This window comes from Thermobia domestica, chromosome 5 (assembly GCF_964235325.1).
Source record: "Thermobia domestica chromosome 5, izTheDome1.hap1.1, whole genome shotgun sequence".
Taxonomy (NCBI): domain Eukaryota; kingdom Metazoa; phylum Arthropoda; class Insecta; order Zygentoma; family Lepismatidae; genus Thermobia; species Thermobia domestica.
Genome location: NC_137458.1, coordinates 265,813,744 through 265,957,922, shown reverse-complemented (window position 1 = coordinate 265,957,922; position 144,179 = coordinate 265,813,744). Strand labels below are relative to the sequence as shown.

At 36.2% G+C, this 144,179-nt stretch overlaps 1 protein-coding gene and 1 long non-coding RNA gene across 2 annotated transcripts; one reads left to right on the top strand and one right to left on the bottom strand.

The window, feature by feature from the left end:
- The first annotated feature begins 42,359 nt into the window (after positions 1 to 42,359).
- LOC145686577 (uncharacterized) lies at positions 42,360 to 71,716 on the top strand. The gene is made up of 2 exons (XM_081760014.1): positions 42,360 to 42,394; positions 68,474 to 71,716. The coding sequence occupies exons 1-2, from the start codon at positions 42,383 to 42,385 to the stop codon at positions 69,389 to 69,391; spliced, it is 930 nt and encodes a 309-aa protein (XP_081616140.1). The 5' UTR covers positions 42,360 to 42,382; the 3' UTR covers positions 69,392 to 71,716.
- A 5,885-nt stretch (positions 71,717 to 77,601) lies between these two features.
- Positions 77,602 to 136,231, bottom strand: LOC145686574 (uncharacterized). Its single transcript, XR_014131622.1, has 3 exons — positions 136,006 to 136,231; positions 81,838 to 81,955; positions 77,602 to 79,720 (listed from the first exon to the last, which is right to left on the bottom strand). It is a non-coding gene; the product is annotated as an uncharacterized LOC145686574 (long non-coding RNA).
- Positions 136,232 to 144,179: the final 7,948 nt, after the last annotated feature.

The window sequence follows — 144,179 nt, the reverse complement described above, 5'->3', positions numbered from 1 at the left end:
ATATATATATATATATATATATATATATATATATATATATATATGTGTGTGTGTGTGTGTGTGTATGTATGTATAAATGATCGGAAATGACCGATGTTAGTGTCAAATCGATATTTTTCGGGATCGCTGAGACGAAGAGTGACACATTGGATACCATTTAAATTCAAATTTAGTCCCGTCACTTGGGGGAGAAGGAGGGGCGATATATAAAAATCATCGAAAATGACTGATGTTAATATTAAATCCATAGTTTTCGAAGTTGCTGAGACAAACAGTGACACATTCGACTCTGTTTGAATCCAAATTGAGTCCCCATTAGTATTCTTAATGGGACATGATGACATGTAAAAATAATTGAAAATGACCGATATTTGTGGAGAATTCATAGCTTTTGGGATCGTTAAGTTGATTAGTGACAGTTTTGTTGTTCTTTATGTATAAAATGAAACGTATTCTCCCTTTTCGAAGAACGAGTATTCTGCTAGTAACTGCTAAAACAGGAAGAAATTTTTCAGATTTATTCTGTGCTCAGTGTAGGACCAATATCTTACGCAAACTGGAGTAAATAAAAGCCCTTTCTTTACGCCTCATAAAATGGATGTTCCAGTTTGATTTCTGCCATGTTACCTGATATTTTCCCAGATTTATTGCGAATTTTCGCCGAAAGAAAACAAGCAATTTTTTTCAATATGTTGAAATCATACATAAGAAAACGATGGCTTTTCGATCACTTCAGATCGTCCTCGATTTAACAAGTGAAGCAATCATAAAATTTCATTGTATCATATTGGTATAATCTTAGTGTAAAATATAGTTTTAATTTATAGGAAACAATAGTACATAAGCATAATAAATATGTGTATAGATGTCTTCTTGTCATTCATAAAGAAAATGCCGCAAGATTTACAAGCGTCTTTATTAACGTCTCATTTCTCTTTTGCAAGTTTTATGGCAGTAAAAAGTAAACAAGTTTATTTGTAGTAGAAACTGTGAAAGTGTTTGTGCAACAAGTTTTTTTTTTTTTTTTTAAGTTAACGATTAGTTCCAAGTGCAGTATCTTCGTTAAATATGCATATTATATTTAGTTTAAATGATGTACACTTTTTTCTTTATTTCGCGGCTTTTTTGTACAGTGAAAGACTCGTGGAGCAACGTGTGGTCTTTTTTCCCCTTTTACTGTGTATTTCTTAAATCATTTTTTATGAGTTCACTGATGATGGAAACAAACAGTACAACTTTTGCATGTTTATTGCCATCGAAATGCTATTGTGCACGAATTTTCTCAAGAGTAAATGTCTGGGAAATTTTTACAAGAGCTTTATTATTTCAAGACCGCGCGAGGTTCTCCGTTTGATATATCAAGTCGTAAACGGATTATCCTTCACGTCAAACTCTTTTTTTTTTCACTCCGTCCTCTTCTTTCATGGAACATCTGTGAATGAATATACATGCATATATGTGCACATGTGCGGATGTGTATGTATTGTAGGTATGTGTATTATGATGGTGTTGGAGCTACGTGGACATTGTACGAGGCAATTCTCACCTAAAATTTTGATTTATCCCAACGTTCAACTTTCCCCAAATCGATAGGAAATGCTGATAGGAGAATAAAGGCTTAACCAGTTTTATGCCCAGCAGTATTCTGCCATCAGCAACATGTCAATCAAAAATAGCCAGAATTGAAAATAAGCTTGAAACTTATACCAATTTTTAGTGTTGTTTATTGTTATAAACACAGGGAGTAACTAAGAAAATAAAGCGGCAATTTTGGCTTGGCGTCAAACCAGAATCTCCACTTTTACTAATAATCATTAACAAGAAGAAAATGGGTGTCAACCGTTAGTGCTAGTTAGTTCCCCTATATGCAGAAAGTTATTAAGAAAGTAAAATGACGATTTTAGCTTGACGTCAAGCCAAAATCTCAACTTTTACAGATAATTTATAAGAAGAACAAAATAGGTGTCGATCGTAAGCGGTATAAGCACAAAACTAGTACAGTAATATAGCATGGACAATTGATACCCTTTTTATTCTTCTCAAAGGCTATTTGTAAAAGTGATGATTCTGGCTTAATGTCAAATCAGTATGTTACTTTAGTTTGTTAATAACATTCCATATGTAAGAGCACTAACGTGCTTGCAGCCCTAACCTGTACTAACGTAGCACTTACAATTGGTTTAAATTTCATTTTGATTCTCAAACTTGGTGATTTTCACTTGTCATACGTGGTTATTTGCCTGGGGTCGCACATGGTGAAAAGTTCTACTCGAGTGGGAACATCATCAAAAAGACTGACGTAAACTGTTCTTGATAGTTTACGGTAGTAATTGAAGAATAATTTAAAGAATGGGCAAATGATACGTACTTCCTCCTTCAATGTATATACTCCTAAATATATTGTATATATTGTAGGCATACATGTTTATTACATAAGTATTCTAAAGTCATTATCGCATAGCTCTTTCAGGAGTAATGTAATCCTTCATTGGCACTCGAATCCAAGACTACATGCATAGAAGATACGCTTGCTTACCATTCGGCTACTTGGAAAACGGTCTTTAAGGGATGCTTTTTCTTCAGAGTCAGAGAGGAAAGTCAAGAGGGAATAATTTCTTTGAAATCATATACTCGTCATATATCCTTTCTAGTATGTGAGCGTTCTCTACTTTGTGCACGAGAGAAGGATCGATTCCTGTAGGGAGCAAGTGTAGTTGGTTTAGATCCCACCTTATGCTTAGATTTACGTCTCATCTTGTCTCGGTGCTAAAAGAAACCCAAAAACCTAAGGAAACAAATGGTAGACAGCAGATTCAGAAATATATGTATCTATATCACACTCATATGAATGCGGTATATCACACAAACGGTTCAAAGAGAAGGTAGCGTTGAGAATAGGCCACGTTTGGGCAGGCCACGAACGGTAACTGCTGAAGAGAAACAAGTCAATGCTCTCTCAAAAGTGTGTGTGAGTCCTAGCCGCTCCACGAGGAAGGTGGTACCAGAAAGCGGAATTAATAAGGCGTCAGTGTCACGCGGTTTCAATGGTTCCATTCATACAATATCCGCATTGTACAAGAAGTTCATAGTGACGATATGGATAGATGCATTCAGTTCTGCGAGTGGGTGAACAACAGACGACAAAATGATCGCGATATTGTGAAAAATATAATGTTCAGTGACGAGATGTCGTTTCATTTAAATGGCTGTGTCAACCGCCACAATGCTGTGTACTGGAGCGATGACCCCCCCCCAACCACCACCTGGTTATAGATGTCATCACCCAGAATGACCCTAGAGTAAAGGTCTGGTACGCCATCCATGGTGACAACAATGTCGGGTCCATTTTCATTAACAGCACATTGACCGCTAACAAATACAAGGCTCTTTTAGAGGACATTCTGGCCCCTATTTGAATGGTTTGCCATTGCAGAAAAGAACGTTCTTTTTCTATCAGCATGACGGAGCACCACCTTTTACTCTTCAAGTGCGTAATTGGCTTAATGCATATGCATATCTTCCTGGACGATAGATCGGACATAGGGGTCCTGTAGAGTGGCCTGCTAGGTTCCCTGACATGACTGCTTTGGTTTTCTCTCTTTGGGGGTACTTGAAGAACCTATTGCATGCTGACTGGCCCCGCACAATAGACGACCTAAAAGGTAACATTACAAGAGAGTGTGGCGATATACCACCTGACATGTTGCAGCGAGTACGAGCGAATTCCCACCAATATATCTGGTTGCGTGTATAGCAACAGAGTAATCAATTCGAACACCTACTAACCTGATAGCTGTCAACTTTCAAACTTTTTGTTTCTATTGTGATGAGTACCAACTGACAATTCTGTTATATTGTAAATGTGGCTTATGCAGTTAATTTGTGAATAAACACAACAATTGACACCATAGCTGTAAATGGGGTCCGAGGAGTGATTGCAAGAAATAAACCACATGAAATTAATAAAGGGGCTGTAGGAGGAAAGGGCGGGGCGATTTGTGGATAAATTTTGTAAGAGTATAGTGAATGGGGGCGTATTTGAAATTGGGCTGCCCATTGACACGTTAGCGTAAAAGACGTAACTTCATTCACTTATGTTGTGGGTCCAGGTAAATGGCAACGTTGAATTTTCATTTAACATTGGACGCATAAAGAGTATACAGCCTAAACGGCTCGTCCGATTTAAAAAAAAAAATCCTTCACTTTAGATTGAAAACATCATATTTGGAGACGGTTTTCCTCTCACATTTTGTTGAAACTCTGATAATAACAGAGTAACCCTATGTCAGGGGACCTTTGAGATACCCTGTATGCATATAAATGTAATTCAAAGTGTCTTCAGGGTTTTCTATCAGTCACACCAGGTGAATAGCGGGTTGGTATCATACATTTCAGTCCTTGGGCGACTTATTTCTACGTCCTTTCTCTTTCCTTGCTCTGAGATGATCTTAGATACCGAAAAGCCATAGACTATAAATAAATAAATAAGTAAATAAAAAACGATATTTTTACAGTACTACAATTTTTTCTCTCCTCTATGAACGTCCTACGGACATCATAGGACCATGTTTCCAATGCATGTGAATTCCTTGTCAATAGAAACCTATTATGCAATGCAATGAAGGAATTTATTTATTTATTCACTAAGTTTCGTACAGCACAGGGCCAATTGGCTGAAACTTATCAACATAAAAAAGATAAAATCATAGACAGAATAACACAAACAAAAGAGAATAAAAATAACTAAGAGAACAAATACAAAAAAGAAAATTCACTTCTCAATATACAATATTCTCTTCAGTTGAGTTCTGAAGTTCAGAGTAAAAATGTTAAAATCTGTTGAAACAATATTGTAATCATGCTCGTCTGTAAAACAATAAGCGCTTAAGAATTGATAACCTAGGTGTCTTGTAAGCTAGCAAATTAAGAGAGCGAGTTCACCGCGGAGAAACCCGAAAGCTAATCTGCAATAGTAAGAACTCAGAATCAACTTTATTATTGATAATATTGTATAAATAAAGCAAATCAGCAGCGCGGCGTCGTTTATCAGGGATACATAGTTTCATTAAAGACATTAATTCCTGTCTTGAGTGATCATGTAACTCAGGAATTCTAAATCTAACTATGGCAAGAAAGAAATTTGGGACCGAGTCAATGCGATATAGATTAGTAGGTACTGCCATTTTCCATACAGGTGAACAATATTCAATGATCGGGGGAGATAAAAGCCTTATAAATCATCGTAAGAGCAGGGAGACCTTTTATTTCATGAAATCTAAAAAGTAGACTAAGTAGTTTCATAGCTCTGGATGAGGTCGATATGATGTGATTCGCAAAAGAGAGTTTTTCATCAAAGATAATACCTACATCTTTTTAAGATGAACACGTTTGATGGGTAAGTTGTTGACATTATACATCTAGTGAAGTACATTCTTTTTTAAAGAGATAGAAAGGGTAGAATATTTGTTGGGGTTTTAAGACAGATTCCAGGTAGAGCACCAGTTACATAAACCCTTTCTGATCGTGTGATTCCATTTGGAATCACAAGCTTCCTTGGCTTTCAGAGCGCATAGTATATATAGTGCCGAATGATTCCAAGTTGTCTCATACGCTGTAGTTATAGCGTCCTGGCAATATATAATTTTGAGGAAAAAAATGGATTTTCTTACTTTCTTAGACTTTATATTCATATAATTCATTGAAATAAAAAAAAATCTTCATTTCCAAAAAATAATTCAGGTCAGAAAGGGTTAACACCAGGAATGGTACATCTACGAAATGTTCATACTTTCCTTGCTTCAATTTATAATTGTATTCTTCTTATCGACTTACACTCTGCTCAATGGAAGGCATCTAAAATATTGTTGGTTTCTAAGCCAAAAAAATTCCCTCAGTCTCTCTCATCCTATCCTCCAATTCAACTTACTTCTGCTATAGTAAGATTTTGGAAAAAAACCTTGTAAATCGAATTCATTACCATCTCGCTATCCATTAACTATTGCCAGTTCACCAAATTGGCTTTCGGCCTGCCATCATCTTATTAGATCAACTTCTTCGGCTTACCACCACTATTACCATTCATTGCAATTCATTTCGCCCTTCACATCATTTACTCTTTGACCTAGAAAAAACTTTCGATAAGGTATGGAATATTGGATTTTCTATATAAACTTCACCGTTTCTGCCTTTTTATGTTACATGTGACTCATTCAGTCCTTCCTCACATCTCGGCTTGCCTACATTAATACCAATAGACAATAGTACTCTATCGTATCCAATTTTTCTAAATTCTGGCGTAGCTTAGGGCTCTGTCCTGTCACTTCTGCTCTCCCTTCTCTACGTAGCTGTTATACCATCTCTGTCATCAAATGTAAAGTTTTTAAGTTTGCTGATAACACCTCATTTTTTTGCCTGGGGACTACTGTACAGCATATTAATCGTACTTTACAGCCTTCCATAAATTAATTTCTTCAATAGTAAACTCACTGGAAACTCTCTGTAAATTCCGACAAAACACAAGCAATTCTCCACAAAGGTGCTCACGTACTAGATGAAATCCAAATCGTCTAGATTTTACCATCGATGGTAAAATACAGTCCTCGATGCAGGTTACTGTTAGTCTTTTACAACAAACTTACTTGGAAACAACATGAGCGGAAACTTCAATTACAAGTACACGCAGACAACCTCATTAGAAAATTAGTTGGAACATCCTATTAGTCTCGAGTTGTCCAGAGATAAAAGATAACCTTCATTTGTTACTGTAATAGCTCCTTAGTGTTGTCTTGTCTGCTGCATCTGATGCACCTCATAACACAAAACCATTACACACACGTTACCTACTTTCCAACTATGTTTATTTGTTATTGCACCGTTTGTTTTCACCTACATCACTTTCCTCATCTTCGGTGTTTTCCTTCATGCATGTTAATATTTTCTGTTAAGCAATCGATGATCCTGGAATGCAGAAGTTAATGCAAAACCAAATTAATGCTTAATGAAGATTAATAAATAAATTACCACTGTGATCCGCCATTATTCATAGCTCATACATGGTTTACCCTTCTTCCTTCTCTCTTTCCCAAGAAACGGTGGACCCCTTTGACGGAAAACATGATGGAGAACTGCCTCCCATGTGTCTTCGTTGTCCTCATTATAAAGGTCCTCATACAGTTAAAAATTATACACCCGTGGAAAAATTGTAGAATACTCACGGACACGATTGTCCACTACAAATTTACTTGACCGGAGATCAAACTAGGGCCCACACGCACCAGAGGTAAGCGCTCTATCATTGAGTCTCCGTGCCTCCCCCCCATCTAGGGCCGCGGTGGCTCAGTGGTAGAGCGTTCACCTCTGGTGCTTGGGGTCCCGGGTTCGATCCCAGCCCCCACCAAGTGAACTTTGTGGTGGACAAACACCGTGTGCGTGGGTTTTCTCGGGGTTCTCCCATTTCCTCCCACTTTCTTCATTCCACCATTTCATTCATTACTCATCATCGCCGTCTCCTTTAGCCTAACCGGCATAATCGTGGGACGTAAAACTCAAAGATTTCATTTCCCCCCCCCCATCTGTTTGTAGGAAACTCATTTTCAGTCAAATGGCAGGAAATGGCACGAGTGTAATAACATAAATTTCCCGTTGTCACCTATCACGATTCCTCTCATAACTCAATTTATTTTTGAACTCAATAGAAAAAAAGGGCCTTTAATTATTAGATCAAGTTATCATTGGTTGTAATTGTAACCATACAACAAGTACAGGTTTTGCTTTTATTTATTTATTTATTTATTTTTTATCGAGAAAATGAGGAAAATCAACTTACTTTTAGAAGTTCAAAGTCAGTTAAAATACCAGACATATATTAACTAATCAAGAAGTGTGGTTAATTGTTTGGGATTCTGTTACATGTTATCCTGGGATTCTGTGTTGTGTTCTCAGATTTGGTTTAATCTGTTATAACCAGGGGTTGTTTTTGATTAAAGTATTATCGGTAAAAGTTATAATTTTATCATTTCAAAGTCAAGGAAAAAAAAACTTTCTGTTCTAATTACAGTATACAAGAATTAAGGGATTAAGTAAGTTCCTTCATTTAATCTGTAGGAATAAAATTATAACTTTTACCGATGTTATTTGCCTCAAAAACTATTACTGGTTATAACCAGAGCTGTATTTAAGCCGATTGGGCCAATTGCTTCGAATCGGGCTCCGCGCTAAACTCTAATCTACCTTTGGTTGCAAATACACATAAGCATACATTGCAATATACGCTTTTCTTGACAATCCCAGTGACTGTGGCATTTAGAGAAAGGAGATCTTCCAGAAACTAATCAAAACCTTGTTGAGATCATCAATTCAGCAAGAACGTTTGAACAGTTTGGCACTTCTGTTCATTAAATCTGAAAATAGCAAAAGTTTGAACTTACACAAAATTAAAAATAAATAAACTTTTAAAAAAAGTAATGGTAATTACTCATTCATGGTTTATGAATGTTAAGTGATTTTTACATGTTCGAAAAATATTTCGTTCCAACAGTGCAATTAAATTTTCTTTTTTTTTCTGATTTTTTTTCAATAAATCACTTCACAGTCACAAGAAGAAGTTGTATTGTGACTATGTACACTCATGTCCAAAATTATTGTAGCATATATATAACTGTCTTCTTGTAAGAATATAATTTGATAATGATTCTGCAGGTTACTTTTAATATTGATACTATGTGTATAATCGGGAAATGTATACTTGTGGTAAATTTCACAGGAAAAGAATTATAAATACGAAAATTATAATGAATAAAACAAAATGTTGCTAAATAGACAAGAAAATTTTATTTTCGTTTTATTGTTGTTATTTAATGCTCTTTTGATGTTAAATTTGCCACATAAATGTCTTTGCCGATTATACACATACTAACATTATAAGAAATACCGGGAAAATTCGTTATCAAATTATATTCCTACAACAACATATTTATAGACATGCGACAATAATTTTGGACATGAGTGTACCTCTCAGAGGGAAACAAATCGTCGAATGAGGACCAGAGGAACGTAACTCAAAAATTGCAGTTTTCATGTTATTCATGTTTGGACATAATTTTGAAAGCCTCACTTGGTGTAAATGGAACGTAACGTCATCTGTTCTGCTTGTCGATCATCTGTTGTAATGTAGCTCAAATACCATCTTATAAAAAACACATAATAATATAAACAAAATAATATTTTTGTCCTCTCGCCTGTAAACGGACGAAAATGGAGTTACATTCCTCTGGTTCTCATGCGACGAAATAGTGTAGACTTACATTTATGCAATTATATATTAAAATGTCTTCCATTTGATCTACTAACTCGCATGAAATTTTGAAGGGCACATTTTGTTTGCTTTTACTGTACCGCAGAGAAATAAAGTTTATAGAATATATATATATATATATATATATATATATATATATATAACATTGTTTTCAGTTCCCAGCTAAATCCCGTATCTCCTAAACCTGGCCCTGGTTATAATGATCATATGCTTTTGTCTACTACAGCAAATGTGTGGAATATACGAGTGCTTTATAAAGTTTTTCTAGTAGGAGTTCAGGTAGTTTTCTCACAATATTGTCCTTGTTTAAAGGTAAACGAATTTGCTATTAAATTGCCATCAGCTTATAACAGAAAAACTAAAAGGCCATTGCGAAAAGTTTTTAAGAGGCCTCATCACTGCGAAATTAAAATACCGCTAATTTTACAGTAATTGTGTGATATCTTCAAATAGATAAAAAATAATCGAAAAGTGGAACAAGATATCCCTAGACAATATTATTTTGCGTGAGATACCGTTATTAGGACTCATTTATCTGCTTTCGATTTCCAGCCATTTAGAAAATCGGTATTTATTTTCTTATTTCTAAATAACTGCAAACGGAAAGCTACTAGCTGACTCGTGATAACGGTAACTCATGCAAAATAACATCGTCTAGGGAGGTCTTGATCCACTTTTCGATTATCTTTTATCTATTTGAAGATATCACATAATTACTGTAAAATTAGCGGTATTTTAATTTCGCAGTGATAGGGACTCTTAAGGAACTACATACAATACGCTCCCCAGGCTTCGCCACTTTTTTATGTTGTGTTTTTACTCTTATATTTGATCCTGCAGACCTGCGAAAACAAGTCTGTACAGTCAGGACTAGCACAATGGCATCATTTGCTGTCCCGTTTGTCCAGAAAGAACAATTCTTAAAAGCCATGATTTTAAGTATGCTACCCCATCATAAACAACGAAGAGGAGAGAAAGCTCACTCGCACTCAGAAAGACTTAAACACTACAAATACAATCTCGTTTAGTCTGTTTTTTTTCTTTAAATAATAATATATTTTTATGGTAAAAGATAAAGTAAACACGCCTCCAGGGAAAAGATGGTAATCGTTTCTATAGAATTCAATATCGAGCTTCAATCTCAATATATCAGTTTGAAGTTGCAGTGCAACTAGCTTTTTCTTATCTTTATATCTTCATTTTCCCTCTACATTTGTTAATTTTTTTAAAAAAATAAAGAAAAAACTTGTTTCCATTTTGAATGATAAGGAATTTTGTTTATGACAAAACCAAGACTATTTTTTATATCAAAACTGTGATAACTAACTAAATGGAACAGGTGTTCGCTGCTGTTCGAAAATTGAGTTCTTGTAGTTGACAACAATCAAGCAATTTATGCTGGAATTTATTTGACCATTTGCTTTAGCACTGGCCATGTGATCTTAAACTAATGCTACCTAAACATGATTTATGAATGCAGTATTCAAATAGAAGGTCAGCTTGGTAAATTTAACTTCCATCACCATGAAGTCATCCAACAAGAAATATTTATTTTAAATAACATGACAAATTTTGTATTCCCGTGTAAATGCACGTGTTTCACATATGGTAGAGCCGGTTCTGTGTACAGTCACGAAAAAAAATTGCATACCAGCCGCTTACACGGAGAAATTTGGAAATGATTGGACTATTTCCTTCGTTGTAGATGTAGTGGTATTACTTGCACTAGGTTACCAAAATCTGCACTCAAATTGTTCCGTACATCATGATTTTATTTGTAAAACAATATGCGGCAGAGGGAAAGTAAGCACTTTTGCTGGCGAACTATCTTCTTCCAACGAAGTCCATGCACGTACAAACAAATAATTGAAGTACTTGTCATGGAAAGAACATAAAAGGACTACTTTTTTTTCTCCCTCGACACTGCTTAACACTTAACAGCATACTTCACCACGCAATCTTTCACTTTCTATGAATTCAATGAGACATTACATTTCAGAGTCTGCGAGTCTCACCAGTTTTTCGCTGCGTTAATCTCCAACAACGAGAGTTTTAAGAGGCAGAGAAATGGGGACTACAATGAAGCGAAGTGCAGCTTATCTGTTCTGGTCATCCCAGGCAACGATGGGAACATTTTTTTCTTGTTTCTCACAAACACTGTTCATTGCAGTGGTAGCTGATGCAACCACGGAACGCTGTTATTCTTACACATACATTTAAAAAAAATGTATTGTGCACTTTGATTGAAGTTATGACGTATTTTATTTTCGCATGAGATATTTCAATCAGCATTGAACAAAAGTAAAATGAGGGAGAGGGGGGGGGTATTTATTTTTAATTGTATATATGCGTTGCTGTAAATTGAATTCCCACAAAGATTGATAGTATAAGCGGGCACGATGTGGATTATATTTTATTTTATTGTATCAGAGCATAAAATATTTTATAATTACGTTGGATGAATATTCTCAAGATTATATTAAACCATTTAAGAAAAGGAAAGATCGCTTTTTTTTTCTTTCGTAGGATAAAGTCTGCTTACTCTGTGAAATCTTTAGGGAATCAGAAGTTACTTCTCTCCTATACTTACACGCAAAGCGTAAAGGGAATTTTACCACGAAATGATTACAAAAATACACAAGGTGCTTCAGAACTATAGAGACGAAATTCAGGAGGTGATTTAAGATATGAAAACAAAACAAAAAGTCCACATTAACCCACATCTGGTAATGAAATGAATCCTTTGAGTTTTACGCCCCACGGTCATGCCGGCTAGCAGTGGTGTAACTAAAGGCTGGGGGGCCCTCTCGCAGATAGTGTGGAGTGGGGTCCCTTCTCTACGTCCCACATCGCAATTTGGGGCTCCTGACAGCTTGCCCTCCCCAGCAATGCGGGGTCTGCTGGACCTTTATTTACACTCCTGCCGGCTAGGGTAAAGGAGACGGACGTCTGGTAATGAGTACGTCATCAGTTACAGACTTTCGAAATCAAACGATAATGAACATTCGAACTGAATATTGCCCAAATATGTGCCTGTCATAGACTCGTAATCTGATCTACCCAAAGATAAACATTTGACAAATATACAGTTACATCATTAGCAATGTCAAAAGTCGACACCTCTTTAGTGATCAGCAGTTTCACTCATACTCATTCATGCCTGTGTTTACTTCCCAGAGTTGCCAGGAATCTTTTTCGTCCTATGGGAAAATCACAAGCGCCACCACTGCATATTTCTAAAAAGTTTGTCTTTGGATAGATCAGATTATGAGTCTATAATAGAAACATTTTGGCAATTTTCAGCTCGAAAGTTCAGTAAAACATGAGCGTAGTTATAACTTTTCATATGGGTGTATGTAATTAAAGCACACTCACGGTATCACTATAACATTTTTACATGGCTATTTCATTGGGCTTTAAGTGTATTGGGAATCAGATAAAGTGTTATCTCAACGAATTGCAGTATTTCCAATGACAAAATCTTAGAATAAAAAAAAAGACACCAATTTATTAGGATGTTCACAGGCATATCCGGCACGCCCCATGCCCCATAGCTACGCCTATGTTCCATGATTTTGGAAGTTGTGACTTCTGAACTACTCATTGTTGGATATGGTTGATAAGGACTTTTTGTCATGCTTTTACTTGTAGAATCCCTCCCGAAATTTGTTCCCACAATTCTGAAATACGCTGTATATCACAGAGTACAAAACATTGTAGATAATCCTTTATTTATCGGCGCAAAATACCCTCCCACATAAACCCACTATTTGATCCTAACCAGTGCCAAGGATTCCAGTCACGAATTATTGTTACTCATCGGCCTGAAATCTATCCAGCTTCCTGGTCTATCAAAAGGTGTTTTTGCAGTGTCAAAAGTCGATATCTATAGTATAAAATATCGAAACTAAATCGATATATTGAAATGTTAAAACTGATAAATACATAAAATATCAAAACTCAGTCGATATATGGAAATATTGACAATCGACATTGGATTTGAAAATCGAAAATCGACATCTATCAAATATCGAAACTCAATCGATATATCGAAATATTGAAATATAGAAAACAAAAACAAAAGTATCGCGAATATCGATTATCAAAATATAGAAATTATAAAGCAATAAAAATATTGAGATATCGAAAAATACCCTTGAACTCGATTGCTTGTTTTAATATAGATTATGTAATTCGCGAAGTTCAAGATTTCAACTGCCAATAGCGATAAGTTATATTTCTTTCATACATGCAGTCAGTGGCGTATTTAGGGCGCTATCGAGCTCAATCCTCCGAAATAAATTTGTTAGTTTTTCGTATTTCACGTACAACAATAATCCTTCTTACCACTTCTAAGAATTTCATGGACTATTCATTTTCTTATGCTCTTTGATTAGAAAAAAAAGTGTATTTGTCAAATTTCATCAAATGTAAGAACTTCGTTCTTTATTCTTTCTTTCATTCATTCTCCTCTTCTGTTTCTTTTTCTTAGTTGTTATTTTCTTTCGTTTCTCCTATCATACTTTTCGACTGTTGTTAGTTGTGATTCAAGTCGGCCGTCGTCAGTAACACCAAAACTAACAAGGGAATGGTCCCAACTTAACGAGACCGAGACGAATAGGAACTAATACACTACAGACACTAATTTAAGGTCGGTGAATAGCGTGGAAATAGTCATTCGATTCGCTTTTGCGTACTTTACGAGATATACAGGGTGATACAAGACAATGCAACATAAGACAACTATATGTAATCAGAGTCCAAGTTGGACGAAAGTTCGTATATATACTAATTGGAGGTCGGTGAAGAACGTGGAAATAGTCATTCGATTACCTTTTGCATACTTTACTAGATGTACAGGGTAATGCAAAGCAGAATGCAACATAGGACAGCTATGTAATCCGAGTCCGAGTTGGACGAAATTTCGTACAGGTACTAATTGGGGATCGGCGAATAACATAAGAATAGTCATTCGTTTCGTTTTTGCGTAGTTTACGAGATATACAGGGTGATGCAAAAAAGAACACAACATAAGACAACTATGTAATCCGAGTCCGAGTTGGACGAATGTTTGTATAGGTACTAATTAGAAGTCGGTGAATAACGTGGGAATAGTCATTCGATTAGCTCTTGCGTAGTTTGCGAGATATACAGAGTGATGCAAAACATAATACAGCTACGTAATAAGCATGTGCTCAAGATCTACGCTTTGCTCCAATGCGTGTCATAATAGGACAAGTGAAAGAGAGTACAGTTGGATTATATTGAATGGAAATTACAACGAGACGCATCCTATCGATGGTAGTGTGGATTAGAAATGAAGTGAGTTGGAGAGAGAGCCATGGAACAATATGTGCAGGTAAGAAATGCTGCTGTATCACAATCTTTTGGGGCCGCGGTGGCTCAGTGGTAGAGCGTTCACCTCTGGTGCTTGGGGTCCCGGGTTCGATCCCAGCCCCCGCCAAGTGGACTTTGTGGTGGACAAACACCGTGTCGTGGGTTTTCTCGGGGTTCTCCCGTTTCCTCCCACGTTCTTCATTCCACCATTTCATTCATCCCTCATCATCACCGTCTCCTTTAGCCTAACCGGCATAATCGTGGGACGTAAAACTCAAAGATTTCATTTCACAATCTTTTGTTGCACATATATCATCGTCAACTTGAAACAGAGTTTGAAGAACACTTCGGAAACTACTGTTCAGTTATTTTGTTATCTATCCAGCCTTCCGCTACGCATACATTAACATGTCTTGTAGTGCAGGGGAAAAGAATTGATTATAGACCACAGAATGTAATTTCATTATAAAGACTCTATCACGCAACTTTTCTGTACTATTTTCAAGTACAATATTGTGTCGAAAGTATTCTTCAATTCTCCGAATGACAAGTTTGTACTGCCGAAAAAAGTAAATGTCAAGTAGCTTCAAAAGTCTTGTAGTCTTGCGAGGAATGATTTGTGTTCGAAGCGTCTTCTTGTGTAGCATCTGTTGTGTTTGGGGCTCGTTAAAAAATATCATGATCATATCATGAACTCGTACTCGAATTACATAGTTGTCTTATGGTGCATTCTGTTTCGCATCACCCTGTATATCTCGTAAACTACGCAAAAGTGAATCGAATGACTATTCCCACGTTCTTCACCGTCCTCTAATTAGTATGTGAACGAAATTTTGTCCAATTCAGACATATCTAGTTGTCTTATTTTTGCATTGTTTTGGATCATCCTGTATATCTGGTAAAGTACGCAAAAGCAAATCAAATGACTACTCCCACGTCATTCACCGACCTCCAATTAGTATCCATACAAAATTTCGTTCAACTCGAAGTCGGATTACGTAGTTGCCTTATGTTGCATTCTGATTTGCATCACCCTGTATATCTCGTAAAGTACGCAAAAGCGAATCGAATGACTATTCCCATGTTCTTCATCGACCTCCAGTTAGTATCTATACGAAATTTCATTCAACTTGGACTCGTCAGGTTGGGATCATTCCCTTGTTAGTTTTGGTGTTACTGACAACGGCCGACTTGAATCACAACTAACAACAGTCGAAAAGTATGATAGGAGAAACGAAAGAAAATAACAACTAAGAAAAAGAAACAGAAGAGGAGAATGAATGAAAGGAAGAATAAAGAACGAAGTTCTTACATTTGATGAAATTTGACAAATACATTTTTTTCTAATCAAAGAGCATAAGAAAATGAAAAGTCCACGAAATTCTTAGAAGTGGTAAGAAGGATTATTGTTGTACGTGGAATACGAAAAACTAACAAATTTATTTCGGAGGATTGAGCCCGATAGCCCCCTAAATACGCCACTAACTGCATGTATGAAAGAAATACAACTTATCGCTATTGACAGTTGAAACCGTGAATTTCGCGAATTACAACATTTGTATTAAAACAAGCAATCGAGTTCAAGGGTGTTTGCACGGATTTTCAAAAAAATAAGAAACAGGCCACATATGATTCAGATGCTGGTAGACAATTTCATAAGTGCTGTAGTTTATGAGTCTGAATCTCGTGAAGGCTGGTTCCCATGACCCATTGTGCAGGAAGGAAGGAAGGAAGGACGCCAAGTACTGGTGACATCTTGTAAATACCTCGACAAGCACAAGTATGGTTTACAGTTACCTCCGGAAAAGCACAATCATAACTAGAAAATCCTTTTATGTCAGTTTTAAATGTATTAATTTTACACTTGACCCAAATATTCTATCATAGATATGTTCTCTTGTTTCTTTTTTTTTTCTTTAAGGGACGAGTGTTCATTGTTGACATACAAAGAATATTTCTTAATTCCTTGGATTCTTAGTATCATTCATCATAGTTATTTTTCCAGAGTAATAGTCTCTAAGATGTGAACTCAAGGCCCAAAATCGTAGAAACACTACGTCCATGACAAAATTTTACATGTACTTCATTAATATAAGACATAGTTTCCTAGTTTCCGTTCATCTTCTTCCTTTTAGGTAGTTTTCATCATCTATCTTCTTTTGCTCACCATACATTATTGTCGAGTTCTCTTGTGGCGATATGCTTAGTGTACAACTCACCTTCGGGGAGCGAGATCCGGGTTCGATTCCCGGTGCAATTAAGGAAAAATCCCTGCAACATCCTCGAACACGATTGCCTGTGGAAGCTCATATAGTTCGGATACCACGTTAAGTTGTACATTCACGTCTTACATGGCTTCGATGATGAAAGGAACGGTAAACTCCAATTTGACCGACAGATATTAATGTCGAGGTTTAATGGACTTCGAGAAAGGAAGAGGTTTTTAACTCCATCCGCAGGGGCACGGTGGCTCAGTGGCAGAGCGTTTACCTCTGGTTCGTGGGGTCTCTGATTCGATCCCCAGCTAAGTAAGTTTGTGGTGGACTCTGGGGCTACTCTCGTTGCCTTCCACTTTCTAATTCCACAATTATTGCATCATCATTCAATTGCTTTAAATATCATCTCTCTTATCCTAAAGAGCATAATCATGATGAAAGAGATTTCATTTTCAATTCGATGCGCGTGAGTCTCTCTCTCTTTTTTTTTAACTCGAGACAACCTTGTAACTTTTAAACCAATAGACAAAACAATCTGAAATTTTATATGAAGGAAACACCAATAGCTGGACATCGTTTGGAATACGCCGTACTGCCAATAAATGAACACTCTTGCCAACCCAAAATAAAGTTATGTTTTCTCAAATTATACTTCCTCAGATTACTACATATTTCAATGTACACTCATGTCCAAAATTATTGTCGCATGTCTATAAAATGTTGTAGAAATATAATTTGATAACAAATTCGCCCGGTATTCGTTATAATGTTAGTTTGTGTATAATCGGGAAAGACATGTATGTGACAAATTTCATGTCAAACAAGCAGTAAATAAGAACAATAAAACGAAAATAAAATTTTATTGTCCATTTAGTTACATTTTGGTTTACTCATTCTAATTTTCGTATTTATAATTATTTTCCTATGAAATTTACCACAAATGTATATTTCCCGATTATACACACAGTATCAGTATTAAAAGTATCCTGCAAAATCATTATCAAATTATATTCTTACAAGAAGACAGTTATAGATATGCGACAATCATTTTGGACATGAGTAATACATGCGAAACGAAAACATACACTACTACTGTATATATATTACTCAGTATTGCTAACTAAGGACAGTGTATCTCAAAACTATCCAAATTGAAAGTTTCTACCACACGAACAGCATAACTAAGGCGAACAGGGCCAAAGATGGAGTGCATCAGTGGGTCAAGATTTGTGAATGGGTCAGTGAGTCAGGGGTCAACAGGACGCAACCCACTGCAACCCATCACAAACTGTGAGCCACTCTGATCCACCGGCACTCTCTGCGCTATGCATTGTAGACAGCAGCTTTTGAACACTGGTGAATTTGTCTACGATTTACTTTTAAGACCTCCATCTTTCTTCCCTTTTCATTTGTCGTGGGTGAACGGGTTCGCTTCCCGGTGGGATCTCATGTGGTTCGGATTCCACGTTAATCAGTAGGTCTCGTCTCATATAGCCTCGCTGCTGAAAGGGACGTTAAACTCGAAATCAACTTAACTCCCTTTTCATTTATTTCTGCTTAATTTCCTGAGAGTATATCTAAGTAAAAACTTCAGGCGCTTTTGGATATTCATATTTGTAATAGTCGAATTTTACACTGTTTTTTCTTCTTTCCTTTAGGTTGGCCTACTTTATCTTGCTTTCAGACTTTAAATTTGTCCTATTTTTCACTGAAAAGTAGCTGTAATTGAACAAAGAAATAATTATATATGACAAATAAATTTACATTCATCGTAATATGCCCATGACAAACACTTTACCATGGTATATCGTAAAGATCAGATCCACCTGTATTATAACAAAGCGGTGGTTGAGCGATTGACCATGGAAATTCGAACTTCGATTAGTGATAATTTCACAGCCTTGATTTATTACAAGTGTCCATCCACTTCAGTTTTTAAAAAAAATTTTCTGTAATAATATATGAATTAATTAAAATGGATGTATAATAAAATAGCAAATCTCGAAGAGCTAAAGGTTCTGGTTTTGACGAGAAGGTTAATAATTCCTACATATAATGATCTACAGTTCTCAGAATCATCATTTAGATATATCAAAATATACTACTACTACTACTACTACTACTACTACTACTACTACTACTACTACTACTACTACTACTACTACTACTACTAATAATAATAATAATAATAATAATAATAATAATAATAATAAAATACTCAGGGGAAAAAGTACGCGAAACACTCATAAACATCACTTACGTATTCAAAACACATTCAATACAAGTTTTACACTGCTGTGTTACTCTCTGCGAACAAAACCGAATTAAATTGAACAACATAAAAGCAAACTATTTATAAACGATTTTCATACTTCGTTGCAGTTTTACCCTACAATACTAATGATAAGCCAGTGTGGCATCTTTTCTAGTTTATATTTCTGTCATAAAAGTTAATTTGATGTAAGTGAAAGATGCCACACTTACATCAAATTATATAGATTTAGGAGGGTGCAGAGGCTAGTAGTGAAAATTTCAACACTTTCCGAAACTCTCTGCCGTCATGTTTCCGTTTGAGGCTTAAAATAAAGCAGAGCTTTGCAAAAGCAATATTTTAAGTCGATTTTCTAAAGGCTGAAGGAAAAGGATTCACTAAGCAAAACAATCAAAATAGCATTTGTGAAATAGAGAGGAAAACAGAGGCCAGGAGGAGAGAAAATTTTTTTTCCTGCATAACACTTGCGACCCTCTTTAAAATACGTTCCTCAGTTCTATGCATCAGTATTGTCAGGGGTAAAGAATATTGTCACATGCCACTTTGAAGAGCTTCAGTGTGATTGGTTATTTTGGTAGTTATTGGTGCACCTCCCTCAGGCAATCCTGGATTCCGCCGTATATATATATATATATATATATATATATATATATATATATATATATATTCCCCTTAAAAGTTGAATTTAGAAAATGATGTGTGACGTGTCCACTTAGTTTCGACGAAAATTTACGTATCAAGATGAATAACTTCAGGATTCCTGAGGTATTCTATTTCTCGTATAAATTGTGAACCTTCTTTACTCCCCCTTTGAATATGCATATTAATCAAAGTGACATAAAAATCCTGTTCACTGTAGGTGGTAAATATAAGCCTATTCACAACTTCATTTAAAGGATTGATGCGTTTTTACCGTGATGCTATTATAAACAACATTACTTTCCATTTTATCTGTATAAATGGTAACTACTAGGTAAGGGTCACCATACATTTCGGAGGAACAATCACCGAAAGAACACTTCCTCCCATAGAGTTCAATAGAAAGAGAAAATGACGTGAAGTCACTAGAAACTCATATCAACAAAGGATTAAAATTTTCGATAGAGGAAATAGGAAGAAATTGTTCGCTTTCTTCTGAGCATATATATTTATATCTCGTATATGATCATGGCAGACAGTGTTTCTTCCAAGTATAATTTTTTCCAGACTTTGTCATGATTTCAAGAACTATTTAAAAACTCTATTCCTAAAATCCTTACTTGTTGGTGAAGGAACTGAAATTTCGATGTTGATTATTTCTTTTAAGGCAATTAGAAAAGTATTTTAGTCAGGAAGTGGTTAGTTGGTTCACCTTCTGTTTGATTCTTTGAAGAAAACTGTTTGTCTCTTATGCTTGCTGTCAATCATGAGTATGTGAGTAAGTGCTTTGACTTACGGAACTCTTTATTTCAACATTTTTGACCATGATTACACCTCTTGCTTAGAGTTTCTTTATATATATATAAGAGGTGATTCCTCGCATCAAAATAAGAGAAAAAGTTCATATGAACCTATGGCGAAAAGTGCGTAGTTTCAGAGCTAGGGCCAAATTTCAGCAGGCCCTATTTTGAATTCCAGAAACTATGGATGGTGGTTCTTATATGTGTAAAAGAAGCCATGCATACACAAGCCAAAAGTGCATATTTCATCAATTTTCAATAGGTGTACAAGGTATTCCTTACAAGGTGTAATTCTCAGAGATGCTCTCAATAGAGTTTTCAGATATACCCTTATTTTAAGGAGGGGGGGTTTCCAAAGTAGGCAGGACAAGCCTTGACGACAATGGATGTCCACTGCTTCGGAGGAAAGTCGGAAGTGTTAGGAACCAGCAGCTCCATGTTTTTTTGTGTTCATAATAACGTGTGATGCGATGCATTTTGTCACGGTATATTTCACGTTTACTTCACTTATAAACGTGAAAGAAAACATTGCAGCATGCTTTTTCTCGTGTACGAGAGATCGTGCTGTTGACGATCCATAACACTTCCGACACTGCGCCAAATGATTCTGTGTTCACTGCTATCAAGACTTATCGTTTGCCTACTTTGGACCATTCGTAATGTCTAAGCATATCTCAAAATTCGATTGATGGCATGTCTGGGAATTTCACCTTGCAGAGAATACTCTGTACAACCATTGAACATTAATGAAATGTACATTTTTGGACTGCGTATGCATGACTTCCTTAATGCTGATGTGGGCCACCATCCACACTTTCTCAAATTCGTAATAGGGCCTGTTGAAATTTTGCTTCTTCGCGATTTTGGACAGTCCTAGCTCTGAAACTGTGCACTTTTCCCCACAGATCCATATGAACTTTTTCTCTTATTTTGATGTGAGCAATCACCTCTTACATTTTGTCGGTATAATTCATTAACATCGTATGTATATATATAGCACTTCACATCGTCACATTAATTTTGCACCTCCGAACCTGACGGCACACATTCCTAAGTATGAAGTAGTACCACATAAGCACGTTTCATGTGGTACAGTATTTTATTCAGATTATTTCACATTCGTAGGTAACAGAAGTTAACAGATTTTCTTTTTTTCATGCATCTGAAACATTTTCTCCAAAACAATGTATTGTCTCCAATCAATGAGAAGATCTTTTTGTTCATTAGTGTTCACACGATGTGAGACGATATAATTAAATCGATGCTTTGCTCCAGTTTTTCGGAAGCCTACTGTAGTTTGGAAAGCACTCACGCCCATCGCTATCACGCTTTGATTTGTAGTAAGAAAGGTTTCAAACGAATGAAGAATAATCATGTTTTTTTTTTTCACAGTGGTGCCACAGTATCTGAAATACAGAGGAATGTTTGATTACAACGTTTTTTTTTTTAAATAGTTCACGTTTTTTTTTAAGAGACGTACTTACAAGACATTTTGTGCAAATAGGTCAACCCAATGACAATACATTTTCACATAACTTAACTGATCGTTTTACTGTAAAACTAAGTTATTACAGTAACTAGTTTTCCCCCAAGAATTCCGCTCGCCTTCCCCAAGACTATAGGTTAAACTCCCGATTAATTAAAAGTCCTAATTCTTTATATTTTTTCTTAAGTTTGAACAACTAAATACCGATTACCCAAATATTAATGCAAAAATTTAAATATCATTACTCCTTGTTAATGGTAGTATGGTTCATGTGGGTTGGCGGTAAAGTTGGTTAAATTTTGCATTGTGCTAAAGATAAACAGGAACAACTGTCATTAGTTTATAAACTGTACTAACGTTTACAGGGTGGTGCGGAGTCGACTGACACATTTCAAAGTTGAATATTGCGCAAACGCGATAGCTAGGAGTGGATTGCAGCTGGGGGATGGAAAGTGAACAGGATGCCATTTCGTAAGAACACTTCAATTCTGAATGTCAGATAACAATGGAATGTCTGAACAATCGCTGCACTTGAATGACTGACGTTATTTCGCAATAAGTACGAACATAGAAAACAGTATTCAGCACTCCAAGGATGTCCATGATAACTGTTATGGTGTATCTATAAAATGACATCCTAGTCTCTTCAAATCTCCCACCTGTTACCCACATCAAGCTATCGCAACTGCGCAGTTTTCAACTTTGAAATGTCAGTCGGCTCCACGCCACCCTGTAAATTATAAGTAGTGTGCGGGATAAATATATTTTATACTGGGTGTCACAAACTCTGGGGTCATACGCTATCTCCTTATAGCTAAAGATACGAAAAAAATGGAAAGAAAGGAAAGTTGTTGGAAATAGGGAATATGGAATTTTTCTCAATTGCACCAGTCGTTTGAGCTTCACACTGTTAAGTGAAAATGCAACGTTGCCAGTTCAGCAGGCTGATGAAATAGAACGTAATGCCACAGAAAAAAATGACGTGAACATTGTTATGTATGGAAATCTATAATACCTCAAATCAATTTTCCAGCAAGTCTGTATTCAAGGGCGCCGATTTCTCTGTAAATTTGGGGGGGGGGGGAATTCAGATGCAGAAGGTATTTATATATATATGAGGATTTTAAGACAAATTGCATTCAAATTATGCCAAATATTGTATTTTCATAAATACAATAGGGGGACGCACATGAGTTTTGGGGGGGCCCGGGCCGCCCGGTCCCCTTATCTGTATTGTGTGTATGGTAAGGGCCCAAGACAACAGCCTGCTGAACTGGAAACGTTACTTTATAGTTTAACATTGGGCGCAATACCAGTGTGCAATTGAAAAAAAAATCCACCAGTTTAGATTGGAAATCATTCCACCAGTTTAGATTGGAAATCAGTCATTTCCACGCTTGTTTTCTATCTTCGCTCATAATGGAGATAACCTGTGGCCCCGGACTTCCGTTACAGATTATATATTTATATTTTATGGAAGTAATTACGACCTTATTTACATTTGATAGAGGCCTTGTCTCAATAATAAAAAACACCTTCATGTCGAGCATTATCAATATCCAGTTTCCAGTAAAGTCAATCAGGTAGGCATGAGACAACGAACGTAGCGGAGTGACGATTGTTAATTATTAGGAGCTAGCATCAATTACCTGCTTCGCTGCGTTGAATTAACCAAAAAAAAAAAAAAGTAATATGTTTCGTTAGTCAGTCACTTTTTACTATTACTAAAGTGCTCTTTGATATAGGTCATTTTCGATTATTTTTACATATCCTCTTCTCCTTCACATTTTGCGGGGTACGGCATCGGAAGTGTCATTGTTTATCTGAACGATCCCGAAAACTGTGAATTCGACACTGATATTAGTCATTTCGATCATTTTTATATCTCCCCCCCCCCAAAGTTGCATGGCTGAATTTGGACTTAAACGGCATCAGAAGTGTCACTGTCCATCTCAGCAATTCTGAAAACTATGGATTTGACACTAATATCGGTCATTTTTGATCATTTTTAAATGTCTTTCTCCTCCCCACCTTCAAGATACATCGTCAAAGTGATATGACAAAAAAACATCTCAGATTTAAACTTCACCTAGGGTGTAAATTTGATAGAGATTGATCGTTTGGTTCAAGAGTTAAGTTTTATTTACTTTTTAAAACTCCTCCCTCCCCCTTCCCTAAGTCCTATCGTCAAAGTTAATAGAAAAAAACTATCCCAGATCCAAACCTCATCTATGTTGAAAATTTTATCAAGATTGATCGGGTAGTTTAAGAGTGATGAAGTCACAAAGACAGTCATTTTATTTTTTATTTTTACTTATTTCTCCTCCTCCCCTTCCCCTACATTGCACCGTCCAAGTTTAAAGACAAAAATTATCCCAGGCCCGAACGTCATCTATATTGAAAATTTGATCGAGATCGGTTGGGTGGTTCAAGAGTTGTTTAATTTATTTTTATATATTAATCTTCTCCTTCCTTCTCCGTCGCCCGAACCTCATCTATGTTGGAAATTTGATCCGAGATCGATCGGGTGGTTCAAGAGTTATTAAGTTTTATGTATTTTTATAGATCTCTCCCCTCCCCTTCCCTAAGTTCTAACGTCAAAGTGATGTGATAAAAACCACCCCAGGTCCAAACCTCATCTGTGTTGAAAATTTGGTTAAGATCGCTCTGGTGGTTTAAGCGTGATGAAGTCACAAAGACAACACTTTTACTCTTTATTTTATTTTTTTTTACATATATCTTTCCCTTCTCCCTCTCCTACGTTGCACCGTAAAAGTGAAATGTGGGAACCATCTCAGGTCCGAACCTTATCTAATGTTGAAAGTTTGATCGAGATAGGTCGGGTGGTTCAAGAGTTATTAAGTTTTATTCATTTTCACATATTTCCCCTTCTTCCCTCCCCGTCCTCGAAGATCTACCTCCAATTGAAATGATAGAAAAAAAAAACTTTCCAGGTTCGAACCTCATCTATGTTGAAAATTTGATTGAGATCGGTCGGGTGGTTCAAGGGTTATTAAGTCACGAACATAGTCACTTTTATTTATATATATATATATATTGATTTTAGTATATCTCCCCCTTCTCCCCCTCCCCTATGTTGCTCCGTCAAAGTGACATGATAAAAATCACTCCAGGCACGAACTTCAACTATGTTGAAAATTTGATCGAGATTGGTCGTCTGGTTAAAGAGTTTTAAAGTTATATTTATTTTTATATCTCTCCCCCTTCCCCTCCCCCAAGTTCTACTGTCAAAGTGAATAGCTAAGAACACTCCCAGGCCAGAACCGCATCTTCGTCAAAAAATTGATTGAGATCGGTCTGGCAGTTCAAGAGATTAAGAGTCACAAACATTGTCACTTTCAGCTTTATAATATAGATTAGCGTTACTCGCAGATAGATAATTTTGTATTATAAGTAAGTTGTTTTCTACTAACTATATACAGGGCGAACCTGAAAAATATACACATACTCCGGCAGGTGATTCGTGACAACAAAAGAAGACACAAAGTTTTTTTGCATGTTGTCGAATTCCACGTCGTGTACGCTGTGCAGATCTTTCTATTCCGTTGTAATTGTCAGAATTCGAGTTTCGATTCGAAGTTACTCTTACACGAAGCGGAATTCGACAATATGCAAGGCTACTTTTTGTCTTCTTTTGATGTCATGAATCATCTCCCGAAGTTTGTGCACATCTTTCAGGTTCACCCTGTATATATATATATATCCTATTCCGTTATGCAAATAAAAATTCTCTCTAGTTGGCATGTACAGCATGCATATCAATCAGGATATCTTCGTCATTTTGCTTTGTTTTACATTGTAAAACAACGACATAATTCAAGAAATGAAAGAATATGAAATGGTAATCGAGAAAGAATTTTTTAAAAATAATATCAGTGTAAAAGTTTTTAAAACAAAGTTTCTGTAAAATGCACAAAATGTAGATATTTATTGTGAGGTAAGTTCTTTTTAACATTGCTGTACAGTAAATTTTCAATATACGTTTCTCAGAGATTTTTTTTTCTAAAAGTAAGTAGGGACTTGAAACTTGCCTAACGTAGTTGATTTAATGTGAGTTTAAACTACCCAATAGGATGAGAACTAAAAAAATATTTGGAATACCAGTTGAGCAATGTCCATAGGTATCCATTTGATCCTATTCGCATTTCGCATGACCTAAAAGCTATGATGATTTCTTTGGTTGCACTTTAAAACCTTGTACGTTAGAAGCACTTATTTCTTACGATTAAGATACTACGCGTTCACATGTTTTACACTTTTGATACCCTACATATTTTTGTTATTGTGTAAGTTTTCGTTTTGTTTTTGTTATTCCCATAAATTGCTTTTGGGTATTTTCGGAATTCTTTTTTTTTTTTTTTTTTTTTTTTTTTTTTAAGAATGTTTTATATCATGTAACACGATAAACTGCTCTACTTTGATTTAACTGGCATTTTCAAGGATTTCAAAACTAACTTACGAGAGAACCCTAACAACTTAATGATGACACGTGAAGAAAATGAACTGCTCTTAAAGTTCACTGTGATAACATCGTTAATATTGCCAAGAACAAGCCGGACTTCGTCTTTATTTTTTTTAAAGTAATTGTGGGAACAAAATAATACCTTGTCTACCCACGTGTGTGCTTATAATGGAAATCTACAAACAGACGCAAATTGTTGCACGTGTATGTGCTGAAACAATTTACGTAAACCTTTAAAACGGAAGCGGATATTAAATAAAGTGATTATTCTTCTTGCCCCCCTCCCCCCTTTCCCCAACCTCTAAATCTGTTCGTGTGCTGAATTGTTTCTCTCACGTCAGATTTGACCTAAACGTGTGAAAAATGAAGCATTTGGTATTACGTCAAACTTAAATATTCCCTTTCCTGGAAACGTATTACACCAAAAGCCCATTTACATATCCAGTATTGCTAAAGCACGTGTCATGGAACTTTATTGCGAGTTTCAAAGATATACATATTTTAGTATGTTGCTTTTTTTAAAAAATAATAGATACAGTCTTGGTTTTTCTCTAAGTAATTATGTGCCACAAAAACGCTTTCTGTAAAAGATAATTACGAGAGTTGAAATTGCAAAATCACCCATTAATTTTCTTGCAACTCTATTTGTCTTTAGTTTTAGGTTACGTTCTTACTATACTTAAGTATAACAGGCAAATTCTTGTGCTAAACAAGCACTATGCTTTATTTTGAATATTCGATAATAGCCGAGAAATGTATGCAAAACTCATTATGCGAGGAGTGATCAGAAAGTAATGTAACAAAGCCTGCAGTGAAACGAGTATATATATTATTTCATATAACCAATGCAGCAGACAGATAGTACATACATTAGGTTATTCTTTGACACACTCTCCATATTGGTTGAGACATCTGTCGCATCGTGATATGAGTTTGAAGGTTCCCACTGGTTAAAATCCTATCCTTGTGTGTTCAACCATGTTACCACCAAGTGTTTTACCTCCTCTTCTGAAGCGAAGCGACGACCTCCTAGGTGCTCCTTCAAGTGTGGGAACAGGTGAAAGTCACTTGGAGCTAGGTCCAGGCTGTATGGAGGGTAGTCGATGATGTCGTACACTCGCCGAATCATGTCAAGCGTCTCTATGGCAAATTTACCCAGTATCACACAAAATTTCACGTTCACTTGTTGTTTGATTTGCTGTCCATAATGAAATCACAGACATGGGAACATATATGGTCAGAATAGCACCAACTGCATAGCTCTCGATATACATAGGAGATGTCTCTTGGCATACTGACTTATGGAGACCAGTGCCTCTCGTGCCTGTGCATGCAGCCTTGTGCTGCCGTTTATTGTCATGTTACAGAACTAGTCTCGAAACTTTTTGACTTCTTGTTCCTCGTTTTCGAAATAACGCGTACTATGATGTATTTTTTTCACCATATATTTCTCTTTTTTTTTTCGTGTATAAACTTGGAACAAAACATCGCAGCATGAGCTAGTCAGAATACGAGGGACCGTGGTGGTTCTGTAGCACTTCCGACTTTCTGCCGAAACATTCTGTGTCCACTATTGTCAAGGGTTGCCTTTTGTCTACTTTGGACCCACCTTGAAATCAGAGTATATCCGAGAATTCTGTTGAGAGCATGTCTGGGAATTATACCCTGTAGAGAATTCCTTGCACAAAAATGAAATGTGCATTTTTGGATTCCGTACTTTCTATGTTAAGAAAGAAATTATCGAAAATGTCCCCCCTCCCGCTTAAAAAAGAAATATTAAAAAAAAAATGCTGGGACACGTGTCCATTTACTTTTAATAAGGAGTCTATATACTGAGTTTAATCTTTCTAACTTGACGGGCTCGTGATATATTGTATTTTTTTACATACATTTTGAACCCTCTCTATCCCTTTAGGATGCGCCCTTGAATCAGAGTAATATGACCAAAGTCCAGCTCAAGGTAGGTATTAACTATGTTGTAAAATTCATTTCAAATTGTTCAACATTTTCCCCGTGATACGATCACAGGCCGGATTGCTTTCAATGTGAAGGGAAAATAACATAGAAAATGTATCCCTTTCTCTCTCCTTAAAACGAGAATTCTTAAACACACAAGGACACGTGATCCACTTATTTGTAATGAAAAGTTTATATGCCAAGTTCCATCTTCCTAACTTGAAAAGATCGCGAAAAACTCAATTTTAAGCATAAAATTCAACCTCCCCCTTTAGGATACATAATGTATTTTAATCAAAGTAACGACGAAAACCTGGTTCGAGGTAGTTGATAACTATATACAAAATTTCATTATAAACGGTTCAGCCGTTCTCCTATGGTGCGATAACAAACAAGATCCTCTTCATTTCTATATTGTACTAGCAGAATGCCCGTTCTTCGCACAAGGAGAATACGTTCCATTTTGGACATAAAAGGCACCAAAACTGTCACAAATCAACTTACGGACCCCAAAAGCTGTGAATTTGACACTAATATTGGTTATTTAAAATTATTTTTACGTCATCTTCCCTCCTTATGAGTACTAGTGGGGTCTGAATTTGGATTTAAATTGCATCGGAAGTGTCACTGTTCGTTTCAGCGATCCCCAAAACTATGGATTCGACACTAATATCGGTCATTTTCGATCAATTTTTATGCGGAACTGAATTTGGATTTAAATATCATCGGAAGTGTCACTGTTCAACTCAGCGACCTCTATAACTACAGATTTGACACTAACAGGAAGATACTGTAGTTACAGAAAGCAATGTTTCCACTTGTGGTATAATGTTTCAAAACGAATAGGATTTCCACTTTTTCCTCGGATATATTTCTTCCTCTGACTAATTTATTCAATGCTTACGAAACTTACGAGACGTGTTGGTAATAGAGTGGAGTATATTTAGACGGTTATGGAAAATCCGTGAATGCTGCCCTTTAGAAGCGAAAGGGGGAATGAAATTAAAAAAAAATTGTAGGAATTTCACAACAAGTCCCTCAATTTATGCTAATACTAACAAACTTATTTAGAAGCCAGTTGAAAGTATTTTTTACAGTATAATAACTAGAGATGCAAGGGCTCGGAAAAAAACCGGCTTTTTTGAAAAAAACTCGTTTTTTTCTGCTTCGCTTTTTTGCTTGGGAAATTTTGGGCTTTTTTCAAAATACTGCTTTAAATTGATAAAACAGACTTTGTATCGCTTCTCTATAACACAAAAAAACATTTAATTAGTGGTTGATGCTGATAATAATATAAAACATCGAAAATAAACTATGAATTTCGAAAAGATATTTCAAACAATTTTTCTTCAACATTTTTACATTATGAATTCCACAGGATTAACCAATGTATATAATAAGAATTTTTTTAACCTCCTATATACAAAAGTAAGCAGAGTTGGCAAGAACCGTGGTTGTTTTTGAAAATGCCAAAAACCCGTTTTTTGAGGATGTTTAAACCAGGCTTTTTTGGTTTAAACCAGGCTTTTTTGATTTAGATTTTTTGCTTTATGTATTTATATTACATATTCACAGAAATAAGTTTGTTTCGCCTTGATGTTATTATGCAAGAGCGGGGTTATGCCGGAAGAACTCCCATAAGCTTATAGAAGTCCGGTCAGTAAATTTCTTAAATTGAGAAGCTCCCGCCCTAGCCATTGGGAAAATCCCGTCATGACTTCAATGAAAGACAATAACGGGAAAATCCTCTTATTGCTTTGCATGTAAAATTTAAAGGTCAACGTACCATAATCAGTACGCTAAAACTGAGGTATTAAATTACAAATTTAGTACCGGTACGTAGATATCATTGAAAGTCCAATCCAAGCTAATGTTGGAAGCTACGTAGGCAATCGATAAATTTTGCCAATTTCTATCAATATATTTAAGCAATATTGGCTTCTTTATAAAACAACACGCATTTAGGCATGCAGAAATATACAATTTGGTTTGTTTCGTATATTTAGGCTTAACATCCTTACGAAATACCGAGGTTATCAAGGAGAAGACTTTCGCTTAAACTGACATCCGAACCGCTACTTGGGTTACGCATGAAAGAAGGTTTGTGGTTCGACCGAGAATTGAACATGGGACACCTTGATTAAAAGGTGAAAGGGAAATAAAACTACTGCAGGTGATTTGATATCTGGAAACGTCACCATGAAGTTCACACGATTCGCATTTTTCATTCTTTTTATTTTTGTGGTTTAAACCAGTTATTAAAAAAAAATTGGTGTAAACCAGCCAACCCTAAAAGTAAACACTTCTTTTAAAAGAATACACAAATAACTAGCAAAATAGTATGTAGTATTTTTACTTCAAAATATTCCATACCCTCTTTTTGAAACAAAATAAAATTAAAATAAAACATAAGAGAAATACTTAGATTTATATGATACACTTAAAGGCTGCACATCTAGAGCTTTTGGTTCTGTATATTCTTGAAATTCTACAATTAAGTTTTATAGAACCACCATCACAGTTTACCCAATCCTCAAGTTTTCTGAATTTTTAACAAGAGGGATTCAACATATCATTACGGAACTCCCCCCCCCCCAAAAAAAGGACTACGGAATATATTTAAGTTAAGCTGCACAACAAACATGACTGAGTGATTAGCTTTTGCGCTTGTATCGGGAAGTCCGGGATTCAACCAGCATTCGACCATTCTGACAAAGCTTTTCTTCATTCCATCTATGAATGTAGAAATAGTGCGTGTACTGTGAGTTGGGCGACTTCCTTTCTTATTGTTTTTAAATCGTTATTATTGCTAATTACCAGCAGTGACGGTTTTGCGAAGGTTAGGGGGGCGGTCTTTCGGACTGAAGCCCGTTCCTTAAAGTTACGGAATGTCTGCAACAAACGAAATATCTATTATTTATGCCTTTATCATAAACTTTAAGCTCCCGTCAAATAAAAATTACAAATGTTTAAAAAAACTAAACATTAGCAAGAAAAAACCTTCCCAAAATACTTTTCTAAATCCGCCACTGATTCTCAGTATAAAATGATTTTTAAAGTTGTATCCGGAAGATTATTGCTAAACATATAAACGAAACGAAATATTAGTTATGCCTGTACTCATAAACTTCAAGCACCTCCCAAATAAAATTAGGACTTGTTAGGAAACGAAACAATCAGAAAAACCCCTCCTAAAGTACTTTTCTAAATCCGCTACTGATTATTTGTATAAAGTGGTATTCAAGGTTGTGTCCGGAAAATTATTGCTAAATCACTTCACAGCTACAGTATAACAGAAATGTGGAAGTACGGTTTGACGGTATATTGAAAAACGTATGCTTTGACGGATAAATAGAAAAACAGGCAAGTTTAACTTTTGCGCTAGAAGCTAGAGTACTAAAAGCTCTTAGGAATGAAACACGGATGACAAACTAGAGAAGAGAAAAGATGTCGATAATTCAAAAGTTAAAATAAAGTTAAATAGCCTCTAAAATTACCCTCAAATACTACATTCTTCATGTTAGCTTTAATTCGTAAAACATGTGCTCCATCCATCTTGATGGTGAATTTCAGAGCGAAATATCACATTCAGGTCATGGAATTCTTATCTAACTATAGAATATACTATAAGAAAGCTATTTAGATAGAAAAATCATGAAGTTGAAAAAAGCCAAAATTTCCAAAATTCTCGTTTTTTTTTTTCAAAAAAGCCGGCTTTTTATGTGAAAAAAACCATCAATTCAAAAAAGCCGGCTTTTTTGCATCTCTAATAATAACCGTAGCAGCAGATATAAGCAACTATAAGAAAATATCCAGTATAAAATGAATTTTAGGGATTTACAACAAAAATAGGCGATGAAAGATTTTCATGTCCATCTTTGTCACAATAGCACATAAAAATGATTTAATTTTACCTATTTTCAATCATACGGCAAATCTTGTTGGCTATTGTAATTGAACATTTTTATTTTGCTGTAAGAAGTTATTAATTACTTATGTGCCGTATTTGCAGCAAAATGCACTCTTTGCTTCGAGGTTTGAGTTTAGCGTCCCTTTCAGCAGCGAGGCTATATGAGACGTGGACCTACAGCTTAACGTGGGATCCGAGCCAAATGAGCTCCCGCCGGGAATCAAACCAGAGTCTCCAACGCCAAAGGCAAAATGCACTCTTAACTGAATTGTTCAATTCCAAAACGTCTCTTGTCCACTTTTCTGGAATGCATTTGTTTTTTCGTGATTTTTCTTTGTTAAGAGTCTTCATCCCGGCGAAATTAAAATACCGCTAATTTTACAGTAATTATGTGATATCTTCAAATAGATAAAAGATAATTGAAATATGGAACAAGAGCGCCCTAGAAAATATTATTTTGCGTGAGGTACCGTTATCACAAGTCACCTAGCAGCTTTCCGTTTTCAGCTGTTTAGAAACGCGAAAACAAATGCCGATTTTCAAAATGGCTCGAAATCGAAAGCAGATAAGTGAGTCGTGATAACGGTTTCTCATGTAAAATAATATTGTCTAGGGCGCTCTTGTTCCACATTTCGATGATCTTTTATCTATTTGAAGATATCACATAATTACTGTAAAATTGGCGGTATTTTAATTTCGCCGGAATGAAGACTCTTAATATCTAATTTCAGCTGATTTATTCCACTTAGTGGTTCAGGTTTCAGGTATTTATATTAGAGCTTACAAAACTTATTTTACTCGTTCTCAGATGTACTAATTAAGATGACAACAACAAAGAAAATAAAGATTTTCCCGAAAGGTTTCTAAAATGGACAAGAGACGTTTTTGGTAACGGGCAACACAATTATCAGATTGTTTTTCATCTTTGCCTAACGTTGACATACATTCTATTTACGCACATACTAGTTGTAAAATACCATGAAAAATGCAATGTAAACCTCTTAAATACTGTTAACTGTTAAAAAAAGAAACAAAGAGTAGAATCATTCTCATTACCATATTTCTATATGATGTTCTTTTCCTGTGATTCTTACAGACAATTCTTCTTCATTCTAAACTGGAAGGAATCCATCTCAGTCACTCAGATACAAAGAAAATCATGTAATTGGCAACTTAAAGGATGGTCTTATCTTGATATGTGCCAAGTATTATTATTATTATTATGTAGAAGGAAGAAATGTGTGGAAAAAGAAGGAAAACAATGGATGCCAAATCTCTCTTCCTTTTTTTTCAAAAATTTCTTTTAGCTTTTTTTTGTTATCTTAGTTGTTTCCGGTTTTTCATAGGTAACAATTGTCCGCTAAAACATTCTTCTCCGTAACTTTCTCCAGACCATTCTTTCTCCTTTTTCACCAAAAGCAAAAAGTAAAACAAGAAATAAACAGCGATAAAGAAAGAATTACAAAGATATATTACCTACCGAAAAAAAAAAAAAAAAACAGGAACATCTTGTTAAACTCCTCATTTAAGTCATATGACATCGGCAAGAATTGTTTGGAACTGGTTCAATGCACAATAAAGTCTGGTTGAACCTTCAATAAATCATACACAATGGCCAATATAGAGCAAACAAGATGCACAGTGATAAAATGGATTGGAAAAACCAAAAGTTGCTAAAATAATACAACCTTTTCTTTTTAAATCATCAAGACTCAACGTGAAACATGTATAATTTATTTTTATTAATTGAGAAATTCTAAAAAGAAAAGTTTAATCCTTGTTCATTACTGAATATTAAAAATAACAGACTATTCCTTTTAGGGATGACCAAATCCGGATATCTGGATAGTAAAATCGGAGAAATCCGGATTTCGGAAAAAATGCTATTCTTTTAAAAATCACGTGTAAAATCATAGTTACTCTTCAAAGTAACTACACGAAAGATAACCCAAAACACTATATTACAAAACAACAGAGACCTAATCTCAGTGGCATACGGTGACTCTGTATTACGTAGATACTGAACTTTGCGAAAATGCTGTATGCCAACTTTTCCTCGAAAATGTCTACTAGGCTAGAGGTTCTTTACTTTCATGCCCAGAATACTATTTGTACGAACAGATTTGATTTCAGTAAGGCTGTATGAGACGTGGACCTACAGATAATCGTGAGATCTGAACCACATGAGCTCCCGCCAGTTGTACGAACAGAAAACAACGAAGAGATTTCGGAACAACACATATGGCCAACAGCATTTGCCACATCTCGATCTAGTACAGGTTTACTTTTATAAAGCCATTTTGGAAATTTCAAATAATTACTTATCGTACCTGAGATTCTTATATGTCTGATTCTGTATGGGCTATTCCATTTGAAATCTCATAATTTCTTCGCTTGGAAGCATATTAAAAATTACGGCCCAACATTTCTGGGAATTTTCTGAAATTCTGTTTGGAAGCTAAACCAAATACATGCCACTTGATGTTGATTCTTTCTCATATGCTGACACAAATAGAAAATGAACACAGATTTTCTCCATCATATGGTCCTTCTGTATCTTCTGTCTGCTGCAACAAGTTCTTTATCACACTGTGTTTGTATTCATATATCTTTATCTATATTACAAATAGTGTTACCAACTGTTAGGTTTTCAAACAGTTCGATTTTACTATTTGTTATCCAGTATCCAGTTCATTAGTGAGATCGAATACTTTTCGTCTGGTCCCTTTTATTTACAAGAATTATGTGTATATTTTCAGCTAAAGATACGTTAATTATTTAATTAATTTTGTAATTAGTTCGGGACTTTATAGAAATCTATTACAGTGGCCAGAATTCCAATTTACATTGTGCATCATCATACTTACTATTCCCCCAAGCAACGTTCACATAGTAAAGATTAACATATTGAAACACGTAAGGCGTAGTAATAGACTGCTGAATTTTTAGTGTATTTCTTTATCTTCGTGTTGATATTTCGTATCTTTAAAAATAAGAGTCAAACAGGTTCCTCACTGTGGAAAATCTACTGTATGAAGAGTCTGATTTTGAAAAATAATGAGAAATGAGAAATTCGTCTCGCTTCCGAGACGAAAAGTACATCTTCAAATTCGAGACGGGACGAAAGATTTCTGAAGTACCGTAGGCAACACTAATGCAAGATGATTAATAGTTTAAAAACTATAAATTGTACGACATAATGAAGATGTCAACGTTTAAAGATATGCAACTCGTTACTCAACATATTCCGATAGTAAGTATAGTTTAAATGTTGTTATATTACACTCTTTCTGGACTTCTCTTGACACGTAAGAATTCTGATAACTTCTAAATGAAAGTAAGAAAAATCAGGAAATAAATTTTGTACATAAATTTACAAAACAAGACAAGATAAAAAGAGCTTTCCGAGGATCCAGATGAGACGAGAGTTCTAGAAACGAGACGAGAAAACAAGTTTGTAGTCTCGCCTTACCTCGTGGGCAACAATAAACCAGTTGAGAATGCTCCAAGAGCATTGCCAGAACGAACTTAAAAAGAATGGGGATATGGAATGGGAAGGATAAATGTGATTGTTTCTACACGTAAAGCTTTTTATCCGCACCTTGTTCTGTTTCTCGCAAAAAAATTAGCAAAATATCATCGCTCTATGACTTACAGTTCCCGAAATATGACTCCTGAAATCTCCCGAAATTCGAACTTTTTTGACCCATATCTGGGGAATGGTGGTCAGTTGCCCAGTACCAAGTTGATCAATGACCACCGATTACTATTTGGTACCAAAATGTTCACCACCCTCTTAGGTATTGATCAACACCAATATCATTTGTGTATAACTTATGGTTCCCAAGATATGGCTCCTTAAATCTCTGGAAATTGGCCATTTTTTGGCCAATATCTCGAGAACGGTAAGAGTGACGCGAAACATGTAATCACTTTCTCAAATAGTTTTTGATGCTCTATGGAATGCAGGATACAATATTGAGAAATTCTCAAATAACAGACAGACAGAGAATTCAGTAACGAAATTTTTAAGTTCGTTGAAAATAAATTTTGTTACAAAATGTTACAAGCTGAATAGAACTTTCCACTTTTTAGTGAAGCAAAATTGAAATATAAAACTTAAGCGATAAACTTTGTGTTATTTATTTTAATTTCTCTTTTCATTGATAACATTTAAGTTTTAGGTTGTGTTGTAGCACTACAAAAAGGAAATGTATTTAAAAGTACTTATTTAAAAGTATTCATTTAGTAGTCTGGATGTATAAATACTTAAGGGAAAAAATGAACAAAATGTTCGCTTACTTGATAGAGCTTCGAACAATGATAATTTACATGTTGATCGCTTATTACAAATATTCTGTTTATTTAAGTGCATGAAAGTACAGAAATTTTAATATTATTTTGTTTGTAGTTTCTTATCAATTTATCTATGAAAGTCCTACTATACATAATAACATAATTACGTCTTGTCTTGTTGTAACATTAGAAACGTTCAAAAAATATGAATATTATATGTATTAGGTAATTTATTATATTGACTTGAAGATGTTTTTGACAACTTGTCTGTTAATATTCGGTACTAGTGGATGCGTGGCTAGAATACAGCCTGACGTTCAGAGGATCGTTGTTATCTTACTACATTCGAATGAGACAATGACGTTTCCTACTATCATCGCTAGAAACTAGACGATGTTCTCTCATACACAACTAGTCTCGATAACTCTAAATCCTTTGCATTTTTTGTGTTGCGTTGCAATTCGAAGTTTTTGAAGACTGATACGAATGAAGTCTCCCATCAGTCAAATCCTTTGTAATGACTGAAGCATGATTGATAGATTTCTCAAGAAATTATCAGTTAAGCCTCTGTAGATGATAAATCTCCACAGAACATTAAGATTATTCAAAGGTTCCCTCATAATAAACCAACAGGAAATGTAGATAGAATGTTCCAGTTCATAATATGAAATGCGTAAGAACTTTTATTTTCATTTCTTTCACTTCTCACTTATAGTGCATTTCAAAACATCCTCAGTAATCCTCAGCACCAACAGACATTCGTAGAACTCAACTGCCAGCATTCTCTTAACACTGAATAAAGTACGAATGTTCGAACAGCGACTCGTAGTTGAAGACGTACTAATGTGACAAAAACTTTATGTTTTAAAATATACATTACAACACAGCGTTTAGAACATCTAATACGTATATTCCCTTAATAACAACTTAACTAATTATTATATTAATCTCTTAGCAACCTATTAACGTTACAATTTTAAATTTATTATTCTTTAAGGTGTATTATTTGCTTGTTCTTCTTTAAGTTTGTGCTAAAAATATGTGGTAAGCCAGTTACCGTTGTAAGCTTCTATTTTAAACTTATGCTGAAATTTGTGGCAATTATGGAGAAAGTTATTGTAAGATTTAAATTCGTGTTAAAATATGTAGAAATTATAGCCAAAGTTACCGTTGTAAGCTTGAATGTTAAACTTATACTAAAATTGTGGCAATTACGCGTATGGCGAAAGTTATCGTTTTAAGCTTCTACTTTAAACTTGCTTTAAAATTTGCGGCAATTATAGCGAAATTTTAATAATAATAATAATAATAATAATAATAATAATAATAATAATAATAATAATAATAATAATAATAATAATAGAATGTACGGTAATCCTACTGAAAATATGATGGTTTTGATGGCCCATTATTTTATAATTTTACACATTTCTAATTTTGTCTTGGAGCTGACGTGAACTTTGAGATGTTAATCACAAACTTGCTTTCATAGTACAATTTTACAATGCACAAGTAATGGAATTATGCAAATACAACTTTATTAAATGTGGCTCGTTTTATCATATACAGAACATTCGCTGCATTGCATTAACATAATCATTATAAATACATTCAAGACAATAATCAAAGAACACGGTAAAATGTTTCTAGTACACTGAAGCATTTATATGAATCTGACGTTACATAAGCGAGGATTTTGCATTACTACGTACATTGGATCTGCTTAAGAGAGAGGTCAAGACGCTGCTGTTATGGGGGCAAAGTTGGCCTTGCAAATTACAATAACTATTATATTTTGACATTATAAAATAGAACAAACCAATATGGGCTGAACTCAGAAGCTCCCGACATGCAAAGCAGTGAAACACATCCTCTCTCGCCGGGCTACTTGCCAACCAAATTTAATTTAAATCCAACCAGTAGCTACCGAGAAATAAAGTACCACATACAAGCTGATCCTGGCCCTGGCCGAGCTCGGGTACCGAATATAGACATCTTAATTCCTTAGACGATGGGCTACTTGTCCACCATATTTCTTTCAGATCTGGCCTTAGTTACCGAGAAATAAAGTACCACGCACAAGGCGAACCGACCCCATAAAAGGTGAGCAAAAACCAGTGTGTCGATGGCCGACCTCGGCCACCAATATAATTTAGTAATATTTATTTTTGAGACGATAGGTACTTGCTCACCAAATGTAGTTTACGACTGGCCACTAATTACTGAGAAATAAAGTACCACGCACAGACATACACACATACACCTGGAGTGAAATATAAGCTCATGTATCCCGCACGCCGTAAGATAAAAAAATACGTAACATGGAATATTTCGTTACGCACAAAATAAAAAATGGCAACCTTTTACAGGTTTCGTAGCAGCTATGCCTAAGCCTATGCTTACTTCTAGAAAGATAAATAATTTCTAAAATACTCATTCCAGATATTCTCTTGAATTTCCTGTGTTTGCTTTTAGGGTCGCCTGCGATACAATGTCGTGTCTCGAAAGTGTATACATTTCTATTAGAAGAGCACTGTCTCGTCTCCTGCCTTGTCACCAAAGTTTTGTATCAATTTATCTCCTAGACAACTTTATTTGATTCTGAAAAGCGAGATAAACACTTTTCTAATACTTATATAGATGGCAGAATTCACATTATAGAAATTAGTTTCTGTCAATGCAGTGGCGTATTTACGATTTTGTTTCGGGGGCTTTGCTAAGTTTTTGGGGGGGGCTTTGCCTGAAAATGTGAAAATTCAGCAAGATATTTCATATACTTTACTATAGTAAGTAAGGTTTCGAGGGAGGGCTTAAGCCCGGAAGCCTTCCCCCTAAATACGCCACTGTGTCAATGAAATTAAATGAAATCTTCAGTTTCTGCCAAGTTGAAAAGTTCAATTAACTTTTTCAAGTAGAGCTGTGCTGACCAGGCGGCCAGCTTAATATCTAACTCCGCAATCAACTTACAATGTCAACCATTTTGTGCTCTCATCAGTAATAGAACCTGAAACCACGTACTACCAAATAAGCTTTGAGACAAATGATTGCGCAGGGATATTGCATTCCTATGAAGACATTTTACATACACTGAACGCAAATTTTATACACATACAAAGCAGCATATTGAGAATTAGCAGAATTACTTTAAAAACACAATTTCTTCCCAATCAAAAAGGACTTTTAGGAGATAAAGGCTTTCAAAAAAATATCTACGAGCTACATACAAGAGGCTAAAATGAAATTAAATTTCTAGTTTTACTTTCCACCATTATGCTCTTTAAGCTAAAGGAAACAGAAGATTAATGAAGATGAATGATTATGAAGTAATTGGTAAATTGAGAATGTAGGAGGAAACAGAAGAACTCCGGAAAACCCACAAACACAGTATTGTCAATCATAAATTTGCGTGGCCGGAGATCGAACTAGAGCCCCTCGTACCAGAGGTGAGCGTTCTACCACTAAGCCACCGTTACCTCCAAAACTTATGACGAATAGGAACATTAAATCACTTCTGTTGCGGCAAGAGCAGCCAGCTGTCAATAGTGTAGATAGACAGGGTGAACGAATTTTCTTCCTGGTGGACGCAAGTTCCCTGGAACTCAAACTTCATGAAGAGTATCAAAAATAGAGGGGAAAGATTATACAGGGTTTCCAATATACAATGCAACCCGGAGTTTGGGATAGTAGAACTTTTGAACCTGAAGCGAAATACAAATAATGGTTATACCAAAATGAAGCGTTGTTCATGCATATATTTTTAAACTAGGAAGCAACGATTGAAGTACACTAGGAACCACACAGTGTTGCCAGATGTAACCGAAGGTGTAAATCAGTGTTTTTGCAAAACATGTAAATTGACTCACAACTCATACGTATGGATATTATATCGTTAATTTTCAGTTTGCTTATTTGGAGTAGATTGGAAACTATGGAGTAGAGAAAAAATAATTTTTCATTTACACCGATAACTAATTGGATGAGGGCTCTGTAAGGGGGAACTAGGAAAATCGTAGTTTTCATAAGTTAACACTCTGAATTGGCAACCCTGCTGATGTTTCAGTGCATCAAAAAGTGTGTTAATGATCTGTCTACATTATGCAATTCCTGAGAACAATGAAAAAGAAACTTTGAAATTATCATTAACACACCTTTTGGTATAACCATTATTTGTCTATCGCTTCAGGTTCAAAAGTTGTACTATCCGAAACTCCGGCTTGCATTGTATATTGGACACCCTGTATATATACCCAAAATATATATACAAAAATCACACTTGCCCTGAAAGAATATGGGATTGAGTGCTTGAAATATCTCTCCTTTGATGAAATTCTACATACACCACTGTATTGCATTATAATGTAATGTTAGTGTGTTCGGTGAGAAAACGTAAAGAAGCGGTTACGCGTGCTTTATAATAAGAAAACATAAGAATGCAGGAGAAACGCATGGGCGTCGATCCTGAAGAGACCGACAGGGTTAGGCTGAGGTATTTGTATTACAGTCTTCATTGATGTCTTATTAGACAATATCTGGCAAATTGAATGAGACCACCCAAAGTTATACAAATTCGACGCCACTGGAGAAAGTAGAATGTGTCAACCTGAAATGTATTTTGTAGTTCAAAGTTACTATCTTTATGGTAATCCAAGATATCTAACAGTTTCCGAATCTTTGTAGAAACTCTGTTATTACTCGTAGAAAAGCAATATGCCATGTATAATCTTTCTTGCGCAACGCTATACTGTCCTGGAAATGATACTGTTTACCAATGTTCTATCTAGACACGTTATGGGGAAGAAATTCCCCCACTAATATGAATAGAAGTACCCCAAATTTAGAAGCTACAGGTATGACACATAGGAGATGAATATGGTCTCTTCCATAAAGCCTTAGATTTCCTCCCCCCTCCTTCCCCGAAATCTAAAGACTGGACAAAGCACTGCATAAATAAGGAAATACGATTCTCCTTTGTTCTTCCATAAACAGGTAATTTAAAACTATGACTTGCAGTTTGTTGTAATTAAATTCATTTTCATAGACTGAGAGAATGGTTGGCGTACACAGATATACAATTCTTATTTATTTATTTTTTTTTCTAACCACAAAAGATATACAGTTTTTTCTTTCGGTTTTAATATCCCGATATAGCATGTGATGAAGCGGATATAATGTTTGCTGTTGGTTGTTTCCCATGTATTTAGTTTCCGATGGAAGATTCACACACACACACACAACACGGCGTCTTAAGTCTAAAAACAGCGCAATTTCTGTTAAATGCTGCACGCAAACTTTTTAAAAATACATCTCACAGAAGAAGAGTTTTGCTTAGGAAATATACACGAACAGAATACATGCAAAGTCTTTTTCATTTTTTTTGTTCTTTTATTTTAAAAAAAATCTGCACAGATGACCACGCATCACGCTTTCATGTGGACAGAGAGAATACGTCAACGAACAGACCGGACAAGACATGCACTGGGTTGCAAGACCAAATTTTCCAAGACTAACAGCCATCATAATTTTATGTTCAGCGTCATATTTACCTTGGCATGAGTGTAATAAACAAGAACCGCCTTCCACGATTTTATCCACCACTTATATGAGCGTATATATAGCAATGCATCTCTATTAGACTAGGTATATCAAGATGAGTGTGTGTAGACTAAGAAACAACATGTGGTATTTGGTAAGAGTGTTTGTTGCTTTACATAGTCTTCAACCAAGTTACTATTTTTTAAATTTTTTTATTCAGTGTGTTTATTGCTACTGTGTTTTAACTTTTGGCTACAGTTGTTAACCGAATAATTTCGAGCAAGAGTAAGAAGAAATTTCGGTGTTCAACAAAGATAAGATAAAGGGCCATTTCACTGTTTTCTGTTGACTAAAGTTAAACCATGTGTTTCCAGAAGGAGTGTTTCCAAGGACTTTTTTTTTGGGGGGGGGGGAGAATATGATCACCTAATACTGTTCAACCTAGTGCATTGGTTCCTAACCTGTGTAGCGTGCCCCCTTGGAGGCGTAAATGGCGAACAAGGGGCCCATACCACTGAGAGCAATGAAGTTCATACATATTTACAAAAATTACAAAGAATTTTTAAATGAAATAGGTACAAAACAAAACAACTATTAGGGGACACAAAGGCTCAGTGGCACAGTGCTCATCTCTGGTGGTAGGGGCCCCTGGTTCAACCCCAGGCAAAGTGAATTTGTGATAGATAACATCATATCTGAGTTTTTTCTCGGGGTTCTACCGTTTTCTTCCAGATTCTCACAAAGAAAAACGTATATGGCATAGTTAAAAACGTAGGTTACATGCGTAAATCCTAGCTTTTGATCGTAATGTATGACTATAGAAAAAATATGTAGCATTCTGCACCATATGGATAACTGAAAACGTATGTTTTATACGTACTTTCCGTATAAGTGTTCCGAATAAACGTACTTTGCGTACCAAAGAAAGAACTGTATGTGAGCGGTCGGGATCTCACATACAGATGTACGTATATAACATATAGCTGACGTATGTAACATACGTATAAGTATGTAATATACGGAAAACTGTTAGATGTCATACATTTTGCGGCGGTATAATGTAATATGTAAGCGGGAAAAGTATGTAACATAGGATAACGTATGCTTCGTACAGATTTCCGTAGTAAACGAAAGGTTCCTTATGTTTGTAAAATATACCGCTGTCCGGATAACGAATTTTTTTCAGTGCATCACCAATTCTTTCGCTATCACTTATGTTATAATCCGTCTCCTTTAGCCGGAAGGGACGTAAAAGTTTAAAGTTTCATTCCACTTTCCCAAAGTGGCTATAAGGTAAAACTGTGAATTTATGAAAAACAAAGGTGGTGAAAAATAATACTGCATTACAATGACATACAGAAGTCTTGCTGAAAATAAATATAAATTGGTGAGATTATTATAATTATTGAATATTTGAGAATTTAGAGAAGATACATCTGAAATCACAAAACGAGTCAGATAAAAAAAAAGCACATATGACAAACGAGCAAACAGGAGGGGAGTGTAAAGTATGAAGGGCTTACTAAGGGGCCACCAGGTAAGCAAGGTTGGGAACCACAGATCTAGTGCTTAAAGCAGTTTCCATCAAATGTTCTAGTCTCCTCAACTCGAGGGAATAATAATAATAATAATAATAATAATAATAATAATAATAATAATAATAATAATAATAATAATAATAATAATAATAATAATAATAATAATAATAGCTTTATTTTGAGTACTGCGAATAGCTTTTAAGCAAAAGTACTGCACTTTGTAAATTATCAAGTTAAGACTCTGTTCAGAAGGTAAGCTATCAAATTTCCAAGGTTCAATCTGATTGTTAGAAGAATAAGATTTAAATCAAAACAGTCAATTTCTTATTATATCGAACTATAATCAAACCTCTTAATATTTTAGAATAATTTGAGTAAAAACTAAAACGACTCAACTGTCTCTCTCTTTTGTGCAACCTCAATTTATATAAATACTTTTGACCTATATTACAAATACAAAATAACAGTATCAAACTCCAACAGTATCAAGGAACAAAATCACCTCACTTGTGAATATGGATTACTTACTGTTGTATAATGTTATATCGATCAATCCTCTATATGCTGGAGGCTACATGTTAAATTGATAAACAATAATTTAATTTATAAGCATCCGGCCATGAAATCAAGCTTGCGGACACATGCACTAAGTTGTTGTCAATGTCATGAAAATAGTATTTCGATATTAATTTTATGAGCACATATTAAAAATTTCCAACGGATGCTTGAGCTACGGAGCCAAGGCCATACCCATATAGTCGGCACCTATGGTGTACGGAATTGCTAATGTTCAATACTACATTCCTCTTTAGTTTTGGAACAAGAACACCACTAATGTGTTTTGAAATGAAATGTTATCTAGTTTAACGTCCCACGTTATGCACCAAGGCTAAGGGAGATGGTGATGATGAGAAATGAATGAAATGGTGAAATGAAGAAAGTAGGAGGAAACAGGAAAACCTCGAAAAAACCCACGCAGATGGTGTTTGCCCACCAAATAAACCTCACATGGCGAAACCTGGGATCGAACCAGGGACCCCATGAACCAAGGTGAACGCTCTACCGGTACTTGTACAAGACTCTTGGTTTTGGTCGTAGTCTTAGTCTTGCATGCAAGACTTTTGCCAAAACTGCAAGCCCAAGACTCTTGCGCTCAACACTAGAGAGCAGAAGGGACCTGTTATTAGCATAACCGGAAACAAGCATATCGAAGATTTATGTATGGAAGTTCGTTTGATGAACAGAACTCTATCAAAACGCAAACTGCAATTTTCTCTCACTCTCCCTAAAAAAGGTAACATGTTTGGTCTCAGGTCGTTTATTTATGTATGCTTGATAATCGTTCTTCGTTATACTCCGCGAATACGTGAACTCTTAAGCATACCAAAATTACATTATCTTATCTCATCTCCGAGATAGCTGTATTTCAGTACCACTCACTGGTCATAGCATAACCCTGATAGTCATCTTATACAAAAAAAATTAAGATATTTGTTCTGAAACTATGCACAGCGTTACGATACACCGCAACTGACTTAGTTGACGCGCAAATTGACTTTGGTGAAAGGACTGATTTCTATTTACAAACTTTGTCAGCAATGATAAGGCTATATAGGGCAAAATTTACTGTTTAAATGTAATTTGAACAATTGGCGAGTTCGCTGTTCTCTCACCAAGAATTAAACCCGGGATCTCGTGCATCGCGCCAGCCACTATTTTATTTTATTTTGGGAGGGATCCAAATTCAATATGAAGATAAATTATATAAAACTAAAAAAACATCCTTAAAATTAGACTACATTTAAAGGAGGTGAAGATTTAGGGAAGTAAGGGCTCCCTTAGGACTTCCTCTCCTGCGTACGTCCCTGGTATCTATATTCCAAACTCTGACAAGAACTACTTCTGTAACTACAGAATAAACAGTAACGCTGAAAAGGTCTAACAACAATCATTGCTTAACATTAGAAAGAGGCAGATCATCTATAGTTTCAACAATGTAGATTAGCGTTTGAAATCTTAAACTTTTGACCTGCGGTACACCTCCGTTTTGAAAGATAGAAATAATAAGAATTTTAGGAATGATCCAAAAATGCATCAAAATATTGCGATCTTGGCCAATAGTTAGCTTTGAATCAGGCGCCACAAAATTTTTGAACGGTCACTAAATCGACTTTTCGTAATAGTTTTCATAAGTAGAAGCTTTGCTTTGTTTACAATTAAACACAAATAATTTGTTGAACAAAACAATGTATTCAGATTTAAAAATTACATATATACAAAAAATTATATATATACAATTACATACAAATTTTCTTATTTTTTACGGGATAAGGACATCATACTAACAAGTAAAGTTCTCCAAGTGTCACACTCCGATTTGCGTGTAACTCCTGGAGTGAGTAAAGAAATCAAAAGTAGGACATACGTATTTTTTTATATAGGCCAACGTGGGGGATGAAGGGGATAGAGAGCCCTCTAAAGTGCGAATATAGCTCAATATGACACCTATTTTCAAGGCCATAACTAGCAACACACAACGTGGATGTGCTTGAAATTCCTGTAGTGAGTAAAGGAATCAAAAGTAAGGCATACGTGTTTTTTAAATCGACCAACGTGGGGGATGAAGGTGGTAAACACCTCCCTGAACTGTGAACATAGAGCAGTATGACTCCTTGTAGGAAGACCATAACTAGCAACGCACACTGTTTTGCTTGAAACTCCTGCACTCAATAGAGAAATCAAAAGTAGGAGATATGTGTTTTTTTTAATCGGCCAACGTGTGGGATCAAGGGGATAAACATCCGCCTAAACTGCAAACATACGAAATACTACACATGTTAAGAAGATCACAACTAGTTACACCGTTAGAGATACACATTGCTTAATGTTGGAAAACACCTATAAGTTTGGTTACTTTACGTGAAACAATATTGTGCGCCCGTTTAAATGCCCATAACCATGTTTTTTATTCCGTAAATGAAACGAGATTGTGCTCCTGACTTGCCTGGAGAGCCCAACGATGCATATTTACGTCGTGCAGTGGTAAATGTACACCTACGAAGGTTTGAAAGTTCTGCAATACCTCACGCAATTTGTCTTTGCGTATTCCACCTGAAGAGACTTCAACGGTACGACTGTTTTCTGGACGTCACTCTGTTGTAGTGTCGCATAATGGACTGTAATGACAATCTCTCTCGTTTTCCTCTCTTCCATAATTCAACTGCTTACCTCTTGTATTCCAAGTCCACAGACTTACCACTCATATCACCGCTGATCCTCGTAAATATCAACCACTTCTTCAGTCAGTGATGGCATTTGGTTCCATGACATCCTCATCCAAATCAAAGTGTACAGAAACGTCATCGTTGTATATTAGTATGGTTCTATCTGTAGCGTCATTGATCAATTTCCGGAAGCAGTTTGCAAGGTGTGTCACTGCCCTGTTTGGAGGTGGTTCTGGAATTTTTGCAATAGCAAAATAGGCTGCAAGTAGACGCATGACATTTAGTGGGTTTACCCCTTTTTAGGACATTATAGCTTTGACTTATTACGGTCAATAAACATAATGATAAGCATACCGTATTGTGCATATATATGTATATATATATATCGTTCAGCGCACGTCATCAATGATATATAAGACACATGGTATACGATTGACCCAGTGACCATTGTTTACTGATAACTTATCGGCACACTTGTACTTGAACATATTGCTCTGATAGACAATTTACTGTGGCGTGATTGTCTTTTTATTAATACGAGATAACATTCCACTTGTAATACGCTTATCAAGGATAAAACAAATTAAATCGGTATCCAATTGTGTTATGATTTGTTCGTAATTATCATTTAATTTCTAGTATCGTGTGATGTAACCATGCTCTAAACACTCAAAATATGGCTTTCTAAAACAGGAACAAACGACTGTTCAAACTTTAGTAACGAATTCCAATCTTACATTTCACCTTGGCCATATTTACAAGAGACCAATCTATTGTTTTTCTGAAATCTTTCTATAGCAATAGTTTTAAGACAATCAGACATGGGTATTTATCGTTCAAGAATTCATAGCACTTCTCACAGATGATGAGACAATATTCGTAATTGATTCGCCATTTGCCAGGCGTATCGACTACTTTTAGGATGTCTTGCCCTTATTGTTTCTATCTCTATGAATTTTAGCGAATCGACAGAGTGCGTTGCTCGTTATGGCTTTCCTACAAGGAGACATATTGTGAAATGTTCGCAGTTTGCGGGGATGTTAATCCCCTTCATCCCCCACGTTGACCGATATAAAAAAAGCACATATGTCCTACTTTTGATTCCTTTATTCATTCCAGGAGTTTCATGCAAATCGGAGTATGACACTTGGAAAACCTTGCTCGTGAATTAAGTGATAGTTTGGGTTTAGCTACTGCATGTAGTTCTCCAGATATTAGGCCTACAAGAAAATTTTTGATTGAAATATATTGGATCTTCTGATCCAATAAAATCTTCTATAAAATGTGAATTATTTTCAATTAATATCCCAATTTTCTGGCTGCACAGCAGTGGTTCCGTCGCGGTATATCGTTTGAAAATTGCTAATTTAAGTAGTGAAGTGTGTATTAGATAAGTGGGAGACCAGGGTTTGCGTTTCTGTTAGTGCAGAGCTCAAATGTTTGTTATTCGCCTTCGGAGTAATGTACATGTACTCTAATAATTTATAAAAAGATTCTTTTCTTTTGGTCCCTGTAACATTTCGTGCCGAGGATTTATCTGATTCCTGGTGGGGTGGCATGAACTAAGGAGCCTATGTTAAATTTTATGCCCAAGACTCACGTAATGTTGATACTGAAAACAAATGATAAGCTCGTAAAATACAATCTTTGTTCCAAGAATGGATTCAATTGAATTTGGTGATTAGAACAGGTTTTCTCTTATTTTGCATGAAGACATTTTTACGTAGGAGAAAGAATGAATGTTCGAGTAGAAGGAAATATTTACCCCTGTAACTATTCTGATCCATATAGCATTTCTCCTAGTACTTCCTTTCGAATTCATTTCTGCTTGTGACATACATCATGAATCGGAATGTAATTAACACAATTAGTTGCTTTTTCTGAAACTTTTAAGTATTTTCATTGGATTACAAATCTTTGAATTTAACGTCCCAGGATTAAGCCCTTTAGGATAAGGGAGACGATGATTAAAGCAAGTGATTAAGGATGGAAGAATTGGTGGAATGAGAAAGTGGGAGGAAACGGAAGTACCCTGAGGAAACCCACGAGCACGATGTTGTCTACCACAAACTTACCTGGCCGGGAATCGAACCAGGAACCCACGCTCTTCCACTGAGATCACCGTGCCCTCATTTGATTGGATTATTTCGTAATAGCTGTGATAAAGATTATAATCTTATGTTAGGTCCTAGCGAACGTAGTTCGAACACGATCATTTACATCGTTCCCATTAAAAGTAGCTTCAAAGCGCTATTATTATTCCATACATAATTATTTATAAACTTCAAACTGTTTCTCATAATTCAACATCGATTCATACAGTCTCATTATTTTTCTTTTTTCTTTTTCTTTTCTTTCTTTCTTTCTATTTTTTTTAAGTAGAGATGAATCCTTATGTGTCAACCCAACTAACTGAAATTTTATGATTTTTTGTATTCATTAAGATTAATGAAAAGCATGTCTTTACACTTATCAAAGTATTTACCATGTTTTTATTTCATACCATCCTTGGGGCACTTCAAAAAGAAACTTCCAGTTTGATTAAGTGAAGGAAATAATATAATGAGTGGCCAAAGGAAACTTCTTAATTCAATTTAGTGAAAATATCAATAGGTATTTTGTTAACCAAATTAGATGTGTTTAGTGTTTTAAAAAAACAAGAGCATGTTTATAGTATCAAATGGCGTAGATAGGTGCCTAAATTAAATATCAAACCTTGGCCTCATTTCGAATTGGTTTTCGTTTTTTACATAGGGAAATTCTTCTTGTGAAATTACCAGATTTGAATCACGTATCATCACATAATCAGGTTAATTATGTAATCAAGATAAATCAAGAAACAATCAAGATAAACTGTTATTATTTGGAACATTTCTTTGAATACTGCTATTATTGTTATTATTTCTAATGATGTTCAACTTATGAATGAAAAATAGCTTGTCACATTCGTCATTAAGAAAGAATTTTTTGATTATTGTTATATTCATTTTTAATCCATATTCACCCCTATATTCTTTTTTAAAATCTTCTTTTAACAGTTAATTAAAGCGCCGATTGTCACTTATAAAACTAATATTCTAGCATTAGGCAATCATTTTTATAAGCAGCATTTAGGCTTAGTTCTAATTTTTTGTACACATGTTTGAATGTAAGGAGCCTCAGGACAACTGAACGATTTCTCGTCATTAAGAACTTAACCTCCCCAGGGCTATGTCATCAATGTTAAATGCTTGACACGTTGTTACATATATTTCATGAATATTAATATGAAGGGAAGTGAATGCATAATGTTATTTATGTCTGACAATTTATCTCATTTGGATTTCATATATACAGCAGTAAGAATACATAGCTTACTAATAAACAGATCCAGTTTTCTTTTTAATAATCGGAAGTGTGATTATGATTGTTAATATCTTGTTCTCTGTATATTTTTATCTAGTAAATTATCTCTATGTATTTTTTATATATAATGGTCTAATGACCAAAGGCAAATTTTTAGGCTGTTCTGATCAATATTCTGTAGTTATTTAAAGAAGCTCAAGGTAGTATCAAGGAAAGCCAAGAGGCTAGAAATCTTGCAAGCTTACATTTGGGTATGTGATGAAAGAGAGTTTTAGCATTTAATTCAAGCTTGTTTTGCATAATTTTAACACTGTTCTATATGATCGTTGATCAGTATAAATCAATAGTGTTGTTTCTAGTAATGTTTCAAATTCTAATTATAAAAAAATATTATTTCCTATGAAGATCGTTTTTTAAATGTAAAAATACATTTTATATTATAACTAGGGTGTACGTGTAATATTTCCCTTCGTGAATTCCATTACTGCTAGACAATGATAATCCTTATTATTAGTTCTTCAATCCGTGTACTTAGGTTGTTACTTTCACAACTTCTCCGGGTGTTCTGCGGCCGGAAGGCAGGAATACTTTTCAAGAAACTCATGGCCCACTTCCACAAAAAATACAGTGAGGGTGATGAAATTTGTCCACATATTTCATAAACAAACAACTAATAATGTTGCTATACGCCTTTTTTCCCACGTACACTTTCGTTTGTGATTGACACATTTAACACTATCACAAATGACAGTGATGATTTCAGGGGATGGCAAGGGAGAAAATTGTTCTCCGGAGCTATGAAATTCTCTCCTGGGACATTTCTCCGATTGTCCTCAACCTGGATTATCAATATTTTCGCACTACTAATTTCAGCCTTTGTTTATTCAAATTCATCCCCAGGGATAATCTAAAATCATAATTGATCTAATTTGACTTGAAAAGTGGACTATAGGATAACTTCAAAATCTCAATGCGCATCATTATTCCTCTCTATAGACCATTGCCTATAGTGTTAGGTTTCCGCGCCAACCGGTATATATATATATATATATATATATATATAGAGAGAGAGAGAGAGAGTTAATTTTAGTTTGACCTCCCGTCCAGCAGCGAGGCTATATGAGACGCGGACTTACTGTTTAACGTGGAATCCGAACCACATGAGCTCCCGATGAGAATCGAACCCCAGCTCTCCCACGCCAATAGCTAGGGACCAGTGGTATTCCAGTGCTTGCGGACTTATTAATTTACTTTCAAATATGTGATTTTTTTTCTTATCACATCAACTTAACCATTGCCTAATCTGATGCAAAAACAGATCCTGCAATTTAACCTTCCTTGCTGTTAATTTCAGGGAAGCCTTGAACAAAATTTCTAGGTTTTTATCCTATGCTATAAAAATGAAACAGTGTTTAAACAGTCTTATAAGGTATTTTTATTGAGTAAATAGGTCAAATAGTGTTCAAAATGTGTTCCGCGTGTATCTAAAAAGCATCAATTCTCAAAACAATATTTCAGTAGGTCGTATCGGAACCACTACTTCTTGTTAAGGCTTAGCCCTGTGTAGTATGTTTGGAAATGCAGTGACCAAACTCCGAAAACCAAATTTCTTGTTTTAAATAAAAGAAAAAAACTTCGAATAAACATAGAATGAGAAACGTGTCCTTTCAGAGTTATAGATCAAGATTATCACGATCCAAAATGCTCTTTCATTGAAAACCCATGGGGCTTATCGCACAAGGTCAAGGAATTACACGGGAACTAGTATGCGCCGTATCAAAATATTTATATACTACAATCCAGGGGATGAAAATAAATGTGAGAAAGACAAAAGCCATGGTGATTGGAATGAATTGGTCGGTGTGAAATATAGAAATAAGAGGGGAGTAAATAGAACAAGTGGCTGGTTTTCGATATCTGAGTAGTACCATTAGTGATTATATGAAGTGCGAACGTGAAATAAGAGCAAGGAAACGAATAGTGAAAGAAGCCTTAAGGAGGAAGAAAAGTCAATTATATGGAACCCTGATCAATGCAATCTTTGAGTTTTACGTCCCACGGTCATAGGGTCTACCGCTTAGGCTAAAGGAGACGGTGATGATGAGAAATGAATGAAATGGTGGAATGAAGAGAGTAGGAGGAACCGGGAAACCTCCGAGAAAACCCACGAGCACGTTGTTTATCCACCACGAAGTCCACACGGCGCGAGCTGGGATCGAACCAGGAACCTCAAGGAGAGGAGGTGAACGCTCTACCACTGAGCCACCGCGCCCTCCGTCTCTGAATAAAGAGTTGAACAAAAGATTCATAAAATGCTTCAATTAAGAGTTTTCCTTGCTTTTATTTCACGTTCGCACTTCATATAATAGCTAATGGTACTACTCAGGACGAAAACTAGCCACTTGCTCTATTTTCTCCCCTCTTACTTCTATATTTGATACCGATCGATTCATTCTAATTACCACGGCTTTTGTCTTTCTCACACTTATTTTCATCCCTTGGATTGTAATGTATGAATATTTAGATACGGCGCATACTAATTCCCGTGTAGTTCCTTGCACCTCATACGGTAGGCCCCATGGGTTTTCAATGAAAGAGCATTTTGGATCGTTATAATCTTGATCTATAACTCTGAAAGGATACGTTTCTCGTTCTATTAGAGTATTGTACTGTTTGGGGGCAGAAACATGGACGTTACGCAAAAATGATTAAAAACAACTGGAAGCTTTAGAAATGTGGGTATAGAGAAGAATGAAGAGAAATAGATGGATCGAGCGGAAAACGAATGAAAGAGTGTTAGAAATGACGGTGGTTAAAAGAACAATTTTAGACATTATTAAGAAGAAGAAAAGAGACTGATTGAGACATTGGCTCAGAAGGAACTGTATCATGATGGGGTATGGTGGCAGAAAAGAGACGGAATGGATTGATGGATGATATCAAAGCAGAAAAATCATTCGTGAAGACGAAGAGATTAGCGGAAGATCGTGGAACATGGAAGGTTTTCAGTTGCGGCAAATAACCTGTCAATGGCAGAATATATGTGAAAAAAATGAAATGACATTTTTGAATTTTACGTCCCACGGTTATGCCGGTGAGGCTAAAGGAGATGGTGACTATGAGAAATGAATGAAATGGTGGAATGAGGAAAGTGGGAGGAAACGGGAGAACCCCGAGAAAACCCACGCACACGGTGTTTGTCCACCACAACGTTCACTTGGCGGCAGCAGGGTTTGAACCCGGGACCCCATGCACCAGAGGTGAACGCTCTACCACTGAGCCACCGCGGCTCCTCAGAATACATGTGATGATGATGATGATGAGCACCGGCCAAATGAATTATATAAAGTATGTTGGAGTACGGGGAAGAACTTTTAAGTACTAACCTAGCACTCGTTTCGCTGCTGGTATGATTCCCGAAATTTTGTTGCAGTAGTAGAATATATTTGGAAATAATCTTATATGAAACATTTTATCAAAAAAGAGAGCTAATAGGAAATCAACTTTGCTTCAAGGAGACCAGCCGAAAACTTACATTTATAAATAGAATATCTATGCTGATAACTGTAGCGGTCGGTACCGGTATTTCATGAATGGGATACGGATAGCCACCATTAAAGTCAATGTTACCCGTGAAGATGTTAACTGATTAACTTTATTAATAAACTCAATTGAAATAATAGCTTCCACTGTCTATTGCAAAAAAAAAAAAAAAAAAAAAGAAAAGAAAAGAAAAAAGAAAAAGAAAAAGAAAGAAAGAAAAAGAAAATCGAAACTTCGCTTTCGTTCGAGGCTTATTGTGTGGAATAACGAACGGATGAACGTAAAGTCTAACATTACAATACTATATTGCCTACTAGCGTCATCGTAATAACGCAGATTTCTAAACTTTTAGTGGGATCGAAGTGGCTTGGCTTAGTGGTAGAATACTGAACTCTGGCGCGTGGAGTCTCTGGTTCGATCTCAGCTTTCACCAAGGAGGCTTTATTGTGGACAAACATCGTGTGCGTGGGTTTTCTCAGGATTCTCCCGTTTCCTCCCACTTTTATTATTCCACCATTACTATCATCGTATCGTCACCGTTTCCAGGACACAAAACAGTATGTGTTTTATAAATTCTATAGATCATTTGGATACACTCAATCTCCTGTAGTTCCATAAGAATGTAATTTAGGGCCTTTACTTTCTATAATGTTCATTAATGACCTTTCTGATTGTATTAAAAACTCACATAAACTACTCTATGCAGGTGAGGAGACTTATAACAACACACGACTGTGTTAGCTTGCAGGAAGGTTAGGTTTATTCTAGACAGAGTAAACGAGTGGCGCAAGAGCAATTTGTTAAACATTAATACATATAAATGCAAAACCGTGTCCTTCACTAAGGAGCAGAATGTCTTTGAATTTCAGTATACGATAAATGGCAAGCAAATAAAGGGGGAACAACCTGTTAAAGATCTCGACGTAATATATGATAAACTATCGTTTGAGCATCATATAAATCAAATTGTAAAAGACGCAAACAGGTATCTTGGATTTGTTTTCAGAATGGGAATGGAGTTTTATAAGTTGAATGATATACTGCAATTATATTTTTCATTTGTTAGATCAAAATTAGAATACGCGTCTATTACATGGAACCCCCCACATGAAGAAAGACTCTATTATGATATCATAGAAAAAGTTCAAAATACATTTTTATGGTTTCTGGTATACAAGGTAACAGGTATCTTTCCCAGCTATGATAATAGTACTTCGCTTAATGAAAATTTTAACATAATGTCTCTCAGTCACAGAAGAGTGTTAACTGACATGATTTTCTTGTACAAAATATTAATTAACAAAGTAAATAGTAAGAATCTGATCTCTGTATTTCATCTCAGGATATGAACATACGAGTCGGCAATAGAAGTTTCTTTCATTTAAGAAATCTCTAACAAATGCAGTAAAACAATCACCAACGCGGAGGATGGGTGCACCCAACAAACTGAGTAAATGTAAAAATGTTCTGGATGTACATGGTATGAGTCAGGATAGATTTAGCAAATATATTACAGCTATTCTATGTAACTCTGATATGAGCATTGTAATTGGGTAGAATTACCTGTTGTATTCTTCTTAAACAAAATAAAAATGCTAATTCTCTTAGCCTCGTGCATAATCGTCAAATGATAAACTAAAAGAAAATATCTTTTTAGTAATAACATTGTAATCCTTTAACAAAACATATGCAGTTGTCATAGCTTCTTGATGAAGATATTATCTTGCAATAAGAAAACCCTTACTTTTGAATAGTGAAACTTAATAATTCTTGCCTTCAAGCTAAAGGCGTGTGCAACTGAAATATTGTTTTAGCAATTCTACCGCAAAATATTGCTATCATGACAACTATATCGATCATATTTCTTTTCTTTCGCTTCATTCTTGTCCCCATTGGAGGAACAGATGGACTCTGACGTAGATTTAAAAAGTGCGTCTACGCATAATATCCGTCAGTTCTAGTGCCTTGGGGAAGCTTTCACAATTATTAATGGATCCAACACAAACTAAGCATTTGTAATAATTCCTCGTAAATTTATTGTTTTTATTACATTGATTGCTATTAGCAAACATTAATCTTGTTTCGATTGGAACCATAAGTAATGGAGCCTATTGTTAGGAATTTGATTGATCCGATAAGTGCTTGTTTTCGGAAGATTTAACCGCTTGTTACTATTTGCATACAAACTGCCTCTCAGACTTGGTTTAATCTTCCAAGTCAAAATTGATTAAGTTTCTTGTCAAGGTTCCGTATGTTTATGTATAATATTGCTTTACATGGGGGATAACATTTGTATTAAAGACATTATCTTCCTGGTTAACTGCAAAAAATAAATCAGCGTTTGAACATGATTTGGTCGTTGTTTAACATGTCTAAAAGTGTCTTGAAGTGTTCTATCAGTGAACAGAAACGTCTCCAACGCCTCCGAACAGTGGATAATAGGAACTACTCTAAGAGTTCTCAAAATGAACCTAACTTTACATATTTACATGTTGTTTCTGACCATGTACCCATAGACACATATCAGAAGTTTAAGTACATTTTGGATACTTTTAAGGAAGTTTATATAATTGGAGCAGAGAAAACACATGTTTTTTTAAAGCATTAGTATTCGACGACGAGTAGGGGTATTGATTTTGAGCTACTCTTGGCAAACAGCTCAAACAATGCAGTTTCAGTTGCTATGGAACGTTGTAGCGTAGAGCATCGTGTATTTGCGGTCGAGCAGTTCTTTAGAAACAATGAATCTGTGGCCACGGTTCAACGTCTTTTCCGTCGACAGTTTAATGTCGAACGTCGAGGTACAATCCCAGATCGAAATACTATATTCCGATGGGTTGCAGCAGACCCGCAACTAGAGGGGGCCTGGTCCCCCCTAAACTTTTCGTGGCCCCTCCAAACCTCAATACAAAAAAAAACACAATTTACATATGTGTAGGAGAATTTTTGATGACTTGGCCCTCCTAACATATTCATGGGCCCTCCCAAACCTCTGTGGCTGGTTTCGGGCCTGGGTTGCAGCGTTCAGAAGTACCAATGACGCTCCAATACTCCATAGCGACTGAAACTGCGTTGTCTGAGCTGTCTTTCAACGATAGTTCAAAATAAATATCCCTACTCGTCGCCGACTATTATCGATTTAAAAAGCATGCGTTTCCTCTGCTCCATTCTGTATTAACCACTGTTAAGATACATTTCTCGTTTTGTACATTGATAGAACACTTTCAGGACATTTTTGAACATGTCAAACATATCAAAAATCGTTTCTAAACATGTGCAAAAAAAAAAAAAAAAATACTAATTTATTTTTTTGCAGTGAAAATTTACCTAATACAATTAGCTGTAATATTGTGTAATATATTCTATTTTTTCTCAGAATATAGGAGTGCCCGTGATATTTTTAACACTTACGTACTTGTATACATGGCGGTTATATTATGACCAACTCTTGAGAGCAAGTTGGAATGAAAACAACAATGTGGTACGGATAAATTGAGGTTTAATGCGGACGTCAGCATGGAGGCTATTTGTCCCCGTCACGAATGGTACGAATTAAGGGTTTTAATAAACGCTGTTCATTATATCTTGGGATTATATATATATACACGGGACAATGGTTCAATGTGGATGGCAGATACGTTAAGTTACTAATGGAAATTCCATAGGTATATTAAATTTATAATCTATATTTATAACTGAAAACTTCATAAGAAATCGATTATTAATATTGTGAATTCCAAATTTAACATACAAACAATGTTTTCGGAGGAGTGTTAATTGACGTATGCAAGTGACTACCTGTGCAATGAAACCGTACACAGTTCTCGTACAACTGATATCCGTAATCCTAATTCTTAACTTATTCTTCTACTCCAGCTCTTAATTCTCAGTTTGTCTTAACCTTTTTAGAAGAAAGTAACTACCTACACTGCAAAAAATACAGAAACTATTTTTTAGACACAGTAAGACACTGTACACATTACCGACACTCTTTGAACACATCCAGATGACACATATTATGTTGTCCTCACTTTGTTTTCGAACTATTTGCAGAGAAGAAGTGTTTTAAATATGCAATACTTGACTGTTTTTAGGGATGTAACGCTTTCGGACACACGAAGCTCACTTTATAAACACTATTTCATCAATTTCCCCTCAACATCTGTACTAAAAGTGTTTTAAAAGTTTGTTAATTTTTACAGTGTAGGTAGGTACCCTAATCCTGCTATTATGCTAGAATCAACCTTCATGCAGAACACTTAAGATACAAATCCATAGGAGATTCCTTGGGTTAATATTGTTTTGTACTACTTTTCGTTGAGCGTCATTGGAAGATACACATTTGGTTCTGTGTATTTCAGAATGTAACTCGCAATATACAGAGTGGCCCAAAAATAGGTATACAGTCCCGTACTGATCAGCTCACTGTAATTTATATCATTTCTTATTGTTATCAAACAGATAGACCTCGCTTCTTTATTATTTGTTCTTAACGTCCTTTTACTTAGATATAACTTAAACCCGGAACAGTCGAAGCAAATAAATCCATAAACTAGAATGTTATGCTTGATCAAAGCAGGGGTGTATACCTACTTTTGGGCCACCCTGTATATATTATTGTGTATTTTTATGAGGGTTTTATTGCCTGTGCAACAGTTAAACCGATTTTTTAAAATATTAATAATAGAATGACTCAAGTAGGCCTTAAAAGTTTGTAATGTTAGTAGTATTAAGCCCATTAATTTTTCACGATAACCCTTGAACAAAAACAAATTTTGAAGGGATACAGTGTCCTACCTCCGATGCATGGGATCCATGATCTCGAGCCAAGTAAGTTTGTGGTGGACAATATCGTGCCCGTGAGTTTTCTTGGGATATTCTCGTTTCCTCCCACTTTCTCATTACACTAATTCCTCTATCATTACTTGCCTTAATCATCGTCTCCTTTAGCTAAATTGCATAATCGTGGGACGTTAAACTTAAGGATTTCATTTTAACGTACACAAACATAGATACTTAAGCTGTATTGTTCTTTGTTGACGGGGCCGCGGTGGCTCAGTGGTAGAGCGTTCACCTCTGGTGTTTGGGATCCCGGGTTCGATCCCAGCCCCCGCCAAGTGAACTTTGTGGTGGACAAACACCGTGTGCGTGGGTTTTCTCGGAGTTCTCCCGTTCCCTCTCACTTTCTTCATTCCACCATTTCATTCATTAATCATCACCACAGTCTCCTTTAGACTAACCGGCATAACCATGGGACGTAAAAATGAAAGATTTCATTTCATTTTTTTTTCTTTGTTGACCTCTATCATCCTTTTTCGGCACTGACACTGTATGAGACATAGACCTTAGTTTAAGATGAAATTCGAACCTCCGTAATTCATTCAATACTCTCCTACAGGGAATCGAACCTGGGACCCCGTGGAACCAAAGTTGAAAACTAGTGCCATAGGACCAGCGGGGAGTACTATTTAAGCTGTGATCTATACTAATGTGTTCTTTTCTCTCCAATATTTATCTTTCCTTGCTATTTACAGATGATTGACTGTTATCAAGGCCTCGTCTGTTGATAATACAAAGCACATTGATTTCACAGATCAGAGATTAGAAACTAAAAATTATGGTAATATGTAAAAACGTTATAGCAGAAAACAAAGAAAAAGTAATAAAACAGACCGTTTAGAAAAACAGAAACGTATGACATAAGCCTATTATTTGACGAAAAATTAAACTTCTTCTTACTAGTTAACAAAGATAGGAACTTATTATTTAAAAAAAAGAGAGATAGATTACATTTGTAGATTTTGGATAATTACTTGCAGAAAATTACTTGATCAGGAAAACTGATATTTACAATGTAGTAATTGTTATCTCTTGTTCTAAACTTTAAATTTTTTAAAAATGAAATTGGATAATTTTATACGAATGTTCAATCCAGCAGAACCAAAGTAAAAGGTAATAAATAATGACTAGGAATACTGACCACAAATAATTTGAGCGTTGTATTTTTCATCAAAACAACCTAATATTATAATAGTCTTGAGTTCGCATAATAGCCATCTGTGATTATAGATAGCTGTGATCTGGTAGATGTTTTTTTCAAACTAATCTCAAGGATATTCGTTTTTTTTTATTAATATTAACTGTAGTAGTTACTTCATGGGTTGTAGTGTTTAAGAATTCTATTTATAATGCAAAACATCTGTCTGTGAGTAATGTTAACATGTATGCCTCAAAACATTTAAGAGTTACGAGTTGCAAAAACATCTAGGCAAAAGTATTTAGCTATTCTTATTACTTATTTTCAACACAAGATGCCTCAGTGTGTGATCAATGATAATTTCTAATAGATCACAATCAGGTTAATAGTTGTCAATAGCTGCGATACCTCCTATCTGTCTCCAAGAGATGTCGCTCTCCAAGAGATGTCGCTAGTGTTCAGGCAATTTGCAGATGAGTAGTGATGAGCAAATGCCAGATCAGGCGCCCATCCACGCGGTGGGTTCATATGATCCGCCCCCCCCTAACTTGACGTATATTTGTATACTTCTTTTGTAAAACTATGCTTATTTAGCAGAGAGTAGCTTAAAGACCTGATTTTACAATTCATGTCTACTCTTTCTTTCTTATAACACAATCTACAATTTATATCATTTTTTTCTGATAATTTAGGTGGAAGCAATTATTGTCTTTTCGGATACAAAACAACACGGTTCAATACTATACAGACAGTGTCTTGTAATATTGGACCCCCTAAATTGTTGATCCCTCCCAATAAAAATTTCTGGGTGCGTTCCTGTACCAGAACATCTTGGTTTTGGATTTGAGCCTTGATCTTCATCTTGCGCAGCCAATCTCTTGATCTTTTTCTTGCTTGCAAGACTCCTGCAAGTCTTGCTTTTAAGAAATCATCCTTTTCACAGCTAAATTTTATATTGAATTTAAGAGCTAATAGAAGCCACGCGTATCATTACCTGTCTAATTACGTTAGTACTAACAGAAATATAGGGTGGCCCAAAAGTAGATATACACCCCTGCATTGATCAAGTATAACATTCTAGTTTATAGATTGATTTGCTTCGACTGTTCCGGGCTTAAGTTATAAGTAAAAAGACGTTAAGAACAAATTATAAAGAAACTAGGTCTACCTGTTTGATAACAATAAGAAATGATATAAAATACAGTGAGCTGATCAGTACGGGGTCTCTATACCTACTTTTGGGCCACCCTGTATGTTTTTTAAATGTAATATTGTTCACTTTCATGGAAATATGGTAATGTACAGAATTACCCAAGTTTAATACTACATTTGATTTTAGTTTTAGAACAACTTTATCAACATATTTGTTTTTAATTTATCTTAGTCTCACAACCATTTTTCGTAGGATTTCATAGAATCTAACCACGGGGTATCGTAAATGAATTAAATGATGGCCAAAGTAAATCAGACACTGACAATATTTATAGAATTGTGTTCTTTGTCGTCTTTTAAACACCGTTCCAATTCATTGCCATCCTCCATGCTCTAGGCAAGTTCCAAAGAAAGCTCAAAGATACACGGAGATCGTATTAGACTGATACTCTTGTTTGCTTTTTGCTTGAGAGGATTCTTACCCACAAATCCAGGCAATTAACGATAATGAGATTAGTCATAGCTCGAGAGAGTTCTGGCAGGCACAAGTAAGCGCTCGCAAGTAAAATTACTTTCGGAGACAGGGGCGGATCCAGGGGGCGATCGGGACAATCGTCCCCCCAGAAGAGGAAAATTTCTTGTTTTATATACATAAATAATATCCTTCCCAGAGTTTAGAGCCCTTAAAAGTAGCATTATGACAACCCACCACCCTTCCAGAATTCGGTCCTGGATCCGCCCTTGTTTGGAGACTGTGGACCAATACTTTGCTGTGGAACGAATGTGCCAATTTCTGATTTTGAAGGCTTTCCGTGGTCAATATCTTACTTTAAAAAGCCTTTTATTCTTATTGTAAATTTAGTGTAACATTCAAAAAAAGAGCAGTAAAGAACAAGCACAGTATGAAATCTCCAGACTTGTATTGAGTGAAACGTGAAAGTCTGGAAAGTAATTATGTACGCCTATATTGCATAAAAAGGAAAAGAAGTCTTAGATTTGGTTGATATAGTATACACGTGTTAAATGGACTTTCTGAAGTGAGCACAAAGCAAAAATTATGTAGATTTTAAGTGCTAACTACTAATAGGAATAAATACTTACATTCCCTTCAATAAAAATATTTCCCCACCACGCTTTTGTAGTTTACAGTTACTGAAGGCAAGAAATTCATGTGAAAAATTTAACGATTCCCCCCCCCCCTTCCTTTTCACCTTCCAAGAAATATTCAGATAATAGGCTACATGTGCAAGAGTCTTGCAGTTTGGTCTTGGTCTTCGTCTCGATCTTCCAAGCAGGATTAAGATTCTTGTATTCACTCACTACAGACAAGCCAGGCCCGTAGCCAGTCCAAAAATGTATAGGGGGCGGTAGAAGTTAGAGGGGGTCCGATCCATTTATATTATAGTTCATTAGCAAGCCTACCGTGAAAATTTTAGTCGACCAGTAAAAATTTAAGGGGGTCCGGCCCTCCTAGACCCCTGTGGGTACGGGCCTGAGACGAGCCTAAGATGTGAGGGTAGTCATTAATAACATATAAACTTGCAACCCTTTTCTGGTAACTCTAAAATTCGAGACATATAATTGGAAATTCAAAAAGAAGTGTTTTCCGAATTTCTCTCTGGTTTCTTCTCTTACTTTCAAGTTTTTCTTCCTTGCTTATTATTTCTATATTCGCTTAATATTTGTTTATACCGAAATTCCCAGACTTCAGATTCCTCGCATGACTCTTCAAAAATAAATAAATGAAGTGAAAACTTATATATAGTTCTTGTTAATTGCAGGGAGGAACTAGTGTAATATGGGCATAATGCACCTAGAAACATTTTTGTTCTAATTATCTACCGAGTTCAAATTTAGCTTGGGCCGCGGTGGCTCAGCGGTAGAGCGTTCACCTCTGGTGCTCGGTGTCCCTGGTTCGATCTCAGCTCACAGCAAGTGGACTTTGTATGGACAAACACCGTATGCCTGGGTTTCCTCGGGGTTCTTCCGTGGAAGGACACTTTATTCATTCCACGATTTCATTCATTTCTCATCATCACCGTCTCCTTTAGCCTAGCCGACATAAGCGTGGGGCGTAAAAGTTGAAGATTTTATTTTTCATTTCACTTCATTCAGAACATCTCTGGTACGTGCGTGACAGTTGATACATCCGGGAGCACTCTCAGATTATGACTAATCTATGTTCAGTTACTCCTCAGATTATGGTGTACTACATTGGCAGTGTTTACTTAATAAATTCAATTCCTGCTTTTTATCTTATTAACATGTCTTTCTTTAATCTTTATTTCGTGCTCATTAGAGAACACTTACAACTGGGAAAACATTTTAGTTTGCATTTTGATTCTGCTGCATGATAGCATTTGATGCTGCAACTGATGCAACAATCGCGTGATGCAAATTCACTTCCTTAAAATGCAGTGTAATAACAAGTCTTCGTGACAAATATTATTCATGTAAAAAGCTCTGTTCAACGGAATGAGGTAGCAAGGTTACAAGATTCTAAGTAAAGATGACTAAATTAAATGCAGTTCCCATCTTTAGAGATTTTTACCGTAGTATAAAAGACATGAATATCACACTCTCGGAATTTCATTACCATTTGAATTTATTTCGTGTGAAATGAATTATGATTTACTTACACAAATATAAGCCACAGTAACACGCACAGAATTTAATTTCCATTGCTGAAGGATATAAAATGTTATCATTCATGTTTTATGGTCGTAATCATCAGTTTTGCAACGTTTGCTATAAAGTGATATGTTTGGTTGTTATCATTATGAAAGATAAGAAATGAAAGCTAAATGAAAGCTAAACTAGATGTGATGAAAGGTAAATTAAAACTAAACTCTCTTGTATAGCTCTGCCAACTGCTCCTATTTAATCGGGATTGTACTTTTCTTTTCTAAAATTGTCCTATCAAGGCTTTAATAGAAACTTCTAGATCTAGGAGTTTCTATTAAAGCCTTTTCGGGATGACCGAAAATGAAAGGTTACAAAGCATATAACGTATTCACTTATTCACTGTAATTTTTGTGTTATTCCCTGTAACTTTTGTTTTATTCCCTGTAACTTTTGTGTTATTCCCTGTAACTTTTGTGTTATTCTCTGTAACTTTTATGTTATTCACTGTAACTTTTGTGTTATTCACTGTAGCTTTTGTGTTATTCCCTGTAACTTTTGTGTTATTCCCTGTAACTTTTGTGTTATTCCCTGTAACTTTTGTGTTATTCCCTGTAACTTTTGTGTTATTCCCTGTAACTTTTGTGTTATTCTCTGTAACTTTTATGTTATTCACTGTAACTTTTGTGTTATTCACTGTAGCTTTTGTGTTATTCCCTGTAACTTTTGTGTTATTCCCTGTAGCTTTTGTGTTATTCCCTGTAACTTAACGAAAATTTACTTATACGTATTAGTCTTGTAGCAAGTGTGAGAGCTTTAGATACTGATCATGTATACCCAAGAAGCGGACACTTAAAATGGTGACTTATCTTGGAAAATTGTTCAAGAGTGGAAGTGAGGTCAATGGTGCTATTTCTGTGGGTCAAAAACACTACATCTCCTGACATTCATGAGCAGATTATGGAAAGGTATAGGGAGGCCTAAATCTCAAGGCGACTTGTAGTGAAGTGATGTTGTGCCCTCAACAGAGGACGGACGAGTATTGTTAATAACAACCCTGGACACAGTGACAGACCCATTACCTAAATCAATGACGTGAACTTTCTCGTGTGGTTGAGTATATTCATGTAAACAGAACAACATTATGCTCAATATCAGCTGAGCTAGGAAGACCATGTGGTTTTGTGCAAAACGTTGTGGTTAATATCTTTAAGTATAGAAAAGTGTGTGCGAAATAGTGTCATAGACACTATCCGAGAACCATAGGACAGCCAGGATGGCGACGTCGCTGAATATCCTGCAGCGTTATGCAGCGGAGGGGAACAATTTTCTTCAACGGGTAGTGGCGAGTGATGAAACAATATTGTATTTGTTTACTCCATCACGGAAGCAGGCATGCATGAGTGGAACCGTGCCTCTTCTCCAAGGATGAAGAAATTCAAAGTAGTTGCTTCAGCCGGGAAAGTTTTGTGCACTTCTATTCTGGGAATATCATATGTGCTACTGATTGGTGAGAAACTATGAATGCTAAAATGTGTTGCAGGACACTTCTAAGAGTTGCGGGATGCCATTAGACGAAAACGTCCTGGTCTCTTCCGCTGTAGTGTGGTTCTTCTGAATAATAAGGCCTGACCTAACCCCCAGTGATTTTCACCTTTTTCCTGTTCTAAAGCAGAACATGGCTCTCTACCATTTCCCGACATGTGATGATTTCAAAATCGTAGCCTCATGGTGACTACGAAAACTTCACGCGGATCTCGGAACAACCGGCATGAAAAGCTTCACCTACCATTGTGAGCAGATTTTTGAACAAAAGAGGTGATTACATTGAAAACTAGTGTTGATCTTCTATCTTTGTCTCACACATAAGTCAAATATTCTTTGTAACCTTTTCCCCGATCATTTCTCGTATTTACTGTAGTTAATAAAGCTATACCATATGCGTAAATAATTGTTTTATGTGATACATTATGAGTACACGTGAATTAAGGTGTGTGTGTATTCTCGATTATGGTTATGTGTCGACATTTTGCTCCCCTTGGAAAAAAATTCCGCGGGCGTCGCTGATGACGACCATTTGTGTATCTGCAGCGTACAGGTAAACGGGAAAAACCAGTGTGTGTTCGTACGCGCCATACAGAATTTACACGTAGCATTCTGTATGTGTTGTGGCAAGAAAAAAGTACACATCCCGCTCGCTTGCGATCTTCTTTGAGGGAAATATGACTAGTGCGTCTTTTATTCGTGATGTTGTCAGTCTTGTTCTCTGACTGTACGTGGACACTTTGCGGAACATATCTTCCAGCAAGGTAGCATACATCCTCATACACCTATGTGCTCTACTCGATGTATGCTTCTTACCCTGCCCTGGTAGGTCTTCGTAGGATATGTGGAATACGGCGGGACGGAAGCTGATAGCCTTCCTCGAGCCATGCCGAGATCTGAAATGAGTGTGGAATACTATGCACCATCAGACACGCGTCTCCGTTTTTGGCTACTTTCCCGAACAGGTACTTGTGTGGACGCTTGGTGTAGTTACACCTGGTTTTAAAGCGAGTATTCTTTTAGAACAGCCTGAATAATGTTACACCAGGGGGCCAGTCACAAAGGGTCTCTCCAGAACTCCCCTGAAAATAACTTTCTTACTCTTTTTAAATAGTATGCGTGTGTTTTGTCTGCACTAGTGACGCACTCACGAGGTATCCATCCAGTCCGGATCCCTGACTCGACAGACATTTGTAACGCTTGGATTTCAAGTGGTCTAAGTCCAAAATTGAAATTTTCCAAGAGAGCAATTTAAAGTTCAACACCACATGAACAATTTATATTTCTGTTATATTGGAAACCAAAACCATAACTATGTTGTTTGTGGCCTTAAATTTACTATTTACAAAAATCTTTAAAGAAAGATACATATATATAGAAGTGAATGAAGGCATTAGCCCATTTTAGATTTTTTTTTTTTTTTTGTAACTTTGGCTACTTGGCATTCAAGCGGTCAATTTGTACTCATTCTTAAATTATACTTGCTTTAACAGAGAAAAGATTGGTGTAACTTAAAGATGTGGTCTTACATTACATTTGCACTCTTTCTCTTCTTATGGAAACTATCTAGTTCCATATTTTTTTTCTGAGAATATCTGTAAGTGGAAGTACTCAAAAATTATTTATCGTTTTCTTCCGAGTGTAGAGTAACATCAGTTGGATACTCCATAGACATAGTGCCAGGGATACACTCGTAGGTTCACCTGATCCAAACCTCCTCCAGTCTTTCGAATTTGGATTTTCATCAGCAAAATTTGGTGTGTGTCTGTGCATGTATTACACTATCATGGAAATACTTCACCTTGGAAAATTGAAAATTCATTTATGACAGCTTGGTTTAAAATAATTTTAACTTTATAAATGCGACATATTTAGATATTTCTCTCTTTCTTCAAGAGCAATATGCTTTCTCTTCCCTCTCTAATTCCGCCATCACTGCCTCAGCGTTACTATTTCTTATTTTACCTCAATAAGCCTCAGCCTCAGCATGACATTGAGTGTGAGTACGTTTGCAGCTTGGAGTGATGCAATTGAAGTGAGCTATGATTTTTTTTTTGATACACCGTATAACATGTTCAGAAAGTACCATGGACGCAATGATCGGATCACCATTACCTGCCATTACCTTCTTTAAGTGTATTAATTTCCGATCAGATCTGGTTATTCTTAAATACATTTCTGTCAGTATATTTTGGGCACGGTGGCTCAGTAATAGAATGCTCACTTCTGGTGCAAGGGGTCCCTAGTACGATCGTAGGTCATGTGAATTATGGTGAGTAACATAGTATCGGTAAGTTTTCTTCGGGTTCTCCCTTTCCTCTGATATTCTAATTTCACTACTTCTTTCGTAATTATTTCTTTCCATTAAATATTCGTTTTCTTTAGCCTAAAGAGTATAACCGTGGAACGTTATATTAAATATTTCAGTTTTTAAATGAGAGTGTACTCCTTTGTATTCGTTCAACTGTACTAACCTTTCATTTTTTAAAAGTAAAGCAGAGAAACATTAGCTTTTACCCCATATTTTTGTAGTCTTTAAGATCATAAATATTTGTTTCGAATATTTACCTAAAACAAGAAAAAACTGAGCTGTATTCATAATAGAAAAAGTACTAATCAAGTTGAAGACTGTGAATTCTCAGTTCGATTGATAACTTGTATTTAGGTAATAATAAAATTAATAGTAATAATAATAGGTAATAATAGTAGTATTCTGTCTATGTGGTAAAAGTCCATGAAAGTTATTCTAGCAGCAGAGATAGTAGGCCCAACAGTAGGGAACGGTAAAGTATCCAACTGCTAACGTTTGGCTGCTTTGGCAATCATTTGCCAACCAACTAAATTGCCAACGTAATCCCTACAAAAGGAGTAAGATAGATGATTGGGAATACGAGGTCGAAATTGTTGGATAAATGATGGCAGATTGATGATTGACCAACATACTCTTTAATTTATGCTGGATAAATGACGGCAAATTGTTGATTGGCCAACATACAGTTTAAACTACGTTGAATAAATGATGGCAGATTGTTGATTGGCCAAACGTACACTTTAATCTATGTTGGGTAAATGACAGCAAATTGGTTAATCAAAAATAAACTTTAAACAACATTGGGCCAAAGCACATTTTAAGTGTATTTTAACCACTAGCACTCCCAATAATATGCCGATCATTGTTTCACGTTGGGCCTACGAAGTGTATTGCTAAGGCAATTAAACTTAACTAATTGAATGTTGATTTCTGATACTCTTTCTAAAACTCATATAACTTATTACTTCTTTTGCAGATAACTCTATTGGCGACAGTATCACAAGGATTTGCATTTCCACAAGGTCTTTTGGCTACGCAGCAGAGATCAGAAGTGAGAGATGCGTTTGGTAACCAAGAAACTTCCTATTCATATCAAACACCGAGTCACTGGGTATCACTAAGAAGAATAGACCCAGCACATCCTCATCATAAGCATCATCATCATCATCATAACCATAAACGTTTCCAGCCATACGCCAAAGACCATTATGATCTCATTTTCTCGAAGGGCAACCAGTTTAATCAAGGCAGTGTAATCACATGGACACCAGAAGTTCTTGGAAGTGTCCAGCAAGCAGAAATCGCACAAGTTGATCCAGTGTTTTTGCAGATACAACCAAACGCATTGGAAAACGCTCCGACCCAATCTTCTATTAACATAGACGCTTTAACCAATACAGATGCTTTCACGAATGTAGGTGCTTTAACTAATGTAGACGCTTTTACCAATGCGGGAGCTTTATCTAATTTGGACGCTTTAACCAATGCAGGAACATTAACTAATGTGGATGCTTTAACCAACGCGGGTGCTTTTACTAATGTAGACACCTTAACGAATGTGGACGCTTTAACCAACGTAGATACTAAAGCCCTGTTTCATCCTGGAGATTTTATAGGCAACCAACAACCTGTAACGCCACAACCTCCTCCAGAAGGAACTGTGTACACAGATAAAACTTTGTTACAGCATGAAAATGCTGCCACTTTACTTGGAGTACAAACAGAACCAACAGTATTGCCTGGTAACCCATCTCTATGGGACTTAGACACAAAGCTAGCGTTAGAGTCACTTTTCCATCATGGACAGTTGGGATCAGTTTATAATATAGGTTATATCCCCAACACTAACAATCATCATGGTCCTTGGTGTTTTAAAGACGTATTGACAAGGTGATTTCACTGTGGAGATGAATATTGTCAAATGCTCAATGTTTGATACTTGTAAGAGTGCATTTATAATTTTAAAGTTTGTAAGTACCAATACTAAGTACGTATATTGCCGTGCCGTGTTCCCCGTAACTTTTAAACGATTAAATTAAATTTTTCGCTTATAGTTGTTATAATTTAGCTGACAGCAGAATTATATATTATTTAATTTATATGCAACTTAATTTCGTAATAGTGTTTTTCCTAAAAATTGTGTTGGTAAAATGTGGCACAAATAGGATACTTAATCTGAAACTGTCTTCTTGAAGTTCGCTTCTTTGTAGAAAATATAATTTTACAAGTGGGAAGATAAATAAAATATAAATATCAGCTTGGAAATTGACAAGTGAATTGTATAGTTATTTTGAACCACAGAGATACCTTAAGTTATTTTTGAGTTGTTGTTTTTTTTTTTTTTTTTTTTTTAAGAACAGTATTAAAAGAAAGCAAATACACGATATATACAAGTGAATTAGTGATGAACAAACTGGTAGATGGAACGAAATAATCGCGAAAAATCCCACTGTAACAACTTTGTCGATCACTAAGCTCATCATACGATCTGGTTGACTCAATAAGCGTCTATTCCACGTGATCGTTTAGTACTATCATTCTGCTACTCAAAAAAATGGTTCAGTAGTTAGGATATTTTGGAGTAACTACATATGAAGCAAAAAAGAAAACATTAGATTTGTTATTTCACAATCTCACCAGTGTGTCTTGCGACGTCCCATTCCTCAAAAATAAATAAATAAATAATAATAAAAAAAAATAAATCGTGGTTCAGCGCTTGAGAAAATTTATTTTCAAACAAGAACAACTTCCCATTTTGTGCTAAATTATTACAAATACGTTTCACTACCCTCGTTTGTATCCGTTTATTATTTTAATTTATAAAAACTGTGCTGGAAATTATTGAACTCTTGTATTCAACCACTATCGAAGGCCATTACTATAAAGTAGAGTGTGTAAGTAGTAATTTAGCTAAAAATAAAATTAGTACAAATGATAAGAAATGCATACTTCCGTCAACCACCATCATTTAATTATGCGTACTAGAAACATGAGTCAGCATTTCATCAATATTAACTGCCATTGACTTAACAATTAGTAACATGGGCGCCTGAAGAAAATTTTCTAGGAGGGGCTCAAATCCCAGGTTGCTATATTACGTTTGGTATTGTTTTTATTTATATTAAGAAAATCTTAAGAAATTTAATATATTTAATATATTTTCGTGAGCCAGGGGGGCTCGGGCCCCACCTTGCCCTCCCCTTCGGGCGCCCATGATTAGTACGGTTCATTTTGAGGAGAACCTGTTTGAGGTGAAATTAAGTTTTGCTGAAGTAGAAGTAGTATTTGCATTTTCAGCTGTTTTCGGCGCAGCTAAGACTTGAAAATACTTTTAAAGCTAATTGTAGGCAGTGGTGTCTCTTAAGGGAAGTCGCTTTGAAATAAATCTAACTTTTATCGCTATAATTTACGGGAAGAAAACGCACTTCGTGTACTAATTCTTCAGTTTACAGTAAATAGTGCTTCGTACAAGCTTTCTTCCCTTACTTGCCAGCAATAAGATTTTTCTTACCAATGTGAGTTCCCTCAAGTGCCACCACTGGTTGTGGTTTATACACGACAATACATTATTGTTTAAATTTGACTTGAAAACAAATCTAATGGTATTATACTCATCAGATCACTTGCGTTTGTGAAACGTACTAACATCTGTATGTACAATATATCAATGTGCTGGGAAAATTCCTGTGTAATGGCTGGGAGTGATAATTTTGATTAATATCTTAAGTTCTTCATTTAATAACAAACCATTCTTTTCTCTTCTTCTTCAGAAATGATTGCTTTCTTATAGACAAAGCATTGTTCTCATATTAATGCTAATATATCTAATAACATAATAGTAAAAGATGAATTATATTATGCTTTATAGCGTGTCACATTCGCACAATATTCCGAATGGTAAACTTTTATGCATTATCATATAATTTAACTGGTTTATTCATTTTACACATTTTTTTAAACTGTCATCAGAACTTTTAATGAAGTTTATGAAAGGAAGGTTGTGTGACTGACTATTAAAGCTAAACCAATTATTGTATTACTTTCATTTGTAGAAGAAAAGAAAAAAATCTAATTAGTACCTTGTTTGTGATTATCACTCGTATAACGTACAATAATTGTAATATTCCTAATTATTGTTTATAAATTTAGGTAATTGATGTTTTCAAAAAATGTAATTTTGTGCTGTGTTTGAGTGTGATTAATTTTAATAAACGCTAAGAAAAACTGTTTGGCTTAACTTTATTTGTTAATTTACTGAAGTGGGTGTTTTTCGTACAGGGAGAAGGTAGGTTATCCTGCGATTACCCAAAAATGGGAGGTTATCCTAGGGGTTAATGGAAAGGATTTGAACCTCTTCCTTCTTTAGGAAGCGCATTTCAGTGAAAGTGTATTGATATAAATCCGTACGATAACCTATTTTTGGCATAAATGTTTGAAGCGCCTTACCTACTTAGGATAAGTTGTTCAATTACAATAACGTGATGAAAATTCAGCTTGAGGTAGATACTATATTCCAGAATTGATTTCAAATGGAAAAAAACTTTTTCTAGTGATGTGTTCACTAACAATTTGGACTATGGACTTTGGACTTTTTATTTTTCACGCCTTTCCACTCCCATAACGATGGGGGCTGAACTTCGACTTAAAAAGACATCAGGAGCGTTACTATTCATCTTAGAGACCCGAAAACTAGAGATCGGATACTAATACCGGTCGTTTTCAATTACTTTTACATGCCACTTCTTTCCGCCTTAGCCCGCCCCCTCACACTTTCTCATACCAATGCCGTTGGGGAATGAACTTGAACTTAACGGCTGACAGTATTTACACCATAATTATGTGTATGATCTCGCATAACTTCGAGGTACGTGCACCAATTTTGTTCATTTACTTATATTTGAAAGAATATACTTTCCTGGTAGTTTCACATACATTTCATTAGGACCTCATAGTAGTCTTCGGAGCTAGATTATAAAACTCTTTAACGGTTGACAATGCTAATATCTTAATTAACCTATTTTATTGTGTGCATGTTCACGCATAACTTTAACATAGATGTACTGATTATTCCTTTTTTTTTAAAGGAGTATATCTTCTCTTTGATACATTCGCCTTTCTTGCAGGTTTCGTATAAATTTTTATCAGGACTCGATGACAATCTTTGGAGTTAAAAGCTATTGTTCCGTAACCCGTCTTGGAGGTCCAGGATTCGACACTATGACAGTCCTCAACAGCTGATAGTGTTAATACCATGAATATGTTTACATATAATATTGTAACGCGTGAACGAACTTATACAAATATATTTGATCACATATATTTCGTAGTTCGACCCATTACTGGAGTAACGCAAAATTGGAAACGTTAAGCAAACTTAAAAGAAAAATAACCGACTTCAAAAACATACTAAAAAGCAGAAAATTGAAACTTAAAAAAGAAAATAACCGACGTCAATAAAAACACAAAAAGCAGAAAATAATAATATTGAAATAAAACATTTAAAAACAGAAAATAATTCATTACTATTGTCTACAAAAAAATTGAAATATATATCAAGTCAATGCCTCATGAAATTACCATCGAAGCTTTATAAAACTAAACTAAACTAACTATATGGCCTATGGAACCCGGAGGTTTAATGCCACGTCCAGAAAAGCTCTCCATTGACTTCTATCCTTAGCTAACTGGATCCAGTTTCTACTTTGTTTTCCTATCTCTGCGAGATCCATCTTAATATTGTTATCCATCTGTACCTAGGTCTTCTTAATAGTTGTTTTCCAATTTTTATGTTGCTGAGGTTGTGCCAAGTTATCAGTCCTGGTCCGAGGCTTCTGTGAATGTTCTGTCTTTTTTTACAGGATGAGGTTGTTAGCCTCACGCCAAACTCCCAAGCCGAGGACCAATCGAAACTTTATGTTAAGCACTAAGTTGTGTGGCTTGGTAACTACTTCAGATTTTTTTAAATAGTTAATAGTCATTATTTCTTTTTGCTTTTAGGTGCTTTATTATTATCTGCAGTTTAGCGCTTTTGTTGAAGTCGGTTAATAAATATATGTTGAAGTTTTTGTTTATTACTCCAGGTCATGCACTGTACCAATATTTACCATTTATTAGTACCAATCTTTTTGACTGATTTGCATAAAGTTTCGAAAATTAATTAAAATACTTCCATTTCCATATAATAATTTAAGAAGGAATAAGTTGCTCTAGATAACAAGTGTCCCTAGATAATAAGTATTAAGTTGACATTGATGAATTACAATGTTGGCATTTAGAAAAAAAACACACACACAGAAACTTCTACCACTATTTATGTTATGTTCTCCAGATTACTATGCATGTAAAAAATATCTTTATTGCTAAACCTTACGGATTCTTTATAGGAGAATATAAAATGGGTGCAGAACATAAGTTAGCTTTTGTTTACTTTATGTTCTCCTCATATCAGTTATGTGACGATGAAATTTATACAAAAATAATTTTTGTAGAAAAACATTTGAAGCCTTAACCACTTTATACGTTGAACAGGGAAATATAACCAAGACAGAGGCTGTAGTATGGGTTGAAAATCGAATTCCATCACTAATTTTTTGTAATAAAATAGTTTTCGTCTAAATATACCTCTTGTATATGGGTGCTTTTATAAGTATAAAATCATCGTAAGTACAGGTTACATGTTGCTAATTAAGAAGCAAAATCTCAGAAGAACCTTTCTGATTGACATTAGGCTACATACTAAAGTTATAATTTATATCGGAGGAATATTTTTAAGGTGTACAAGTGGCTGAATGCCTAATGAATCCACAGTTACATAATTTTCATACAAGCCTACGTGTTATTCTAATCCTAACTCACAACTTGAATCCTCTATTCCACTCTTAATTTTCAGTTTTCCATAAATGTTTTTGAACCACAGGGAAAAGAATTGACCATTTCGCTCTTGCTCTGCTGGCTTAATAGTCCCACCTAGCTACATTAGGGTAAAGGGCTAGAACTTACCTTCGGAGAGATGACAGACATCTGTTGTTTTCAGCAAATATATCCGTTTTGATATAGAAGCTATGGATAAAATCTAAAATTTTATCTCTACAAGATGAGGGAACAAACCTTACCCTAATGTTTCAATTCTTGTGTGATCTCCCTCAACAGCCGCCACTGACTAAAAACCTTAATAAATTGAAAGGCAAATATATCCGTTTTGATATAGAAGCTATGGATAAAATCTAAAATTTTATCTCTACAAGATGAGGGAACAAACCTTACCCTAATGTTTCAATTCTTGTGTGATCTCCCTCAACAGCTGCCACTGACTAAAAACCTTAATAAATTGAAAGCTGTTACGTTACATTTTTTGAAACGTTGCATTCTGGCGGTTCATGCAGGTGTTATAAGTAAATCATGCTACGTAACACATTATTTAGTGAATCCACGTCTGAGTGCAGACATTTAGAAACTATGAAGGCGGTATGTTAACGGACATAGTTATGAAAGTCAATTTTCCCGAAATGTACAATTTGTTACATACCACCTTCATCCTCTAACCGCTTCAATTGTAGTTGTATCCCCTTGTATTTCTTTCACAGCTTTTCTAGCTGGTCTAGTTGCAGGCGCTTATGACTTTGGAGCACAAGATTCCAGGTGGGAAAGCATCAAATATACTGGAGTAATTCATATCCTACTTTCATCAGAAGGTCTCCCCTTTTATGGCCTTGCTGTTGACAAAGAACCTAACTAAATACAGTACAAATCAATTAATTAGTCAATCCACCTTACTTTCAATTACGTCCTTCATATTTTACTATCCCGTATTATAACCAGTTTCCCACCTATAATATTATGGTGAATCTATCGACTCTGATCGATTGTACAAAAATAAATACATTTTAAAAAGTTCTCATGAGTTTTGCCGCAATAGGGTAAAAGGATAAGCAATATAGAGGAAATTCAAAGCAAAAATTACAAAGCGCCTTTCTCAGCTCGTGGCCGAGAATGCGATGCATATAACCATCGGCAAATGGGAAGGCAGTTAACAGATCAACTCTGTTACTGTCCGTTACTAGCAGCTGAAGGTAAATAACGTTTATGGATCTTGTTTCTCTTAAGAAGGAGCAGGAGTGGATACAGCTAGTATGAATTAAGAGCTTTGTTTTAGCATTAAGGGGAAACACTTTTTATTGTAATATAATATCACCGACAATTCGAAACCTTGGAAATAATTCATTCATCTTCAACAACAAATAAATAAATAAATAAATAATATATCAACAACCTAAGATATTGTTCTAAAATTACCACTAGGTGAATGTTCAATATTAGTAACCATCTTCAATCTATTACCGGTAATGCTTTTCTTACAGTGGGTAAAATGGCGATGTTGCAAGCTTCTGAAAATAATATCGCCACTTATAAATTCCAGGATGTGCAAAATAGAAACGTACATTTGTGTGGTAGGTTTTCAAACCAGTATTAGAAGAGGACATTATCGGAAACACAATGGACAAGTTTACAGCAAATAAAAATACACAATAAACCATTAACTTAGTGAAGATACAATACATAGAGTGGAGAAAAACAAATAAGAAGAAATAGCGGTCTGTTTCTTTCACTTACAAATCCAACTTAAAATAAACAAGATAGGCAACCCTCTAAACGTAGTCAGAACAGCAAATGTCTTTTCGCAGGTACTACTACATAGCGCGAGTCTTTGGACTTTAACTTCTCTACGTGGCTTTTCTCCTACGCCTGTATAGGTTGATGCAAGTTAAATGGATGCAGCAGAGAAATAATGTTCAAGGTTTCGCGAGACCCTTTGCTTTCTGTCTTTCATATGGAAGCATTAAAAAAAAAAAAAGCTCAGAATAAACTATAGGAAATTTTAAGTTCAGAATCTTTAAATTACAAAATTTTAAGTTACTAATTTAGGCTTAATGGCTTAATACATATAAAATTCTAAAGGGTAGACGCTGTCTACCTTGTCTCCCCTCAGGCCTCGCCACTGCCTATTACTCCGAAAGGAAGCATTTGTGCGCCCAGGTTGGTCTATACTTTTCGTCTTATCTTAGTGTCAGGAATCGCCTCCCAAATGTTGTCGGTGTTGTTTTGAAACACCCTGTATAGACTAAATGAGTTTTTGAAAAACGAAACTCCTTAAGAAATTACAACTATAATATGCCTGTGAAGCTTTCATTGGTACAGCTGCATTAACGCGTCTGCTGTTTACATTCAGCTATTAAGAAAAAAAAAAAAAAAAAAACTTCGTAAAAGTTGACAATGAAAAGTGTTCACGGTCCAAGTTAAAACGAATCCCTTAATTCATACTATCTGTGTCCACTCCTGTGACCTCTTAATTTAAGAACATTTTCAAATAGTCTCTTTCTATGGAACAGGGACTGGAAAACATAAATACGTTTAAGTAATAAAAATACAAATTCTTTTTAATTAAAATTTACTGAAAATAATAAAAAAAAATATTTTCGTGTTGCTGTTGGCCAGAAGAGCCGTAAGATAAATGCTACAATGTTGGGAGTTCGTCGAAAATTACATTCCAAACCCTGATCGAAGTACGCAATGTGAGGCATCTTAATTATTTAATGTTGTTACTGTTCTTTCAAATGTAATTGCGAGAAAAATACAATAGTGATGAGAAAGAATGAAATAATGGAATAAAGGAAGTGGGGGGACATAAGTGAATCCCGATAAAAAGCCATGACCATGCCGTTTGTCCACCACAAAGCCCATTTGGCCCTAACTGGTATTGAACCAAGAACCCCACGCACAGCAAGTGAAAATTCTACCCCTGAGCCACTAAAATCTAATTAAAATATGTTTATTAATTTTGAATATAACTTCAGAGTGGGCATTGTACGCTGTGTGGATTAAATGCAAACAGCATGGAAGAAATTAAAAATGCATTGCCTTTTAATTTTAGCTAACACATTTTACGTATTCCAGTTCTAATGTTGTCTTTAAATTACGAATTGGTAGCGCGGCAACTTCTACTGCACTTATCGAAGAAAAACGCTGTACTCTTGGCCATGAGCGGAAAAGTAACTAGGTATAAATTAACTCACTATTTATTCGTAAGTTTTCTTTTATTTTGTTTAGTAATAATTATGAGCACAACAAATATACAAAATAGAGGAATACAGTAGGTTGAAATAATAAAAGACTTCTTGGTAGTATTTATTAATATTTTCTTAACATAAATGGTTCCATACAGGATGCAGCTGTATATATAATTAAAAGATAACATAAGTTAATAAATAAAAATGAATGCTTATTACATGTAAGTACCTGAAAATACAAATATAATCAATATAACAAGATATCACTAGATGATTATGTGCGGATTGCCACAGCTTGATTTTGGGGGTGTAGTTAAGTTTACATTGAAGCTGCTCCATCCGGCCGTGACGTAATGTCACATAGTAATTAGTCTACTTTGCACACACAACTTTGTTAATAAAGAAAGTGATTTACGTAGTTACGAAATATAGGTGAGCGAGCGTCGGCGAGCGAAAGGGGTTAGAAGCCCCGCAGAGCTCGTTTTATTTCACTTTTGTCCCTATGATAATACTCGTGGCATTACGTCACGCTCGGATGGTGCAACTTCGATCTAAATCTAACCTCACCCACATTTTGACGATGTTTGCCACGGTATTATTATTACTGATTTATCTTATTTCGTAGGGTTGCCAGATGATTACGTCAAAACAATCAAATCCATCACATTTAATAAACTGAATACACAGACGGCGCTAAGCACGTTATCGGAATATATTGCGCTATCGGCTGTTAACGCCACAGTTAGGTTTGTTCAATTGAGTTCAAGTACTCGAGGTAATCATTTTTATGCTTAGAAGCCCACCAAATGCATTTCCAAATTAAGATGACGTTGTATGTGCATGGTGTTTGAGTATGTAGAAAACGATAAATCAAGGCATATCATTAGGATCACTCATAACGAGGTGGGGCAATTCCGACAATGACGTGGGGCCAGATCTTTAAGAGGGAGCAGGCTGGCAGCCAGCCCAAAAATGTAGGGGGGGGGAGACGGATGAAGTTAGAGGTGGAGCATCTGAAACACTTTTAGAAGAATTAATGATAGGGTTCACAAAATTATCCCTTACATACAATAGAACTTAAGGAGAAAGATAGGTATTATTTATACAAAATTTCAAGATTGTGCACCTAATAGTTTTAGAGATCTGATGACCGCAAAATAGGTGAAAAGAAAACTTTTAGTGCCCCTTTTCTCCCCCTTGGGGTCAAATTTCATAAAAATCCATCTTAACTACAGCTTAAGATGCAAGGACAATGTTTGTATAAAAATTTCAAAATTCTGCACCTAGTATTTTCAGAAATGTGGTGGGGAGTGAATAAGTGAATCTATCAGTGGATTCACTCTTTTTATAGATTAATGTAGGATACGCTCCTATTCTGTTGTTATTAAATAATTACAAATGCATAATTCACGAAGTTTAAGGCTGATACTAAAATAAATAATGATTGCTCATTATCATTATCATTGATCGTTATTCTAACCTTAAAGAATTGTTATTTCTGCATGAACGATGAACCGTATATTTCTTGTCTTACAAATCACTGTAATTAAACAAGGACTTAGTGACAGCCCATTTGCTAGGATCTAGTTGTAATTTTACTGAGTAATTTAGGAGTGTTGTGTTCGTGTGTAGTATGCTCTATTTTATATCTTAATTTAATTAACACCACACGATTATGCCGTTCAAGTTAAAGGTGACGTTGATAATGAGAATGAATTAAATGCAGGAATGAAGAAAGTGGTAGGTCAGGACAATTCTGAGGAAACGCAGCACACGGCGTTTTTCCAGTACCATTTGGGAAGAGTTGGAGTCGAATCAGGGACCTCACGCATGAGAGAACGCTCTACCAGTAAGGCACCGCGGTCTCATAATAGTTGTGATTTATAGGTTCAGAGCAAAGGCGTCATGGAAAGAAAGGATACATGCCTATACTATGTTTGAAAGTAAAAAAATAGTAAACATTATGCTTTTAGAGAGAAATTTACTACGCCATTGAACATCACTGTCCTTCAATAAGCTTTCTGTCAAGTCATATGCAAGAGAAGAATTCGCGCTCTCACTAGCAGAAACAGCTTCTCAGAAGGTCGTGGCAGCTTTTTACCTTGAGTCCATGCGAATATTTTACTCTTGAAGTGGCCTATTCCAAGCATACATATGATCTATAATGAAAGAACAAAAATATTCACTATTAAAACAAACAAAAATGACAACATCTAGTATTCGACAAGACTTGAAGTTGTGTGGAAGTTGAGAGAACAAAAAGTAAATAAAATAAATTAAATAAATAAATAAATTGTAAATACCTTGTTACTAGCGTTTAACGAAAAAAAATATCCAAAGATGAGGCATAGACCAATCAATATATTTTAATTAAGCTAAACAAAATTATATGCGTGAGTGCAAATAAAACCTCATGTGAAGTTTACGAGAAAAAAAAAGTAATTTCTTCGGAAACCTAAAAATTGATGCTGCACAAGAACGAGCCACTATAAAGTCTACCAGAAATTCTATCTAGCACATGATTGGGTATAGAATGACTGACTGAGGCTTATAAACCACACCTATAATCTGTCCAGATGATGTGTTTATATACTACACCCATCCTCAACGGAACGATCGGGTGTTTGTTTATATGCTATGCCTCTGTCTATAGTGTAAGACTCTATTTCCTTTCACTATCACATTAAATAGAACATAAAACCATGAAGTTCTTGAATAATTATATAAATATGGTATGAAGTTTGGGATGGTTGGTGGTAAACTAAAAAAAGAAAGAAAGAAAGAAAGAAAAGTTAAATATAAACTAGGAATGCAATGGATGTACCCGATTGCAATGAAATGAGCTGAGCGAGCTTAAACTACGTAATCATTCCTGGCCATTATGCAATAATAAATGCCATTTTTAATTGTTGACAAAAAAATCGCGTGAAAACTTTTTCCCCATGTTAAGTCTATGCAAGCGTTTTTCGGTGATTATTCCTCGATGGTACATCGGATTTTTGATTTCGACCTATGTTGTCACTCAACACGACATACTCTATCGGCGTGCTAAGTTTTCTTGAGATCGGCCAAACGGTCTAGGAGGAAGCGTTTTTCGGTCATTATTCCTCGATGGTACATCGGATTTTTGATTTCGACCTATGTTGTCACTCAGCACGACATACTCTATCAGCGTGCTAAGTTTGGTTGAGATCGGCCAAACGGTCTAGGAGGAAGCGTTTTTCGGTCATTATTCCTCGATGGTACATCGGATTTTTGATTTCGACCTATGTTGTCACTCAGCACGACATACTCTGTCAGCGTGCTAAGTTTGGTTGAGATCGGCCAAACGGTCTAGGAGGAGTTCGCGGACAACCAAACGGCTAACCCGAGTATAAGAGCTTCGCTTCGCTCAGCTCAACAATTAGAGCTACAAATTAAGCATTATTTTAACCTATAATGTACAGCGGGAAAAAAAAGGTTGAAGGATAAATAGTATTTGATACACAGAAGAACTAGCATTTGCAAAGGAATTTGAACCTTCTGCATATCTATCGCACAACCTTCCTTTTTACAATGAATCAGCATTATACCTTTTAAAAAAGAATTGTAGTTTCTTTTTGGCATATTTATTGTTAGGAGAAGTAACTAACAACATTAAATAGACCCATAGTGTAAAGTACGTACCACTATTTTCGATTTCTCGCGATTTACCTACGTATAATTTGACTCCATTATTTAAATTATTGAACCCCAAATTAGAATATCGCGGCCGCGAAATGTAGCCCAACACATATGCAACCATAATTATTTGTACGTACATTTACTTCGAATTTCCATTCTCTAGGCAGTGGTTCACTTTTATCCTATGAGGAGCGATACAAGTAAATTAGAAAATTTGTCAGGAAATAGAAAATGTAATCCGTTGTTATCGAGTTTTCTACCAAGGAAAAAACAGAAGGAAATCCACCAAACAAACACTTAACCAATTGTATACCAGAAAGTATAATTACTTGGGTATATGTACTGTACTATAAAGATTAAAGAATAAGCTTACGTTTCTAAATGAACCTTCATTTAGAACATGTTAACATAACGTTTAGCACTTAAAAAAAAAAAATCATACATAAAGTTTAACTAAGAGATTTGGAAAGTCCTTGACAGTGGTAATTTAATTTATACGCTTTATTCATTCCGATTATCGGGAATTCAATTACTGCGGAAATTTTCTTGGTAATAAGAACCGCGAGAATCGAAGTATTTCTAGAAAATGAAATGTATTTATTTTCTTACTTACAAAGTGAATAATAGATGGCACTTGTGAGCAGGGAACTTGAAGGCTGTACTTTATGAGCTAATGTATCTGTTTCTGTAGTTGCTCGCTAGAGGGCAGAAAACTTCAACTTGCTGTTAATCTGCAAAGAGAGTGAAAAAGATTTTATAATTTTATTTTAGTTTTTTTAATTTTTTCACACACTAATTTTATAAAATAATTGTGACTAATTCAAGCTGCATATAATTTTTGTAATGAGCATGAATATAACTCATACCATTAGTATTGTACCGGTATATGCATATAAGGTACCAGGGCATTTTTTAAGTTACCTTTTTGTATCCACATGGATACCCAGGCCCAGCACTTGGATACCCAGGCTCAGCAGTTTGGATACCCAGAGCACTTCATAAATCTTTAAATTACTGGAAGAGTACTTGAACAATACATTAGTTGAATTACTGTAAATTTAAAATTACTTCAATATACTTAGGTTTTGTGACTGTGTATTAGCTTGTGTTCTGTGGATAGATATAAAATTAGAGAGCATCATTCTTCAAATTTCAGATGTTAATCTTTCCTTAGTTTCGCATACTCATTTGTCTACCACGAGATGCTAGCACTTTTATTCTACTCTAATACAAAGTTAATAGACCGACTAAAGAGGTAGAAAGGTTGAAGTCGAACTCTGACATGTCCAAATACCTTTCGAATAGTCTGTGACAGGAAGTAACAGAAGAAAACAACTTGCTATTTCGATATTTAATTTGCATGAAATGGAATTTTTTACTTATCTTTAGCTTACAATACTATTTTGGTACGTTACAATAAAGAACTCATTATTCCTGATAAAATATTATGAACATAACTTTTACACTTTTGGGGCACACTTTGTGTTGCAACGATAACCAGTCGTGTTTCTGACCTGGCAACCTTCGACCTGGCGAGGTGTAGAGCAAGAAAGAGCTACTGATTCGGAATGTCGACATCGATGAGTTTTTAGTGAAAATCTCTCACGTCAAATAATTAATGTCTCTGAAAATTTTTCAGAAAATTCTTCAGGTCTGATCTACTGTCTGGTGTTCTTGAGTGCAGTATTAAGGAAACTGAATTTAATGTTGGAGAATCACTTTTCTGGTGGAAAGAAGGATTGCATAATCAGCAACAACGTGGATGACGATGAACAGAGGCGACAGTGCCATCAACTCACAATATACATGTGACTCGTCAGAAGAGAAACTGGTAGTTGTTCGAAGAGAAATAATGCAGTCTTGCCTAAACTTCCTTGGTGTTCGACTGAACATAGAAGATGACGGCATTTTCAGCTCCATTTAGACTACGTTGTCCGCATCTTCAGCACAGTCGATGATAAATACTGCTCGTCCATTAGTAGAATATTTTTTTGGAAAAGAAGTACAGATTTTTGCCTCAAATGTATGCGACAGCTGGCCAGGAATTGAAGTAACACTACTGGTGGATAGTGCTGATGTAGGAATGAAATATTTTGTGAGACTGAGAAGACTATTGCAGACTTCTGTGGAATACTGCAGAGACTTCTTCCTGCCCTACTTTCAGTGTTACCTCACAGCATGTCAGTTGAACGAGTTGCTTCACACTATAACCAACTTCGAAGTATTCATCATTTGTCGATGAGGAAACAAGACATGCGCTAAATGGAATAGGTACTGCAAACTATGACCCAAGGCTGGCTGTAGCGAAGTTCTTGAAGCAAAAGGACAGACGGGAGAGCAGACTTGATAGTGGTATCTATAAAAGGAGGGAGTTTGTGAAGAAGTTTTTCAGAGTTGATTAATCTGTTTCATTCAAAATCAACATATTTATATCACATAGACCTCTGTTGCAATGTGTTGTCAGTCATTGCCCTTTATTCGAGGATAGTAGATCATGTATCAATTGCTGTGACAGTAATACAGGTGTTAAGACTGCTAGTGATATTAATGGCTCCATCAAATCTATGGTAACTACATGTGAAACTTGCTCAATTAAATTCTAAACATGTAAGAAAACAAACAATGCAGAACACATTCAGATGTAGTGTGTGAAAATGATAGCAAGAGTATAACCATTAACAAATACCCTAAAATGCTTTAATACAGGTAAGAAACTAAATAGTATTGGACAGGTTAAAATTTGAAAAGAATACAGATTGAAGTGTGAAAATAATACTAGAAATTAACCAGTTACAAGTGGAATAACACGCTTTTAAAACAGGAAAGAAACCAAACATTGTGAAACAGATTGAGATTTAAAGTGTAAAAATTATAGCAGAAGTGGAACCACTAACAAGAAGGCTTACATGCCATGAGTTAAACCATTAATAAGATTTAAACCATAAAAATAAATTTTTGATTATGATACATTGTTTCTTAAAAATAAATTATTGGTAGTAATATTTAGTATTGAATACATTCGTATATACATAAAAAATGATTTCGTTAGGGACATTGTAGTCAAGTTCACGTATTATTTCCTTGTTGAGTAGTTTCTGTCTCTTGTATTGTGTATTTTGTATCCTTTCCATCTGTACCAGTCGCGTTTCTTTGTCCTTGTCCTGTCTATGTCCAACTTAAAAATCTGGATATAAAAATAAATAAATAAATGAAGGAAAATATTCCATGAGGTTAGCACAGTGTGGTTTTATCTTTAATTACCGGCCTGCAGGCGGATCTGAGCCAAACTGTGAAAAAGAAAATGTCCGCTACTGTATTGATGGCAATGTGTTGAATCGGAAATGAAACGGTCAGCAGAAGTCTGACAAATACGTCATTTTGTATGTTATTATTTCAAAAGTGTACATTATACAAAAATGCACTTTTAAAAATCTCTGTGCCTTTGAATTTTGCTGTGAGTGTCAAGGGCCCTTTTGTGCCTGGATACCCAGTAGCGATTTCTTAAAAAAATGCACTGTAAGGTACTACATATTTATGTGGGATTGAAAGTACCATTCTAAACAAGTCTCCAAGTAGCAATTATAGTATCTAACAATCTATGAGAATTGCTCGAAAAGAAGCAAGATAAAAAGTGACATCAATAATCAACCCATTAGAATTCCAATCCATTGAAAGATATTTATAAAACACTTGTCTGAAGTTTGATATGAACACATTGGATGTGGGCAAAATACCATCCTTTTCAAAACATCCTCATCAAGGGTGTGTATTCAAAATTAATGAAAATGTAGCTAAGTTTACGTTTGTTTATTTAGACTTTAATTCATTCATTTCGATCAGTGAGTCTACATGAACTATACTTAATGTGTGATCCGAACCACATGAACTGCTACTAACTAAACCCATACTTTCCGTATAAAAAAACACTCAGAATTTAGCTTTGAACGACCCAGATAGGATTTTCGTATAGAAAACACGAGTAGAGGTATTATTCCTATAACTCCGTTAACCCTTCTCTCACCACAGTTGCAGTAAGTGATGGAAATTCAAAAATTGATATCATTTATAGAACAGTAGTGGATCTAGCCCGGGGCCGGGGGAAGGGGGTAGGCACCCCAGTTTTGTGAGTGAGAAATAATTTAAACTATTATTTGTATATTTTTAAAAGTTTATGGTCAGGGGTGGACTGGCCATAGTGGAGTTGTGGAGCTTTCCACAGGGGCCGGTCCATTACAATTTCAAGGGGCCGGTAGATCTAAACAATATATAATATATTGATGTAGACAAAATCATAGATAATGTAGCACGGAAAAGTGATGTCCTAAGAAAATTACTCATAACTTGAAAATGTAATCTGAAAGACATGTACGTATGTATCAATGTCTGGCTGTAGGTATGTATACTCATATAACTAATTCACTTCACTTCATAAAAGTTGTTTAAATATAGGCCTACAACAGCCAGCCAACTCCCCAAATGTTTTGTATGAAGTTGAAAATATAAAGCTAAATGCACAAAAAATCTTTCTCTTAAAACAGTAGAATGCCTATACTATTGTGGCGATTGTGTGCTAAAGGAACATTGAGAATATTAAGCACAAAGTAGACCTATCTCAAATTGAATATAGTTTAATTTACAAGAGGGTATATTCCTTAATTTATAGAAGACCAATTAAAAAAATATAAAACTATAAAAATTATTATTGGATAAAAAATAGGGGCGTTTTTTTTTTTTTTTTTTTTTTGGAAAGGTGCCGGTTGGTGGAATTGTTCCACGGTGGAATTTCCATCCCAGTCCACCCCTTTTCATAGTAAACTCAACACAGTTGAAACATGTCAACAAACGCTAGGTTTCCATTGGCCAAAACTGGAAAATGTCAATATATCGCACACCTGGTGGAAGAGTATTACAATTCAAAAAATGGAAATTTTGATTTATCATCGCTCAAAAGAGAATAGAGAGAGAGAGAGAAACGAACTCTAATGATGGTATTTTCGCAAAAACGTAACTAAACAAATTAAACCCCTAGATTCCAGGGAGTGATTCTGATAGAATAACAGACTCTAAAAGTCAAGTTCCCACAAATGTGTATTTTTGAGTTGTAACATTCTTCCACTAGGTGTGCGATATGTAGATAGTTCTTGACTTGCGTAAATAGATCAATCTACGGCTCTTTAACGTAGCTTAAGTCGAAATTTACGGACGTCGAATTTGGACCATAACCTAAGATTTCTCACAAACACATATGAAAACATTTTTTTAAAAAAAGAAAAGAAAATGGATACATTAGAGTCCTGTTTAACCAAATCTCAATTAACCGAATTTCTAGGTTAACCGCATCTCTGGAAAAAGGACGTTTTCTAGTAGACTTGACTCTTGTTTAAGAACACAAACAATGAGTACAGCCATAGGCGCAAATCTGTCTTCAACATTGGGGGGGACGGATAAGACGTTCCCATATATATATATATATATATATATATATATATATATATATATATATATATATATATATATATATATATATATATATATATAAGCGATGTTCAAAATATTTATGAAGTTGAAAAACAATGCTGTGAAGGATCAGGGGAGAAGAATTGTCTTCAGTGACGTATTTAGGAGGATATCGGGCTCATTCTCCCCTCGAAATAAATTGTTAGTTTTACGCATTCCACGTACAACAATAATCCTTCTTATCATTTCTAAGAATGTCATTGACTTTCCATTTTCTTATGCTTTTTGTTCAGAAATAATACTGTATTTGTCAAATTTCATTCAATGTAAGAACTGCGTCCTTAATTGTTCTTTCTGTCATCCTTTCTATTTTTCTGTTTCTTTTTCTTGACGTTACTACTTTCATTTCGCCTATCATACTTTATCGACCGTTGTCAGTTGTGATTGAAGTTGGCCGTCATCAGTAACACCAAAACTAAGAGGAGTTGATAAGCGAAACTAGTGTTCCACACCAACATGCGCGGATATCAACATGACAGGACTTTAGTTATTATAACAAAGGAACAATTATATCGCTTAGTTATTTTTAAAAGAAGGAAATGTTTGAATTAAAGAAAATCAAAACGGGGGAATAATTAGCCCGGGAAATTAGGACGACCAAGGGGATGCTTTCTTTTTCTTGTATGAATAGAATAAAGGGTTAGATTCACTTCTAAATTTTTGTATCATATCATATAGAATTTATCGATAATTCTTGTCATTATAACTTCATTTTATGCATAAATTAAAATATATTTAATTCTCAAACTCAGGTGGGCAATTGCCCACTTCCTTCCTTGTGTTGGGCATAGCCCTCAAAAGAAAATCCTAAATACGCCATTGGTTGTCTTCAACATTGGAAGGTGGGCAGATTTGAGGCTTATTCTAGATAAGGGAGATGAAACTCATATTACGGTAGATGAATCTGATCAACTGTTGTAGAGTATATCATATATTAGGTGATGTAGATGAAGTAGTAGTACATATCAGTATTACAAATCACTGCCGTGAAAACATTCTGAAATCTGAATACATGCATATTTATAATTGGTATGTTTCTAATTAGGCATCCACAAAGATCCACGTTAAAATTGTTTTATAGTAATATAATAATATAAATGACGACTTCCCCGAAACTATGAAGAAAGAATATCAATTATGTATGACGCAGCAATACTCTTTGAGCAAAATGATTATAATCTCAATAACATTACAGGAATCGTTTCAGAAATCTGATGCATGTCATACTCTTTACTTAACAGATTTAACCTTAAGATTATAGAGAAAAATATTCCAGCAATTGAATTCTTTTCTTTGCTTATGAAACATCCTCTCTCAAAAGAAAAATTGGGACACGCGGAAATACGTAGGAACAAACCATGGTTCGAACTAGCAGAGAAGAGAAAACAGGCAAAATTACGTTGGCTACAAAATCCGAATGAAATAACTACACAAAATTTCGTAGACATCAGGCGAGGAACTTCCAAAACTTTTAGAACAAAGAAACGCGATATTTTGAAAGCTAAAATTTAGGAACTTGAAGATAATAGTAAAAATAAAAACATTCGGGACATGTATAAAGGGATCAACGAATTTAAGAAAGAGTATCAACCTCGTTCTTATATATGAAAGAAAGCAGATGGAACAGTTCTCACTGATACAGATAGCATTTTAAATAGATGGAAAGGTTTCTTTGACGATTTGCTTAACATACAGCCAAAAACTAATGGAGAAAGGAAGATACACACCTCAGAACCATATATTCCAGAACCCAATCGAATAGAAGTAAAAATCGCTATAAAGAAATTAAAGAAACCCAAATCTCGGGTGTAAACGAAATTCCGGCTGAGCTAATTTTAGCTGGAGGCAAAAAATTGTGGAACAAGATACACAAACTCATTCACCTTATCTACAACAAGGAAGAATTGCCACAAGAGTGGGAAGAATCAATCATTGTTCCAATCCACAAGAAAGGCGACAAAACTGACTGTAATAATTATCGAGGCATCTCTCTTCTGTTAACATCCTATAAAATCCTTTCAAACATTCTATTAGCAAGATTGACCCCATACGCAGATGACATCTTTGGAGATTATCAGTGTGGATTTAGACGAAATCGATCAACTATCGACCAAATATTTACCATTCGCCAAATACTCGAAAACAAGCGGGAATACAGTAGTCCGGTATATCAACTATTTATTCATTTTAGAAAGGCTTATAACTCGGTTAGGAGAGAAACATTGTACAACGTTCTTACAGAATTTGGAATACCGAAAAAGCTAATTAGATCAATTAAGGCATGTTTAAATGAATCCCAAAGTAAAGTCCGCGTAGGAAAATTTTTGGCCACGAGCTTTGACGTTAAGAATGGCCTGAAACAAGAAGATGCGTTGTCGCCATTATTATTCAACTTTGTCCTGGAATACGCTATAAGGAAAATCAAAGATAGCAACCAGGGCTTAGAGCTGAACGGTGTTCACCAGGTTATGCGTACGCTGATTATGTAAATTTAGTAGGGGATGATAGGAGAAAAATAGAAAGAAATGCAGAGGTCTTATTAGACGCGCTTGCATGGACATGGGTTTAGAAGTAAATGCAGAGAAAACTAAATACATGGAAGTGCGTCGGGACCGTAATACGGCAAATTATGTATGTGTTAAAATATTAAATAATACTTTTGATAAAGTGGATACTTTCAAATATCTAGGATCAATATTAACAGACGAAAATCATATTCACGAAGAAATTAAATGTCAACTAAAAACAGGGAATTCGTGTTATTATTCAGTTCAAAACCTCTTCTCGTCGCGAATTCTGTCGAGGAATTTGAAGCTTAAAGTGTATAAAACGATAATCATACTTGTTGTTCTGTATGGTTTCGAAACATGGTCGCTTACTGAGTGCAGAGCATAGACTGAAAGTATTTGAGAACAAGATCCCGAGAGAAATATTCGGACTAAGAGGAACGGGAATGGGGAATGATAGGAACTTCATAACGACGAACTACGTAAATTATACAGCTTACCAAACATTGTTAAGATCATCAACTCTAGGAGGCTTAGGTGGGCAGGACATGTAGCCAGGATGGAAGAAAGTAGGAACGCTTTCAAAGTGTTAGCGATAAGACCAATCGGAAAACGACTAACCTAGGCGCAGATAGGAAGACAATATTAAGATGGATCTCGCAGAGATAGGAATACAAAGTAGAAACTGGATCCAGTTGGCTAAGAATAGAAGTCAGTGGAGAGCTTTTGTGAACGCGGCATTGAAACTCCGGGTTCCATAGGCCATAGAGTTAGTTAGCTTACGAAGCATGTCTAGGCTGATACTACAAATAGATTAAATGCGCATTTACTGAAAAGATGGGTTCTACTGACATTGGATAGTCTATATACTCTTCGTGTGCTAGGGCCTAGGGGAGAAAAGGAGATAATATTTCATATCAGGTTACGTCACGCACAGTTGCACGCGTTCATTTTCATTAAAAATGGAAAAACCAAGAGAAACAAATTTCATCTCACTTTCCTTTGTGGCAGTCGGACACAAATCATCACACTTATCTGCAAAAAGCAGTTTTCAAATCGGATTATTGGGAGAGCCTCCAGTTTCAATGTTGGGGGGGGACATGTCTCCCCATTTCCCCGAAATTTGTGCCCGTACCTACAGCTGAGACAACTTTCCAGCATGAGGAGAGGGGCATATCCGCCTGTGACATTTATTGCAATTTGTGCCCAAATAGCGGAAGTGGAATTAATACATATTGATGAGACTACTAAACTCACTACAGCACGAAGTTCAGTTTGAAATACTACAGAATACGATTCTTTTTTTAAAAAAATGGAAAAGCCAAGAGAAATCAATTTCATCTTACATCCCTTTGGGGCAGTCGGACACAAATCATGACACTTATCCGAAAAAGCATTTTTTAAATCAGATTATTGGGGGGGACAGTCCCCCCCAGGTCCAAGATTGGGGGGGACATGTCCCCCTCGTCCCCCCCGGGATTTGCGCCAATGAGTACAGCATTTCATTTTGGTCTAACAGTTATCAAAATCCACTCGCCCATCCCCGTCTATTTTTAGCACACGCATTGTACTGTGCTGTAAAGGTCAAGAGACATATGAAAGTTGAGATTTTTATACACATATACAGTACTTTATATCAAAAATCTTTATTCCGGTTCAATTGAATTTTGGTTCATCCGAAGTACCATAACTCCCATCAAATTCTGTTAAACATCTCTCTAGTCCTCTGTACTGTATAATAAAACTGCAATGCAAAAACTCATTTACATAATATGCTTTATAAACAGAGAACATAACCTTATATTTTTACAACGTGAATGGTAAAAAATAAAATAAAATAAAATACCGGTAATACGGTAATTCAATAATAGTTAATTATCTAATTAGTTCACGCTTCGCTCACTAGATGGTTCTCGAAATCGAATTTCAGAAGTAAGTAACATTTGTAAATTTTACTTAGGGATTGGGCCTTTCTTTCGTAAGTATTGTTTCACGTAAATCTCGAATGCCGTATGTTTCCGTATTTACGTAAGTCGGAATTGTCTGTGTATGGTAATTTCTGATTGGTCGAACGGCTGCCCACGATATTTAAAGGGAACTTTTATAAATATATATATTTAAAGCTTGGTGTTATAAAAGCTTTCCGATAATTGACAGTAATTGCTTAAAGTTGAAATGTAATATTATTCTAAGCTACACGATTTGTCCAAGAAGTAATGAGACTGACGGCCGCACAGCGCTTCAGTCGTTACCAGAGCGCTCTCAATGGGTAAGCATCGCTCCGCGCGGCAGTAAGAGAATGAGGATCGATTGTTGGGCAAAGTGTGTTTTTTTCATTTTGGTCACGGGATAAAAAGCGAAAAATGGAGCGAACGATAGAGCAGCGATACGCAATCAAATTCTGCGTTCGCTTGGACAAAACTGCTTGATTGAGTTGTCCTTGCCTTGATTGAGCAGGCTGCTGAGACAATGCCATGTCGAAAGTGCAGGTTTTTTGCTGGCATAAGGACTTCAAAGATGGGCGGGAGACAGTTGAGTACAAAGATCGATCTGGACGCCCTTCGAGGAGTTCTTCGGATGAAAACGTATCAAAGGTGAGAGAACTCTTGGACTCTGACCGTCGGTTGAGTTTGTGATTAATAGCGGAAGAGCTTAACATGTGCACGTCAACGGTACAACAACATTGTAACCGAGAATTTGAATATGAGAAACAATTGTAAAAATTGGTACCTAAAGTTTTGAGTGATTAAGAAAAACAACGACGGGTTTACGTATGCCGTGAAATAGGGGAGGTTGTGGAAGGTAAAACAGACTTTTCTGCTCCCCAAATTGAAAACCGCCCTGAAAGATCGTCGTTTTCATGACGTTGCCGCCATCCAGAAGACCGTAACCAAATCCTTAAAAGGCATTTCGGAAGCTGTTTTCCCGGGAGCGTATGAATCATGGAAATCGCGCTGGAAGCCGTACATTGACGCCCAAGGGGACTGTTTTGAAAAATTTTGTGGAGTTGTTAAAGTCGGATGAATAAATTCAGACTCAGTCTCATTACTTCTTGGACAAACCCTGTATTAACATAGTTGTAATTTAAATATGGAATTTGAAAAGTTCGAGTAACTTGCTATCTTGAGTGATTGACCAAAATCACTCTTTTCGGTCACATTTGCGCATGGTTATGAGGAAATTTAGGTATATTTTTTTTCAATCTGACTCGGAATGTAGCCAAATTTCACATCAATTAAAATCGTGTAGAATACCAAAAGAAGCACTTATCGTACATAAATATTTTTTCAAAAAATCAGTGAAAATGGAATAACACTCTGTCTTAAAAAAATAATAAAAACAGTTACAGAACTTATGCACCCACGGAAGAGCAAACGCGAACGGAAATGTAAAAATTAAACGATATTTGCTTTCACACATTACACAAGCTATATTTCTTTTTAACACACCGACTTTTATTTGCCAATATTTAAATATTTGGAAGCAAATCAAAAGCAAATTAAAAGTTACTTTTAAAAAATACCTTTAAAAGGAACGAATAAAGAGCAGATAATAACCCCATATAACCCAACTAACATAGAATAACCTACGCATAATCAACAACAGCAAAAAGAACTATTATATTTTTATCTTATCTCAAGCATAATAAAAAACTGAACTCCTGGTGCACCAGCCCTTAGGAGCTACCAGCTGCGTTGTGGCACTCATGCTTTTGGAGTCACGCGTGGTCAGCACATCGACTTTCCTCCCTGTTAATGCTGGTTTTTTAAACCAGAGATTGATCGATATTTCTTTCTTCCAAGTAGATGCCTTATTGTCAACTGTATCTGGGTGGATCCCGCAATACCAACATCATCTGGTGAGTGTGAACTGTCACTCACTCATCTCTTCTTGGAACACACTCAGCACTCCTTGACCTCGCTGATCTCACGGGAAGGGACATTTTAGTTCAGTTAGAGTATTAGCATCATCTAAACTATAATACTATTTAAAAGATACACCTCTTCATCTAAACTATTTATTATTATTATGAAGTGTTGCTATGTTTCAGTTGAAAATTAGAAAAAAAAAAGAGTTTTTCTATCTCTTTTTGGTTTTGTTGTTTGAATCGACAACGTAGATAGAGGTAGGGTGCTCTCTTCACCTTCAGACTATGATTCATGAGTTTGGAGGAATAACCACGAGTAGAAACCCGTTAAGGGAACGGCCACGAGCAGAAAACTCCACGGAGGACAAACACCCACGCAACGTTTTTTAATAGCCACTGTAAAATGTTTTGAATTTCTCTTTGTAGTGATATCACTTTTATGTATGATTGACATTAAACGAGGTTTCTAATGTTTCTAATCGGGAAGACTGTTTGAAATAAGTTTGTATTTTAGGCATGAATTCTACAGACCTTTTTCTGCAAATACTGATTTGCCAAAATTTTAGTTCTGCATATTATCCTTTCCTTATAAGATAAAGAGTTCAAACATCTTGTATTGTACAGAAATGATTTTTTAATAAAAATCAATTCGTGTTTGCCCGGAAAAGAGGATTATAATGTCCTTTACGATTCACTTTCAGCACCGTAATTTAATTTTAAGTTTCTCATACCTTTAGTTTCGAAAGTGATTCGAATAACTATTTCTATGTCTTTTCGCGTAGGGTAGAAATCTGGATGAGCAGTTTGTACCGTAATGCTTAACGAACACTGAAATTTCTGCATTGTATGAACATTCTTGAAAACAACTTTTAGTTCATTTAATGCAATTTCATAGGTTCTAAATGATTTATTTTACATCTATTGTGATATTAATTGATGGTATTACAACAAGTAACAGTGTCACGTGTACACCACGTGAAGAAGTTTGGTTTGTATGTTCTTAATTAATATTGAAACCGGAAGTTATAGTAGATTTCTACTTCTGCCGGTTTTAGTAGAGAGATTAGAATGGAAATGGAATATATTCTTGAGACGTTTAATCGATTACAGGAAATCAATTCTTATTATCTATTTCCTCTATGGCGATCAAAGTTAAAATCGGAAGTGGCTAATTTCGGCTAGTGGTAGTGTTAATGGAAGACAATGAAAGAAGATGGTACATATTCTTAGAACGCTTTACTGATATTTTTTAAAAAGAAAAGCTTCACTCTATCTCTCATTGTTTTCGTTCTATTTTGATCTATTTTGAACACGAAAGTTGTCATTAGATGGTTATCAGAATGGACATTTTCTTTTTAACCAAAGGTTGTAATTTAAAGACATTATCGTGCAGAACTAGTCTTCAATATACCACATACCAAAAATCTCAGAAAAATATTTCTTCGTCACGGAGATACAACGCTTTAAACAATGGAAGAATGAGCTGCTTACGTCACGACAATACAGACAAGGGTTTTGGCGTGACGTCACAATTCGGTATCGCTCTGTGAGTCGCATTGGAAGCTTAAGGGAATCTTCATATTACAGTTTCTTAATGCAAACTATAAATAAATTTAGTAGAATAGTGAAAGGAAAAGTGGCAAAATTAGTGATACACTTTACTGTACATAAACGTAACGTATTAATAAGACCTATTTTCCTAGCTTGAAATACATTAATGGTCATTTGTAATGTTCTATCATTACAAATTTTTTAAATACTTGTACACTTAAGCAAGATTACTTTTACTATTGTATTACTCCAAAAACATTAGAGTCTAAGCACTGAGAATATCTAGGCCACCATATTATGGCCTTTCTTTATTTTGAAGATTTGTCGTGAATCTCAATGCTATAATATTACGGCTGCAAATAAGTACTTTCTGCGCCAAAAAGCTCTTAATCCTTTTTAAAATATTCATATCCTATTATGTCCTTTCATTTTTCTACTGTTTACTCTGCATATTAGCAATTGGTCCCCCTACATTTCTACAACTCTTGTCATTTTAATGCTACAAGAATCGTATGATATAGCGCTTTACTTTTTTTACTATATTTCTACAAGGGAAATGCTTTTGTGGTCACCGCAGTGGTTTGAAGCTGAAGAAAGCTGTAGCGAATAGAGTCAGACAAATGCTTAGGCTGCCGTAAGACCATCATAAAAACAAGTGCTCGAGAATTTTGCTTGTGACCTAGGCGCCGGTTCTCAAACCTAGGCACCATAATAATACAATTTCATACATAGGCCTTCATAATTTTATTTTTGATTTAACTTATTTAGGAGCCAGAGTCCTATTTCCAATTGCCTTGACTACCTGGCGTCCAGAATATTTTGAGCTTGAACAAGAGGAATATTGATAGAAATTCATTATGTGTTACTTATGTTGTTACTTTGAAACTTCAGCTTTTTCTTTCCAATAAGCTCACACGAAATAGTGTTCTAAGTATACAAACCTAAGTTTATTTATATTCTTTCTCCCCTTCAGCCAGGCCCGTATCCACGGGAAGCAGCTCCCCTAAATTTTTACTGAACCCCTAAAATTTTCAAGGTAGGCTTCTAAATAAACTGTAATATGATGATGAACTATACAGAGTGGCCTAAAAGTAGGTATACAGTAGCGCCTAAGTCTTAATTACAATTTTCAGGCGCTTAAGTGTTCGAAATGCCCTGGTAATATGGTTGGATAGCCCCCTAATTTCTACCGCCCCCCTACATTTTTGGGGTGACTACAAGCCTGCATTCAGCTCTGAGATGATTAATGTTTAGTATACGGTGGTACATTTGCAAAAGATTATATCGTGAAAGTATTGCGTTTTGTATTCTGAGGTCCACAAGTAAAGAAAATCAAAAAAGCAAACGTTTAAAGAGTTCAGCCTTTGTTAAGTTTCGTCCAGTAGATTGATTTCTTTTATATTATTTCACTCGCTGGAACAGAATATTGTGTTCATTACTCGTCATGACATATCACAAACATTCATTATCAAAGGACACAGTGGATCAATAGTGGAGCACTCATCTCTAGTGTGAGGGGTACCTGGTTCGAATTCAAGCCATATGAATTTGTGGTGGACAACATCGTGTCCGTGGGTTTTCTTGCGATTCAAACATTACCTCCCACATGACCATTCCACCGATTCTTTTATAATCATTCACTCTCATTAATCATCCGTCTCCCTTTGCCTACAGGGCATATTAGTGGAACATAAAAGTAGAAATTTCATTTTACGTTATTTAGTAATAAGTCACTGTAACTAGTTTGTTATCGTTACTGTGAAACCGCATCTGTTTATTTGTTGGTTTAAATGTTAACTCACGTGCTCAAAACACTTCAGCCAATTTGTAAATGTTCACATGGACTAATATAAACAATTTGCGAGTGTGTTCCATGGGCTAAAGTAAACGACAGTAAGCATGAAGATATTATGATGAAATAATATTGCTAATGTGTAAAGTAATTCGATAATAGCACTGATATCAGAATGCTCATAAACAAAGTTCTCAGCGTAGGTTTATGCATCCTTGTGTTGAACTCAATAAAGAATTTAGATTATTTTTACTTGGAGAAATGTTTTTTCATGTATTTATTTACTTAGGCATCCCCCTGAGCGTCTAACTATCGAATCCACGATGAACTTTCATATAAGAAATTATCACTCTACTATCAAATAACTATGCTTTTATCTCGATCATTTTTCTTAAGAATAAAATTCCCTTGGTAAGGTCGGTGGGTGACCGAAACATGAGAATATTAATTAGTTTCTTACCTCAGGCTGCAAACAATGTCAATAATATAGCAAATTAGTACACTTCAACTTTGTTCTAAGATATTTAAGTATATTCAAATAATTGGTAATAAATAAATAGATAAAGAGCCTGCTTTTTAAATAAACCATAAATTTTGTTACTTTTCTTATTATTTGTGTTATTAGCAACGTCGTACATATTTGAAAAACATGCATCGTGTCTTTCGCTAAGCTGTTTCCCTAGTGAGCGGCGCAGACCTTTTCCCCTATACCGACCTGTGACGTACAAACATGGTGGCAAGGGCGCCGATCCCGGGGGAGAAAGGGGGCCCGGAACCCCCAAAGCTCATGTGGGCCTCCTTACTATATTCGTAAATTTACAATATTTGGCATAATTTGAATGCAATCTGTTTTAAAATCCTCATATATCCTTTCAGCGTTTGAATGTCCCCCCCCCCAAAAAAAATACAGAGAAATCAGCGCCCTTGCACAGTGGTCGTTGTTTTAAGCGCACGAGTAGCAGACCGGAATTCAATCGCAAATTTCGACTATTTAGAAAAAATGAAATGAAATCTTTGTGTTTTACGTCCCACGGTTATGCCGGTTAGGCTAAAGGAGACGGTGATTATGAGAAATGAATGAAATGCTGGAATGAAGAAAGTGGGAGGAAACGGGAGAATCCCGAGAAAACCTATGCACACGGTGTTTGTCCACCACAAAGTTCAGTTGGCGGGGTCTGGGATCGAACCCGGGACCCCAAGCACCAGAGGTGAACGCTCTACCACTGAGCCACCACGGCTCCCTTCGACTATTTAGAATCGTCGCATGAGCGAAAGGAAGTGTTCTCCATAATCAGCTAGCTCTGAAGTTTTTTTAGAGCAATAAAAAAATCAGTGGAAATGTCCATTGCAGAAATCACTTTTCGCTATCTATTACCGTTTTTGCTCAACAGTGATCACCGTTAATCCGGAAATGATTGATTTCTATCAACTCCAATTTGAATATCACCTCCACCAATGACCTCGAGGCCTAACCCTCTACATGCTGGCCAAAATTAATAAGAATAATCCATCAAGTACTTCACGAGAATTTTTTTTTCTTCTGGACAAACACGAAGGCAACTATATAAAGAAATTTTGGTACACTGAACACTTTAAAAAATTAGAAACAGCGTGGAGAGGGCGGGTCTAGTGGCGAATTGTGTCTAACTAACTAACTTCATGGCATATGAAACCCAGAGGTTCAGTACCGCGTTCACAAAACCTCTCCATTCACTTCTGTTCTTAGTCAACTGGATCCAGTTTCTACTTTGTATTCCTATTTCTGTGAGATCCATCTTAATATTGTCCTCATATCTACGCCTAACTCTTCCTAATGACCGTTTTCTATTGAATTTTCAATTAAAACTTTGAAAGCGTTCATACTTTCTTTCATTATGGCTACATGACCTGCCCATCTGAGCCATTTTGGTCTTGATGACTCTAACAATGCTTGATAAACGGTATAAATTATGCAGTTTGTCGTTATGCAAGTTTCCGCCATTCCCCATTCCCATTCCCCTTTAGTCCGAATATTGGTCTCAAGATCTTATTTTCAAATATTTTCTGTCTACGTTCTTCTCTCAGAGAAGCGACCATGTTTCGCTATCATACAGGACAATAGGCATGATTATCGTTTTATATATTTTAAGCTTTAAATTCCTAGACAGAATTCGCGACGACAAAAGAGTTTGAACAAAATAATAACGAATTCTCTGCTTTTAGTCGACATTTAATTTTTTCGTGAATATGGTCTGCCATTAAATTCGATATTGCATGTGATACTTCTGCCGTAACATGAATTCAGAGTGCACAGTGTCACAGTGGTAGAAAGCTCACCTCTGATGTGAGATGCCTCTGGTCTGATCCCGTGTTATGATACTTTGTAACAGCCAACATCTGGTGCGTAGGTTTTCTCAAGGTTCTTCCGTTTCCTCCCACATTCTCATTTGACTAATTACTTTATAATCATTCACCTTCATTAATCATGCTTCTCCCTTAGCCTATAGAGCATAACCGCTGGAAGTAAAATTATTCATTTCATTTTCATTTGGTAAGATTTTCAGTGAAATTGATCAATGAACCATTGATAAATTTACTTTCAGTTCATTGCTGTTACATTGCAACAGGGCATTACACAAGGGATAGTTTGCTATCCCAATAAAGAATAAAAGCCATTCATATTATTAATCTGTCATTTTAATATTAATCACTAGCTGAACCTGCCCTATTTACACAGTGCACAGTTCTAATATGAGCGTGAATCTCCTTCCCACTTTTCACTATAACTGTGCAAGTCCTTTTATGGAAACAAGTAAAGGACAAGAAGGGACTCAAAGGGAGTGAGTTGCTATAGGCAAATATATAACTGTAGTATTTTAATATATAGAATGTTGGGGAGAGTTTGTGGCAAACTTGGATAAGTGATAAATGATTCTAAATGCTATTATTATTATTATTATTATTATTATTATTATTATTATTATTATTATTATTATTATTATTATTATTATTATTACAATTCCATATCCGAGTATGCCTCATTGTGGGTCCACAAGCCTTTGAAGTTGCCAGCTTGCAATAGGTTTTGTCATTCAGACTAAAGCAAAGCGCCTGAAATGTCCATCAACTCGCTATACGTAGCACCTCTACTGGTTGCTTTTCACAAGGGTATCAACCTAGTTACAATATTAAACTAACAGGGTCGAAACGACCTACATTGTGGAATAGAAAAATAAAGACAAGTTTCTTTGACAATTTGAATGAGAACTCGGAATCTATATAAAGTTTGGAATTGACCAGCGAAAACGGCACGTTTCTACTTGTGATTTTCTAGATCTCATTGTCGAAAGGATTGCCCACAAACATATAAACTTTTCTTGACCACAAACATATAAACCTAGCATTTTAAAATATAGATTATTAGTAAAAATGTGTTTCTTATATTACGAATCATTTTAATTTACTAGTGATTGATTATAGTAAAGAATAGTTACTATAGTTATGATTATAGCATTTGATTGCTAGTGATAGTATTTTAGAACAAGATCCTAAGACGAATATTCGGACCCAAGAGGAACAGGAATGAAGAATGGCGGAAACTTCATAATGAGGAACTACATAATTTATACGGTTTACGACCCAACATTGTTAGGGTCATCAGATCTAGGAGGCTCAAGTGGGAAGGTCATGTAACCAGAAAATAAGAACGCTTTGAAAGTTTTAACTGAAAATCCAATCAGAAAACGACTATTAGGAAGACCTAGGTGCAGATAGGAGGACAAGATTAAAATAGATTTAGCAGCAATAGGAGTACAAAGTAGAAACTGGATCTAGTTTTCTAAGGACAGAAGTCAATGGAGAGCTTTTGTGAACACGACATTGAACCTCTGGGTTCCATAGGCCATAGAATTACCTAGGTAGTTCCTTAGCTATTATTATCAGTACATTAACCAGAGAGAGATTGTAATTTCGCAGCAAAATGTTACAATGGAGAAATCAACTTGATAATATATTAATTTAATGAAATACACAAGCCTTATTATTATGAACTAAATGAAGTTTTTTTCTTTTTAGTGTCTCCTGAGGATGTAACCGTGATGAGTAATTTTATGAAAAGTTTTCAGCAAGAAAAACGAAGATCTTTTCCAGAAAGCCAGAGTAAAAATAATTGAAAATTCTGTCGTGGTGTAGCCATTACAAATTTAATGATAGACTACAAGGCTTGGATAATAAATTATAATAACTTGCCGAACAAATTACAGAATATTCTTTTAGTAATACTTGAAACTTGAGGGAATGATGGGTTTAATAGGAAAGTATCTCTTTTATGCACACCGATCACGGCAGACACAAACTTTCATTGGCAATGATTGTCAGTTTCAGAGGCAGACGAACTTATATATATAATATCATATATTTTAAAATCACATAATAATTTATCATTGTATAAACATACATACATAAATACATACAACATATGCTCCTTAAAATGGAATTACGTATGATTTGATCGACCTTCATCTATATTCATATATTCGAGGTGGGAGTTCTTTTTCTTTGTTTTAAAAAATGCAACCAGTAAGTAGTATGCATTGCTGTGGGCAATGATTTTTGCATAAAATCACCTGCATTTAATGCACACACACACCTCATTTGACAGCATATCATTTGAAATTATCGCATTGGTGCGTTCGTCTTTTATAATACGAATTAGATACACATCAGTTCCTACCCTTCCGGCATTATCAGCTTACTAACTTCCAGTGGTGTCCCGACAAAACGTACCAGCGACAAAACGTACCACTTGAATTTTCGCGACAAAACGTACCACTTTTGACGACCTGTCATAAATGACAACCTGTCATGGATTAATTAAAGCATTTCTGATATTTATTCCACGACAAAACGTACCACTTATATAAATTACAACCTGTCTTGGACTAATTAAAACATTTCGGATATTTAATCCGCGACAAAACGTACCACTTCAAGCTTTTTTTTTTTTTTTCAGCGTGTTCACAGATTATTCTCCAGATCGAACAACTTTTCTTAAAGGTTCTGTATGTGACAAACGTAACATTAAACACGTTTATCAGCGAGTAAGAGAACTCGAGTCTTCCAAAATACATTAAACCAATGTGGGTGCTTACATATCTAACAAAAGAGAACATAATGTTAAAAAAACTACTTCCTCATGAACAGGTAAAACAACTGCAGTATAAGGTTGAGAAGAACAGACAGGTAATGTATCGAGTTGTCAAAGTGCACAAACCCATTGGTAAAAGAGTGCTAATTTACAGAGGAAATGTAGCAGCCTATAAACTGAAAGACACAGCTATAGATCATGGAAACTTTTTGGGTATTATTCCTTTCTTAAGCAAATTTGATCTTTCGCTTAAAAGTAATTTAGATAAGGTCACTGAGAAGAGTCATATACGAGGAAGTAAGCAGGATAGTGGTCGCATAACTTTTACTAAACACGGTGAACTTTGTTTTGAATGCTATCAACACACTTATCAGAGGAGATATTTCGAAAGAAGTCTCTCAAGCTTCAATATTTTCTGTTCTATTAGACACTACTCAAGATATAGTAGTTTCAGGCCAGTGCTCTGTTGTTTTACGGTATGTTGTTAAACAAAGTGTTGTTGCCATTGTAAAATGCATATTTACCACAGGCCAGTGTCCTTGCGGTTTACTGCTGGAAATTCTGCAGAAGTTGAACCTTGATATTAAGAAGTGTATTGGAAATTCAACCGATGGCTCAAGTAACATGCAAGGACAATATTCGGATTTTTTCAATTCACCTATGATCAGTTACACTGTGATTCAGTTGATTTTGAGTTTAACGGCCCTTTTAGCACCGAGGCTATATGAGACGGGACATACTGATTTACGAGAAATCCGAAGCACATGAGCTCCCGCCAGGAATCGAACCCAGGTCTCCCACGACAAAAGCGCATACGCTAACCGCCTAACCACTAAGAAACTCAGTTACACGTGTGGTGTTACGCTCATATACTCAATCATGTCATATGTGATCTGACAAAAATTTGCATTGATTCTGTGTCATTGTTCTGCTGAATGACTGTGCGATATTTATGCGTAAGTCTTATCAGCGAATGGACATTTGGAAGATCAAATGTTAACAAAGGCGTCTTACATTTATTGCAGAGACAAGATGGTAGAAAACACACTGTTTTTCAGAAAAAGTTTGGTCATTTTTCGAACCCAGAAAGTGCTTCGTATATAGAGTTGACCATAATAATTAAGAAAATTGCTTCTACAGAAAATATCAAACCAAAAGCTAGGTGTAAAGCGAAAGGATATATAAAAGATCTTCTCAAGTTCAAAACAATTCGGACAGCAGAAATGTTCCTTAAGATATTTCAAGTGACGACCTCTCTGTCAAACTATCTCCAAATAGAGGGTGCTGCTAGTGTAGTCCTATCGGATGGTGCAGACTACTCTGTTCCAAGTGAAAGAGTAGAGAGATGATTTTGAATCCGTTAAGAATGCAGCATTGAGCTTTGCAGAATGAGCCAATAACAAATTTAAAGACTTAGAACGTGATTTTTTTTTTTTTTTTTTTTTTTTTTTTTATTGACCTGTCGATAATGCGCCTTCAGAGATGGACAAAGATTTTCCTGTGAATGTGAAGATGAAGCTGCTTCTATCCAATGACCAGGTACTGCATCGAAGCATTCAACACAATATTGGACATGGTAGTTTCGAGTATTTCTTCAAGATTCAAGAAGCAATGTACTTTATGGATTATTTGGACCCTAGACACTTCAACCAAGTAACAGAACTTCCAGACGTGCCTTTCGATAAACTTACATATTTTCTGAAAAACTTCAGTAAAGAAGTTTTCAAGGATACTATAAATGTATTCTCTTGGACTTTTGAAGGACATGGATATCCTTGAAAGTCAGTCTTGATGACGAGCACAACCGAGAAAAAATGACTGTAGTGATGGTGCAAGTGATTCAGAATTAGGAGAAAATACATTTGTTTACAAGGAAAGCGAATGCAAAACGTGTTGCAAAATTGTCCAATGTGTTGCTTTTTAATTTTGCAGAATTGTAAATTTTGCAGTAATACTTATCCAAGTTTCTAGAATACAAATTTTTATTGACTTCGCCCGTAACTCAGGTAACATGTAAAAGAAATTTTTCAAAACTGAAATAAACTGAAATACATTAAAAATAGGCTAACGAGTACCATGTCTCAGGAACATTTGAAAACATTTATGTTGATGTCTATTGAAAAAGATTTATTAAAAAATATTTCGAATGCAAAAGTGATAGATACAGTAGCATCAAAAACTAGTACACTAAAACATCTGCTAATTTTTTAACATAGTATACGTTCTCTTTGAACTTCATATATTATTTTGAACAATTCAGAATAATATACTGATGAAAGAATATCAGGTTTTAATTGTCAATTGTTAATACTATTGACTTGCTGTAGAAAGAAAACTGTGCAACTTGTTTTGTGACATTAAGATGTTGGTGGCCCTTGTGGAAGAAAGCGCCCGCGCCCCTCTAATAATACCTATCCGTCCCTGGTCCAAAGCCTGGATAAAGTGTGATGGAAATCAGCAAATATTCAAATATTGCATATGCAAATTCTTGCCTGGTCTTGGTCTGGCGAGAATCTTGCAGGTATGGTCTTGGTCTGGCGAGAATCTTGCAGGTATGGTCTTAGTCTTAGTCTTGGTCTTGCATCGGTACTTTTCTCACCACCAATCTGTTCAACTTTTAAGCTTATTTTGGCCGATATATATATATACTTATATACCGTCCTATCAAGTGGTACGTTTTGTCGCCTGTCATTATTTGATGGCTGATTGGAAGACTCTTCGCAAGTAGCCCTCCAGGCAAGTGGTACGTTTTGTCGCTTGTCATTATTTAAAGTGTTTTTAGAAAACCCTTCACAAGCATCCCTCAGGGTAAGTGGTACGTTTTGTCGGTGGTACGTTTTGTCGCTAGTACGTTTTGTCGCGTATTCACTTCCAGTATTGGTTAGGTAGGTCTAGTTAAGGTGGACTGTTCTTTTCTTTTTCTTTTTTTTTTAAATAACCATCAGGTAAGACGCATGATTTAATTTATACATATATATGTATCTGGTCTGAAATTTCCTGTCATTACTTTTGTTCAAACAATACTGATACGAGTTGACTTCAAATGTATTAGAAACATGTATTTAGGGCAGTTTTGTTTGCAAACATTTACTGATAACGAAGTAAGTAACATTTAGCAGCAGTATTTGTACAGGGCGGAGTTGACAGGCGAGTTCCTTCAGAATCGTGCTTTTCAAGATTGTTACATTTTTTCTTTCTTTCTTTCATTATTACGTTGTAATAATACGTGTTTTACATCTCCATTTAAGAACATTACAAAAGGATTTTGTTTGTTCAACGTCATCTTTTTAATGACAAAGACTCTGAAAAAAGTCTTTAGTATTCTATGTATATTTAGAATTATTATTTTATACTATTTACTTTTTCACCGATTTTTTTGGATATCTTAGCATCAAGTAGATTGATAACCTTCAAAACCGAAACTCGATTCCTAGTTTTTGGTAGGGATGGTCACAAAGATCCGGTTCTCGGAGATCCGGTTTTCAGAACCGGCTCTGGAACCGGTTCCGGACCTGGATCCGAAAACCCGGATCGAGAACCGAATCTTAGGAACCGGTTTCAGACCTGGAACCGAAAACCCGGTTCCAGAACCGGATCTTAGGAACCGGTTCCAGACCTGGATCCGAAAACCCGGTTCCAGATCCGGATCTTAGGAACCGGTTCCAGAACCGGACCTTAGGAACCGGTTCCAGACCTGGATCCGAAAGCCCCCAAAGACCCGTAAAGGAGGTACAAAGTTCATCTTCAAAACACTGCAAAGAGGACCATGCGCTTGTGCCCTCCCCGCCCAGACCCGCTTGTGCCTCCAGAAAAAAAAATTGGTCCACCAGTGGGTGTTTAGCCAAATGAGTTGGCCAGTTTGCCTGTTTAGCTAATGAGTTTGCCAGTTACCCAGTTTATTTAGCCAAATGAGACAAGCGGCCTGCCTGTCCCTTACACCATTTCATCTAGCACACTGTTCACAGTCTGCCAGCAGCTCGGGTTTAGCGTAGGGATGGTCATAAAGTTCTTGGAGATCCGGTTTTCAGAACCGGTTCCAGACCTAGATCCGAAAATCCGGTTCCAGAACTGGATCTTGGGAACCGGTTCCAGAAGTGGATCCGAAGAACCGGTTCCAGACCTGGCTCCGAAAAACCGGTTCCAGAACTGGATTTTGGGAACCGGTTCCGGAACCGGATCTTCTAGAACCGGATCCGTTCAGACCCGAAAACCGGTTCCACCAGGAACCGGTTCTGGCCATCCCTAGTTTCTGGCTGTCTACATCTTGGCTAAAATTGCTGGTGATGTACCAAATAATTCATGAGATTTTGTGTCTCTCGAACGAACACACGGACAGAGTTTAAAGGAGCTTTTGGTAAACCAAACTGCATAAAATTACATTTTCTTTTAGAGCTTGGTATCTTAATACATGCACACAAAAGACTAAGTGAATCATATGAAGATTTGAAACACCGATATAGGCATACAATGGCGTCCACAATAAAGGCTATGGGTTTCAATCTTCTAACACTACATTAAGATACGAATGCAAAAATCACGTGTGTTCTGGTGTGCGAATACTCTTGCTGAAAATTCAACAATGTTTTTAGCGTTTATCGAAAAATAAATCCAAATATGAGTCAGATATCAATCAATAGAACTTCCAGAACTGAACGAAATGATGTGCATATAAGTGTGAAAGATCGTATGAAATTTTCGAGAAAATGAGGGAAAACGAATTTCTCTGTAAACCTAAAAATGCAAAACTCTCAAAGCGCCAAATGTGGGAAAATTATGTTTCGTCCCTCAGGTGTCGAACTCCCATGTTTACAGTGTGGCGTCGGATTCGCTCTCTCACTGGTAATAATTCTGTTGCTGTACCTGCTTTATCTGTAAATGGTGTGTAAGGGACTAACCCTTCAGCGATAGGTAACACTTCGGGCCACAACTTTGCGTCTATCTCTGAGTCTTTACACTATTCTGCATCATTTGCTCGTTTCCGGGCATGATTAGAGCGAAGCCCGTTCAACTTCCACACCGTCAACAGCGAAGACTATAATATTCCTTTCACGCTTGTTGAGTCTGATTCTACTCTCCGTGAATCTTCCAATACTGCCCTAGGACCTGACCGCATCTCCTATGAAATGTTGTATAATTGCATTTGGTTAGAGGATTTTTTCCCACCCTGTTACATGAGGCTCTGGTTCTTCCCATCTTGAACATCGCACCTAGTCTCATCAGCTACAAACCTATTGCTCTTAGGACCTGCGTCTGTAAGCTACTTGAAGGCATGATAAATACGCGCCTGGTGTGGTATTTGGAATCTAATTCGCTGTTTTAGAGTGGATTTCGATCTTTCCGAAACACTACTGACAATCTCGTTTATCTCGAGGGGCAGATTCATGACGCCATTCTTAATGGTGAATATTTTGTTACTGCTTTTTTTTTTTTTTTTTTTTTTTTTGTCTTCGAGAAGGCTTATGACATCACTTGGCGTTACGGTATCTTAAAACAATTATATGACTGAGGTCTTGGTAGGCATATGGTTCACTTCATTGTAAATTTTCTTCATTAGCGACATTTTCGAGTGTGTATGTGCGTGTGTGTGTGTGATCTAGCCTTTCAGAGCGCTTTGTCCTCCCTCTCCAAAAAAATGGTTTTCCACAAGGCAGTGGACTTAGTGTCACGTTGTTTGCTATCGCCATCAACTGTTCTTTCAGAGCTCAAGTCTCCTGTTCATGGTCTCCTTTATGTTGACAATTTATTGTCGCTCACGACACCTTCTTAGCATTATTCGACAACTTCAACTGGCTCTAAATCGTCTTCTTCGCTGGTGGAACGAAGGATTTTGCTTTTTCACTAAGAAATCTTAATGTGTCCATTTCTGCCGCAAACGCACTTTCTTATTGACCTGGACTTGTATATGGATGATATTCGTTTGTCATTCGTTGATACGGTCCATTTTCTGGATCTGATCTGTGACCATCGATTGACGTGGGCACCGCACATTCGTTCTCTTAAGTACTCTTGTCTCTGCGCTCTGAATCTCCTTCGTGTCCTGTCTCGCCGCACATGGTGTGATGATCATAACATTCTGCTCCGCTTATACTGTAGTCTAATCCAGTCCAAGTTAGACTATGGTTGTGTTGCTTATGCGACTGCTCCTTCCTCCCTATTGAGAAAACTTGATTGTACATCACTTCGGTATTCGGCTAGCTACTGGCGCCTTCCGTACTAGTCTGTTGCCAGTCTTTATGTGGAAGTCAACCAACCATCGTTAACGTTACGTCATGAGAGACTCCTCCTCAATTATTCTGCGCATGTGCGTTGTATTCCTGACTACCCTGTAGATTTTGTCTCGGTGGTAGACGCATTTATGAGCTTTGTGATTCATATTCTCATGCTGCACGCCCATGGTATATTCGTGCGTGTAGGGTTTTCTCTTTGATGATTTTCTGTGGTCCTCTCTCCCGTTGCTTAGGTTTTGTTCTGTACCCCCATAGCTGCTTTGTACACCAAAACTTGACTTACACTTGTCTTTGCATTCGGAACAGCATATTGGTTCCCAGGTAAACCAGCAGAAGTTCCAGCATTATTAGAGCAGTTCTCCGATTTTAATGTATTTTATACGGACGGTGCTAAGGATAGGAATTTAGTTGGCTGTATATCTTTGTTACTGACGAGTGCATTTCAGAATTCACTTTGCATCGAATGTGTTCAGTATATACTGCTGAATGAACTGCAATTAAGCTTGTCTTCTACCATACTCTTACGTTTTCGCTATGTCGTGTGCTGGTTACACCAACACGCAGAGCATAGTTATAAGCCTACAGAATGTCTTCAGTAATCATGCCCTGGTTCAAGACATTCTTGTGAGACGCCATCAACTACAGCAACAGGGTTGTTTGTCGTTGTCAGCTGGGTGCCGGGTCATGTAGGCATTCGGGGAAACGAGCGAGCTGTCATAGCTGAAAAGCACGCCACCTTGGCCGAGGTTGCATTGGAGCATAGTCTTCCTCTCTCCGATCAGTGTAGTTATTTCCATACCTTGATGCGCTGTCATTGGAAAGCAGATTGAGACCAGGCAAATCAAAATAAACTTCACGTAGTTAAGCCAAGTCTTGAAGAATGGCACACATCCGGTCGCTCTAGTTGTCGAAATGAAGTGCTTCTAACGCTGTTACGTATCGGACACTCTCATCTGACGCATACTTGTTTCTTGTGTGTTTTGAATCTTCCATATTCTGAGAAATGTATTCTCCTTCTGAGTATTCGGCACATTCTTGTCGAATATCCTTAATACTTAGAGAGCGTCACTGAACGTCACTTACACTTGATCGTGCATTGGGCAATGCTTTGTTGAGCGTGTCCTCTCTTTTGTGTACGCTTCTAACATTGCTCACGTTGTCTGAGCTTTCTTTAGACTTTTCCTCGTGTATTTATTATTGCTTGATTTTTATTTTTTACTCTGACTCTTTATAGCTTTTGCACTGTTTATTGTTAGTTATATATTTTCTCTATTGTGACCGTTATTAGTATTTATTGTTATTCTGTTTTTACTATTTGTTGGTGTTCTACCTTACTATTTACTGTTGTTTCATATCTACTATTTATTGTTATTTGTTATTCTTGTAGCCTATCTTAATTATTTTATATCTTTTAATTTTTTACTTATCTTTTTTAGCAGTATTTTTATATGTTGATTTTTTTACTTATATTTTCGGCATGTGTGTTTATGTCGTGACGGGTACAAATAGCCTCGTTGCTGACATCCCCATTAAACCCTAATAAATCAATCAATGTTGGTCAAGCTTTTCTATTAGAGAATATTTGAAATATACTGCAGTGATTTTAATCTACAAGTATTTAGTGTTCTAGAGTCCTTTTAATAAATGTAAGACGTATATTGGAATGCATTGTTACTTAGGCGTATGCATGCAACGTTTCATAAACCTACAGTAAATAGTTTATTAACAATAATTAAGACCATGATATAGAAAGTGGCTGTTTATTTTAACAACTAACAGTTAGTAAGGTTTATCTCTGATAGCAAGGACGGTCATGAATATGGGCTAGTAGAAGAATGATAGAACTGCCAAAACTAAATTTTTCAGCTGAATGGCAATAAGTTTATCCTGTCCCACTGTTTTACTCATTTTGGTGAGATTTAATAGGTAAATATTGATATAAGTTAGCTCATAGATAAATTTAATCAATACAGGAGAATCCGCGCTCTTTCAATGACCTTGCTTCATTTGTTCTGATTTTAGACAGCTTACTTCATTGCATTTATTTTGCTAATCCTTTCTGAAAGACTACTGTCTTTTTAACATTATGTTCCAGCTTACACTATCGACACTTTATATATATATATATATATATATATATATATATATATATATATATATATATATATATATATATATATATATATATATATATATATATATATATATATACAGTAGAGCGTCGATTATCCGAACGTCGGTCAACCGAACGACCGCTTAACCGAACTGTGTACTCGCTCGCACCTGTTACTCTCCCACCCTACCGTCCATCATCCCCCTCACTCCCAAACCAAGTTTCCCACAGTAGTCGCCGCACTGAGCCACCGCTGGCGAAACATTGCATCTAATGGGGCCTTCATAAGGCGCTGCTGACCGGCCAAGCCGCCAGTCGCTGTGCTTCAACAATCAGCACACTTCTGTCGGTTTGGCACTGGCTGTAGAAGTAGCGGCAGTATCAAAGCTGTTCACAGCAACAGCTGCGCCAGCTTAGAGTTGAGGCGTGCCGCTCCGCGCATGGCAAATAAACATGTACAGTTCGATTATCCGAACAAACCAGTTTTCCGAACACCCATGTCCCCCAATTACTTCGGATAATCGACGCTCTACTGTATATATATATATATATATATATATATATATATATATATACCATGTTTCAAAATAATTTGAACGATTTCAGCTCCTTATATACATAATTATTTACTGATTGTGGTATTACTTAAAACTTTTACACATACTGAAACAGGTCAGGAAGGAATTGGATTATAGAATTGGTGTGTGCAGGATAACGAACGGAGATCACACTGAACGTTTGTGAGTTACTATATTACAATTTTTACTTGGATAGTTAAGGTACTTTGTGTAAAATTTTACACAATTTGCACAATTTATTAAAGAAATAAGGAGTTAAAATCCTTCAAATCATTTACAAACAGCATGTTGAAATATATATACAGATAGAAATAGTCAGTAAAAAGTTACAAAAACATCTTTGAAATAAGTTGTTCAAAATTCGATAAAACTCAAGAATATTTCGCAAGATTTCCAAATCTGCTTCCAGAAATGGAAATTCTATCGAAACATTCGTTGGAAAATTGACCAACTTCGAAGGCGAAACTAGAAAACCCCTTAGTAGCATATTTAGTAGGTAGAAATTGGGTATTGCAATAAAATAAAGCTGAAAATTACGTTGGTCCACTGGCCAACCAACAATTTGCCATCATTTGTATAAAAGTTTCGATCTCGTATTTTACTATTTTCATAGGTACTACGTAGACAAATGCTCCACAAAGCAGTTTATACCGTAGGACCAACGTTGGCAGTTGGAGGCGCCTACCGTCTCCTACTGTTGGATCTACTGTATGTGTTGCTAGTGAATAAGTGTATAATTCTGAAGATATATTTCTACAGATCCATTAGGGAAATTAAAATTATCCCACACGTAGAAGAATAAAGAACATATGGTTTGATCCATTATTACAAATGCAAAGTACCTAAAATTCTTAAAATATCTTATTATCCGGGAGGTATGTATGTAATATGTTCGTTCTTTACACAGCATTTGCTACCGCTACTGAAACGAAAAGAATCAAAACAGCAGTATAATAACAGAAGAGCTTATCCCATGAGGCTTTTGCTGTAATATTAAATTAAAAAAAAAAAAAAAAAAAGTCTGAACTGATGATTGACGACTAGTTGAGACTTTGCATACTGGGCGGGTTTCTTCAAGATTCCCTTTGGGATTACCTGCTCATAATCTTAGGAGTGGACAACCTCTGAGAAGAAAGAAAGCAAAAAAGAGAAGAATCCAGGAGCTGACCACCTGAATATGCCCAAAAAATATACATATATAATTATAATAACGAAAATTGTTAAAAGACGGTCGAAAACCGAGCTTCTGTAAAACACGTTACTGGTTATGTATAGTAGCCTTAAGCAAGGGAGGGGGAGACGAAGGGGAGACCTGCCTGTCTGAGCCACACTGCTTGCTCCAGAAGAAATAATCAATAAATTATGTCATATAGAACGCCCCTGTGCACCTCGATATCAAGACACTTGTTTTGCAATCAAAGACGACTAAAACGAAAGTATGTGGTGTATGCGATAATGATCAGAGAGTTTTATTTTTTATTTTTTGTTCTTGTAAAACAGGTGACTCCAAGAAAACCCCCAGCAGGTTGTCCAGGACTTCGCCTTTACCGTTTTACTTTTATCATATCTCCCTTTTTTCTTTCTTTAAATCGGCTATTTCCACGTCCTGTGGCGAAATTAACCTAACATAGAATAAGGTAATGTTTTAAACTATGTAATACATATTCCGCACACACTTTTTTCTCACTGTTTTTTTCTTTCTTTTAGAGCTTCTGAAATGGCCGTTTGATGCTTATCTGTATAGTCAAAGAATTACTTTTTTTTGTACTCTTTTGCATCACATTCTTGTAGAAGAAAGACACACAAAAAAATTAAAAATATGGATGTTTGGATTTATATTAACGTTCTATTAGCTCTAGTATAGCTTGTAATCTTTTGCCATCAACTGTTTGTGAAATGAAGACCAATCCAACCTGCTGCGAGCCCCTGCCGGAATTACTTGATTGGATTTTGATTTCTTTCACACTGAAACAATAAAATAGCTAGCAGTAGTGAAAAACAAAATACATAACTTATATGGCGCCGTTTAATCAGTTGTATTTACGGTAGTTAGGGCTAGTTTTATTCAAGGACTTATCTAAATAGTTTTTGCAAAGTGTTAACTTAGAGACGTAATTCGACATGTCTATCTGATAACACCATAGTCTGCTTCCATTTTCACATTTTGAGCCTTTCTATTTTGTCCATATTTCAGCATAGTACCCAGCCACAAAAGTATCCCCCCCCCCTAAGCGCTCTAATTCCATTACTTGGGGTCCAGGTAATTTGCAGTTGTGAAAACGCCTAGACAGATGCAACCCAACTTACACGTAACTTTTCGCGGCACTGACAGCAGTTGGTGTTTATTCAGGTAAAATTGTAAAGTAAGTGACTAACGAAACAGTTCTCCATTCTAAGATGAATCTGTATAGTTCGTATCGTGTTTTCCGAAGAACACAATATATTAATGTCAATATTGCTGCGTATGTAATGTATTATTTCTTTATATACTGTATGTTTACAGAAATATAAATACTGACCATGCATTTATCAGGAAATGCTTGAAAGTAGCTGAAAATATCAAATCTAGAACAACTGCTGGAAATAAGTTTTTAAATGATAGCCTCCATTGAGAGACCTTCTCCAATTCTCATTCCAACATCATTTTCTTTCTGGAGAAGAGAAGATCTTTCTTGTCACACTGAGTATGTATCGAAATTGAAATTGAAACATTTGAAAAAGTTTTAACCTGGCCGGGATTCGAACCCGGGTCCACCGAACAGAAGTTCAATAATATAACCACTCGCCTACCGCGTTACTTCACCATTTACCTAAACTTTTAGCTAGTTAAAATCGTTGCATGTAAGACTATACTGTAAGACTACTAATGCTCATATGAGAAGACATTCCTTACTCGAGATTTCCTTCTTTAACTCAAACGCAAGTTATATAGACTTTCGTCAATGAGGAAAATATCACGAAACGTTCTTCAAGTTGAGACTACCTCATCGTTTTTAACTGTTGCCAATTTACATTACTACTATTCTTCCTCATCATAACTTCTAATTTCCAAAGAGGAAAAGCCGGCAGCATTTACGCCGATCCCAAGAGTTTCAGTATTCCCGCGCTACCCTAGCCACCTGTTTGAAGTTGGTCATGTAAAATGTACAGAAAAATATGAGCAAGAGAACAAAACCTAACCAGCCCCTGCGGGGCTTCTAACCCGTTCCTATTATTATTATTATTATTATTATTATTATTATTATTATTATTATTATTATTATTATTATTATTATTATTATTATTATTATTATTATGGATTCGTATAGTAAAACTGCAAGCTTATTTGAATGAAAAACTGTTCTGAAAATTTAAAAAATCCTTGGGCAGGGTTCGAACCCACGCCAAAAGTTATTTTTATTAGTAGAGTGTTGCCCTAGTACGCTCGGCCACGAAGGATGACAGCAGTGGGCCTTAATTTTCTCTATATGTAGGTCATGACTCTTGATATCCTATCTGTATCAGCCAATAAGATCAGAGGATATCTGAAATTCTTGGAACCCGCGAAAATGCAAGCCGGCAGACAGGCACGTAATAGATTTCGTAATAGCGGGGATCCGTAATGAAATATTGAGGTTATCACACCAGGGGCTTGGTCATTCTAAACTATTTTACTGGTAAAATATTTTGGTTCGTGTAGCCAGGATTTTGTAATGAGAGGGCGTGACGTGAAATATTGTGGTTACCGACAAAAGGCTCGATCAATCTAAACTATTTTACTGACAACGTACCCATATTGGTTTGTTAGGACAATAAAATGAGGATATGTTAGTACGGTAAGTATTTTACTAACAAACTATGAAGTAATCTCGAGTAAAAGGATATAAAAAATTTAAAAAGATATAGTCTTCCGAGGTCTTTCGAACTCGGTTCTTCTTGTCTTTTCTTCTTTTTATTGTCTTCGTTTAATGCCGTTAAGAATAGCAACGAGATCTCTTTCGGCAGTGAAAACATCCTGTCGCGAAATGGATTAGTGTTGCCGCGAAGTTGAATATTTCTTAAACAAATGTCACTGGAACCTATGTTGCCAGTGATTAATAAAAATGGTTAATTAAAACATTTAGAGTTAGGTATGGCAGATGACTTCAGAAACCGTATCCCACGTTGTTGTATAGAGCATGAGAGGAAGGTTTTAATTTTTTTATAGAAGTAAACTAAAAGAACCCTAATTTACCTCAAGATGCTTAGTTATAATTTTATTTACACCATGTACATAGTGCGATTATTTGCACATCTACGTTATAAGTTACTAATATGATTTTTGCTAGGAAACCAACTACGATGGCTCAGATTGTCTTTTTTTTTTATCTGAGTTCTTTACTGGAGGAGGTAGTTGAACTTACAGGTAAATGTGGATACTTCTCACCCAAAGTCCGTGATTTCTTCCTTTCCACATGGCTAACTCAAAATCACTTTTGACGTCTCGGCTCCCTCCTAGCTTCAATTAATTACTGTGAACGAAATACGAAAAATTATGACATAACTGTAACACCAAACGAAAGGCCAGATCTTTAAATTTTGTTTCCAAGACTTGAAATTGTCACAGACGCATAAATAACATGGCGATTATTTAATAACGCACGCAGGCAGTGGTATACTGAGACGAAATCTATGATTTCAACGCAACGACATTTTAGCCGAGAGAACGGAGGACTTGCACCTGATACTGAATCACATAATTACGGACCCGAATCCATTATACGGTTGCAACAGTAACAAGGAACATGCTCGAGAGAACGGGGCAAGAAATTGAATGCAGGCTCGATACTGCTCGTGCTACCAATGAGGCACATGTGGAAGATAAAATTTATGAGTTTTTCTTAAATTTTCTGAAGTGTCATTGCCCTATGACTTATACATCCTTTTGTACGATTAATTGAAATTAATTAGATTTAAACGGAACGCCCTGTATATTCCTTGATCCAAACTTCCTCAAATATTTCTACTTATATATACACAGTTCCCTCAACTATATCTCACACAACTTTTATGCGGTATAGAAACCTGAAACTACAAACAAACATCTGACCATAGATATTAAACACCGTATTTATGAGAATTTCATTTCTCTTTTTCTTTTTAAAAAATATTTTTAATGCTTACATGGTTGTGAAACTTGAACCTGTTTGAAAAATGATCGATAGCTTACTTCGAGAACAGAATTCGCGATTTCCTGATTTAGTTTTGAAATTTAAAATTCCGTTCAAAATGAGGCGATGTAATGCGAGGTGTGTAAGTTAACGTAGGATCAATCAAGCATCAATCATCTGGTTTCTTCAGATTTCTGATATGCAAGTGCATTTTCAAATTTACCCCCTTGGGACGCCACTGTTTTCTGGAAGCGACTTTTTTTTATTTGGATAACGCTGTAGTCGATAATCACTTGCTGCGGATATCATTATTGTCAATTATGAAGATGATTATCCGAAATATTATCTGCTATTTATAATAGCTTCTTTTCGAGGTTGCAGTAAGGGGTAATAATCAAAATTCTGACGAACTATTTTATTTAATTCAATTAAAATTCTGTAGAACTAACGTTCTGTACAATTGTTTGACTTTGTTGGTTAACATTAAAATGCATTCTTTTCATTTAGTGTTTATTTCTTTATAGAACTATATTTTCTGTTAAATATATGTATCAGCGTTTTATCTAAGCGGTATCGCATCGCAATATGCGACACAAAATCAGAGAAATGCTATTTGCAAAGGAACAATTGTATCGCAAAATGCGATAAAACTACAATCATAATTTGTTACAGAAGTGAGTTATTTTTGTGAGTAAAACAGCATAACAATATCTTCTTCATGATGGAAACTTTGTAGTCTGATCTCTCATGTAGTTCTTGTAATTCTTCTTTCGAAAATCTGATGCTTTCGTTTACGTTCCTCTTTGGTTTCCAATATAACATACCAAACTGCAATAGACTACACACCATATTATTAGACTGGTCGCACAATCGACGTCAAAGACACCATGTGCACTTCGATATTTGCAGTATATGGAAATAAGACCTCTCAATGAGCTTTTGATATGCAAGACCTCATCTTACTCTTTGGAAATCAAGTAACTAGCGAAAATAGATAGCTCCAGCAGTAACCACCTTTTTCTGCCCTTTACTTGTCTGAAACTTATGTAAGTAACTCATATATGACATATTTACATAATTATTTCATAGTATTGGCCCAAAAATATTATTTTGCTACATCGACTTGTTCTTTATTGAAGTGGGGAAAGAAATAATGTACGGCTTACAACTCTAAAAACAAAGAAACATGAAATGAATGCAGACAATATTTAGCTACAATATGAGTTAGGAAACTAACAGTTATGTGAAATTAGATTATAGTCTTTCTTGCTACAAAAACGAAGGTTTACTTTGTAGGTTCCGTAATGACAATTTCCCGTTTCTTGACGGATTTACGGAATCGGCACTATTTAAAACAAGCCCCATAAGGATGCATTCAAAACCAGTTGCAATCTTACGCAATCTGTAGAATTGCAAATATAGTACTTTAAAAAGTATTAATGAGGTTATTTTTTGTCTATTTTGCTTTTCATATTCGTATTTGTTATATACAAGATTGTTTATTATCATTATTTGACGTTTACGTAAAACAATACTGTGTTAAATAAATAATTATTTCAATTTCAATCGCTATCGAAAATGCTACACAAAAATCATTAATTGCGATAGAAATTTAAATTTGTTTCGCAAATTGCTACGCAAAAAGCAAAATCTAAATAAAACGCTGATACATATATACCCATCCAAAAGCTGACATTTTTGAAAATCCAACACTCGCCAAATCCGTAGGTCGTTGAATTTTTAAAAGTAAATCCGTACCAGAATCGAACCTTGAACCGCAAGAACGAAGAGCACAAGTAATAAATATTCAGCTAAGACTCTTTATGATTAACATAATACAATGGAATCAACTATTGTTAAATTTTGTTTTTGATATTCGACGTTTATAATGAATATCGGTGGTGGTTCGAAATTTTCGGTAATATTTATGAGCCTAAGAATGAGAAATCGCGTACAAGAACAAGATAAATAAATTCTAGAACAGCATTACACTTCATAACATTGTAATAAACAAGTCTAGTGAAAGCAGAACTCAAATAAATAATTTTTGCTGGGTCATCGCATGATAAAGTATATTGTCGTTCTGTTGACATTCTAAAATTAATACTGGCAGCTCTCATAATTGAAATTCACAGTCACTTCTCGCTAGCGCTGAGCACACAGCTGGTTATATTCCTTAAGCAACCCGCATTCAATTATATTTCAACGACAAGAGCTTCATGGCAATAATATGTCAAACATGTGGTATTTATATTGAGAGAACGAAAAAAAAAAATGAAAGAAACTAGAACATATTGTCGAAAGTGTGAGGTTGTTAATGGACCAGTGTGCAATTTGCCACTGACCGCTGTCAGAAGACTTGTTCTGAATCGTTTAAGTGAAACATGCACAAACGACATAAGCTATTTGTTTGTAAATGCTGCCTTGGTGCTCAGATTTCTATGCGATGAATTTAATTTCTGACTAATTGTAAATTCATATTATGCAAATAATTATGCAAGTATTGCTCGAAGGAGAAACACAAACGTAGATATTATTTAAGCATATACATTGTAAGACATTACAGTATACTTAACAATCCATCAGTGGTAAATATTTTCACATAATATTAACTAAATAAGGGTTAATCAATATTGTTATTGATTGTTATTTAAACACTGACGGCGGCTTTAATAGATGCAGTTGAATGAGTATAATTCGTATGATTTGTCCAAATTAAAGCAGCCGTCAGGGCTTTAATTACAATCAATAACATTATCGAATAACTCTTGATTAGTTAACAACGACGTTATGGGCTTAACATGTTCCTATTCATATAAATGAGCGTATTATGAGGACACGTACTAAATGATAGAAACTTAATTATTTACTAATACATGTGTATAATAAGATATAATCCTAGCTACTATTTCTTGAAATTAAACTTACTTTTACAAGTAGTGTGGGTGTCACCGTTAGAAGAATACATGCAAATACAGTCTGCTAGTTAACGGCAAAGTTTTGTTTACACATACAGTACAAAGTAATCAGTTCCAGAAGAATAAAAATTTTTATTATTGACAATGAACGGCATGTTCTGAAGGATAATAAAAATTCGTTTTCTCGAACACTACGCATGAAAATATACCCTCAAACATGTTATTTTTTTTTCAGTTTGGTGTGATCTGCTCGTAGATATATGTCTCATCATAAAATTATAGTTGGGGCCCGCGGTGGCTCATTGGTAGAGCGTTCACCTCTGGTGCTTGGAGTCCTGGGTTCGATCCCAGCCAAGTGAACTTTGTGTTGGACAAACACCGTGTGCGTGGGTTTCCTCCGAGTTCTCCCGTTTCCTCTCACTTTCTTCATTCCAAAATTATATTCATTATTCATCACCGGGGGAGTATGGCAGATCCAATAGTGTTTCATATCCAAGGCGTAGAATTGTGTCACGGGTCATCCTAGCTACATGGGGCTTAGCCTTGTCCTGTAACAAGAGGACCCCTTTACGATTCAGAAGTGTTGGCTCCAGAGTTTTGAATTTTTCTTAAACACGGATCAACTGCTGACAGTACACAGCTGGATTGATGCTCTGACAAGCTGGTAGCAGTTCCCGATGCACGATGCCTCGAGCAGTGCAGCAAACACACAAGATGATCTTCTTCTTGTGCAGCGCTGGTTTCGGTTGTTTTGGAACCGGTTCATGGGATGCTAACCAATGATGACGGTGCCGTGGAGCTTCGTATATATGACCCACTTCTCATCACATTTCAACACCCTGTCCAGAAATGGCTACTTCGTCAGACGAGCTAGCAAAGAAACACAGGTGTTTTCTCGCGTTGCCTTCTGGCCCGGAGTGAAATCATGTGGGACCCATCGACCCAACTCGTAGTGCTTCTCAAATTGATGGAGGTGTTGCCAAATGGTTCCTCTACTCACACTGAATTGTAGTTCCAGTTTCTCACATGTCTGGCCACTGTCTGCCTCAATTGCTGCCTGAAGACCTTCATTTTGTACATGTGGTCTGGCATGTGGTGCATCTTCGACTGTTTCGTCACCGTCCTTAAACTTCGTAAACAACCGCTGCACTGTGCGTTTAGTCACAACGCCCTCAACAAAGGCCTGGTATATCTTCCGCTCCGCTGCAAGGGCGTGTGACCCCAGTTTGTACTCGTACAGCATTCACGCCCTTATGACGCTCTGTGGAGGTCCCATGTCCACTCTGTCCTTACGCACGTTCACAGTGTAACTGAACTGACATAATGAGGCAGTATGTTGGATATACCCACACCAACAACTGCCTTTCGCCTTATCTCCATTCGCATTCTCCTATACTAGTACAAAACGTGAGTGTCTGTCGGTGAATGTTTGGCAGCATCCGGAAGTGGGCATACTCCTAATTGCTGTTTTCTGACGGTTTTAGGTTTTACCCAAATTTGTTTGGTAACATTGCTTGACATTGTTTGGCAGCATTGCTATCGATGTTCACTTGTTCTCTGCTTGGTAATATTTATTTGCAGTGAATTTGGAGTAATCAACAATGTGTGACCAAAGTCCGTATAGTATTGAACATAGATTGTTTGTTGTGGTTTGGCTTCACGAAAGGCGTTACACAGGTGACATCATGGAAAGTGTTAAAGCAAAATTTACACACCACTTTGGCATTAATCCACCAAGAAAAGCAACATGGGTGGGAAAAACGTGCATTTGCTACGGGCAGTATGAAAGACCTTCCTCGAGGCGGTCGAGCGATAAAACAGAGGGAAACGTGCCGTGAAGCGGAAGCATCAGTGTAGCAGTCGACCTTCAAAATCAACAAGTAATTAAAAGGCCTTCGGAGCTTGGTATTCCTCGGACCACCATGATGAGGCACATGAAAGAAGATCTAAAATTGAAGGTTTACCGTCAGTGCATGTGAATGAACTGAGTGACGCCGACATGGATGCGCGGAAAGAGACATGCAGAACTCTCCTTAAGGCGTTCCCTTTCAAAGATCCCGTGGTGCAATTCTCTTGACAGACGAGTGTGTACCGGAGTTTGTATTCTCGGAACGTTGTAATGTGGTGTAAGGAAAATCCCTAATTTTACAAAGAGATGAAGAGAAACCCACCACACGTGTGGGCTGGAAGGAGTGCAATACACATTTTTGGGCCTTATTTCTTCGGGACAATGTTAATGGACATTCTTACGTGGAGATGCTTAATGAGTGGTTAGTGCCTCAACTGGAAGAAAATGGTATCAAAGACACTGTTGTGATACAACAGGATGGAGCACCAGCACACTTCGCGATTCACGTGCGCAATTACCTGAATTAGACTTTTCCTGGCCGCTGAATTGGAAGACGTTGTGCATCATCACTAGCTCCCTTTGCCTGGCCTCCAAGAAGTCCCGATCTGATGACACCAGACAATGCTCTCTGTTGTTTCATAAGAAACACTCGATATCACACAGCGCAGGAATTACGAGCAGCTGTGAACACGCCTTCGCCCTCGTGACTCCGGAGTATCTCCGCAAAACATCTGCGAGAACTTGGCGCAGAATTCAGCTGTTACGACATGGATGGTGATAATACCCGATGTTTGTGACTCTTAAGACTTCAAGGTAACTGTGTATAGACATTCTACCATAACTAACAATATACTGTTGAAACTAAAGGGGGGAGTACGCCCAATTCCGGACCACCCTGTATTGTCATATATACACTATGTCTTTTATGTCATCCATAGACATTCAGAAAACAGCGTATAACCTTTGAAAATTTTTAGGACTACAACACTGGTTACAGATATTAGAAGAGCTCCACATAACTGGTCACAGAAAAGGGTTACATTGAAAAAAAACTTACCTTGTTGAAATTATTCACTCCATGAATCCATATACTACATACACTAACGACGTCAGGCAGAAATCCAACTTAAGACCCGCATCACTAACTTCAAAGGATATCAAGGTGCTCTTTTCACTTGTTTTTGGGGGCCACGGTGGTAGAGTGCTTACCTCTGGTGTATGAGATCCTGATTCGATCCACGGCCAAGTAAATTTGTGGTGGACCACATCGTATCCGCGGGTTTTTTCGAGGTATTCCCGTTTTCTCCCACATTCTCATTCCACCAAGGCTTATATTATCATCATCATCATCATCATTCGCTTATTTTAATTATCCGTCTCCTTTAACCTAAAGGACATAATCATGGGATTGAGTGCTTTTTTTTTTTTTTTTTTTTTTTTAAACAGAAGGCAGAGGTGGCGCCCTGACAATATTGCTGTAACTTCAGGTCATCCACTCTTACACCACAACAAAGATTCACAAAATACGGGAATTATTATGTGTATTATTCTAGGAAAAAATGTAAATATTTAAAATGAATTTATTCTTTTTATTTTCATTTTATTTTTTGTTTTTATTTTATTTATTTATTTTATTTTATTTTATTTTATTTTATTTTATTTTATTTTATTTTATTTTATTTTATTTATTTATTTATTTATTTTGCGGAGGGTGCCATAAAGGGGAAGGCGCGCCAGATAACTGCTCCGTCACCCGGCGGGCCAGTGCACTCCTGATAGTGATTACTAGGTATACTGGCTACCAGTAAACTATAGCTTCTTAAGTGAAAGTGCTAATTATTTTAACATAAAAGCTGGATTGGGGCTAGAAAAAGTAAAGTCTTAACAAACATCTGTTGCTGCACAATAATTCTCGCCATAAAATACATTAGTACGTGTCTGTTATGCATTTTTCCACCTACGAGAACGCGCGTTTTTCAGACATATTTTCAATTGCTCTATAACATACAGTAAGAAATTCATTGCATAGCAACCTATAAGGCAGAGAAACAAAACAGGTAAAGAAAAAAATGAAAGTGAGGCAGTTTCGTTACGAGATTAACTAAGAAACAACCTTGATAATTATAGGAGTTGCGCGCCGCCTGTTCACCGATAACCTCACTGTTTAAAAGCTTCAAATCATAGGTTCTATTCCTGGGTGGAATTGGGCTGTCAGTTAATTCCTTCTGAGGTTAGAGAACAAGGCAATATTGCACACCTCCCAGCTATATTTGGCAGCATCTAGTTGGGAATTGCAATGATGCCAGTCCAATTACAAGACATGCAACATTCAAGCCAGGAAAAAGAAATAATAAAAGTATGAAGGAAGATTGATGTACAGTACCTGTCAGGAAACATTGGTTTATTACACGCAAACTTTCTTACGAATAATATCTTGATTCGTAACAAAAAATAGTATAAATATTAAGGCTTATGTTAGTAACAGATTAAAATGGTTTTCTTTACGACTCAATACTAATACATTAATCTGGGTAAATTTAATGAATATGAAATGGAGTTATGTAGCAATGGGATATATGTAGTTATTTAATACTAGCAGAATACCCGTTCTTTGCACGGAGAGAATACGTTTCATTTTGCGTATAAAGTTGAGTTGATTTTAGTTTAGCGTCCCCTTCAGCAGCGAGGCTATATGAGACGTTCACCTACTGATTAACGTGGAATCCGAACCATATGAGCTTCCGCAGGAAATCGAACCCGGGTCTCCCACGCCAAAGGCGCGTACGCTAACCGCTTAGCCACGAGGGAGCTCTACGTATAAAGCACTAATGGGGTTTAGTTTGGATGTAAGTGGCATCAGAAGTGTCACTGTTCGTCTCAGCGACCCCGAAAACTATGGATTCGACACCAATATTGGTCACTTTCGATCATTTTTATATATATCTCCTTCCCCCTCCTCTACGTTGCACCGTCAAAGTGAAATGATAAAAAACACTCCAGTCCCGAACCTCATCTATGTTGAAAATTTGATCGTGATTGGTCTCATGGTTCAAGAGTTATTAAGTCATAAACACAATTACTTTCATTTTTATATATTGAGATAAGTGCTTTGTAATATGAGATTTAAATAAATATGCATAGCTCAATGACTACAGTAAAATCCATTTATTTGAAGATTTCTTTATATTGGACACCCCACCATCTTGTATATTTCTCCCAGTAGTTGAAAGCAAACTAATGTGAACGCATCCAGCTAAATGTGCTTTTCTGTGCACGGTATTGAGTTCGATTCCGCTGAGAGAACAGTATGTTGGTTGGGTAGGAAGAAGCCACTAGGAGGCAGAAACGTCCATTTTGCATCGGGTTCTCGCTTACTGATGTCCATGGGACTTGTGCTCTCTTTGAGCTCATTATCATCAATGTGACTGGAGCCCTTTAAGCTCGTCGGGGCTCGAGCTTACTCAAGCTCACTACTGACAATGGGTCTCGAGCTCTCTTGAGCTCGGTTTAACTACTTTCAATAAGGATGGGGCTCACGTTCTCTTGGCTCACTGTTCCCACTTCTAATCTCAATAGAACACTGCTAGTGCTCACTCGGGCTCAGTCGAGCTTGCATTTAACTATTGAGTCCGAGCTCGCGGATGGTGAATATAGACGTCTAAACTAGAAGGTAGTGAACTGTGAACAATAAAGTCAGAAATTATGGCGTTCTTGGAGCCAAGTGTTGACTTCATCACTCATTTAACATGAGTTTGCAAGAACAAATCAGATCTGTTCCTGGGTTGAAAACGCCAGTGTATAATAATATAATACCCCCAAGTCGCTAAAGCTCTCGCCTTCGGTGCGAGCGATCCAGGCTTCGATTCCCGGTGGGGGCACTCGGTCGAGACAGTGTAAAACGCTTTTCAGGCCAGTCACCCTGAATGACCCAGCCAGGCCACCCAGATTTTCCTGGTTTTCCTCATTAACACCAGGCAAATGCCGGGATGTTACCTAACTTATAAGTCCCAGGTCGCTTCCTTCCTTCCCTTTCCCCGGATAGTGTGCTCACCGAGGGACGTCATCCCTCAAAACGTGCAGGGCTAAATGGCCTTAGATGACGAAAGTCCAGAAATCTAAATCCTAAATCCCCTACATAATAATATGAGCACAGTCGTGGCGTGGGCAAAGGGAGGTTTCGGGATTAATTCTCTCCGGTTTTGAGCACGATATTATGCAAAAATAAACATTTACTATAATATATATATATATATATATATATATATATATATATATATATATATATATATATACACTCTGGCTCGCACCAAGATATTTTTCTTGGGACGGGTCTAAGGTTTGGGGGAGTCCAATCATAATACACACTGGGCTTTACGCAGAGTCGTTTTGACGTATGATTAGCGTCATACTAAAAGCCTGACTACTGCAGGAATCAAATGTTAGTAGAGCTCTTTAGTATGGCACTAATCACGCATTAGAACGACTCTGCATAAGGCCTACTATGTTCATAGTGTATCGAACGGGCGTTATTCTACAGCAAAAATAAATAAATAAATAAATAAATAAAAAATAAAAATAAAAAATAAAATAAAATAAATAATTTTTAAGTAATGATACCTTTATTCTCACGAAAAATAGTGAAATCAGATTTTTTTAAATCAGAAAAGAAATGGTACAGATGATGAATAAGGTCAACTTTTTTAGTTTAGAAATATAGAAGTATTTCTCTGCTAAACAAATATAATTTTATTAAGAAAATGTACAAAAGAATGTCGAGTTTCAAAGTTTTAGGGAATCCGAACTCGATGGACCCGTGGGTGCACCCCTGTAAACATCTGAAGTTATATGAACTTGGAAGCTTGAATTCTCCCTCCTTGACGAACTGTTGCGTACCGGTACGCTACTGAGCGCTGGGCTAATTTTGACTACTTTTGGCAACACTTGTGGAACATTCCAATGTCAAAACATTCAACATAACCATCTTTTTCATTAAAAAGAAAAATAAAATAAAAGAATGCGGCCACTTCAATGGGAGATAAGCAATAGGCATCTGAAAAATTCTATTCCAGCAGCCGACGCCTGACATTTTGACTGACACAGACGCCTCAAGCGTACAAAGGTAGCTATTAGAAATGCGGAGCTTGTAGTCCATGCGAAGAAGCCTCGAGTGTCCAGGGACGTCTTGAAATTACCAACCTTCAAAGTGATTTACCTACATGGGAGACAAATATTTGCTTCCCTTGCTCTGCACAACTTTAATATTGTATTGTAAACGCAGCTCCACATACATGGCATACGCGTACATGCGCATGTAACAAGTGTGCAAAAAAGTTGACAGTGTAATCTGCTTACTGTTATTGGCCTCTCACAATTAATTTTCGTTACATTTACTTTGTGCTAACAGAAGCGCTAGCTTGTGATATTATGTTGTCAAATATAGTAACGACTTTTCTTATTTTTCACTCTTAATACAAGATTCCATTGCAATTCTTATGGACGCCATTTTTTCTCTTTGTTGTAAATTGGAGATTGTATAATTAATATGTGACGCAGCAAGAATGTTTTATCTTCCATTCGGATTGTTAGAATTTTAATTCGGTGAGAGCACAAAATTTTACATGTTATACTGTGTGTCAAGAGGAAATCGGGGAGCAATTTTTTTAAGTTAGTAAGTTCAGTTGAGAAGACCAGATCTGTTTAACGATACGAGGACCGTTACATTAACTTTGCTTTTCATTTGTTGGTCTTTAATTTAAGCACTCTGATGTTTATTAATGTTCTACACTGTGAAAAAAAGGTAAATTTACAAACAAACGGTGGCAATCTGTTTTTCACTCCACTATGTAAATCAATTTACACCTATAAAGTAAAATTACTAATATGAAATGGTGTAAAATTACACTTTTGTCAACAAAAATATCATACTTTCTTATAAATTTACTGTAAATTTGTAAAAGAACCCAACTAATTCTGTAATTTAATCTAAGGAAATATATATCAAGTTACTAAAGAAGGGTAAATGATTTTACATTGATGTTTGGCAATTTAATTACTATTTCTTTTTTTCATTATAGCCATTCGCTTGAATGTGAGAAAAGGCAAATTATCTCGTTGCTCACGCTCCCATTAAGCATCCAATCACTCACTCATTCCAAGGCGAAAGTGAAGTCAGTAAGTTCGAAAAATAGCCTTACCAAGCATTATCCTTACCAATACAGCGTGTTTACAAATGAATGGTGCAGTTTTGAAAAATTAATAATAAATCTATTTATCACCTTACATGGGCAAATACCTTATAGCACAAACATCGGAAATTATCCAACTTTTTGATGCAATAGTCACAATCCTTCAATATGTGCACCTTTGGTCACACGACACACATCTACACGGTAGTTAAATTCTTTCCATATTTGGTGTAGAACGTCCGCCGTGATGGTTTGCAATGTATGAGTTATCCAATATCAAACTTCCTCAAGGGACATGGGCTTGGCGGTACATCAACTCTGTCTGTAAAAACCCCCAAAGAAAGAAATCACATAGTGTTAAATCCTGCCAAACGGATGGCCAAGAGAGAAGATGGTTGTCTTCTGTTGCAATATATCAAAATCAGCGGTGGTTACGTACAGGATTAAGAAGCTCTCGTACATTTCTGTGAAAATGGGGCGGAGCACCACGCAGTTGCAAAATGTAATCATCATAATTTTTGTTCAGGTGGGGTGACAAACAGGATTTCCGCATGTTTAGAGATAAATCACCGGTCACAGTTTCTTGTTCGAAGAAAAATGGGTAGTGCACCTTCTCATGGGACAACGCACAAAAAACATTCAATTTTGGAGAGTCACGCTGATACTCTATCTGTGTATGTGGTTTCTCGCTTAACCAAATACGGACATTGTATTTGTTCACCTTACCACTTACATGGAAAGTGGCTTCATACTAGAAGATGAGTCTTTCTACAAAATCATCTTCCTCCATTTTCAACTGCATCTCTTCACAAAAGTCACGTATTTTCACTTTGTCTGCTGGTGTAAGGGATTCACATTTTGTACAATTTAAAACATAGCCGCTTACGCAACACCTTCCACACCGTATTCTTTTGCACGTATAATTTCCTGCTTGTTTTACTAAGTGGCTTGCGAGGACTTCTCTGTACTCGTAACGCCTCACGCACTTTTTCATCATTTGCATCAGACATAGAACAACCAAACTCTTGCCTTTAAACAAGCATCTAAACGGCGTGACAAACATCTTGGCATTTGAAGGCTTTGAAGGCGGTGCTCCAAGTTCCCTTTAAATGCTGCTAGCAAATGAGAGGCCAGCGGTATTGCCACGTTTATTTTGCACACATCCACATCTATCCCCTGTCACCTGATCGCGCTATAGTTTGTCTGCTTAGCCATAGCCACACCCCTTTACCCCTTGGCAACGTCGCGCCAGAGCTTGCGTTTTATTCGTTTAGCTGAAATGCCAAGATGTTTGTCACAGGCCTTAGTTTCCACGAACTGTCGGTACCACGTATTTATGTTATTCTTGTGTGGTGTGTCTTTCCTAAACCGTGCACGAAAATCACGCTGCACTGTAACCAAAGATCTGGACACCTCAAAACGGAACACAGAGAAAGACTTCCTGTTGCGGTGCCATCTTGGAAATTAACGCTGCGACCCCGTAGTAAGAATGATTAACTAACCAGCATGACAAATAAACATCAGGTAGTGCATGAGAAACATGAGAAACTTGGACAGTTGCCACTGCTTCCGCTGTAGGTTTCACCCGTGTAAAGCAATAAATATATTTAGTATTGACTTTTAAAACCTCGCCACTCATTTATAAACAAGTTATATATAAAAGAATGTGTACAACTCTGTCACCAAGTTTTCACGTAGAAGGAAGTCACCCAGAGTCACCAACTTTTGTACACAGATTTTCATCACATTTTATCATGTAAGAAGCTTTTTTTTATTATTTTGGCTCGAGGGAGATTGTGGTAAGTCACAACTTTTGGAAGTTCAAAAAAGTAGAGAGGATCTCAGAAGCTCAGTTAGGCAACCCAAACTGCTTTGCTGAATTTCAGATTGCCACGCACTGTTGAGCCCACGCAAGAGAACGAGCACTTCTGCTAGTACTTGAATAAAATAAAAGCCACATGAATAATTTAATATAAGAACTTGTGTGGGGTACTGTGTACAGTCAAAGATTAATTGATGGAACAAATCAAATTTATGAAATTTCTTTTGAGTACTATGAGTATTTTTTTGAAAATAAGACCTAACCAGAAAATAAGCTCTAGCATAACTTTGCACATTGCCTTACTCCAAGTGTAAGCCTTACCCCAAACCTCTCAATAAAACTTATTTTGCGCGTTTCTTGCAACAATCAGATACCACGTTAGCAATGGTAACACTCCGAGGTAAAAGGCACAGTGTCTTCTGAAAATGAACCCTAATCCGTCCTTTGGGAAAACAAATTAATATAAGACCCGGTGTGGATTCTTGTAATTATTTCTGACATCGAGTGATCAATACGGAAAAGATTATCGAAAAATGGCAATTGAATTGAGTTGATTTTGAGTTTAACGTCCCGTTCAGCAGCGAGGTTATATGAGACGTGGACCTACTGATTAACATGGAATCCGAACCACATGAGCTCCCGCCGGGAATCGAACCCAGACCTCCCACGCTAAAGGCGCGTACGCTAACCACTTAGCCATGGAGGAGCTCAAGTGGCAATTGAGATCTAGACAGTATGTCGGTGATATTTTTGTTACTAACTTTTTAAATTGAACTATATAATCATGAGTTCCCCATCAAAAAAAGTTTTCTTTTAAAGAAATCGTATTAACTCTGGACAAGTCAAACAAGTGAATATATAATGAATGAAATTGTTTTCGCGTGACAGCTCGGAACAAACACCTAAGCTATGCCGACTAAGTGGTTCAAAAAATGAATCACTGCGAAAGAACCAACAGAACGTCTGTCAGAGTGATGCAAAACGTGCACTACCATGCAGAATCATCCTATAACATTGTGGTGCAAAAAATGCTTCACTACGCTGCAAAGAGTTTAGAGGTAATATCTCACCACATGATAACACTCACGGTATATAACCCTTATTATAATAGCAACATGCCTTTATCTGTCCGTTACGCTGTTTATAGTTCATAGCCAGGCTATTAGTGGTCGCTAGCTGCACTGTCTTCTACCTGGTGCTAAGAGATGTCGCTGGCGTTCTGAAGGAGCGACGGCTTGGGAAAACAACTAATTATCATCAAAAGTATTTTTCTTTGAGATCAACAAAAGTCTGAAATTTTTTAGGTTCATAACAATTTGAAAATCTTTAAGCGACTAGAGTAGTTATTGAATAACTAGCAGCGTTCACCCCGCTTCGCTGCGGTCACCCCGGAACGCAATAAACTTTGTTACTTAGATAATTTTTACTTTTTCGCTTTCAAGTGATATGATAAAAACCATAGAAGATTGCAGTAAATCTTAACATTATATCGCCTGTCATTTATGTTAACCCGCCCCGCTTCGCTGCGGTCATCCCGGTGCTGGCATATTGTAAAAGTGTCTGTAAAAATAAGCAAATCAATTAAAAAATTTTAAACAGAAGATTCAAGCTATTTTCCGCTGTATATCGCCTGTCATTTATGTTAAGCCGCCGAGTGACACGGTCATGCGGGTTGCATATAAATACGTTTATTTTTACCTATGATGAACTAATAACAAAGGATTTGTACGTTATGGACACTTGAATGGTCAATTATCTCAAGACACTGGTAATTAAAAATTAAAGTGATATGATAAAAACCATCTAGGGTCCAAATCCTAATAACCCCCCAAAAATGAAAGAAATTGGTTCAGCCGTATTAGCGTGATGAGCGGACAAAATTTTGTACGTTCTCTTTTATATATATAGATAATTATTATCATCACGAAAACTTTGCCATAACTAGAAGATCATTTGGCACAAATTTAGAGGTTTCCATGCGTTACGATCCTCAGTGAATTTCATACTTTGGCTGTAAGACTTTCATGTTTTCAAACCGTCGAACTGTGCAATCGTCTTTTCTTCTTTTTCCAGATATTGACATTTTTACTTTTTACTATATTTGCTACCACAACTGCTACTAAAAACATTTTCATCTCAAGTGATATCTTAACCAATTGCTTTCTTCTTGTTAATTATATTCAATGGTTTTTCTCTCCCTTTAATTTTCACTAACCCTACCTCATTTGTTTCTCATCCCATCCAACTAATTTATCCAATGTTTTATACAGGGTGGCACATATGTCACGCATGGGTTTTAATGCCTCATGTTTTGTTTGGTAAGTTATTAATGGAAGATTTTCTTTTTCAGGATTGTAAAAGAATCCTGGGAGATTCACCATGGGGAGATTGAGTCCTGAACAACGCACGAAACTGATTGAACTGTATTTTGAAAATCAAAGATCAATCATACTCACCCAGAGAGCATACCGTCGGCACTTCAAGGTGCGCCTGACTTAACTGCTCCAGATTTTTTCCCTTGATGATATCTCAAAGAACGTGTATATGTCAAGAAACCAACAACCATCGAGCAACTCAAAAACAACATAAGGGCAGAGATCCGTGCGTTACAGCCAGCAACTCTTCGTAAAGTTGTGGCAATGTACTGAAAACAGCCAACCTTTGTGACGCTGCAAACGGTGGACATTTGAAGGACATAATTTTTCACACATAGTGTTTTCAAATCTCCCAAACATGTACTTCTTTCCTGTGACAAGAATAATTACTTGTATTTACAAAATGTTTCTTCCATGCTTCTCGATTTTCAGCTTTATCTTTTAATTCCTAATACTTTAAAAAAAAAAAAATTCAATTCATCCAGTACTTGTGTTCTTCTTCTTCCTATTCCTCGCTTTTCTTCCATCTTTTCTTCTATGGTAGTATGAAGAAGGCAATTTCTTCCCAAGATATGTCCAATCCAATTGGCTTTTCTACGAAGGATGGTGGCTAGAAGCGTCCTTTTCCTCCGTTTTAAAGCGTCTTCGTTTGTTACTCTTTCTGTTTATTTTATCTTCTCCATCTTCCTCCAACACCATATTTCGAAGCTCTCTGAATATTTCTTCTCCGTAATGTCCAAGTCTGTGAGCCATAAAGCCCAATGCTCCAAATATAGCACTTGACCAATTTCTTCCTTAGTCCAATATTAAGACTGCTAGTTAAGAGTGACCTTTTCTTGTTGCATGTTTCTTTGGCTATGGCAATTCTCGAGCTGATCTCTTTGGTGCAGTACGCGTCTTTCGTCAAAATACTCCCCAGTTATTTGAAATGATCGACCTCTTCAAGTACTCTTTGTTCTACTTTGACCCATAAGGACGAATTTCCACTTGATATTCTCATGACTTTCAATTTTTGATTTCCATTCCATATAGCTCTCCAGTGTCAGACACTTCATAGCCAGGTCAATAGTGGTTGCTAGCTGCACTGTCTCCTACCTGACGCAAAGAGATGTCGCTAGCGTTCAGAAAATTTCAAAACGAGTCGAAGGCTTGGGAAACAACTAATTATCATCAGAGGAATTTTTCTTTGAAATCAACAAACCTTTGATTTTTTTTAGATACATAGTGATTTTAAAGTATTTAAGCGATTAGAGTTGTTATTGTATTATCATTACGAACACTTTGCCATAACTAGAAGATCACTTGCCACCACGAATTTAGAGCTTTCCCTTCTTTACTGTCCTTAGTCAATTTCTTTCGTTTAGGCCGTTCTTGAGACTATCACGTATTCAAAAAAGCCTAACTGTGCAATCGTCTTTTTTTTTTTTTTAATCAGCTATTGTCATGTTTACCTTTTACTATATTTGTGATCACAACTGCTATTAAAAATATTTTAATCTGAAGTGATATCTGAACCAATTACTTCCTTCTTGTTAGCTATCTTCAATGTATTTTTCTCTAACTTTCGCTAACCTTAGTTCATTTATTTCTCGTTCCATCCAACTAATTTATCCAACACGCTTCATATTTACATTTCGAACGAATTCAGCCATTCTTCCGTAATATATCCTTCTATGTACTGGTATTACAGGAGACATTTGATGATTCCTTTTACTTAATAACCCAGAAATGTGTGTTTCTTCCCGAAAGTTGTTATAAGTTTTTTCCCCTTGTATTCCCTATCCCTCCAATAATTTACAGTTCACATTTCACATTTTCATAATGTTATTTAACTAACTGAAACTAGTTAGCCTTTTTTTCCTGTCCAACTTCTATCGTTGAATCTCTGTTCTAATCAGCATTGATTTTCGGCTCCATTTTTCATCCCATATCCTTTACCCCTAACTAACTAAACCTAACTCAATGGCCTATGGAACCCGGAGTTCAATGCCACATTCACAAAAACTCTTCACTGACTTCAATCCTTAGCCAACCGGATCCAGTTTTTACTTTGTAATCCTATTTCTGCAAGAGCCTTCTTAGTATTGTCCTGGGATTCCAATTAAAACTTTGAAAGCGTTCCTATTTTCTTCCATTCTGGCTAGCCTGCCCACCTGAGCTTCCTAGATTTGATTACCCTAACAATGTTCGGTAAACGTTATAAATTATATAGTTTTTTGTTCTGAAATTTCCGCCATTTTCCACTCACGTTCCTCTTGGGTCCGAATATGCGTCTCAGGATCTTATTCTCAAATACTTTTAGTCTATGTTCTTCCCTCAGAGTAAGAGACCATGTTTCGCAACCGTACAGAACAACAGTCATGAATACTTTTTTTAAAAAAATATATATTTTAAGCTTCAAATTCCTCGATACGATTTACGATGACAAAAGGTTTTGAACTGAATAATAACACAAATTCCCTGCTTTTAGTCGACATTTAATTTCTTCGCGAATATGGTTTTGGTCTGTTAGTGTTGATCCTAAATATTTGAAAGTATCCAGTTTATCGAAAGTATTATTTGATATTTTAACGCATCCATAATATGCAGTATTTTTTTATCCTTGTGTTTCAAATACTCTAAAAACTCGTTTTGGTTCTAATGTTAAAACCTTATCAGCTGAAATATCCAAATCATAACTAAAATCCTGGAGAAATAACAGAATAAATAAAATGACATGTGAACTCGATTCGCCTAAATTTACTTACTTATTCAATTAAAAATAAAAAATAATAAAATAGTCTCTGCTTCTATAGGTGATGAAAAATACGAGTAGAGGCACAACAACGTATGATTAACACCTGTCTTCCTTGCTTAGTTTTTCAAGACTTTTATCTGCCTGTATTTTAAATTCGCATGCGAGCTCCTGCCGGATTATTTGCTGATATGAATAAGTACTTGTTAGTATGGGCTACACATAGTTTCCTGACCAGATCACTCCAATTTGATACCATCTCCTTGGTTTGTCAGTAACTCAAGATTGACAGCCTCGTTTATTCTGTCAATTAACTCGGAAGTCTTTGCTTCTTTTCGCTTGTTATTCTTCACGTGTGGTTTTCTCGTGGTTCCTAGTCGTCAGTGTTTCTCTCTCTGTGTGTGTGTATCACTATACCACTTTGTTTGCTTTTCCCTCCGCATGCTGAGGTTAAGTAAATCTGCACGCAAAAGGATTATCTTTGAGGCACACAACAGACAGGTCGTGACCAACACTTTTACCTCATGTGGCCTCGAGTGATTTCACCAAGTTGAACAATAAAAAGAAAAATAACACTGCTGCCGAAAAAAAAAATAATAATAAGAGAAATGTTCTATGTTTTTGTTCCGATTAAAATAAGATGTTATTTCATCAGTACTATTCAGACGTTTTGTTTCCTATAGCGCTGCTTTCTAAGTTGCAATACACGTGAATTACAGGCATATATACACTGTATTTCTCTAAAACAGTGAATCATGAAAAAAAAAAAAAAAAAAGCAGCATTTCTGAAACTACGATTCGTGAACCACAAGTGATATAGTTGAGAATCACAAAGGAGTATATTAGATACAAATAATATGTTAGATACAAATAATAGATTTTGCAATGTAATAATTTAAATATTATATAAATAGATGTAACTTATATAGATGTATACACCAGTGGTGAAAGTGGACAGACACATTGAATAGTATGACCTTTAGGCGTGTCTTACGGCATTTATGGATTATGATAGATGTAAACCTGGTTAAATCTAGAATTTGATTATTTTTCACCATCACATAATAAGATTGAAGTCTAAATGGAAAATAAGACGATCGAAGTAGTTATTTGCCACCTTTCAATTGATACCAGCATTGAAGACATCACAACAGTACTCAAGGAGAAGGGTTTTCCAATATTCTCCGTTTCACAAATGCGAACCCAGAATCGCGAAGGCGGGAAAGTCCCCATCTCACTATTCTTGATTACATTGAAGAATACGCTACAAGCCACCAAAATCTTCAAAGAAGACTTATTGCTACACATGAAAGTTCGCACAGACCACTACAAAAGAAACAATGCTTCAAATGCCAAAGATTTGGGCATTCGCAAGCAAATTGCCAAGCTCTGCCTCGGTGCGTTAAGTGCACCGGCTCTCATTCGACGTATCAATGTGAAAGAAGCCCAGAGACATACCAACGAAATGTGTCAACTGCAAAGGCGCTCGTCCTGCAATTATTCCGGATGTCCGCGAATACAACTATGGATAATAATCACTCTACGCTCTACAAGAAAAAAAGGAAAGCAACACCAGCAAGAACGATCTTACGTTAAGCACCTCTTCAAGACACCGCTGCCACATCCGTTTCCAAATCCTGAGCCTACAATATCACGCACTATCGCAGCTTCAACACCGAAGACATTTCTTGATGATAATTCATCCTCTGAAGACATCATCCAAAATGTATTAAAGAACTTCTTCAACTTCTGAAGGATTTAAACGTGACCAACATAGTTCACACGCTACGCACCTACATGACAAAGATGAAAGCCGATCCAGATCTGTTCAACAAATTCACCATCCTAACGGATTTCTTCTCTGAACTAAGAATCAAGAAGCCTTTTCAGCACTTTAGCGCTCTGAACTATTATCGTAGAGTCAAGAAGCCTTTAAGCGCTTCATTGCTTACTGTAGAAAGCACACTGTTAAAAATACTTTCTTAAATCTGAGAAACCAATTCTTATCTGTGCACCGAGAATATCTTTTCTTAGAAACAAGAGTTTAAAACTCTCATTAGTGAGAAATGAAGAAAAATAGACGAGATTGTATAGATCGAAACGAGAAAATATACTTTTACTTTCCTTACGAATAAGAATAGCCAAATCGCATTTCTAAGAAGTATTGTCTCGGTGCACAGATAAGAAACGATTTCTCAAATTTAAGAAATTATTTTTATCAGTGCACTTTTTTTTGTGCTGTTCTGTATTTTTGTATTTTGCAATTTTGTGTTGTAAAAAAACAAAAATCGATTAGTGAATGAATCATGTAACACATCTTTCAATGCAAACTACAAATAAATAAATATCGCCCAAGAGAAGGCGTTACCTTCTGCGGCCCGCCCATCTTGAGATGGGAATGAAATTGCATGTTAAAAAATGGAAAATAAAGCCTGAAAAATGTATTTTGTTTTTATTAAAGATTATCAAAACAATGCACTAAAGAGCTTACCTTTAAATCAGCAGTTCATATGGGCATTTCTGGTCAATATTGCAGGCAACCATTACGAAGCCAAAGTTTTTTTTTTTTTTTTTTTAAATATGTTGGGTCAATTTGTGTTAATTTTCCAACGTTTCTCGTTAAATCGTGACCAGTAGATTCTAATTGAAGACAGTTTAAGATTAGTTTTCATTTTTGGGTGTGGTCCTTCAAGATTCCCTTGTTTCTGCACGATTTCCATCCTAAAATCAGAAAGGAAAAGGTTAACATAAAATTAATGTATAATTTGCAGCAGTAACTTACCTGTTTGTGGCTACTATTTTCTCATTCAAGTTCTCGTAAATAAAAACGCTCTGTTTAAGTAACTGTTAACCAGAGTATAAATATAAGTTACATTCTCTTGTTCTTTGGAAGGTATTTAATTTAGCAAAACTGGAATTGTAACTAGTTTCAGTCTTAGAGAGAGTAACACCCACTGTTTTTATAATATGAGGTCTTTTAAGAAACTCTCAAAGAGACGTACAAAACATTGTTTTACGTTTTTTTTTTTTTTTTTTTTACATAGTCGTAGTCTCGCTTCATACTATATGTTCTCTTGTGACAGATGTCTAAATCTAAACAAACGAGCCTCTAAAAAAACGAACTACCAAAAAAATATTGTTAAATATGAGCTGTGTCGCTGAGTTCAAGTATTTTGTTATATTTTCTTGTATAATCCATGCTCGAAATAACTAATATTATTGTTCAGAAGGCAAAGACGAATATGTATGAAATTATATTTAAAATATTCAGGACATAGTATATTGAATAAAAATAAAATTAAAACGTCAGTGTTTTATCCAGAAGACTTGCTAGGGGAGGAGGAATCCCCCACAGAAATTCTAGAATTCTCCCCATAATTTTGAAGATAAAGGTGTAGTATATAGGTCATGAGGGGCTCCGTAGTCTAGCGGTCCCGGGTTCGATTCCTGGCCAGTTCGTTCCAAGTTTCGAGGTCCACCGTGTATCGTGAGGCAAATTAGAGAGTCACGTGAATAAAATAACGTGACGGCTACTTGGTCCAGAAGCTCCCGGTACGCATGTTTGAGATAAGGGAACGTAACGATTTGACCACGTGTATGTCCCTGGGCTGGGCCAGTTCACCTGGTTGCTAACAGATGGCGTTGGAACGGCTCGGGTATGTGAAGGACTGTGACGTCAGTGGTTGTAATGTAGGTAATGAATATTGTCTTTTCCCTTAGAGCTTTCGATTCCCCTCCGAAATCGAGAAGACTGGACAAAGCACTGTACAACGGGAATCGAACACCTCAATATTCGAGGGTGAGTCGTAATGTATCGTTCATCCACTATCAAATTCTGCAATACTCTAATGCTGTTGAGTGGATTCAATTGCGGCTGTTTCCAGGTCAAGCCGGATTTGAGGAATCAGTCCCAGACTCAGGTGTCCCGGATAAGAAAGTAACTCAAGGGACTCGTAACCTAGTGACCTAGTAAAACCATCATTGACAATGTGAAACTAGCAGAAGGCGATCAATTAATTCACACCTGAAAAAAGCTAGAAAAATGTCAAAGAAAAATAAACAAGAAAACGAGTCATGAAATAGTAAATTTAGAATTGAGAAGACGAAACACATGCACTCTAGAATAGAAAGCAGAAGGTATGAAAACGAGACTCTGTTAGATGTGAGACTACTGCTTAATGTGGAATCTAAATTATAAAGGGAACGAAGAAAGTCCTGTCGCTTTCTGTGGAGGTTTGTGTTCAATTGGCCCTCACACCGTAAGTTGACTGCGAATGGAGATAAGGCGAAGGTCAGTTATTGGTGTTGGTATATCCAATATAATACCTGATTATAGCAGTTCAGTTACATTGTGAACTTGCGTAAGGACAGAGAGAACATGGGACCTCCACAGAGCGTCATAAGGGCGTGTATACTGTACGAGTTCAAACTGGGATCAAACGCCGCTGCAGCGGGAATATATATGCCAGGCCTGCAAAGATATGTCAGGCCTTTGGTGAGGTTATCATGACTACGCGGTGATTTACGAAGTTTAAGGACGATGACGAAATACTCGAAGATGCACAAAGTGCTGGAAGATCAACACATGTACAAAATTAAGATCTTCAGACAGTAATTGAGACGAACAGTGCCCAGACATGTAAGGAACTGGAACTACAGTTCAGTGTGGGTGGAGAAACATTCGGAAGCATCTCCATCAACTTGGGAAGCACTAGAAGTTAGGTCGATGAGTCCCACATGATTTGACTCCTGGCCAGAAGGTAACGCGAGCAGACACTTGTGTTTCTTTGCTGTCTCGTCTGAAGAAGGAGACATTTCTGGATAAGGTATTGACATGTGATGAGGAGTGGGTCCTGGGTCCTGTACGAAGTTCCACGACGCCATCACTATTGGTTAGGATCCCATGAACCGGTTCAAAAACAGGCGAAACCAGCGCTGGAAGAGAAGAACTTTCTTCTGTGTGTTTGGTGAACTGCTCGAGGCATCGTGCATCGGGAACTGCTACCAGATGGTCAGAGCATCAATGCAACTGTGTACTGTCAGCAGTTGAGCCGTGTTAAAGAAAAACTCATAATTATGGAGCCAGCATTTCTGAATCGCAAAGGGGTCCTCCTGTTACAGGACAACGCATACTGGTACATCATTCTACGCCTTGTATGGGAAACACTATTGCATCCGCCATACCCCCCAGATATTGCACTGTCCGATTATCAGCTGTTCCATTCCTTGGACAATTACCTTAGAAGACGCTAGTAGAGGTGCAAAATGCACTTAATACCTACTTCGCTTCACGGCCCATCAAGTTCTACCATGATGGAATCCGTGGAGTTCCAAAACATTGGCAGGCCGTCGATATTGATGGGAACTATATTTAATCTTCCAGGTATGCCTTAGGTGACATATCGATGTTCGAAGGTGGTAGGTGAAAAAGCGACAGAACTTTCTTGGTTACTTTTTACATGAGCTTCTATCAGAAGTTAAACCCTTCTCTCCCGTGCAAATTGAGATATTTAAAGAGAAACTGTCTCGTTATTGTCAAGTGGCTAACGTAAGTGTTTTCTGTGTATATGATTCAAGGTTCGACCCAGATGGGGTATTTATCTTGGATACGAACTGGTGTTCAGATTTCATTTTAAATAGTAGAGACTGCCTGGTAGTACCTCAGTTCTGAAAATGGACGATAAACTCCAATCAACTAAGCAAACAAGTAAAACAAATGACTGTTTTAGTAAAATATCAGAATTGCCTACAAGACGAGAAGTGACGAGACAATTTTTTTGGGGGGGGGGGGACACACACGAGCAGTGCCGTAACAAATCTCTTGGTAGCTCGGTGCAGGAGTGTATATGTGGGTCTCCCAATCAGCAAATATTTTGTAAATATAACAGTTTATATACTTGGAGATTGATCAGTTTTGAAGCTTGATCACTTGCAAGCTGTCATGTAATGTATGGTACAGAAACGGTACACGGATTTTTCAGAATCTTTTTTATCATATAAGTTTCTATACATTTTATAAATAAGTAATGTCTATAAGATTTTTTTTTATTTGTAGGTTGGACCTCCTGCCCCAGAGGTTTAGGGTTGTCGGTTAGAAACCTTTTGCCCGGTGCAGCGCAGAGGTGGGATACTATCTCCTACCCAATGCAGCGCGGAGATGAGTTAGGAACCTCTTGCCCGAAGTAGCACAGAGGTGGAATAGTATCTCCTGTCCAGTGCAGCACTGAAATGGGTTCGGAACCGTTTGTTCGAAGCAGAGCAGAGATAAGGTTAAGGAGTCCTTCCCGCCCAGAGAGTTTGAAGAAATAAATAAGATATGATTGATGTATTCTCGTTTCGTTTCGTTGGACGTGGCGTTGATTGTTACAAGTAACGAGCGTGTGCTCTTGCCTTGCATTGGTGGTTTGCTGGTGTGGCTTTTGTGGTTCAGCGTATTTCTTTGTTGGAGGTTGCAACTGTCGCAGACCCTCCTGGTTGTTCTAGGTGGTGTTGTTCATGGTGGTCGTGGCCTTCGGTGGACGTCACGGCGAGGTGCATGTGTTCCGATGGCAGCAATACTGGGGTTGGGATGATTGTCGATGCTGGTCCAGAACCGGACGGAGAGATGAGCTCGCACTTCCTGTAGGAGCGGGAGCTCCAGATCCTCATGAAGCTGAGCGATGCTGGTGTCTAGCGTATGTCTGGTGATGGCTCGTGCTGCCTTGTTTTGCACGACCTGGAGCTGGCGGAGATGGCGAGGTGCTGTATGCTCCCAGGCTGGGTGCGCATACAGGAGTATTGGCCTTACACATATTTCGTAGACGTTCCTCCTTGCTTCATGGGTGAAACATCCGCTGAGGAAGATGGGCAGCAGCGCTCTCAGCGTTCTGAGGGCTTGATGTATTCTGCTTCTATGCGTCCTCTTTTATAACCAGTCTTTGGAGGCGGAGCCTGTGGAAGGGATGAAGGGGCCCTCTTCGTGTTCTCCTCGTATTTCATCGGAGACGGCATCCGTTGGCTGCTTGCTGGTGCTTGTGCTGAAGCACGTGATGTTGTGGGATATTGAACATACCGACGATCTCTTTCATTTAATTTATATCCCCGATTAGTTCTGCGGTGCCTTCCCTCCTCAAGTCCCTTTGCTGCAGCAATTCCTGAATCTCTCTTTCTGGAGGCTATGAATGGGTACCACCACCATAAAACAAAACAATTCAGAATACTAGATCTTTCGATTTCAACAAAGTTTTGATAATCTTATTAGAATAGCGATACCTTGTCTGTGGATGACGCTAATTCCTAATAGTTAACAGCCACCGCTCGGCTACGTTTGCTAGAACAGTGCGTTATTTAGCATGCTTTACAGTTAAATGAGGTTGCAATTATATATATAAAATCCACAAGTATTTTTCAAGTATACATGTCAAAATATAATTTACTAACCAACATGAATACACTATATAAACTACATTCAATTGATTTTTCAACATTGCTAAATATGGACTATCTAGAATCAAAAGTAATTTTAAAGCACGAAGCGCTATACATTTATAGACGACTAGATACATCTACAGTTCAGATTAAGAGCAAAAAAAAATCAATATATCCCGCCTTTTGGGCATGACGACTTTTAATATCTTCAAAAACTGGTATACTAGATAACTCTACCATGCTGACATAAGTAACTCCTCTTGAATATAATGTAAATAGAACTACAAATACGAAGGATTGAATTACTGCGACGGCGGACTCTAGTAGATTAAGGATAGATGTACCAAAACAAGATAATTACATTCATCCTGTCTTTTGGACAAGATAGACTTTGAATATCTTCAAAAATGATAGTTTATAAACGACGTTATATTTCTGGGTGCAGGCATACTTTAGGGCCTTAACCATTATGGCTATAAATACATTTCCTGGGCTGGCAATGTTAAAATCGAACTGTCTTAAGTTCGAACTAAAATCATTTTTATTGTAAACTTTTCTCAGATAATGACAGCGTCATATATATTGAATGATTGTGTGAATATTCCAACATAACTCTGGAACGCCTGGGCCAATTTCAACTAAAGAAGGTACGCATATAATTTACAAACTGGAAAAAATACTGTGGGTAGCACTGAGGGAAAAAATACATCCCTAGAACCCATTAAGTGATGAAAAGGGGTGTCATATAGAAATAATTGAAAACGACCAATATTAGTGTCGAATTCATAGTTTTCGGAGTCGCTAAGCTGATTGGCGACAGTTACAATGATATTTAATCTCAAGCTAAATCGAGAGTGTATGCAACACCACTAGCACCACTAGAAATGTGGATGGAAAAGGATGACGTAAAAAATCGAAAACGTCTGATATCAGTGTCGCATCTGTAAGTTTCGGTGTCGCTGAGATGAATAGTGACATACCCAAAGCCGCTTAAGTTCTAGTTCAGCAACATTGGCATTATGGATGAAGAAGGATGAAAATGACTAAGGTTAATGCCAAATCCATAGTTTTCGGGGTCGGAAAATCAGCTGATTCGTTTGAAATGATTTTTGGTACATAGTTACTACTCACTGCAGCTGAGTATTTATTATGCCATTTTGATTAAAGAAAGTATTCTGCGAGGATCAGGTGTTTCAGAATTTATGGCAAAAGCAAAGTATCTTCTAGATTTCTATCATTGTATCTTTATTGAAATGAGTACCCTAAGGACGGTAGGGACTGAAATATTCCCCATACTTATTCTCCTCATGTAAAGGACAGACATTTCAGCTCGTTATCATAATGACTAATTGAAGATCAATTTCGCTGACGTTTTGGTGACACTTTTACTATTCTGCATTGAAGAAACCAGCCTTTTTGCCAGATATTATGTAATATACAGTGCCAACTATTTTAGATTTTCAATATTTAATGATTTTATTATTTTTTGAACATAACTTGCATTTTAATAATGAGGCTATAAAGCAAAGAAATAATATACTAATCTGGTTTTTTTTATAAAAATGATACACAAAAGCAGTAACAAGATAATTTAAGTAATCAGTAACAAGTAATATTCCTTTCAAACAGTGCATGAGGGGCTCCTTCGTCCGAAGTCCCTATTGTGCTTTCGATTGTTATTTCTGAGCATAGCAGACGAGACAGAGCTCTTCCAATAGAAGCAGGAACAGTTTCCAAGGCAAGACAATACGTCAACGATGCTAGCCCGTTGCAAAAGTCCCATATTGTGGGATTTTTTGACAATGATTTCTCGAAATGGAATAAAGGTAGTTTTTTGTAAAAATTCGCACGATTTATGGATTTTTCACATATCTAACCCACTAACACCAACAAAATTGTCTATGGGCGAGAAATAGGCAAATAAATCTTCAATAAACATGAAATTAATGCTAAATATAAAATTTTATTACTATAAAATGCATATTAGTGTTAAAGTGACTTATGAATCTCAAAAAACAAGCGCCAAGGAACGTTAATTGCACTCTGGTATTAAAAAAAACGAGAAGGTCAAACAAAAAACGTCCAAGTTCCAAAACGTTCCATACGAAATAACTGAAGAATAAAATTTATCTAGTTTTATTACGTCCAGTAGAAGATTATGGCATAAAATCCTGATGGAAATACTAAACTCTAACAAAAGGAATACTTATTTTCATCAGCAGTTTCAATTGTCTCTTTCAATTAAGGAAAATACTTGTTCATAAACTGTTGGATAAATGTGCACGATCGGCATTTTCGAATAATTCACTCATATATTGAAGAAAATGACAGATATACACTAAAAATTTCACTGTTCGTGTTTTCTAAGTTCAGAAAATTTTATTAGTACTAGCTGAACCTGCACTATTTACACAGCTCACAGTTTTAATATGAGCGTGAATCTCCTTCCCACTTCTCACTATATCTATGCAACTTCCAACACGAACACAAGTAAAGAACAGGAAGACTCTCAAAGGGAGTGAATTGCCATAGACAAACATATAACTGTAGTATTTTAAAATATAGAATGTTGGGGTGAGTTTGTGACTAACTTGAATAAGTGATAAATGATACCAATATATATATATATATATATATATATATATATATATATATATATATATATATATATATATATATATATATATATATATATATATATATATATATATATATATATATATATATATATACAGGGTGACCGCGTGACTATGTTACAAAATTTAAGGGATGATTCCTGACACGGAAACAAGAAAAAAAGTTCAAATAAACTTTTGTCCAACGTACATAATTTCGGAGCTACAAGATGCCGAAAGCGTGGGAAACTGACATTCAAAGCTCTATAGCTCGACTATGGTGAATGATAGAGCTAATGCGGCATGGTCACGTCAAAGACACCGAAGCTGCTGTATTCAAAAATGCTTAGGTCGAGATCGTGCAATTCGTGCACAAGGGATTCCCCAAAGGAGCGTAGGGATTCCCGGATAATCTGTCAAGAAAGATGGGTCGAAAAGGATACGGATGAATAGCTGTCCCAACTGCTAGCAATAATGCGTCTGTACTAAGTCGATATCTCGCACAAGCACAAAATGGCGAACAGTTTTATACGTGCCATGTGTGGTTGCATAACGCGCACTAAATAAGAGTGGGGAAAATATGAATAATTTAGTACAAATGGTAAATACATGATAGTACACTGTCCTGTTCATTGTACGTATA